General features: G+C 38.4%; 4 protein-coding genes across 7 annotated transcripts; 3 read left to right on the top strand and 1 right to left on the bottom strand.

Moving 5' to 3' along the window:
• Positions 1 to 5,634: 5,634 nt before the first annotated feature.
• On the bottom strand, positions 5,635 to 31,743 carry SEPSECS (Sep (O-phosphoserine) tRNA:Sec (selenocysteine) tRNA synthase). Its single transcript, XM_086747547.1, has 11 exons — positions 31,525 to 31,743; positions 30,031 to 30,185; positions 27,717 to 27,835; positions 27,469 to 27,627; positions 23,064 to 23,217; positions 18,980 to 19,082; positions 16,648 to 16,777; positions 16,428 to 16,519; positions 9,953 to 10,046; positions 9,217 to 9,307; positions 5,635 to 7,206 (listed from the first exon to the last, which is right to left on the bottom strand). Exons 1-11 carry the CDS (start codon positions 31,636 to 31,638, stop codon positions 6,957 to 6,959), a joined length of 1,461 nt encoding a protein of 486 aa, XP_086603673.1. The 5' UTR covers positions 31,639 to 31,743; the 3' UTR covers positions 5,635 to 6,956.
• A 2,844-nt stretch (positions 31,744 to 34,587) lies between these two features.
• PI4K2B (phosphatidylinositol 4-kinase type 2 beta) lies at positions 34,588 to 56,678 on the top strand. 3 transcript variants are annotated; one of them, XM_086746786.1, is made up of 11 exons: positions 34,588 to 34,909; positions 39,058 to 39,215; positions 43,767 to 43,967; positions 44,480 to 44,611; positions 45,991 to 46,144; positions 47,201 to 47,268; positions 47,771 to 47,870; positions 50,415 to 50,548; positions 51,626 to 51,685; positions 54,300 to 54,495; positions 56,570 to 56,678. In XM_086746786.1, the coding sequence occupies exons 1-10, from the start codon at positions 34,624 to 34,626 to the stop codon at positions 54,471 to 54,473; spliced, it is 1,467 nt and encodes a 488-aa protein (XP_086602912.1). In that variant the 5' UTR covers positions 34,588 to 34,623; the 3' UTR covers positions 54,474 to 54,495; positions 56,570 to 56,678. The 3 variants fall into 3 exon arrangements, 2 of the variants coding, with proteins under 2 accessions (XP_086602912.1, XP_086602910.1); XM_086746784.1 differs by lacking the exon at positions 56,570 to 56,678 and having other exon boundaries at positions 54,300 to 55,984; XR_015258428.1 differs by lacking the exons at positions 51,626 to 51,685; positions 54,300 to 54,495; positions 56,570 to 56,678 and adding an exon at positions 49,499 to 49,888 and having other exon boundaries at positions 50,415 to 50,528.
• ZCCHC4 (zinc finger CCHC-type containing 4) lies at positions 56,128 to 66,853 on the top strand. The gene is made up of 13 exons (XM_086746783.1): positions 56,128 to 56,263; positions 56,570 to 56,688; positions 58,028 to 58,110; positions 58,820 to 59,095; positions 59,593 to 59,673; positions 59,973 to 60,045; positions 61,680 to 61,830; positions 62,323 to 62,423; positions 63,685 to 63,806; positions 64,422 to 64,497; positions 65,005 to 65,056; positions 65,580 to 65,724; positions 66,617 to 66,853. The coding sequence occupies exons 1-13, from the start codon at positions 56,152 to 56,154 to the stop codon at positions 66,738 to 66,740; spliced, it is 1,515 nt and encodes a 504-aa protein (XP_086602909.1). The 5' UTR covers positions 56,128 to 56,151; the 3' UTR covers positions 66,741 to 66,853.
• An 824-nt stretch (positions 66,854 to 67,677) lies between these two features.
• ANAPC4 (anaphase promoting complex subunit 4) lies at positions 67,678 to 89,228 on the top strand. 2 transcript variants are annotated; one of them, XM_086746467.1, is made up of 28 exons: positions 67,678 to 67,814; positions 68,360 to 68,465; positions 69,538 to 69,670; positions 70,928 to 71,002; positions 71,143 to 71,169; positions 71,278 to 71,322; positions 72,162 to 72,246; positions 72,632 to 72,742; positions 73,317 to 73,400; positions 73,655 to 73,741; positions 74,477 to 74,541; positions 74,635 to 74,677; positions 74,788 to 74,864; positions 75,301 to 75,401; positions 75,481 to 75,532; positions 75,839 to 75,894; positions 77,094 to 77,140; positions 78,094 to 78,150; positions 78,313 to 78,369; positions 78,923 to 79,016; positions 80,330 to 80,427; positions 80,940 to 81,001; positions 81,085 to 81,123; positions 81,214 to 81,315; positions 82,362 to 82,439; positions 83,216 to 83,386; positions 84,638 to 84,761; positions 85,142 to 89,228. In XM_086746467.1, the coding sequence occupies exons 1-28, from the start codon at positions 67,707 to 67,709 to the stop codon at positions 85,355 to 85,357; spliced, it is 2,400 nt and encodes a 799-aa protein (XP_086602593.1). In that variant the 5' UTR covers positions 67,678 to 67,706; the 3' UTR covers positions 85,358 to 89,228. The 2 variants fall into 2 exon arrangements, with proteins under 2 accessions (XP_086602593.1, XP_086602592.1); XM_086746466.1 differs by having other exon boundaries at positions 77,094 to 77,143.
• The last annotated feature ends 30,133 nt before the right edge of the window (positions 89,229 to 119,361 follow it).

Genomic DNA, 119,361 nt, shown 5'->3' with positions numbered 1-119,361 from the left:
CAAATCCATTTACTGATTGTAAACCCTCTGACAAAAGCAGCTAGCGGCACCTGCACTTGCACAGCCTTTGTGTGCTCCAGGCGACTTCTTGCCTACCAAGTTCTGCATCAGTGGGGATGGCAATACACTGGTAGGCATCCTTCCCCCCTCCTCATCCTTTTTCTGATGCACTAGTACAGCAGAGTCTGCTAAAAAATCCCACCCAAAAATACTCAGTGGGGTGAGGGGAGAACAGAGTACTAGAAATGAATACTATTGGGGGGCAGACTACTGCTGCGGTGAAAGGAGAGCTGTATTTTGACAGTATTCTCTGGTGCTTGCCCTGTGCAGCAGGTCAAGACTTTACTATGCATACTCAGATCCTGCTGGACTCACTACCTTCTCAGCTGCACAGCAAGCATCTCAGGTGATCTCTATTTTTATAAACTTCCTAGACACTTTCCTCATATTCCATCAATAAATGTATCTTGAACTGTATCCCAAGCTCCTCCACCAACTAAGTAATTTGCAATTTCTCTACCACTATTGAAACGGATGCTGTATAAAATCAGAATCATAGAATCAGAGGATAGTTTGGGTTGGAAGGGACCTTTAAAGGCCATCTAGTCCAACTCCTCCTGCAAGGAGCAGGGACATCTCCAACCAGATCAGGGTGCTCGGAGCCTCATCCAACCAGACCTTGAATGTTTCCAGGGATGGGGCATCTACCACCTCTGTGGGCAACCTGTGCCAGTGTTCCATCACCCTCATGGTAAAAAAAAATTTCCTTATATCAAGTCTGAATCTACCCCCCTCTATTCTAAAACCATCACCCCTTGTCCTATCGCTACAGACCCTCTTTTCCCTGTCCTTCCTGTAGGCCCCCTTGAGGTACTGGCAGGCTGCTATAAGGTCTCCCTGGAGCCTTCTGTTCTGCAGGCTGAACAGCCCCAGCTCTCTCAGCCTGGCCTCATAGAAGCCCGAATCTGCATTGTAGCTTCATTACAGAGGGATCCAGAAGAAAACAGTGAGAGTAGTAAGACAACTTGTATTTAATAAAGAATTAATACAATATGTTGCAGATGTTTTTAGAAGATGCTTCTTTTTAGTTACATTTGACAGATTCTTCTTCCCCCAATATCTATATTCGTCATTTCACGTATTACAGCCCACACTAAGCATTCTTTCCATCTGCAGTTCCTCAGACTCCAGAAAGACTAGTTAGAGGATTAACTAACTGCTCAACAGTTAGTGTCTGCAAAATAGTTCTACTTATCACATCTGCTTGGCAGCCCAGTATGAAACCAAAGCAGGAACGCTTTCCCCTGTTTGGGCACTGAATTTTCCTCCTAGAGCCAGACTTTGCTGCTCAATTAGAAAGTGATCCATCAGCTGCTGTCCTAGAGCTGCGCACCCTGCCCCAGCGCCTACCGAGGTGTCACTGCGCTGAATTCAGTTCAGAAACAATTTAGGTAAGGGATGAGAATGGCTGCAAACGTTTTTCAAGAGTTTACATAGCAATATAAGCTTCATACACAGCAAAAGCCAAACACATATTACCAACCTAGAAACCTTCCAAAATGTTGGAGACCTTGTTTCTTTTCCCTGTATTTTGGCCATGTGCTCCTCTGGTACTGTTCGACAGGTGTTCAAAGAACATGCAGATGTGGCAATTCAGGACATGGTTTAGTGGGCATGGTGGTGTTAGGTTGATGGTTGGACTTATGATCTTGGAGGTTTCTTCCAACCTTAAAGATTCTATGATTCTATGATCACAAGAAATGAGCCTAAGAAACAGCTTTTGGAGAAAACAGATCAGTAGAAACACCATATGTTTGTCATGAATTCCCAATGAAGTGGTGTGTTCCTACTTGGGACGCCTAGAGAAGGATTAATAATGCACACACCTCCACTGCTATCATGTTATTTGTACAAGACCAACTTCTCCTCTCAACCAGCAGTAAGTGTAAGATGGCAGCCTAATGTTGGCAGCTCTCTGAAAACAAGTAATAGGAAAGGTAGCACCCAGCTGAAACCATTGTATCCTTTCTTCACATTAGGTTAAAAAAAAAGCAGTTATAATTTTGCTGTAGCTGACTCAGCTTGGATTTGAATCCAGGATCTAAAGGCAAATTAAATTTCACCATCCACGTTAAGAAAGCAATTCAGCTTCTGAACTGGATCAGCTTTGATGCCACGTTAAAGAATTCAGTTGAAATGTGGTATGATGAAAGACTCCTGTTCAGCAGCAGATATAATTATCAAACCGATCTTAATTAGATCACAAACTTGACTTTAGGATCCCCAAAGGAGTATTGAAAACTTGGTCCAGTTACACTAAACTTGGTCCAGAGCACTGAAGCTTATCCATCAAGATAAATATATTACTAGTTCTTTGATATGACAGATGCTTGATGACTGACAGAGCAAATGCCCTTTTAACTACGATTTTTAAAAAGAATTGTTAAACTGCACTAAAGTGTGTGCTGTTATCTTTGAGGGAAAAAAGTTCAATACATGAAAAACAATTATTACAGAGCACAGAGAGTACAATTTTTCAAGCACTGGTTTCAGAATTAAAAACATTTGAACAAAGGTCCTCTCTGTGGAGAGTCACTTTGTAACCAATTCAAGCCTTTAAAAAGCTATTGTTTAAAAAAACTGTCAGCTACAAAAATTGTTTTTCCTTCAGATTCCAAATTCTGTCAGGCTAGGCTGATTAAAATGTTGCATTTAAAAAAAAAAAAAAGGAAAAAAAAAGGCAATCTAATCACCCCTTATAAAAGTGAAAACAGCAACTCAATTTTTAAAGCATCATGAACAAAAGGCTATAGCCCATCTATCATTCACATATGGATTCATGTAATGATTTTTCAATTAGAATTATTATCTATACAGCAGCTGAAGACTGAGAACTGCTGATACACTGCAGATCAGAACATTTGCTAGTCTCTGGGCTCCAGCCTTTCTTAAAAAATGATGATCGCACAATATAGATCGCTTGGTTTATATGTGTATTAAGCTGCAATGCCAGCATTTACATTTGCAACACTACAATTTTGCTTTCTTAGGCTCAAGAGAATTTGCTGCATCTGGTGGATTTTATTTGCTTTGTATCTTAGGCAATCGTTACGAAAGAAGTGTGAAAAGCAGTATTATTGCTCAAAGACTCCTTCGTTTTGTTCATTATCTCAGATACCACAGAAGAAGTAAACTAAGAGTGGGCCTGTGAGATGGGTCATTCCGTGTTAGTTTGCTTGCACTGTATTATCCCAGTGCTATTTTTATAAGGCACGTCCATCTGCTCCTTCATTTCTTTCACCTAAATTGATCTAGATAGCTTAAAATGTAATATAAGAGGGACAGAAAGCAACTCACAGAACAGTTAAAGGCACCATAAGGGAGGAAAGTCACTTTGGCGATTCAGACTGCAGCAATTTGAGGGGCCCCTGCCTGCCCATGCACCCTGCTCTGTTGCCAAATGTTACTCCCTTCAGAAGCAGGTATCTGTAGAATATACGTTCTGCAGAAGCAGAGTGGGAAATGTGCTAGCTCTACAGCCACTGCTTCTCAATGCTGCAATGCTTAAACACACCCCAGTTTCAGTATTTGTTAATACTGAAATATATAATATTTGTGAATTGCAGTAGCTGCCAAGCAGGCAGATCTCTTTGCTACTTCTGCTGTAGGGCAGCAGCACTCGGCAGAGCAGCAGACTAGGTAGCAAGAATGGCAACTTCCTAAATTTCTTTTTATGAATCCTCAGCTCTTCTGGAATATTTCAAGAGCTTGTGCATTCCTATTTCATGGCTGGTAACGACATGCTGTGACCTAGAAGATGACGGAGACAGGTAGCTACATAAATAGTAGCTGTGAGACAGCCTTACTAAATGGGCATCTGTTCTTGGTGCTCCTACTTGGATTCTTGTTGTAGGAACTCCAAGTCTATTCTGAAACCCAGAAAGCCTTCCTAGATGTCTCGCTAGTCATGTGGATGCTGGAGACAGCAAGTTGGCTCTTGCAGATTTTTGAGGTATGCAGAAGCCTTTAGTAACAAGCGCATACGTAGAGGTTAGGAAAGGGGTTGCACAGTTAATTAAGAGGCTTCTTACTTCACTGTACAATCTTAGAAAGATCTTCACAGAAGGCACATATTGTTAATATATTTTACTCTTCATAGTTTGACAAACCTCTGCCCATGCTATTACCATCTTTCACAGCACTACTTTTAGTGGATGAGACTTGCCACAGCCATGAAATCTCCCCATATCTGTTACACAAAGGAAATGAAAACTCTTCTCATGGGTGTATGTTACAATATTATTTCACTACTTCATTACAGATATTAGCAATCAGAGAACAAGTGATTTATACTCTTCCTTGAAAAATATTTTCTATCTTCTCAATCTCCTAAATAACCAGTTATTCTCCATTTACTTGAAAGTATATTGCCATTTGAATTACTTAAAATTCCATTATATTTATAATGCTATTATATAATGCTTCCATCTCTAAAATTTAAGTGAAGACATTTAAGGGGATAAAGCAAGCAAACAAAACTAAAAACTGGTCCGTCAGCTTACCAAAGTTAACACAAATATTTAGTTCAAGAGTTTATACTTGCGATGGGGCACATTTCTCAAAATATTTTAAATTTCCTGACTTCAGGTGGCATCGCTAAGATTTGTGAAGAGATGTAATGACACACAAATTAAAAATGTGGGTTTTTTTTTTTACAATTAAACTCATCATCTTAAATTTTTTTTTTTAAACTAAAGAAAAAGTGTAAAATGTCAAAATCAGAACAAACCACTTAATTATTTCCCTGGATATTTGTTTACAGATATTTGTTGAAATTTTCACCTTTGATTTCAAATGGGAAATATTTTTAAGACAGGAAAAACACTACCTGAGAAAGCAGTTCAATCTAAAGCAGAAGTGAGTGAATGATTTCCAGCAGACAATTTATTACGAGAACATAAAAGGCAGAGGTTTCTTCCTCTCAGAGAAGGCAACTGCTGTTTTCTTTATTCAGTTTCAGGATATTATTCATCAAATGCTTATTTTAGCTGCTACCACACACCTCCCTAAACGCTCGTAACAATACTTCTAATGTTAGTATTATGTGACTAGTCATCCAAATTAATAATTCACACTCATTTAGGCATAGAACAGCAGTATCAAAAACCAGGAAGAAAGGTATCACTAAGGCCTTGTGGTTTTCACTGTCTGCTCCAATATACTGAATACCAAGGGAGCGAGCTGCAGGGTTTTAACCCCCAAGCTTGCGGAAGAGCTTTACTGACTGGAAAAACTGAGGTATAGCATGCTCTCAATAAAAAAAAAAAAAGGGGGGGGGGGGGGGGAGAAAGAAATAAAAGAAATTTACATGTCCTTATAGCCACAAGGACTCAGTGGTCAAGTTCTATTACATTTCTCCTAGGATGTGTTTGTACAGCAAATAACAACTGTGACTGCAGTCCGGGGAGCAATACCTTCACAAATAATCAATCTCATGTGTAACTGCTGCAATAACAATGCCGAAGTCACAGTTCAATTTAAGGTTAAGATACAATGGACCTCACTAAGTGAGAGCAGCTTCATGATGATTAGCATACTATTAACTTCCACGTATCAATTCATTTGAACACGCTGGATAGACAGCCCTTTCACAGGCACCACTGTTTTTATTAAGCAATTTACAGAGGGCTCTAGAGGATACATGTCTCAGATCCCACCAAACAACGTAGCTGGAACGTTTCCTGACATTTAGAACTCTTTAATTGTAGCGTCCCTAGTATTACTACATTACAGACAGAGAATGTGGTTTTGAATATTAAAGTCATTTTGAATAGTAAAGACATAAAACCTACACACAATGTAGTAATTGCATTTAAGAATAATTAACTAAAAGTTTTGCAACTTATAACACTGTCACTCCAGTGACATGGAACCTTTTTTTCAGGAAGAGAGTCTGAATCTATTGTTTGCTTAATGAATTCAAATCAGCAACAGCACACAGCCACAGAAGCAACAGTGCCAATGGCAAGAGTCACTTCAGAAATGGAAGTCTATACATTTTAACAACAATGGACTAAAAATGCCAAAATACCCTCAGGTCTCACTGGCTCTTGAAAACTGCTGCATTAATCCCACAAGGCATTCTTCCTTTTCAGTGAGTCTCTGACCTGATCACCCTATCAAAGAAAAGATGAAACGGGAAAAAAAAAAGAAAAAAGAAGAAGGAAAAAAAAAGACAACCGTACCTCTCCACTCCAGAACTCCTTGCTTTCATTATTAAAATTCCTTTGGGTGGCTGAACTATGCAAATGTTTCCAAGAGCTGAGTACTGACAGGATATGAGGTATAGATAGATTCTTCTTTGCCATTGAGGGCTGCTTTCTTCTAGGCAGTTCCTGAGAGGTGGGAACACCTGAAAACACTACTATACCAATTCCATCATCTCCTCCTGCAGTTTTAACATCGTAGTTAGTTAGGGCTATTCTAACATATATATATTTGAAAATAAATGAAAAGTGGCACGTATGCTGATGAGAAACGAGATATTTTGAGAACAGTGAAACATTTCTTGCTGGATGGTCTACACCTAGGAAGGAATTAAAACACTGCCACAGAAAATCTTGTTAATCAAGAATACAAGAATAAGCATTCTGTGATTTGCTGAACACTGGTCCAAATAGTCACCCACAGACCGAAAGGCCAGCTCAAGGTCTTCAGGAATGTAAAGCTTTACTTTGGCAGATATTAAGTGCATATTTGTGCTGCAAAACACTTGTGTCTGGAAAGAGTATTACCCACTTTCTTTAAAGCTGAAATTCATCCAAGTTTTTGTTGTTCTTGTGGCTTTTGGATAAGGAATAAATTTTCTCTGCTGAAGATTCACAATGCTAACCCAATACAAACCTGACATACTCCAAACAAAAGCGTATCTTCCTGTGCTACTAAATCTGTGTCTTCTAATCTTCAAGTTGTTCTGTGACTGCATTAGAATTACTTATTCCATTTACACTTTTTTCTTTCTTTGCTTCTTTTCTAAAAGTCTTCAAACACTTGTCGAGTCTTTTCAGGAATACATCTACATCTTGCTTTGTAATTCCAATTGCTGAGGCAGCATTGAGGTAAGCACAGGGATAGTCATTTGCATGTGACATAAAACCTTTAAAAGTGTAGTTATTCACTGTTTGCACAGACCCACAGGGAACAACCCTGAAAGAGACACACAAAATTGTGATTCAGAGAAAGATGCTTTGGATATTTTATGTGATACCCTAATATGAACACACTTACACAAGTTCCTGCGCAGTGTAATATCTGCTAACTCTAAACAAATTAATGTAAGCAGGCTTAGATCAGGGATTCTCCAAGTCAAAGCCTAAGCATCGCTGTGAGTGACAGCGGCAGCACATCCTGAATTAGCTCCAGTCTGTGTGCATATGCAAATGTCCCTTCCTCTCTTCTGTTAAAGTATTAAAGTCTTCATTACTGGTATTTATGAGCTCCCCAGTGGGTGTGGAGGAAAGACAACTGCAACAAACTTTCCTATTCCATAACAAGCCATACCTATCTGACCTGCTCTGCCTCTGACCTGGGTCAGTTCACCCCTCCTTAGGCAACCTGGCGACTCTGAGCTCCCCAAGATGAACATATTGACAGCAGCCTTAGTACAGACATCTGCCTGGCATAGTGCACTGCAGTCCAAAATGTCTGGGTGCAAGTGATACAGAGGGCTCAGGATCCTGACTTCCTCCCATCCGTTCCTCTCTACTGCATCTCCCTTTTCCCTCATTCTATGATAACAACTTCATTTTCATTCCCTCCTTGTAGTGGACACTTTTTACCACCACTTTTACTTCCTCCTCATACTAAGAACCTCTACCTATTACACCTTATTTCTCAGCTCTTTCGGTACATACCCATTTTCTGATCAATCACAACCCTAATCCACATCCTTACTTGTTAAAGGAACAACTCGCCTTGTGGCTATAGTTGAAGCCTACACAAGCAGTTTACACCATTCAATTGATAAGAATTTACTACCTCCCTATAGACATTTCCTGGAATTCATAGAAGAAACTGCATTCACACAAATACCACTAGGATTAGCAGACTCTTCCTCTGTTCAAGTACTCAGACCACAAGCTATGCAAAAGCCTGTATGCTAGTGAAGCAGGGAGCTGCTATTCCTACCACTGACATTTGGCACAAGCATAACATTTAAAATCTGTTGAAATGCCAGATCGAACAGTGTATATACTAAAAAAGAAGCAACCGCTTACATAAAAAAAAAGGAAAAACCTGAAACTTTGTATCAGGCAAAGAATTGGAGAGTTCTAACTTTACAAAAATTGAACCTCTTGAATAATTTCAGACAAAGATGGCTGAATTTGCAGGACAAGCCAAGGTTAGGACAGGCAAATTAAAAAGAACATCTAACTACAGTACATATAGATTTACTGTCATTCACCTGTGCAGGAAGTGGAATAATCCAAGCTAATGAAGCATACCTTCTGATGTGGAAACATTCAGCTCTGCTACAAAAAAATGACATTAAGTCTATGGCAGAAGTTAGCATGGCAGCAGTAATATTCAGATTAAGGAATCCTGCCAAAACAAATTTTAAATCATTCTCTTCTTCTAAAAGGTTTAAACCAAAATCATTAAAAAATATTTGGCTTGTGTTTCCATGTAACAGTGTCTCTAAGAATAAATTAAACTCAGACTGGTTTAGGTTGTAGATTTTAAAATTTTTAATTTTTTTTAAAACACATTTAGTTCTGGAAAGCAGGATTTTCTTCCATATGACAAAAAGCTGTGTAAGGTATTAAAAGCTTATTCCCCTGACATTCAGCACAACCATATTTGTGCTGCAATAAACAAAACAAAGATCTTTCTTAAGTAGCTTACAACTTAACTATAAGATCAGGCAACAGCTGGAAACTAAACGAGACCAAGGGCTACTAGGGAATGATGACACTAAATTAAATGGGCATAGATTATCTATTTAGCTGACCAAAGCTAACAAAGAGTGCCTCGTTGCTAACTCAGGCAGGTAGACATTATTAGTAGATAACAGTGATGAAATACTTTCTGACTTGTTATTGTCAGAATGTAATCTGTAATCATGAGACATCTGGCACAAAACAAATATTATAGGATTTCATAAAATATATGCTAATACAACCTCCCCCAAATTTTTAAAATTCATAGCATCCTCACCTTGCTCCAGAAACTTGTCTTGTGAAAAGCATAGATCCAAGCTGGGTAACAGCAGCATCATTATTTTCATCTAGATTCTTCAGTGACATGGCTAAAGTAACAAAAGGTCAGGTTAAAACGACCATATAGCTTCTATTTCTCCAAAGAAAAGCCAAAGAGGACAAGCTGTTTTCCAACAATAAAAAGCTAGCCAAATATTTGTATTTAGATACAAAGAAAAAAGGAAATACAAATACTACATTTCATAATTTTAAACTTTCCCACAAGCTGTCATAGATTACTTCTTTGGTTAGACTGTATGTAAGGTAGAGATTCTGCACAAGGAGGTGATATTACTTTGGTGTTCAACAGAATTTTTGGTTATACAAAGTACCTTGAGTAGGAATTCCATAATCTCTTTTACAGCCCTATAAGATCATGCGTAAAGTAAATACATACAAATTTATTTTTAAATCTACTTACTTAAAAAGTATTACTACATGTTAACATCTTGTGTCGGCCTTGATTACAATGAACGAGTATGTTGTACAGGAGTAATTTTGTAAAAAAATAAAAGGGCTCAAGTCACTACTTTTATAGTAGGTTACCTTATTAGGTTCAATGGTTTCATTTCAGCCTAAGAACAATTTAATGGAGTGCAGTGAGCAATGTTTAATATATAGGAACTGTATGTGAAAGTGCATTATGAATGCACAGTACTTTAAATTTTTTTTTAAAGATAAAAAACAACAACTACCTAAAGAAATGGGATTATGTGGTGTGTCTAACAGTCTCTCATTGTGGATATCTGCCAGCTTCTTCAGCTCACTTGAAAGATAGGAAAACATCTCCTGAAAAAAAAATGCAATATTTTTGTTATTAGCTAGTACCTATTTCTGTTAAGTCTCCATTATACCCTACAGGCGCCCAGCTGATTCTCTTTTCACATGTACCAAGTAAGTGGACCAGACAATTCTCTGAAATCATTCTATAAAGGAACAGCTCCATTTCCTGATCACTGTTCTTCCCCCTCAAGCTGGTACAAAGCTCACTATCTGGTCTAATATATGTGCTTGTGATGTCTGTCATTCTCTCTGTGGTCCTGAAACCAAGGGAGGTAAACTCTTGAAAAGATTCCCACAGCATAGCAGGTCTTACCCCACCCCACCCCACTCCTGCAAGAGCTTCCCCCTACCCTGGTCCCCTGAGCCAGAGAATGAACTGTTACCATCACAGATGGCCATGTTAGGAAAAACTGCTCCTTACTTTGTTTCCTCTCTATTAACACATTGCTGAGTAAAAGCAGTGCATTTTGTTACCATGTATCACACAATCACAATTACCACTAGTGCATAGACTTCTTTTTCTGAATGAGAATGGCAATACAGTTTCTTAAGGACAAGGCTATGAGCACAAATTTGAATGCATTTTGTTTCACATAATACATACTCTCCTGAATACTCAGCTCTATTGTATAGCCAGTCCTCTTCCTGGGACCAGCCCCTCCTCTTCAAGCCTTCTAGAAGAATGGAGATATCTGAATTTCTGCTATCACTTCATTAGATTGCACCTTTACTGTGAAAGTGTCATAAAACTGAGATTCATAAACGTTTTGGATCAGATACAAGTCACACTGCACATAAAAGGCTGCTTCTCTTACTTCATCCCTATTTTATTTCCTCCCTCTTCCCCAGTAGTAATCTACGATAATGGCTCATGGTCTTCCTCAGTTTAGTATCTTCCTCTTCACATATCAGCTCAAAACACTTACGGATAGAGTGAGAATAAACACCATTCTTATTGTATCCTTTGGCTTCTTTTCCATCCTTTTAAATGCTTAATCTCTCATAAAAACTAGCAACAAGATACAGATATTGGGTAGTCATTTTAAAAGATACTGAACACCAGATTTCTCCTGTTTCTGGCCACAAAGATTGTGCTGCTCATCTGCTTCAATGTGACTGCCTGTTTAAGCATTCTCATCAATTTCAGGACCTGACAAGTGATTTTTCATTCTTTAAATAGAGTTGCTTCTTCTGTTTGAAGACCAGTATCCTGTTCTGACCTGTGCACTCTGACAGATACAAATTACAGCTCCTGATCAAAATTAAATTTTTGAGCAGAATCTCCCAGAGGTCTTAGGAAACTAAATAAGCTTTGTGGTAGCTAAGTTAGAACAATGTTAGAGCTGCTTTTCTCGAGCCACTTGCATAAACCCAGTCTCACTTCATGAGTGAGCAAATGAAGACAGCTCCTGACCCGTTCTTCCTAATACCATAGAATGAATTCAGCCAGAGAGGAAAAAGTACCATGTTACTGTCTAAAGGAATTAGGCTATTGATTCAACTATCAACAAGAGCATAAAGCTTCTGTAACACTTGGAACGACAAAAATTTTGGGAGGCATCTATGGTTAATTATCAGAACTTGAAATCTGTGAAAAAACATTCTTATTTTTCAGAGGCATTTGTAAATCAAGTGTTTTTACAGTTTCAATTCATCAGAGTTTATTTACAGTTCACTGGCAGAAGTTGAAAAACATTTATGTTTCAAATGTTCAGACACTTTTGCCTTCCTTCTGGTTTTTCACTGAATATAAACACATTACTCATTTGTTATTTGCTTTCCACAATGAGAGTCACCAATGTGTTAGCCAGTTTATTAGTGTTTTTTTTTAATTCAAAGCATAAATTAATTTGTACTCCCTCTGCTGGATATTTACTTCTACAACTGAAGTAAAGCATTACAGAAGTATATATAAATTGTGTCTGCTATGGAGATATTATTGGTGAAATTAGTACTGAGAAAAAACTGTACTGGAACAGAAACAAATTCCAAAGTAATTAATTTTTGGGTGTTGTACCTAGGGAATTCTCTGTTGCATCTCTTACAGTATTTATTAATGAAAGGACTGCAAGTTGGTATAACCAGTTACCTACTGTATAAATGTATTAAATTAAATTAAGATTAAATACCTAGGGTACTAGATGAGCCTTCACACACATTGGAATTTGTTAAAACAAGGGAGGATAGAAAGATGGCAAAAAAAGAAAAATCCAATTATATATTTTCATCAGTTTGACTGAAGCTACCTGAACACAAATTCAAAACTTATTTTTACGAACAACACTATTTTGCATCTTTCCATTAGAAGCCCTCTAGATATTTCATAGTTTCTGAAGTTAAGCAGTTTGTTGTAAAATAGATTAACAGCCTTTCAAAAAAAAAGGGAAAAAAACAATATTTTTGTGAGGTCAAATCTGTAACAAACCTCTATTATAAAATATTTCTGTTATGTGGAAAATTTATAAGCACCTTAAGCAATTATACACAAATGAGCTCTTACATAATTGATTTGCTGTGAAAGGCACTCAAGTTTTCTCCAATGAAGCTAACTACTATGCTAAAGTTTCACTGAACAACCCAAGCACTAAATGTCAGTGAAATTTCATTATTAAATTCACTCTTTCCCCTTAGAAACCTAACACAAAACCTCACCAGGCTAACCTATGTGAAAATGTCTTACACGACTTCTGTCTTTCTAGCACCTAAATCAATAAAATACTTCAAAAATATAAAGAACAAGTCAGCAATACTGTACATGCCAAATGACTCAATTATTTGGACAAAATGGCCTACTTCCACATACATATACAAAAATGTTTTCAAGAAGTTTTGTAACAATTAACTTAAAAATATTTGAATGATAGTGTATTTACATTATAAAACTATTTTTTAATAGAATCTACACTGATATAGGAGACTCTTCATTTGTTGCTCCATTGTGACAGGCACTGTTCTTCTTCCAAATGAAAATAACTAGAGGGAAAAAAAGTAAGGAAAAAACCAGTAACTCCAGAGAGAAAGCAGAAGATGGGGGCATACTAAATACACCATTAGTCCCATATCAGGTGACAGAGAGACAACTGATGAAGGCCAGAAAACTTTTTGTGTGTGGCTGAAACTATCCTAGCTGTTTCTAAGAACCCAGCTTGCTTACACTTCAAGTCTGTAACACTCTGCCTTCCTCCCTGTTTCGTCTGAAAATAACGAGTTGTCCTCAGAGAACAACCATATAGCTGTTTATGGCACGGAAGAAGACACTGCAGAAGAGTAATTTTACAACCTCTTTGTACTAGATACAGACTGCCAACTCTCATATGCTCTACCTGAGACTGATCTGGTCCCATCTTAAATTACTTTGCAGCAGCAGCTGTTTATAATGCAACCCTCATAGCTTCTCTTCTGCTTTGCATATTAGACTGACCAGCCGCATCTGATCTGTGATCTGCTCAGACCGGCTGGCACACTGCTTCATGCAGACAGAGAGGCTGCAGCGCTGAGCATGGAGACCTGTTAGTACCTGCCCCAGAAAGCCCCAGTAGAAGGCTTACTTTCTTGAAACGGAGCCTTCCATTTCAAGAAAGGAACTTTAAAATCATTCTATCATATAAAAGTGATCTAACAGAAACTGCCCAAGTAAATCTTGCCAACCTGATCTGATAACACTAATGCTGACAATCACCATACTCATATTTGTTTTTAAAAGGTCTTCCTTAACAACACCAATCAACACATTTTCTCTTCAGTACTTGCAAGACCCTGAGATCAGGCTCTTTGTGGGCCATACCTCTCTAATACATGCTTGGAGCACACAGGCCTCTCTGAAGTTTCCATTCATACTTGGCACTTGTTTAACTACACAACACTATTTAAGATAACGATTGCATTCAGTCAAACTATCTTGCCTCCAGCCAGTCTACAATTTCAATATGGTTCCACATATTTCACATGAGGAAAATCCTGCAATAATCCCATGTTTGATAAACTACAGTGTAGCAAACTGACTAGGAAAAAAAAAAAGAGTAACAAATGTCTGTCTTGTTGTAAGAATATTTGATTGTATACATTTTTAATATCCAACATTAAATGGCTTTCCTCTTATTATTAAATTCAATCATAAGCAGAGCAGCAATATAAACTCACATGGAGCTGCATAAATAATTTATTCCTATCAGAATAATTACATCAATGATAAACCATGAAATGTAAACCCAGTATTTTACTGAATTGTAAAAACCAAACAATTTCCTCCCACTCAGTGTGATTTTAAATATTTTAGATTCACACTCCATAAGGACATAAAAATGACTCTAGTTAATCACTCTTAGAAAGTATACAGACAGATGGATACAGATATAAAAAGCTCCATCATGTCCCAAGTAACTCAGCAATACATTTAAGAAAATCAGAATTATCTTGATTGTTAGATTGTTAAGGAAAGTCTAATGAGGAAATCAATCACTGCTGAAAACAAAATAACGCCATCACCTCTTCAATAATACCCATGTAATAGTTAGTTAAATGCATTAAATGGACCACATTGGAAAATAGCTAACAGGTATTAACCTGATATATAGGGTCCTGAATGTAAACCCGGAATGTAGTGTCCTTGCTCTCCATCAATTCTGAGGTGACAATTGAAGCCTACTGCTGACGGTATTACACAGTATTTGATAGAAGCGCCCTGGTTCAGACACACAAATACACATGAAAATAGAGAGTTTTGAGACCTGGCAATGCACAGTATGGGACACAACATAACCTGTACTGAGGAAATCCAAGGAGTTGCTTCAAAACCATGACCTTTACATAATATTATGAGTCCTTTAAAAGAAAAGATATTAACAAATTTGGCTTTGGACCAGCTGTCATTATCTGCATTACAAAAGGACCTAGAATCTGCTACTGAGATCAGAAAACCACTACATAAACATATGAAAAGGAATATTGAAAATACAGAAGAAGGGAGAAAACATTACTGTTCATGGTCTTCCATCCTTTCTCTGGAAACATCAAGGCTAAATACAGCTGTTGAAAACATTCCTTATTAAGCTTTCATATATGGTCAGATACTTGGACATTACGTGTGTCTTACTCTTGCTCTTCTGTCCTCAGATCCATTGCACTATTTTATTCCTTCATATCATAACATGCAGTCTCATACTCTTGGACAATTGCATATTGCATGACTGCCAGCTTCTCAGAAAATCCCACTCCATGTACATGTTCGTCTCCCTCATATAATCTCTTCCCTTCCTATATTAAACAGTTCGTTTGTGTAAAAGGAAAACTAGGCAGACTATTTCTTTTCTTGGTTTTGTGAGATTAATCTCTTCTCAGTAGTATTCTGGTCTTTTTGGCTTAAGCTCAAATAACCTGAAGTAACACCCATGTGAAAAGGCATAGGAGACAAAAAAAAAAAAAACTTGAAGTTTTTTATAGCTGATTTTTTGTGTGAGTAGGTGTAGCTGCACCGATATAGAAAGGAGTACTCAATGTCAAGCTATAAATAACTCCTGCTGGGAGCCTAACAGCTCTGCCTCTGCTTTCACAGAGCACAGGCAATAAACTATCACTATTACATTTTTACAATTCAGGAACAAACAGATTTAAGCAAAAAAAGGTTTCTATTTCTACAGGAAATCCAATAAAAGAAACATATTTATGCCATATATAATACTATGTTTATAGAGTATACTCACATTTGAAATAAAAAGACCTGAAGTTGTAAAAATATAATGCTTTATTCATTTTAGAATTCTACTTCCAAGAAAATTACATGACTCAAAATATACAGCTATTCATTAAGGCTTTTTAGAATTATTATTTACGACTTGGAAATAGCTCCCATTATGTATCTCCTACGAGTGTAAATCTAACATCAAAATCAGCTTTGCAGAAGACATGATAAATTCACCTGAGAGTTTTTTGGAGATGAGAGTGAAGCGGGGAAAATATACAACTCACTTTTAATGAAGACACAAACCATACAGGGCAATACATAAAACAGTTCAGAATAAAATTTTAGAAATTGTATTGCAATTGTGGCAAATAGTGGTAAAGTTCTGTGGGCAAAATTCTACTGTATTAGCCACATTTTACAATAACAAATAAGAATACTGTACAAGATCGTACAGGACCTCAGTTTAGCTTTCTGGTTTGGAAATAGCTTTCTGGTTTGGAAAACAACATGGAAATCATGCTTACTCATGAGCACCATTTGGCCAAGAATTAATTATATGATACTGCCTTTCCAGATTCAGAGCTATTTGCTCTGAAGAAATTCAATGGCTTTCTAGAGAGAAACTAGATTTACTACACAAAGCAATTTTGCAACAAGACTTTGTTAACAGCTGACTTCAGGAAAATGCTGCTTGCCAAAAAGCTTACCTTTCTCTCTTTCAGTAACTGTTTGTAGCCATTGGCACCTAGAGACAGAAGTGTAATGAGAACATCTAAAGAAGGAGACGCAGATGCTCTTCCTGAAAAAAAAAAAACCAAACAATATACAGATTAAATTGCCAAAAATAAATTTTATGTGAAAGAAAGATGATAATCAAGTTTTCTACAGTCATTTTGTATGGATGAAGTCAGTCCATGAACTACTTACCTGGATACATTTTGCTGATCTCCTGAATGAAGGACTCATCGAAGCCAGCAATGATAGCACCACCTACTGGAACCATAAAATTTTTGTCCAAGCTCTGAACAAAAGCATCTATTCTGCCTACTCGAGCACCCTTTATCAAAAAAGAACAACAACAAAAAAATCCATAGCATACATTAGAAAAAAGGAAATACGTGATAGCATCATAATTACACAGCAATGTAACTGAAATAAATATAATTCCTGAAACTCTCTGTGATGAAAAATTAAAAATAATACTATTACCTTTTCTTAGTATTGCTCACTATCATTACCATTGTCTGCTTACATAGTACCTTACAAATTCCTATATTGCTATGATTTAAAATATTGATTTTAGTTCCTGCAAGTCTAAGTTTAGCTTATTTTCCACAACAACCAAAAAGAAAACCCTTGGAATTTAATAGGTATTACACAGTTAAAACTGTACATCCCCAAACATTTCCCAGACTCTCACAGTAAAGGGCTACACATTAATGCTTAATTAGAAAAGAAGATTTTTCTTGACACATGTATAAATTTACATTAAAATAAGCGGTCTTTGACAGCACTCCTTCTTATAAGGCTCCTTGCAAAATCAAGATCCAGATTAACTTCCTAAAGCAGACTTCCCTATTTCTCAGAAAACAAAATGTTCTTACACCTAGCTACTCAGATAATCTTAAAGGAAAAAATGGAGATTCTGCAGTATTACTCAAATTCTTCAATTGGAGTAATATGCTACTGTGAACTGTACAATTAAAAAGTACACAGCATAGCAGAACCTGAAAAGTATATTAAAGAACACACATATTAAAGGATATTCAAATACACACATATTAAAGTACTACCTACTAAAACCAGGAAATACAGAGTTAATAGCTATGTCAAAAAGAGTGAAAAAAGTAGATCCAACGAAACCGCAGTTATTATTTCTATGTTTTAATAGCTTACTGCATGGGAGATGGGAAGAAGCACTCCAAGTTTGTCAGCTTTTTGACGGGAAGATGAATTCCAGCAGCTATCATTTGATTTAATTGACAGAAGACCACCAGAGGAAAAGTATGACAAATGAAACAATCTCAAAAGCTCTTTCCTGTGATACTCTTGCAAGTTCTGTTCACACTGTGCTCAGCATGTACATATTCCTAAGTATTCATTAATAACTACTCCCTCATAGAAAATACATTTTCTACCGCAGGAAATACAATTTTGTAAATAAATGTAGAACAAGCCAGAGCTCAAATGTATACATTTGCATAACCAAAGAACAAACAAATTTTAAAAATCCCAAACAACCTATCAAGAAATCAAGAAAAAGCACAGAAACCAACATAGTAACAGTTCTTCTTGTAGCTTTGTAGTCTGAAAAGATTATCATTAGGTACATTTCATGCAGTAAAACTCAGCAATTCCACAGCTCCCTTCATGTCAGAATTTCACTGAACTTATGCAAGTTAAATACAATAAACATGTACCAAATACATTACGAATAAAGTATATGCCATTTTCTATTTCACATATCACTTCAAGCTTTGTCAAATTCCTTCAGTCTCTCAAGATTTAGAAATGCCAACATGACGTTCCTGTCATAATTACATATCAAGTTGGTCTGTGCTCAGTTAATAACATAATGTCTTCTTAATTAGAAAAAAAAAATCACCAGCATATCTTGAGTTCATAATAGTTCCCTGTATTACTTTGACATGAGCAACAGAGAGAAAAGAGGAATACTGAAGAAACAGTGCACGTACATTGCAATGAGCAAAAATGCAAGAACTCTAAGTTTTGTGGCTGACTTTAGATATTAAGCAACCTCCTCTTCAAACTAAACAGTAGTAGAAATTAAACTTTTTTTGAATACAACATTGAACTCAACCCAAACAGTGACAACATCTAGAAAGTGTTGCTGTAGAGTCTTGTACCTTGAATTGAAAATCTGTAACTCACATTCTGTTGAAGGTTTAATCTCTATTCAAGTATGATCCATTATTTTATTTTTAGTCAACAAGTTCAGGAAATATTTTAAGAAAGCTTATTAAGGGCATTTTTCCATTATGGAAGACATTTGAACATAAACAAAACCTAAATAAATTTGGATTTATTACATAAAAAGTACATAATAGAAATAATAAATATTATTTTAAAGTTCAACTTCCCTCTGTTCCACTTTCTTAGAAAACTGTTCAAATATCAGACACGGAGCGGATTAGTCTCAAAGCAGTGAAACATTTGATAAAAGTTGCTAGCATTGTCTACAATCAGAGATTTACTTATACTCATTAAACAAATATTACTTGAAATACACAGCTCCTACCTGCTGGATAAGATGCATACATTTTGAAGACTGAACTCCATACGCATTGTTGACAATGTGAGGAATGTCATAATTAGCACAAATCACAGCCAGTTCCTCCAGTCTATGAGCATAAAATTGTAATTCAGAGAAGCACTGGTAACTGTAACTCATGTTACAAATCAGAGCATTAAAAGACCGGAAGGTCTAAAAGGAGGTCAGAATGAGAAAAGAAACTTTTTCGATTAGTGGTTTAAGATGGCACTTGTCACCTTAAGCTAAAAAGGTTAAGAAGAAAATTCTGTTAGTTTTACCCATACTACAAATTACTGAAATGGGCTGAAATTTTTGTATGCTGACAGTTTTGTCAGGAACACAGTAAATAGATCCCAAATCAATCTGCTTCAGATATAAGCATTTTTTAACACTCCTTTAATGATAACTAACAGAGTTTTAGCTATTCAAACTTTTTTTCTTCTAATACTCAACCTAAAAATGGCATAATGGAAGTTTCAAGATGGGTCTTGCGAATCAAAAGCATCATACAATAGTAAGTCTTTACATGCTTCTGTTTATTTCAAAGAACTAATATTTCAACCCTTTGGCTGAAATCTCACTTGTATATTTCAGATAAACTGATTAACAGAAAATATATTCTTCAAAGGAATAGAGAGCCCTAAAATGTCTGAATGTAGAAATCAACAAATTAAAACTCTGTTCAACTGTTTACTCAGAAATAAAGACAACTCTTCACTTGCCTTTAGAAATCCCCAAAACCACAGTGAGCTCAGCCTGGATTGATTTCTCAGTCAAACTAGGATTTACGTGGGTGCATAGGTCATTTTGGGTAAGGGCCCTCAGCATTTTACAAATACAAGTGCTTAGTACCCTTTCTTTAAGTACTCCAATCACGCTCTATTTTTTAAAAACCTCTTGATTTCCCCCAAACTTGTGAGTATATTTCAGAAATAAAATTTATTTGAAAAAAAAAAGTTAATGTACAATAATTAAAACGTTAGAATGAAGATAATATTATTTAAAAAAAAAATCAGGGAAATCTAAACCTTCAGTGCATTTTTACTCTATCTCCTTCTGTACAGCCTCTGACTGTAATTTACTGATATTCATATAAAACGTGACAGAGTATGAAAACACTTTCCAAGAGGTGACATTCCTTTGCATTCTATTTCTATTACATTGCCTAGTGTCATCTTATAATGCAAAATTCAGCTGCAAAACTCAGATTATATTTTCTAAACCTCATTTCTTAGGAAATCATCATAATCCTATTTTTGCTACTCCTAAAGAAATCACAAGTATTTAATGATTAGGAAACACCAGTAGTATAACGTACGTGTTGATCTTCTACAGTCAAAATATTTGGCAGGAGCTGCATGTCCAATAATTTTTCACATTTATCAACATCCTAAATCCTGAACTATGTAACATTAACAGAATTCTTCAGGAAACACAACACTACAGAGGGCAAAGTTTTTGACTTCTGATTTCTGATCTTAATCAGACCCATTCCTCACCTTCCATAGAGACTCAAAGGAAAGCAGTTCCCCTCTTACAGGCTTCTTTTCAAGCGCAGGTAGAGAATTTCACTGAACTGGAAACGGAGAGGGTGTACTGCTATGTACGTTTGCCTTTCTCACCTCCTGAGACTTAAAGGAGCAATCAGCTAGCTTCCACAAGTACTGAAAAGTCTCTTTACTTTTGCTGAAAATATTCTATCCAACAATTAGATCCATATTACAATACAGGATGAGAGTTTCAAAAGAATACGTGATTATGCACGGAAAGCAAACAATTATGCACACAACTTGTCTGCTTCCAAGGCTTAAAATGAACCATTAAAAGAGCTGCTAGTCATATTAGAAAAATAAAGCATTAATGTAAGTTTGGCTACTACTTGAGTTTTTAAAAGTCACAAGAAGGACTTACATTTTCCAGCTTAGTCTTTCTTTCTCTCCTGCTTGTGAAAGTTCATAAAAAAGACAGCTTTGCTCTTTCTTCTAATGTTAATGAAAGTAACAAGATACCGGGTTCTGCTAAACACATAAACTAACCGAAAAAAAGACACATTTTTCCCTTTAGTTCTCTTAAATATGGTAGTTTTAGAGACAACTCACAGCAGCAGCAGGTAAAAGACTGTCTGAGAACTGATGACTCTCAGAGGAAGGGGGTTTATACATGAGTGAATTATTCCCATAAAGTTAAATGATACTTCAAAGGAAAGCTATAGGTACACAAGAATAAAACTCTTACCCTGACCTTTTAACAATCAGAAGCCACTTAAAATTTTAAAACATCACCACCACAACTGCACAAAGCCTTACAAATGCAAGATATTTAAAAGCAGACATTTAAAATGGTACCCTCCAGAAATGCTATACAGGATTTTCCTTCCTGTAGGAAGATGAATGTTACAGCCTTCAATAGTTGACAGTATCCTTTAAATAGAAAGTGCGTTCAAATCCTCTTATATCTGTGGTATATCATAACACAGTGCCACTACCTAATAATTCATCTCTTAGTTGCAGAGGACAAAACAATCGCATGTCAAAAAGAGGAGGCAGATAAGGAAAAGATTCATTTACCCAAGCTATAAAACAGACCATTCAATTTTGATAGCTGTGATTTAAGTTAGCCAATAAATCTGCAAGTCAACTTCAAGCAATGTTCATAGTATTCTGACAGAATTATATGGTTTTAACTTCCCTCTAGCAACTGAGTTAACCTATGATAAATACTGGGGGTTTTTAAAGATAGGAAAACAGAGCAAAACATATCTTTACTTGCCATGTTTCAGAGTCAATAATGTTTCCTTCCTACACTTGCAAATATTCAACTGAATTTTCCAGATAACAAAGTAGTTAACAAAAAAGCATGTACTGCAGAGGAACTCTAAACACAAGTCTTTGCAATTTTGTGATAAATTAAAAACAATTAAAGTGGAACAGCTGAGATGCTACATTTAAAATCATGTAAAACCAGACATCTTACTAATATTTCTTACTTCAGAGTACTACATGCAAGCCCATAAAAATATATCTGTTCAATTGTAAAACCTACGGAATTTGCTTCTTGATACTTATTTTCATAAGCAAATAGAGAACGCAGGTTTTGTGAATAACAATGGTGCTTATTTTGGACGAATGACTCAATATAGGAAGTGCTTTACCCACTTCCACTCTAACATGTAATTTTCAGATTGAGAAGGTTTTCAAATATTTCATAAGCTACATGCTGAAATAATGTCTCAGATACTCTATTTCCCATCCATAATCATAACGTTCATCTAAGCTTCAGCTAGTGCTTGAATTACATCTTTGTAGCAACTATGAAGTTATGCATACAGACACATAATATTAGGAAAGAATGCAATGTATTTTAAGCTTCTTTTAATGGTGACTTAACAGCTGGAAATTACAAGAAGTAGCATGGTGCAATCAGGCAGCAAATGTTCAAACCAATATAAGTTACAGCAGGGTAAATCATATGTTACAGTCATACAGTATACCTGCCCTAGATGTTTCCAAGAGTTTCCTTATATCATTATATCTTAATTAGCCCTATAAACATCAGTATAATACAGGAAAGAGTAACTCAAGCAGAGACTTTATATGTAACTGTAGCTTTCTTTTTAAACTGTATTAACAGCATAGGAAAATTAATAATTGGCTAGAGGATAAGAGTAGAAAAGGCAACAGTAATATTAAAATGTGGCATTAGCTATGGAACTACATGGCCTGGATTATATTTCTATGAAAGTCTACTGTTACTACTTCTGTGAAAAGACAAGAAAACCACTGCCAAAGTGATACTCATTTCACCACAAGAGATCATCATTAACCTCAGTTATATGACAGAATGAAAACCTTCTGCATTATTCTCACTTTATTAATATACTTTTCTGAAAGTGGAACATTGTTTCAACTGCCACTTTCCTTAAGCAAGAGGATTAAAGTATCTTTACTAATTGTTGGCTGTAATTAAACAATTTTAGGAATATGGACATTCAAAACATTTAGGTTTGTTTTGTTTTGTTTTGTTTTTTTTTATGGTAACAAATAGCACGCTTCTTACAAAGACTACTTACCTATCAGGTACCCTTGGAGCAAAGCAAGATGTTGTAGAATGCACACAAAGAATACTTTCAGCACCAAGAGCCTTAATTTTAGCCTCCACTGCTTCGATGTCTGTCCGTAGCTCATCGCCTTCTAATACATTTTCTATCACCACAGGCTCAAAACCTGACCAAAAATAGCAAGACCTGAATGTAGATCATAAAATCTCTAATTGTGGGTTTTTAGTTCCAGTATAAATCTGAAAAACCTTCTTGCTCCTGTTGTTTCAACAAATTCTTTCAGACTTGGATTAAGAACACAGATACATAAACTGTTTTATTTTAAAATGTACACACAAATAAAAACTACAGTAACAACTTCCAACAATAACTTACCTTACATTCTTTGCACGCAACAGCAAATGGTTTGAAGACTGTTTTAAAACCAAATTCACCTTTTCCCTCCCAATTAAAAAGAATGTGTTTGAGTGGCATTCTTGTAAAATATTAGCATACTAAGACAGCCTCTCTAAAAAAAGATGTCGTTAGATGCAGCAATGCAATAATGATCATTATGAATTGGCTTTCATCATAACCCTCTACCTTATTCAACCCTTAAAAGATAAAAATGTTCACGTTTGACCCCATTTTGAACGTGAACTTTGTCGTATCATAAAATCCAAGCTATTTCCCAAGACTTTTATTTTACTTTTAAGTTTCCAGTTTTAGTTTGTATTTAAGATGAACAAAAGTTGAACCTCATCAGGTTGTTTCTCAAGGACACATATGAAAAATGCTTGAAAAAAAGGAAAGTATCTCCTTCTTCTAAACGCTGGAATGTTTCCAGTTTTGGAATGGGCTGTTCAGGATGGATGCTGAAAAAACAGAGAGGGTCCATCAGAGGCCTACCAAGACAGTTGCAGTATAGCACACACAGCTTAGAAAGAAAGGCTGTAGGAGCTAGACTTTTCAAGCCTGAAGAGACTAAGGAGAATATCTAGTTGCAGCCCTCAACCACCTGAAAGGGAATTACAAGGACAAGAGAGCTGAACTCTCCTTGGTAGAATATAATAAGAGGCAAAAGCAACAAATTTTGGCTTGAGAGGTTCAGAATAAACAGCAAGAAAAACTATTTTTCTAATTCAGAGGATAGCACAGCACTGGAACTGCTATCCAGAGAGGTTGTGGAAACCCCATCCTCAAAGATTTTCAAGACTGCGCTAGACAAAGGCATGGTAAACCCAACTTAATGCTTAAAGAGGGAAGTCTATCATGGCAGTTGCTCAAATTTCTAGCTTATAAATAAATAAATAAATCAGAAAGGGTTTGTTTATAGAATAAAACATTGGGAACTGTATATTTCCTTCCCCAAACAGGTATGGCATGGCAGCAACATCATGCTAGCTTAAGTGACTCTTACTTTCTTAAAAAACAGAGAGATGTTCAGTTTACTGAATGAAAGTAAAGGAGAAGGTGCTTCTCCCCCTTTGGCCTCGTGAGACCCCAGCAGTCCTGCATCCAGCTCTGGAGCCCCCAGCACAAAAAGAATATGGACCTGTTGGAGTGAGTCCAGAGGAGGGCCAGAAAGACAATCAGAGAGATGGAGCACCTCTCATATGAGCAGAGGCTGAGAGAGTTGGGGTTGTTCAGTTTGGAGAAGAGAGACCTTATAGTGATCTTCCAGGACCTAAAGGGAGCTTATAAGAAAGATAGGGAGAAACTCTTTAGCACGGCCCGTTGTGATAGAACAAGGGATAATGGTTGTAAACTAGAAGGAAGTAGATTCAGACTAGATGTAAGGAAGAAATTTTTTACAATGATGGCGCTGAAGCACTGGAACAGGTTGCCCAGAGAGGTGGCTGATGCCTGGAAAACATTCAAGGCCAGGTTGGACAGGGCTCTGAGAAACCTGATGTGGTTGGAGATGTCCCTGCTCCTTGCAGGCGTTGGACTAGATGACCTTTGAAGGTCCCTTCCAACCCAAATTATTCTATGAGAAGAGGAGGGGAAAAGCAAAAGTGTGATTTTCAAAGTAGTGTAATGTGGCAGCAGCAATGTGAATTTTTCCTACATGGGTCAACACCATGGCTTAACAGTGACATATAAGGCTCAAACTCTACAGAAGAACTTGGACTAGAATAATTTATTGACATTGTTATCCCTAGTCTGCTTTTCAGTTAGTGATGTAGAAGACAGAGATCGCATTTAATAGATAGTTGTTAGATGTCTGATACCTGCTTCTCTCTTATTTTTAGATGATAATTCTTTTAATTAATTATGTGATAGCTATCTTAACTATTCAAAAAAATTAACAGATCAGTTATATTTTCTCACAATCTTCTCCATTATAAACACAATTTCCTTAGCTTGATGTTCTAAATTGAGCATAATATTCTGAAAACCCTCCCGCTTTTCTTGTATACATGTTCTATTTGTTATGATCTGATTCCTTTTAAACACCTCTGCATCTCATCTGTACAGAATCCAGTTCCTGCTTCCAATTGTTTAGTTATTTTTATCTAATGAGTTTTCTATGCAAAAAAAAAAAAAAAGTGTCCTAGGAACTAGGACCAGAATCTATGCCACCACCTGCAGGTATGTGCACTGAGCTGGAAAATTATTGTCTCCCTTACTTGCCCTTTCCTTGATCCCATGCATCTGCTGCAGGAGGGGACAGCTTCAGCACAGTGATAGACTTCTACCCATAGCTTACTGTTGTGGTTTTGTTTAGTGAAGGGGGGCCTAAGGTGGTAGCTTCTGTAGGAAACTGCTAGAAGTCGCTCCCCTTTGTTCAGTGGACTCAGCCAAGCCTAGGGTGGACCCGCTGCTGGCCAAGGCCGAGCCGATTGGTAGCAGAATGTTCCATGATAACGCCTCTGCGATAACGTATTTAAGAAGGGGAAAACAGAAAAAAAAAAGAGAGAAGAGAAGATGTGAAGAAGCTGAGCGGGGACAGAGGTGCAGAGCGGGAGGTGCAGGCCTCATGGCCCTTGCAGGCCTCACCCTCTGGCCTCTCGCCAGGCGGCTGCCTGGGCCCAACTCGGCCTGGCCAGGCTGCAAGAAGTGGTGAGGAGATGAGATGGATGATGTGAAGAGATTCTGAGAGGCGTCTGCCTGCCTGTTGTGAAGAATTTTTCTTGTGAGAGAAACAGCTGCAGACGCCAAGGTCATTTCAGGAGGGGGAGGAGTAATGCGGCTCCTGGCAGAGATTCCCCTGCAGCCTGTGGTGACAACCATGGTGGAGCAGGTTGTCCCCCTGCAGCCCATGGAGGTCCACGGAGGGGCAGAATTTCCCCTGCAGCCCGTGAAGGACCCCACACCGGGGGAGGTGGATGCCTGAATGCAGCTGTGGCCCATGGAGGGCCCGCTGGGACAGCTGTTCTGGAGGGACTGCACCCTGTGGAAGAGATGATCCATACCAGAGCAGTTTCAGGAAGAACTGTGGCGTATGGGTGGGACTCCACAACAGAGCAGGGGAGGAATGTGAGGAGTTCTTCCCCCGACCATGAAGCAGCGGTGTAAAACAGCACATGATGAACTTGACCGCAACCTCCATTCCCTCCTCCCCCCCTGTGCCACTCGGAGGGGGAAAGGTAGTAGAGATAATGTTAAGCTTGGGAAGAGGGAGGGGTGGGGGGAGGTTATCTTGTTCTCTGTCTCATTATCCTGCTGTTTTTAGTAATAAATGAATAGTTTTCCCCAAGTTGAGTCTGTTTTGCTCGTAACAGTAACTTTAAGGATTTTCTTCCCATCCTTTTCTCAAACCTCGAGCCGTTTTTCTTATATTATCTCCCCCTATTCTCTCAGGGGGTGGGGGGAGTGAGAGAGAGACTGCGTAGTCTGGTCCCGATCAGGGCTGAACTACGACACTTACTTTCTTGGTAAACAAAGAATTCTATTTGAGAGAAATTAAGGTTTGAAGTAAGAAAGGCACTAAACTAATTTCATGAGTGATCTGGATGACATTGCAAGATTAAAACCAAATAGGGCAGCTAACACTTCCCATGTTCTAAAAGAAAAGAATGTGCAAATCAGACAGCTTGTCATCTTCTGATTACAATTCCTAGGACATATATACTTTTTGCATAAAACTAAGAGAGAAATTTGAACCATAAGCCTTAGTTTTACATAATTCTCAGGACAGCAAACTAGGCATCTAACCAAGAGTGAACTGTAACTTCCTTAGTATTGTGTTCTCTATTGACTACTTTATACACAACCGTACTTCAGCATAAGTCTACATTTTACAAGGCATTAAGGCAACTCATATGTGTGACTGCATGTTAGAAATCAGAAGTGTAGAAATAAAGCACTTAGAACTACTATGCATTAGGCCTTTTCTGAATCTTACTGCAAGCATATGAATTGATCACCCTTCCAGACAAAGTTTTACATCTGTTAGAAGAACACACTGCATTATCAACTAGCTCCTTCTTACCTGCAGTTATCATTGATTTAAAGCAAGATTTCTGGTCTATACGTGGCCAGATTATGTATTTTGCCGTTGGTCTCTTGTGTCGCAACGTTAAAAAACACAGAGTTAGGCTCATGCCAGTTGCCATAGGAACTACAAAGCAATTGGTCACTGTTCGGACACCTGCACATAAAAAGCAAGTCAGAAATCAATAAGAAGTTAAAAATTAACATGACCCCACAAACAGGAGATATTTGCAAATTTACACCTACCAGCCAGCTTTATAATATCCAGAACTACTGAATTAGTAAGTTTGTTCAAAAGGCTAGACCCTGCAGCTTTAGGCTGGACTGCAGAAATATCACCTGACCTTCCAATTCCATGGATCAACCTAAACAAAAAAGGTTGAAAACATACAGTAAGTTTTTCACATCCCAAAGCAATAATTCTTGCTGACTGAAGACAATTTAACTTGATAAACAATTGTGGAAAATGCTGTATCCAATGCAACATCAATATCTGCCATAGTGAGTTCTATTATAACAAACTATGTGTATTCATATGAAACTGTCATTTTTATTTTCTAACAGTAGATTAACAATGTTCCAGTAAGAAAGTAAAAACTTTGAGAAGACCCATAGTAGTAACACCTTTAGCACCTGGCAGGCTTCCTTTTAAGTGCACCACAGCAGTTCTTGATGTCTGTTGAATTAGCATTATAAATGCTGACATGTTCAGACACGAAACACCAAGGAAAATAAAAATCAGTTGCCTACAGTGTAGCATACCATAGGCACAGTGGTATTATACAGATACTCCGCTGACAAATGCTTCATCTCCACAGGGAAAAGAATATATACTGTGACAAAACATCCTGAAAGACAGTTAGGTTAATGTATCACTTTGCCCATCTTTTTCTACATCTTCACTTCATCCACCTCACTCTACTATTCAATATTATGTATCATGCAATACCATCTCTCTCTGCATTCTGTTTATAAATTATGGTTATAATTTGTGTTTATAAATGTTGGATATTATTTAGCACCTTTCAGGAGTGAAGCACCTTGAAATCATTTATAAAATACAAGCTTAGCAAACTAACCTCACCCATGGCTGAAATGCATCAGCTGCTCAAGTAAGCTGGTAACACTACTGATCTATTTATGACTTCAATTCTGTTTTTGACTTGGGAATAGAGTAAAATGCAGTCTGATGAGTGTATGGATTTCAGAACTTCTTGGAGCATAGCTTTACCGCTTAATTTTTTTTTCCTCCATTTCAAGCTATAGGTTGAAATGAACAATAGCTTGATAAGTAATTGAAACTTGCACATAATCTTCACTCCATCAAAAATATTTTCTTCCCTCATCCCTGCTGTAAGTTGGAACAAAAGACAGCTTGAGAATCATCTCCTGCTACCTCCACTACTCTCAAAGGTACCTGTAAAACTTACTGCAGAAATAAGCGGAGTGGAGGATGCCTCTACAACTTTCCTTGCTATTGCTGACGCTCATAGGTGAAGGTGAGATGCCAGGTGACAGAGCTGCATCAGATCAACAGTAGCTAAATGCCAGACCAGGCTCTCTCTGGCCAGAAATTGGGCATGCTTTCTCCAGTGCTGTCAGAAAGCAATCCTTCCTCAGATACTCTCCCCTGTGTGACCCTCTACCTCTCTCACCACACATATCCTAGACTAAAGAGCAGTACAGAAAAAAAAAGACAAACTGATGTATTAGTGGTTTTCTTCACGAATTTTTCATGGTACTGTAGGGCTTATGAAGGCCATTAAGTCTACATAATTCAACTTCCACATGGTAAAGCTCCCTAAATTTCTGGCCTCTAGTATGCTTTTGTGTTAATCTTTCAAGGCCAAGCATTCCAGGAAATATCACCTTGGTTCATTCCTGTTAGATAAAACATCACAGCAAGGTACTCAGCACACAACTCTATGCAAAAAAAAAAAAAGTATATTTTCACAAAGAAATTAACGCAGAGCCTCTAAAATTATAGCATCCAACACACCCTGACAAGTGTCAGAAGGGCCAAAAGCTATTAAAAGCTCTTCTTGTCTTTATAGATCTGCTTACTTCATAGAAAATCTATTACAGATGGAGTGAGTTTTCATGTGCATATCAACTGATCACATTATAAAGATATTAATGAATACAACAAACTACAAATAGCTGTTGACTAGGAATGTTCAATACTTTACAACTACCTTACACAGTAGTTTTTAATAATTTACAGGTAAAAAACCGGACAGTGCTAAAAAAAGGCAAGTAATGCATAGATTAGTTTAAAACAGGACGATCTCTGATTCCCTTGCACGCAGTCAACTCAGTATCTTAAGCTTTTACCACTTTAGCATACAGGACATAACCCTGACAAAACATTTTTGTTTCATTCAAGACTTTCCAATGAGTTATTAATTAAAATTCAATACAGAAAGTTATATCAATTCAATATTGCATTATATTGTTTTTCTCAAATGCTATCAAGGTCTCAGATAACAAGACATAATAAAATGTCATTTGGAAGCACTAATAATAAATGTGAATAATTTAAATTGCCAGTAATTTGTACCTGTAATGCCTTCGGGCAACAAGTCCTGATGCCACTCTTCCTTCTCTCTCACCCACACCACAGTTGCCCAGAAAGTTATTGCTATCCATTATAGCAAGTTCATGAAGAAACAGTTCAATGGTGCTCTCATCCCATCCATCTTCAGGACATTTTCCCTTAATAATAATAATATAAAGGTAACTACGGAACTTGGAAATGGAAAACAAACAAAAGTTTATGCAACTTGTTTGATTAATGTTACCCTTGTTTCCCATGCTGAACAGCAGTTTGTATTTTCATTATGCCGTTTTATATTATTTTATGTTATGAACTTGTATTCAGAGAAAAGTTAAACAATGACTTTTCCATATATTAAGTACAATTACACTAGCATATCCTGATATTAAAATAGTCAGGATATTTTTCACTTTCAAGTGTTCTTTAAGGTACACACAAAGCCAGCGCAGCACATACATGTTAATTAATCCCTATAAAACTATAGATTATTTGATGTATTCTCTAGACAAGAATCTACCACTGCAGGAGTTCAACGGAGAAAACTGGATGAAAGGGAGATAACTGGGTATTATAAAACCAAAAATATTATGAGCAGAAGGGAAATACGGTTTCACTTGTAACACATCTTCCTATCTGCCTATTTTCCTTTCTAGTTTTTATCTAATAGGTAAGGAAATCACTTACAGAACATAATGTATCAAAACCTGCAACCAGAGACATGCTCTTTCTTGTGCTCTTTACTGTGTCAAGAACCATGCTCATCTTTGCAAACTGCAGAAAAGACCCTCAGAGGAAAGGTACCCATAAACCATGAAGCATTACTACAGCAGCTCAAGAGTCCAGAGGCTTTTTTCAGACGTCCCCAAACCAGTAAAAGTAATTCAGTAAAACGGATTGATTTCTAAAGGGTGGTATGAAAGTTAAGTTTGAAACAGTGGATGATGTGACCAAGGATGTTCAAGAACTGAAACACTGAGAATTCATTGATAATTATTTCTGAACATTGGGGACAAAGAAATAAACTGCTTTGGCACCTTTTAAGTATCATTTTTTACCTCATGTAACAATATGTTAGTGTCTTACTGGTTTAAAAAGCGTCTTTAACTGTCTGCTGGGCCTTTCTCAGCAAATGCACAACCGAAGGCAATCGGTTTCTACTCCTAAACGCGGCCTTTCGCTTTGGGGCTTCGTACAGTCTCCGCCGCTACGCACAGCGCGCCGAGCTCGCCCGGGTCGTGCCCCTGCTCACCGGCTCCGGTGCGTTAACGGGGGTCGGTAAACCAGCGCGGGAGCTGCGGGGCCCGGCAGGCCCGCGCGCTCACGGAGCTGTGCGGGGACTCCCCGGCCGTGCCCGAGCCGGGCGGAGAACAGGCGGGGACGGCTCCCTCGCCGAGCCCACGCCGGAGGGGCGCTCAGCGCCGCTTGTCCCTCACTGCAGGGCCCCGGTGCCCGAAGGCCCGGCGCGGGCGGCCCGGCGGGGGGAGCGGCCGCGGTTACCTGCTCCAGCAGCGCCCGCAGGCGCAGCTCGTGCGCGCGGCGGCCCTGCGCCCCCTGGCGCACGTAGGCCGCCGTCACCAGCCGCTCGCTGGAGCCGAAGTTCTCTACGTTCATGGCCGAGGGACGGGCAGCGGCTGCCGCGACCGCGCGCTCGGGCTGCTGGCTCTGGCTCTGGCTCTGGCTCCTGCTCCCGCTGCCGCCACCGCTCCGCCTCAGCCCCGGCGCGGCGCTGCGTGCGGGACCGCCGAACGGCCCGACCGATCACTTCCCGCCGGAGAGGCGCAGAGGGGACGCAGTGCGCATGCGCCGCCGAGGGGGGCCGGGGTTCCTCCCCTCTCGGAGGTTGGGCCGCGGCCGCCGCAGCGGCGGCTCCGCTGCTGCGGACAGTGTCCGCCTGGGGCGATCCTCGCCCAGCGCAGCCGGCGGGAGGCCTCGGCCTCCGGGCGGCGCGCTGGGCCGCCCCCCGCGGGAGGTACAGGGGTTGTACGGGCCGGCGGCGGCCTTCGCTGGGAGCCGCCGTTGGATGCCCCAGTTGCCCGCACTCGGGGTTGGCTTTCCGTGAGGGGAAGGCCCACCAGAAACCAGGCCCCTTGCTTGTGAGGAACCGGTTGCAGGTTTTTTCCCGCCCCCCCAAAGTTTAGTATTGGGCTGTTGAGAACAGGCACGTACCTTCCCTTAATGTTCCTGTCAGGGTAAGAACCTTCTCTGCTCCTCACTACGTTTCTGTGAAGAAAGAGGGTTGTGTGACTGTCTGCAGCCTGGCCTACCTGCTGGTGCAGAAATGGCCTGACAAGGGAGGAAGACATGCTACTAGGAGAGAGCTAATTTGCTTTCTTTTCTACGTGATTTGGCAGAAGACAGTTACGCCAGTAGGAACCGCGGGACAGTCACTGCATCTTTACCAGGAAATGCCAGTGAGGCCTCAGCAGGTGGAAGCTTACCTGGAGCGCCTGGCTCCCTCTGCTCTCCCTTGCGCTTAGGCTGCCGTGGGGCTGGCATTTGCCTTCCTAAAATAACCGGTATCGGGTGTGCAAAAAAGTGAGGAGGTGCATTAAGTACACAGTGTGTTTGTTCCAATGTTTAGTTTCGAGCAGCCTGTACCTGCACAACTGAATTTGTTTATATGAAGTCTTATCTGATTCTTCTAATTTACACTTTTAAGCTCAGATGTCTAATTAACATGTGAAAAGTACACAGTGACCGTCCTGCTTCTGTAGGTTTAATGAGCCAGATTCGGATATTTCAGGTGTTCTGACAGAGTACTGTTACACACCTGTTTGAATCGTTGGCTCAGACTGCAGTTAACAGTTTCTTAGTCCTTCTGAACAGAAAAGAGCTTTGCAAGTTGAATTGTCCCGCTTCTTAGGCCGCGCACTCACGCTGTATCTGGACTGATATGATGCTTCTTGTTCTTTATTTTAAAGTATCACGAGAGGGCGCTCACCTAAAGCCAAAAGTGTATTCCCTCTTTTTTTTTCTCTTGTTTTTCCCACTCCAGTGTTTCGACATAGTGCTCATATATATATTATAAGCAGATGAAAAAGTATGCTCTACGAATTAGAAAGATAGAGACAAAAGTCGTAGCATGAGGAAAATGATCCGACTTATTTGCATGATTTAATTGTTAGTAATTTTAATCCAGGTGGCTAATTCAGAGTATTAGCTACTCAGAATTAAAGTTAATAGTTTATTAATAACTATGGCGGTGGTGTGTATTTTGTTTAATTATGAGCTGTCATAGTGTTTGAACTCTGCGCTACTGAAGACTGAGGCAATGTGAAGACTGTCAGATCAAGATCTGTGAGCAAGTTACAGAATTCTCATTGCAGTAGGAGATGAAAACTAAGAGTTTGCTGTGTTTAGACATACACTAGCATGTGTAGCTGAATCCCTAAACCAGAAGAAATAACTAATGAGTTATTTCTTGTTTGCTTTATTCAAAAGAAGGAACTTTCAAACTTTTTAGAAACCCATGGATGAACAGTTTGACAGAACGTTATTGAAGCAGCCACAACTCACTCGTAACTAATGCAGCTAAAGGGAGATGCAGGCTTCCTTAATGATCTGCTGCACAAAATGTCACACTTCTCCCACTCTAGTCTGATCTTTTTGTTCGCTTCACACAGGAATTAACATTGGTATAATTTTCTGTATAGAAAATTACATCCTGTTGCTTTAACCTTCATATACTTGTTTACTAGGCATAAAATGGCTATTTATCTGGAGTCACAGTTGACTGAATATGTTCACTTTCAATAGAAAGGAGTGTAACCAAAAACGCCAGTGTGAACAGATTTTATCAAATGTTACAGATATTAGTAGTTACATAAGTAAATGACACTCTACTTAGTTCCAAAGTCCATCGGCTGACAGGTAACCCGAGACAAAACAAACACAAGTCGGGCATTTCAGTAAGGTTTTATTTTGTTGGTAACCGAGCAGAGTAATTTGCTTTCCATGAATCCAGGTAATGTGCAGAATGAATCCTTGTATCACGAGTAATCACGAGAATAATGACTAATAGATAGGTGCAGTTACTATTTTAGCTGGGAACTGATTTGCTCCCAGTGTAATCCAGAATCCGAGTTCTAGGCAAGCACTTTATGTGTGTATCTTTCTCCCATATTTCACCAAAATCTTTTCAGTCCTGCACTGAGGAAAACCCCTCTTCTATAGGAAGCTGTGGTAGAAGGCACCCACGTCAGTGTCTGATGGAAGGCTATTACAGTTACAGTGCTATTTCTTCCAGGTGACGACGCAAGGATGGCTGGGGGGACATGGAAACAATGACAGTGTATTCCCCCTTCCTAAAGCCCGGTCTCGGTTGCCGCTTGGACCCACGAGCTGGTCCGGCGGGGCTGGCACAGCCCCCGGAGCGCGGGGCACCCCGCAAGCGCCGCTCGGGCCCGCGGCCCCTTTAAGGCAGGTAGCGGCGGCGGGGGCGGGGTGCCGGTGCCGCGCGCACGCGCAGCGCCGTGACCGGCGCCGTGGCCGCGGAGGTGGCGCTGGCGGCTGAGGGCGCCATGGGTTGCGGTAGAGGGGCCTGAGCCCGCCCGGCGCCGCCTCCCACCGCTGCTCGGCCCCCGGCCGCGGCCGCCCATGGCGGAGCCGGGTGCTGAGGAGCCCGATGAGCGGCTGCTGCTCCTGGCGGGGCCGGCGCCTCAGGGAGGGCCGCCCTGGTGGGGGCCGCAAGGGGCGAAAGGCGGCCCCGGCGGGGCTGTGCGGCTGTGTGGGGAGCCGGGGCTGGAGGAGGAGGAGGAGGAGGGTGAGGAGGACTCGGGGCCCGAGGGGGATGGAGAGGACGAGCCTCTCCTGCGGGCGTCGGGCACCGGCCGCGGCCGCCGAGCGGGCGCCGCCTGGGACAAGGAGCCCCGCGCCGCCGCAGGTACGGCCCGGGGCCGCCGGCGGGCTCGGCTGAACGCGGAGGGGAGCGGCGGGGGGCGGGCTGCCCGGGCTGGGCTGCTCGGGTGTCTCTGGCCCCTGTCCGGTCGTGCCAGCGAGGCTAGAAAAATACCCGCAGGAAGTAAAGGAGGGTTGATGTGCCGTGCCCAGTGCCTCCTTGAGGTGCCCCTGCCTCCTCGGGAGCTGGCGACGAGCTGTCGGAGGGCGCAGAGGTGCGTTGCCCTGGCTCGGCCCGTGGGCTGGCTGGCTGGTAGCCTTTGAAGGGAAAATCCTGTGAACGGCTCGAAATTCCAGTGCTTTGTCTTTATGTGCGGGGCTGCACGAACTCATTTACGTCTTCCTGAGTGTCTCCACTGTTACTTCTTCTCCGTCTTCTGTTTTGTTGGGCTTTACTTTGTTTGTTTCTGTCTTTTTTTTTTTTTTTTTAAAAAAAAACAAAAAAACTTTTGGCTTTTGCATCTCGTACAAGCTGTGTCCTGTGGTGGGGCTGGCTCCTACTTCCTCGACACTTGGCGAACTCTGTCAAAGTTTTCTACTCCAGCAATTACTTGCTTATGACCCCCATCTTTTCATCCTGTTAAAAAAAAAAAATACTCTGTTTCTCTTTCTTGCTCCAATCATCTGTTCACTTCTTTGTACCATCACATATATTAAGAGTTTTAGATGTGGACTTTTCTGTGGTATCTTTGGGTTTCATAAAAATTTATCTGCTTTACATGTTTTGAAATCCATTTTTGAAGAGAGAAAGAAGTATGATGTGAAAGTTCAGAAACGCAGAAACTTAGTTATGAATTTGAAAAGAAGCATAAGCGTGGCCATTAACTAATTCTAAATACATCGGCAAGATGATAAACTACACAATATTTATTGCTTACTTTTTTTCTTTAGACTTTGAAGCTTTCTGATTCCGTGCAACTTTGTAAATAGATGTACATCTAAGAAAGGTTTGCTGATGAAAATCTGTGAACTTGTATCTTTTGTTAGTGTTTGCTGTTGTAATTATACTGTAGTACTTTTTTTTTTTTTTTTTTGCCAGAGAGTGGTAGAAATTGTTCCTTTTGCAACAGTAGCATATTTTTAAAAAATCAAAACAAAACCCTAATCAATTTTAGGAAAATAAGTTTAGTAACTTTTTTTTTTTAGTAGCCACAGAGAGCTTTTGCTAGTATGCTGTGTTTAACCGTGAGAAAAAAATCTCATCTTTTAACCAGTGGTCCCAAGCGCAGACCAGACCTGTAGTGCGAACATGCGGTTAAAATGTTGGAGTTCTCTTTTGTTCTCACAACACTTAAGGTGTGTTAATGAGAGTGCTTCTAGGAAAACATTGTAGTTAATGTTCAGAGTGGAGACTGGAGCGGTGGGTCTTGCACCACTGGGGCAGTGGGGATGATGAGTGCAGAAGGTCTTATGTACTCTGGGGGCAGATCCCAAGAAAATCTTAGAACTGTGATCACAGAATCTCATCTCTTGCTCTTGTTTCCTTATCCGTCTAACACTTGAAGGTACAGGATTGTTTCACGTATCGCATGGGACAAACATGCAACAGATGTTATTCATGCAAGTTATTGCAACACGGAGAGTGTTTTCATAATGAAATTATGGTCAGAAGATCAGACTCTATTGAAAAAGATGGATTTTGTTAAAGGGACTGCCTTTAATTATGTTAAAATAGTATGAAGCTAGTTTAGCATTGAAGGAGTTCATACGTGTTGCTCCTGTGAAGTGTATTAGTTTAGCTTATGTCACATTAAAGTGATGGAAGAACAAGTTGAGGTGTATACGTGGATGATAGCGTTCTTATGTTCTTTGGCGTGTCCTCATAATTCAAGTATAGCAGCTTCACAGCCTTAGGCCTTGTCCAAATTAATAAAAAAGAGTTATTGAGCTGCGTAGTTAGACTGTGTGTGTGTGGGCCCTGGTCTCCTGAGTGGGAGTTTAATGAGAAGAGTAGTTTTCAAGAGCGGTTGCGAGAAAATACCCTGATTAGTTATACTTGTAAGTTCAGAGACTGTACTGGAAGTAAGTTGTGACTATAACATGCCTTCACAGTGGAAAACTTAATTAAAATAATTTTTGAAGAAACCAACTCAGAAAACCCTGCCACATTGAGCAAACACTAGCTTTAATTAAAGTGGCTTATTTTCATGTGGAGAGTGTTGATAAACTGTAAGGAAACTTCTTAAAACTACCAGTTTCCTTGTTTTTAGCCTATATGTATCGCCACATCACTCTGGTAACAAGGCTTTCTGGTAGCACAGCAGCATTAATAAACAAATATTAAATGAAAAAAAAAATCCTCTTCGTTGAGCATACAGCATAATGTAGTTTTTAATTTGTTTGGTTTTAATTTGGTTTTTTAATTGAATGTATTTTCCTGCAGTTATCTTTTATGCTGGAAAAGACATGGTTGAAGAAATTTCTCAAGACAGTGAGACTTCTTATGGTTTTAGATTCTGGAATGAATGCATAGAAGTGAAAAACTGACCTCTGAGAAAGTTGTCTTCTGCATAGACAACTTAAATCCCTGTGACAGAAAGTTCATCTGTAGGTGCACTTCATCTGGAAGATTAGCGTGCAGAGCAACTTGATGTTGCATTTCATTTGGTAACAGTATAATGCACAACCCTGGTTTTGCTTTCACTGACAAAAATATGTAGTAGTTGCAGCTCAGCTGTATGATGTGATGTTTCTCATGTAGAGATAGTGGAAGCTTGAATATGGAATAAGAACCACTGATTCGAGGAGACTTTCCATAAAAATAAGTATATTGTGGGGTTTTTGATTTATTTCCTTAACTCACTTAAAATTAAACTGTAGTTTATCACAGAAGTATTGGCCAAATAGTCTAACAGATTCTGATCCAGTGGATTGTAGCTGTTGATCCTTAAGAATGAGCTGTTATTAGTTTTAAGGCTTCTCTTCCTATTGCCAGCTTATACTAAGATTTTCCTATGTTTTATACTTTTTAGTTGTTTTTGTTTGGAAGCTGTGTTATTATTTGTGAGTGGTTCATACAAACAAGTGGGAATGTTCTAGAAAATTTAAGATTGTCTTGTGCTACAAAAAAGGCATTCCAAAACATCAAGAGTTATTTTTATTATTTATTTTTTATTTGGCTATCCACAAACTGTTCAGGAGTATCTTTCTGAATGGATTCCGTATCATCATTCCAGAAGAATGTATGTTTTTTTGTTTTTATTTTATCTTATGTTTCTGAAAGTCCTGAAATGAGAACAAGGCAACTTTATCTGTGAATGTTTAATTTAGTGTAACGTAGCTACTTCTTAATGCAAAAATGAGCCTTAATGCACAGACCCATTATAATGCACTCGGTAAGAAAGTGGAATAGTCCTAGTCTTAAAAGTAAGGTACAGAAATCTACAGTTTCAAAACTTGCAGAGAAATAATTTGAAAAAGTTTAAAGAGCAATAGAAGTATTAAATCCTGGGAACTTCTTTTCTAGTTATCTTTCTAAATGTTTGTGTAGAGTTTGCATAAGTGCCCGTATAGAGTTGATCTCTTGGTCAGTATGCAAATAAATTCTACAAGTGGTTGATAGAGTTTTAATGTTGGAATGGGGATGGCATGCAGTTCTTCGTGGTGATTTTGGTGCCACTATCAGTGCTCCATGTAACGGATTGTTTTGTGAGTAACATCCTGTGTCTTAGCAGATAATGAACACGTTAGCCAAGCTGTTAAATGAATGGTATGATACCATTGTAATAGGTAGTGGGTGAGGGGCAGTTTACTTTCAGGTAGCTTTCCCTATAATAGGACACAAAAATCTTAATAAAAATGATATGTAAAATCTATAGCATTTTTTTACGGTTATTATTTTGAAGATATTTTTTTTTTCTTATAGCCTTCCCTATGTGAATTAAAAAAAAAAAATCCTTGAAAAGTATAAACACTTTGCATTGGTAGTCTCAAATTAGTTGTTGCAGACTTGGGTGATTAGATGTGGGTAAATCAGTGGGAAAACTTGCACTGCTTTGATGGACCAGATTTTTCAGCCTGCTGTTGAATAGGCATTAGCAGGGAAGGCTGTTAGCTTTTCAGTGTGTTTACTTATGTTGTTGTTAATTCCTAGTACAAATTACACTTAAGATTGCTTGTTTTGTTATTTTTCAGGGCATGCAGGACACGCTGCTGATATGAATATGTTTATAGATGATCCTGAATTTGCAGAAATTATTCTGAGAGCAGAACAAGCTATAGAGTGTGGAGTTTTTCCAGAAAGAATCTCTCAAGGATCCAGTGGAAGTTACTTTGCCAAGGATCCAAAGGGGGTGAGCATGTTACTGCAAAGTCAAAGACACTAGCACTATGAGTTTAAAATGCAAATTTTAAAATTATATTTCAATGGAAATTAATTTAAATGAAGTTGTTTAATAATTTATGGTATGCCAAAATCTATGTTGGAAAAATCAACACAAGTAATATTTAGATTTCTGATTATGTCTTGCAGCATAAGCTAAGCCAAAATAACTCTTATTTCTCTGTTGCAGTTTTACCATGTTTTGAATGATCTGCACCAAAGAAATATGGAGAAAATAAAAGAGCTTCTTTAACATCTGAAAACAATTCATGTATTCCTTTATACAGAATCTAACATTTTGTTCGTTGTATGTTTCAATTGATTTTTTTGACACAACTGAACTGCTGATTTGGATACTGTTTAGGTTTCTTTAGCCAAGCCTCCTTTATTTTTATTTCTTTTCTTTTTAGATAGTCTTTTATTTAGGTCATGTCGTCTTCCTTCTATATTATTAGTAGATGGGCAAGAAGAGTGATATAAACAAATCTACCTTTTTACTTGTACATGTCTATTGAATCTTAGCTTGAAGATTTGGTTTCCCCTCCCTTCGTGGTAAATGGTGCCTTGAATAGTGATCATCAGAGAGGTGTCCTAAGGTTACTTTGAGACAGAAAAGCAGCAGTTCCCTGAATATCTTGAAGATATTGAAGAGTAACATTTGGTTAGCATTACTTTTGAAAAGAAAATGGTGTTTCAGACATACTTTCACATTGTTTTCTTTAAATCAGACATACTTCCTCTGCTCACCAGCCTGTTCCAAAAAGAAGACTCCCACACCTTTGTTAATTTGTTGTATTTGATTTTATTTTAAGCTCAATCAGCAACCTTCTGGTCTTGGGTAAATATAGGTGTTCATTAATCCTGAAGATCCCAGTTGTGTTGGACATGGAAGTTGTGACACTATAAGTTCCTAGATTTTCAGAACGTATTCAAGATTGTTGGTCTTCCTTGCATCACCAAAATGGTCATTGCCCATTCGTTTAGGAAGTATCGTTTTTTTTGTTTAGCTTTTATTCATGTAATTGGTCATTACAGTATATATTCCTATTTTGCCACTTAATTTTCATTTGGTTTGTTTTAATGCCACTTCTGGTGATAGTTTTTACACTTTATTGAATGAGTGATTTTTAGAATAATTACCTGACTTAATACAAATAAAGATATGAACTTGTGAATTTATTTCTAAGATAGAAAATGGCAGAACTTGTGAATTTATTTCTAAGACGGAAAGTGGCAGAACTATCCCTTCAAAATCTTCTAAGAGCTGTGCATTGTGGTTCATACTCTGGTGTTCTAGGAACATTTGTTAGTAGTGGCCCCCTTCATTCTGCTGGAGGAGAGCCAAAGTAGGTTGTGAAGGAGGGTCTGTCTCTTTTTGAAACTGGAAGGAAAAAATACTTCTTTCTCTAATCACTCTGTGGAATTCTTGCTGTTATGTATAATGATGTTTATATGAAAACCTCTTCAAACTTTCAGGAGACTTTTTAGGCTTCAGATCACTTTCCTACTTTGGTAGTTTAGTTCTTTGAAGGTTTTCAGGTTGTATGCTTATATATACATATTCAAACCTTATGCTGACTTTCAATTTTGCTTTTGTTTGCACTGAATTTAGAGCTTGTCTAAACTTGTTATCCATGTAAAAGGTCTGATAAAACTTCATTTTGTCAGTAGTGCAACTCCCGTTTGTAGAATGGATTTCATATCCTGTTTGGCGAGAGTGTTGCGTCATTCTGCTTCGGACCAGTTTTGTGACTTGCTTTCTCCTGTTCTTCTTGAGTAACCTCTCCTTCCTTATGCTGGGAAAGAACTTATTAAAGATGTGCAAAGCCTTCTTACTGATCAGCTTCTGAAGTGTTTAGCACACTAATACCAAGTCACAGGTTAAAAAAAACCTATGTCCATCGGGTCATCTTATTTGCTGATTTGGGTCTATCAGAAAGATAGATCTGCAGTTGCCTAATTAAAATTACTGATTTTTTTTTTATTTGTTGGCATAATTGTGTAATGATATGAAGCTGTTCAGTACTTAAGCAGCACTGTTGCTGAAGTGTTGAATATTTCTGCGTTTGTTGTTCGTGGTGTAATCAATAAAGTAAAAGACATTGTGTCTGTTACAAACTGTTCTGAAACATGTTGTTGACAGTTTAGCTATTGGCTGATTGGTAATGTCAATGGGATCAGTCTAGAAATTAATTTTGACTTGCATAATTAGGACTGGCTTTGGTAGGCTGTCTACATACTGAGCTTTCTGGTTCTACTCTGGTCCTCAACAGCAGTGGCTTTGTAAAGTTTAGCAATGTTTTAACTTCAATGAAACCTTGAAAACCGTATCTTGATTTGATAGTATAGCATAGTATGGTCCAGGCAAGTAATGGAATGAGCTGAGCTCCTTTTTAAAATAGGCAGTTTCTAGAAAGTATTATCCAAAGAGTGACTCAGGAGAGAGATAGTTAATGATTTGGCATGTACTACCAAGTACACCACTATGTTTCTGGGAAATGAAAAGCTGCTAGCTTGGTTTTGAGCAGGTAGATACATGTGATTCAACAGGAAAACGAATAAATAACTTTTTTAACAATTCTAAACCTTACATTAGAATTTTGACTAAACTAATATACCAAGTAAATTCAGTTTCCAAAGTGTTGTGATTTTTAAAAAAGTAAAGTGTTCAGAGAACATCCTGGCCTTTCACATTGTGTAGAATATTTATTGTAAGCGTAACTCTTTGTGTAGGTCTGAAGTGAATTGTGTCTGTGCAGTTGCACAGAACTTGCTCGTGATTTTGAATGTAACCTTAGAATCACAGATAATAGCATACTGAAAACAAGAGAGTTTTTGTTTGTTTGTTTCCTGCCCCTGTTGATAGGAAGTTTGTTCTATAGAGTGAATGCAAATAGTGATATTTTGTAACTTATTTCTCCCAGTAATTGATGTGAATAAATCAAAATAGATAGACAAGACAGGTTATGCCACTAATACCTGGTGTCTTGTGTAATCTGTTTACAAACTGAATAAAATAAGTTCTCTGCCATTAGTTTGTCTTGGACAAAGCAAGATTGCCTTGAACAATCTTGGACTAGTTAGATTGTCTTGGCAAAAGTGGGCGAAGAAGCTAGAACAACTAGTCAGGTCCTCTCCCTAATCCAGTGGAAAGAGCAGTTACTGAAGCAGAATGCTGGTTTCTGACTGCCAGCAAACTTGTTAATTACTTAAGAATGTAAGTCAACTATGACTGTTGGTGCAACAACAGGCAGTATTTATATGTGAAAATGCTTCTTAAACAGTTGTTCTTAAATCTTTATTAGATAAGAATTTGATTCCTTCTCACACGGTCATGCGAGAAGGAATGAAGATGCAGCATTTCTACAGCGTTTCACTTGAGCTATACAAGAGTCATTACATGGACTATGCACTAGGCTAAAGTTTATCACAGACAATTGGAAGGTTATATATTTTAGTGTGGTAATAATCTTGCGGTTTGAGGTTAACAAATATAGAATCATGTGTAGGAGGTACCTTGATAAATCATCTATTTAATGCCTGTGTTGTGGAGCAGGATCCTATTAACATGATTCCTGATGAATGTCTAACTAACCTGTAGTTAGTGACATCCTGTTCTGGAGACTCCACAACCTGGCAGTCTGTTCCAGTCTTGAGCCAAAAGTTCAAAAGTTTTTTTTCTTTGCAACTTACCTGCTGGGATTTAAACCTGTCGTTTCTCAGCTAGGTAACAGTAAATGTGTTGTTCCTTTTTTCTCTATAGCAGCCTCTTACATAGTTCATTGTGCCCCATGTTCTCCTACCTCTACTTGTAGTCTCTCAGTATTCACAAATTTTGTGCTTATTCTCATTGTTTTTTTCAGATTTCTTCAGTTTGTTAACAGGTTTCTTGAAGCATAGTGTCCAAAATTAGACACAGTACCCTGTACCCTACGTAAATGGTGGCTGATAATCTGAACTATTGTCAGCTTTGAGTTGAGGTGGTAGGGGTAAAGGACACCATACTTTGGAATTGCAAAGTGCAGAACATTTTGATCCATTCTAGCTTAAAGCAATAAATAAAATAGATACAAAAGAGAAAAGGTAGCATTTGATTTTTAGCATTTGATTTACTAGCAATCTGTATGTTTGTTACTTTCCTGGTTCCATTATGTCTCTGTCTGAAATAGCTTGTCAATGAGTTAATTGGTGGGCTGAAAATGATTTTTAAAACTACTTTTAAAACCTCCTTTGTGAAAAATTACAATATTAAAAAATAGTGTATTCTAAAATGCAGTCCTCTAATTTTGAAAAACTAGTAAATGTTAGCTGATTTTGAATTTGTACTGCCTCTAGACAAACATTTGATGATGAAATAATAAAAATAACAAAATGGTATTCCAGATTAATTTATCATCTAAAAAGGGCAACTGTAAAATGCAATGTATAGTAACTAATACTTTCAATTAACTAATTTTCAAAATAATTTTCATCTTTTGCAGCATAAAGCACTAATACTTTAATTTTATATTATTTATCCTAGAAAATTATTGGAGTGTTCAAACCAAAATCTGAAGAGCCTTATGGACATCTAAATCCAAAATGGACCAAATATTTTCATAAAGTTTGTTGTCCTTGCTGCTTTGGCAGAGGCTGCCTTGTTCCAAATCAGGGATACCTCTCTGAAGCTGGTGCCTATCTTGTGGATGACAAGCTGGGACTAGGAGTTGTACCTAAAACTAAGGTAAAAGATAAAATGCATAAATTATTGAATGCAAAGGAATATGTAGTGATGGATTTGTCAGTCTCTGGACTGTAGTTGTGGGGACGTGCTTGTATATCATGCATGATCCCTCAGTCACTTACACTATTGCCAATCCAAAGGCACAGTAGTTTGGTGTAGAAATAGTGATGGTGAATTTTGTTTTGAAGGATAAATTTGCAATCTGAATTGAATCTCTTCTTTGGACAACTTTGGTTTCTAGCATTGTCTGACATTTTTGTGCCCAATGTTTTAGTGAGATGCATCAGAATTGCAAAAAGCAGCATATAAAGATTCCCACTTATAAATCTTTACCACATTTTTGTTTGAGATATGTAAAATAGCAAATATTCACCTTTTCATGTAATGTTTCTGTTGGTAATGCTTGATGTTTTCTTTTTGCTTTTTTGACAACTAAGCATAAAATTTACTGTAAATTTATAATTGAAATAATAGGGAATTCTGAGCTGTGTTTTTAACTTTCATATTTTAAGGTTGTCTGGCTTGTCAGTGAGACCTTTAATTACAGTGCAATAGATCGTGCGAAGTCAAGAGGAAAAAAATATGCTTTAGAGAAAGTGCCAAAAGTTGCTAAAAAATTTAATCGAATTGGACTACCTCCTAAGGTAAGATGAAAAATAAGTAATTTGTGCATTTCTTGATTCTTACACAAAGCTTTGAATTAAGAAAAAAAATATATTTATAGGTAACTTCAAAAGTAGAAGAAAAACCTTGTTGCTTGTTGAAAACTCTCTCTGAATGTCTGAAGTTTGATAAATATGACTGTTCCTATGCAAAATCTATCCACTCTGTTACATCATTCCTTCATTTAAACTGCTTTAATGATCTTGCCACTTCTTGTATTAGTCTGCAGTCTGACTTTCTGCTGGAGGAGTAACATGTGAAAATGTTGTACATCTCGTGCTGTTTAGTTTCTTTTTCTTGACTGTTTTGTACACTTCCCTTCAGTGTCATGTTTTTATATTGTCTAATTATTTCTCCCCTGCATTTTATGTAGTTCTTTCAGTTTTCCTAAATCTCCCCCCCCCTTCTATTGTTTGTTTTACTAATTTAGGTATCCTGTTGTTGTGTTCATCCTATCTTCCTTTCATCTTGTGCTCAGTACTCCACTGACTAAAACCTCGCATCTTTCTTGCCTAATGAGCCTTATTGCATCCCCAAAATATCACCACAGTGTTCTAGTCCTAGACTTTTAAAACACAGATTATGTACAGTTTGGTTAATCCACTTCTGTCGGTTCCTAGCAATTTTGATCTGCAGGACATAGGCAGTGCAAGCTTGTGTCAGCATGGTTGTTCCATATGCTGTACTTATCCGTGTCTCTGCATGTGTGCATGTATCTGCATTTTACTTCTCAAATATAAGTCTTCTCTTCTTTTGAATTTTAGTCTTGAGCAGCTTTCCTGTTGCCCATACATACGAAGCCTATGCCATCTTTAGTTTTCTTCCTTGGACTCTTTTGGAAGTATATTGCAGCCATTTTCATGCAAAAAGTGTCTGTCTTGAAGAAATGTTTAACGCTGCTATTCTCATCAATGAAACATACAAGCTTTGTAGAGGAAATTTTTTCTCCTGTAATTTTTGAGTTTCCTATGAACTGTTGAATCAAGTGCTTCCAATGAAAAGAAGAATAGTTGTTATTTTTCTCTTTGTTTTGCATATATTGCTTGTAATACTGAGTGTTCAATTATGTTGAGCTGTCTGGCTACATTTTATTCCTCGTAAACTCAGTGAGTGCTTAATCAAATATTCTTAAAAAACCAACTGACCAAACAAAAAACCATGAGAAAGCCCTAATGATTTGGTCTTACTTTTTTTATAATTTAGTAATGAAAGAGAAGCTACTTAGTAATTTTTTTTTTTTAATGTCGTACTTCCTGTGTTCTGAACTTCAGAAGTGTATAATCAATTTTTCTGTTAACGTTAAGACTATTTATGTGGCCTACCCAAGTGCATTTTCCAAATGCAGTTTCTTAATTTTCAGGTTGGCTCCTTCCAGCTGTTTGTTGAAGGGTATAAGGAAGCTGACTACTGGCTCAGGAAATTTGAAACTGATCCTTTACCTGAGAACACAAGGAAAGAATTTCAGTCACAGTTTGAAAGATTGGTTATCTTGGATTATGTCATCAGAAATACAGGTATTTGTTAATGTCTCTCAGTATTTGTTAATGTTTCTCAGCTTCACTTTAGTGAAGCAGAAGTGGTAAGCAATGCTGGCTGAAAGCTGTTGCTGAAGGCTTTTAATGTGTTTCAGATGCTTTTTTCACAACTGAAGGTCAGAATGTTGCATTTTAAACTTTGGAAAAAAATTTACTTTGGATTCAAAGATTAAACATTGCAATATGACAAAATCCAAACAGCTCTTTTTGGCTGTTACTTGATGTTCTTTAATTCATATATTGCTTAAAAACAAATAGTTTCATTATGCTTTAATTCTGTCAGTAGGCTATTAACTGTGACGTTCTTAAAAGCGTAAGGAAAATACTCAAAATGCAAAACCTCATTACTTGGATGATTTTACCTTCATCTAATATATCTAATCATGATAGAACATGAAAATCTGTTGATGGATGTTTAACTAAACTTAAGGGAGCACCTTAAGATGACGGAAGGACCTGCAAATCCTGCAATCTCAATTTTGTCTGAACAGTGCAGACATTTTCAGCTTCTGAAAGGCTCTTCAGAAGCTTCAGTTTTCCCCGCCTCTGTCTTTGAAGAGTCTGTTTTGTCCATATAGTCAAACGTCAAGCTATCTATAATTTTGGAGGGCTTCTCCCTTTCCCCATCAGCATTAAAACAAGCTTGAAAATTAAGTCATTGCAGCTGGAAAAAGTACATGCTACCACCCCAGGAAAAGTACATGCTACCAGCAATCTTTCTGCATAAAATGGACAAAAATAGTTTATCTTAGCTTTCTTGATATTTTTGCGGTATGTTCAGCCAGTTGGGGAAACTAAAGCAGTAATACATGCCCAAGAACACGTGGTAGATTTTTTATCTTTCTAGTAAATCAGTTACCTCAAACATTTCAGTAAAGCTAAAAAACACGTATTGTGATACAAAAAAAAAATTTGAACTGTTTTGCCTGATTCCTCTGGTAAATTCTCAATTTACAATATTAGTCATTGTGTATCACTTTAGATTATGATTTCTTTATAAATGACGTGTTGTGACATGCATTTTCCTGTTTAAAGACAGAGGTAACGATAACTGGTTAGTCAGGTATGAAAAACAAGATGATGGACTTGATCTGTCAGATAAGGTAAGAAAATCATACTCTGAAACTTATGGTCTTTAAATTGTTTAGTTTTATAACTTGGTCTTGCAGGGGATTAAGTGCATGACTTTAATCCTGGTGCATGGCCTCAAGAAATACGGTAACTGCAAATTATTCCAGGCAAAAGGAACGGAAAAGCTATATGGATTAGACTAGTCTGGAGAGAACAGTGCTAGAAGTTATTTTCATTTTTCTGTATTTTTTTTTGTTACTAGCTTGCCCTATAATAATAAAACCGCCCACTGTTGCTCAAGGACACTTCTTCAGCTTTTTATGTGCTCTTTCTTGTATTTGGGAGAAGGGCTCCTTTTTAATGGTCGCAGAGTAAGAGTTATATGTGTTGGAGTTTCTTTGGGTACTCTTTTATATTGTTTAAGTTGTCTTTAAGCAGTGAAGCTAAAAAGTAAATTATTTAGTATTTTTAATGTGTTTCACTATTTTTGTAAGTGTATAAGTATCACTTATTTTTGAAATATTCCTTCCGTAGGATAGCCAGTGGACTGTAACTGAAGAATCTACTATTAAAATTGCTGCAATTGACAATGGTTTAGCATTTCCTTTTAAGCATCCTGATGAGTGGAGGGCATGTAAGTATTGCATTCTTTAATCATCTTTCTCTTGGGAAAGTAACTTGCAAATAAGTATTTTTTACTTTGGGTTGTTGTAATAAGAAACTGAGAAATCATCACTGTAGTTATATTGAATTTTTAAGTAACATTCTGAAGAAGAGTACGTTAACAACAAATGCCATTTTTGCAATGGCATATGTGATTTAGTCCTTGTTCATATTTTTTTACCTTTTTACTTTTAAACTATATTAAGACATGGATATTCATAACTGTACTACTGTATGTAAACTGACTGATGGTGGAATTGGGAAAACTTAGCAACGCTTTTCTTGTGTATGTTTTTGAAAACCATAGTAGGAAATTACTTGAGTGCGAGGATATGCAAGTTGTCTCTCTAATCACCAAACTTCGTTTCAAAACAAAGGGTACTGTTGTAGATGAACAAGTAGACAGGTTACGTGTTGGTTTTACTTGTTCTCAGTTTTAGCTTACTTTGTAGAAGTTAATCTTTAGTTAGTATTTTTGAGCAGACTGAAAATTGATATTACTGTTAAAGCTAGATTGCTTCTGACTACATCTCTGACTACTTATAGTTTAAAGGGAAGTGCCCAACAAGGTTTATAATTATTTTTATGGACTACTAGCCAACCAGGTAGTTGTGCCTGTTAAGTGTGGGCTTGTTTTGCTGTCAAAAGGCTAATTACCCCACCCAGAGCTCTGTATAGTCTCTGTACGTCTTGCTGCTCAGTAGTTACTGTCCTATGTACCTCTTGGCTACAGTCACTTCTGCAGCTGTGCTAGAGATATGGCAGTTGTTGCCTATTTTCTACTATCTTTTACTTCAGCATCAAAAGTGATAAACTTGGGTGATCTCTTTGAATTCTTTTGCAGTTGAACAAGTGTGTGACAACTCTGTAAAGGTAAACTTGTTGAATGTTGTTTAAAATCACAGGCTCTTGGGGTGTAGAAGATGTTTTCTTGATGAATAGAGCTTGTTTGTTGTCAAGGATAGTCTCCTCAAAGACAGAGGACAGCCTATCCAAAAGGCAGGAAGTTGGTCCAACATGATGAACAGGGAACTCCTGACTGAACTGGGACACAAAAATCAAGTTGTTATTTTTTAAAAAAAAAAAAAAAAATATGTGGAGAATCCAGAATCCCCTGGAAAAATAGACACTTTGTCCAAAAAACTGTGAGAATGGAGTCTGGAAAGTCAAAGTTGAGCTAGAGTAAAACTAGCAGAGACCATAAAGGGCAACAAGGATCTAAAGCCAAAAGGCATAAGAAAGAACAAGTTATTCAATGCTGACTTTGCCTCAGATCTCACTTGTAGGATTTGTTCTCAGTTTTTTAGGTCTCAGAGCTTATAAGCAGAGCCTCTGAGAAGGAATCATTACCCAGAGCAGAAGTAAGGGAGCGCTTAAGCAAAATGGACATTGCAGAAGTTCATAGGAATAGATGGGATGCATTTGAAACATGATAGGAGCTGATGTTGTGAGGCTGTTTTCTCATCAGTCTTGAAAGACTGTAGTAAGGTGGGGGATTGCTGATGACTAGAAGAAGGTAAGTATCACATCCATCTTCAAGAAGGGCAAGGTGCAGGGTACAAGGAATGATGGAGTAGCCGAACCTCAGTCTCCATGAAGGCTGTGGAATGAATCCTCCTGGAAGCCATATTCAAGCACATGAAGAACAAGAAGGTGATGAGGAAGTCAGCATGGATTTACCAAGGACAAGCTGTACTTGACTGGCTAGACAATTTTTAATGATGACTGGTTCAGTGCATGAGGTAAGGTCAGTGAATACTGATTTTCACTGACCTTTACGAGGCCTTCTGCATGGTCTCTCGTAGTATTCTTGTAGTCAAATGTGAGAGATGAACTGGACAAACAGACTGTGAGGTGGGTGGAAAACTGGCTGGACGGTCAGACTCCAAGGATTGCGAGCTGTGTCTGGAAGTTCAGTGGATGGCCTGCTGCTGGTGGCATTCCTCAGTTCCTGCAGCTGATACTGTTTGGTGTCTTGTTTAACATCTGGTAATATTAATTACTTTTAAAATATCTCCTGAAACAGCTGTTTAATAGCAATTATGTGAGAAGCTAAGAGTATTTTTCTCAGCATGCTTAGAAGAAGGCATTTTAATAAACTAAACTTTTAATTAAAATATAGTAGCTACTTTTAAATTGATTAAGTATGAGCCAAATATCTGAAAGATTTCTATTTGATCACAGCCATTATTTTACTCCAAAGGAAACTGCACTGCTAAACTAGGCTGCCTCTCCTGTTGTTTACAGTATTTAATTTATATACCTTGTTTACTTACTGCTTTAACTAAATATTTATTACTTAAAATATAGTTTCACTGTTTGGAAAAAGGCTAAGTAGTTGTAAAGCTGCTTTTATAACTGTAGCCAAAAGAGGTATCGAGGGTAACAATGTTTTGAAAATGATGTGTTATTGAGAACTTCCAGTAGGCAGTAGAGTACTGTATTAGTGGCAAGCACCTGAGAATTTAATTTTTGCCTGTTGTTAATCATAAGGTGTACTGTTTTTCTGCATTAGATCCCTTTCACTGGGCTTGGCTTTCTCAAGCAAAAGTTCCTTTCTCTCAGGAGACCAGAGACTTAGTTCTTCCTCGCATTTCTGATATGAACTTCGTACAGGATCTTTGTGAGGATCTTTATGAACTATTTAAGGTGAATTGGGTGCTGCTTTGAATTGAGCCTTACTGAAATAGCTAATACCTGTAATGGGACAGTTAGATGGTTTTTCTTTTTATGAAATTAGTTTCTGCATGTCCTGATACTGTGCTATTTTAGCTTTAACACTGGCGTGACAGAAAGGGTTTGTATAATTAAGAGGAAACTGTTTTGCTAATGTGGCTAATTGATAGTAATCAGCTCATATGAGAACATAATTACTTTTTATATATCTAAGTTTCACATAATCAGTTAAAGCTAGTTAAATTTTATAGCACAAATCTGTGTAAAAATTCCATACCTGTGTGGTGTGTATAGACTCAAGATAAACTGTAGCAACCTGAGGAAATAATGTATTTAATGTAACTTAAAGTACCTGTAGACCTTTCATATACTGAATTTTACACACATATATTGTGTGAAGTTGATGCTGAAATCTTGGCCATGTTTAAAGTAAGTCAGACTTATTTTAGAGGTGCTGAAACAGTGCTACAATATTGACATGTAAAGAAGTGTCCTTCTCTGAAATGTTCCATAAACAATTGTATCAGATGTTCAAGTGAAATAATCCAAATGATCAGGATGGAAAGAAATGTAAATTATAGACTTTTAATGAAACTGCAACTGTAACGTCAAAACTAGATCCTGAAACACATTCGCAATATTTGCATCTTTGACTCAGTTGTATTCAAAATGGCTCTGGGTTGTCTATTAAACCCAGCAGAAGTTGAAGTATTTAATAAATCTGAAGAAGGAAGTATACTTTTACGAGAGAGAGTGATGTAACATTATGGGATGGTATTAAGTCTACCTGCCAATGCCCTGAAGTGGTATCCACTGGTGTATTTTACTTTTATGATATGGAACATCCTTCATTTCCACATATGTTAACTTGCTGCAATAAAGAGATCTTTTTATGGGTCATACTGTTAGTATTTGAAGCTTCCAAAAAATATTATAATGTTGGTAAATATGACTATACGTATTATTAAATGGATAACTTTGTGTGCTAAATATATAGCTAAAAACAAACAGGTCATTTCCTATAATAACTGTTTGTTTTCTTTAATATAGACTGATAAAGGATTTGACAAGGCTACGTTTGAAAACCAAATGTCTGTTATGAGGGGGCAGGTAAGATTGCTTTTTTTACATTTTTATTTATGTATTTTAATTTGTCATCACTTCTCAGCTGGTTTTTTAGAGCTACAGAAACTGACTTGAATTGAAAGATACTTGAAGGTATTTTCATCTGAGAGGTCTAAATTTCTTTCTAGAGTTTGTTTTTATTTATGTATGGATGAGACAGCAGAAAGTGTCTACTGATTTTTTTTTTAATTTATTTTTATAGACGAAGTTTTACGAATTGAGTTTTATTGTTTTTTTGGGGGGATAGGAGAGGACTTAATACATATGTATTCTTAGAAGGTATTTTAAAAATTAAACACTGGAGAAGAGTCATAAACTTGGATGGAAAATTTGGTGGGTAATTTTATGTTATTAAAATCAGTACAACTTTATTTTGGAGGGTTAACTTCATTATTGAAATACCTCTCACAAGAAAGCAATATTAGGTAATAAAATTTCTTCATTCTAGCAAATGACAGAACCATACTTGGAACCAATGATTAGCAAAGTAATCCAGCCATTTTCAGATTAGAAATTTGATGATAGTTAAGTGGCGTTTTGTTGGTTTTTTTTTTCTTTTTTAACACTGAAATAAGAGAAGAGTTTCTTTGTCGTCTTGACGTTTTAAAATTTAAGACTGATGTGATATGCTAGAAAAGAAGCTTTAGCTAAGAATTTAGGTCATTGTGGGCATAAAACAGTGATTTGTGAAAATGTAAGGGAATTGGACTAGATAAATTAATAGTCCTGTTTGCCCTGAATGTTCTAAAACTGGCTTCTCTACATTCATAAATTCAACATGGATAGTTTAAAGCCAGACACTTAGAATTCCTACAGTGGCTTAAGCTGACCTTTTCTCTTTAGAGTTTCCTGTATTAAGAAATATCTTGCACAAGACTGCAGCTCTGCTTAGTCAAACATCATCCAAGTTAACATCAGTTGTGTGTGGTAGATAAAAGCCAGCAAACCTTACTTATTAAATTGGACTATAGGAGTTATTTCTGAAATTACTTTTCTGAGAAGTTTGTGCAGTCACTGGAAGGTCACTTCTGAAGTATTCATCTCTTTTAAACTGTGTTAAATAGCTTTTTTTGTGATGAGACAATTGACTACAGGGAATCTTTTTTTTTTAACAAAAAGCTTAAGGAAAAAAAACCTGATCTATATAATGGGGAAATATCTAGCTAAGGTTGTCTAAATTAATCTCTTGCCATAAAGGCTGCACCTGGACCCTTTATTCACACCCTTTCTCTGGGGTGGATTTCAGCAGAGTTTTCTTTGGTGTTTTGGTTTTCTTCTAAATCTCTCTGTAGCTGTAAAAGAATGTGTTTTGCTGTGCGAGATGCCAAGTTTTCAGGCATGGATTTAGGAAAGAAATGCAGATAATGAGTTATTCTTTGATGTGATTGGAAATACATCAGCAAATGATGCCTTTTAGCACTGCTTTTAGACTTGCTTTTAGTGTAAAACGAAAGGATGTTACAAGGGCATTATAGAAGAGTTGGATATTTGGATCATTTCATAATGGATTCATTCAGTTAAGATGAATTTATAGGATATCAAAAACATCTGTAAATACATCCTTATAAATGAAAATTTAAGAATTAGAGAATAAAGAATCTGGTTGATAAGGAGGCTGAAGAGAAATACACCTTGCACATAAGTGGCGAGATTTTTAAATCTAAGATACCTAAAGTAGTTAGAAGCATATTTTCGTGAGGCAGCGGAAAAAAATATTGGAAAGGGTGTCAAACCAAGATAAACAGTTCTCTCAAGAATATAGAGACTAAGCAACCAGATCTACAAAGATCTACACAGATCTACAAAGGATTGGCTTAAAAAATGTAAATGTAAATGTCAGGTGGAGTTGCCGGAAAAGCCAAATTGCAGTAAACAGTGCAAAGGACTTGATCTGTCAGGGTTCTTCAGCCATGACAGTGCAGAATGAGCAAGGCATCAGTAAGTCACACAAGGAAGAAAGGGGCATTATGCAGTGGGGAAAAAAGGCTTGGTATTAAGTATAGTGCAAGTGTGTCGCCAGAACTAAATTGAATACTTGCCTCAGTTTTCAGCAGGATGACATTGAACATGGAGTAAATGACCAGAGTTGTTCATGAGCACTCAAGTTTTGGAAGGAAGATAACAGGCTCCTGGGAGCTGAGGGCTGAATCTGGATCTTAGCACTGAGTTTGGTGTAGCTAAATAATATGGCTTCATGTCTTCTCATAGAAAAATAATTTGTAGCTAAACTTCTGGTAGATCCTATGTTAAATGCATGTTGATTGCTTTCTTGTAGGTTTTTTATTGAAGATGCAATGCTCGTAAGAGATGTGCTAAACTTAAAATGCTCTTAGGTTTTTGTATGTAATGTTTTCAAAAAATTTGGAGGGAACTGCATGAAATATTCAAGAAAATAATAGAAGGGTAGTCAGATACCAGTAGGATGTCATAATGTTACCAAAGAAATAAAATATTTCTACTTGGTATAGACTATCTTTTAAAAATAACTTGACAGCACAATCCTCTACAAAATTGATTTAAGAGTGGCATCTAAATTTGTGAGTCTGCTAGCCAGAGTTTTATTTGTGCGCCCTCACCTTGCCTCCTTTTACTCTTTTAGATACTAAACCTTACGCAGGCATTAAAGGATGAAAAAAGTCCCATTCAGCTTGTTCAGATGCCGCGTGTGATTGTGGAGCGAAGTACCACTGGAAGTCAGGGCCGGATTGTTCAGCTGAGTAATGCATTCACACAGACCTTCCATAGCAGGAAGCCTTTCTTTTCCTCCTGGTAGCAATTGAAAATAAGTGGGAAGAGTAAGTTTCTTTTGACTTTAGAAAGCTACTTCTGTGTAAGGGCTCTGCAATAACATACTTCTGTATGCCAAGAGCTCTGACTGCCAACACCTCAGAACTTAAATTCTAAAGACTTAAGAAATGTATTTTGAATGTAATAAAAGTTTACAATTTTTGTGTCAAAATTGTGAATTCTTATGTCAGGGAATGAGAAGAACTTGTCCATATTGTATTTTTATAGGCTAAATTAATGTCTTCTGAATAAGGGAAGATAAACAGTTCGCATATGCTGAGAAACTACTTTTGAATAGAACAGGAATTCTCTTTGTTTAATATAAATGTGAGAACATATACACTATCAGTTTCTTTTTATATGGTTCTTAAAGTGCAGAATGTTATCTTTGATTGTGAAAATGGTTTTTGTTGGAATTTCTTCATGATATTTTAAGCTGTTTATAGATTTTTCAGAGGCTAGTTACTTGAAAAGTAATGCACTTAAAAATAAAATAATAATAAAAAAAATCAATCTGTCCTTGACAAACAAGTGAAAGAAAGGGAGAAGGGAAAAAGTGCTCCAAGTAGTTTTTGCACATGGGGACCAAAAATAGTTAAATAGTTGAATTACAGCAAAATTCAACCTGTGTAAGTGCACACGGTTTACTGTGACAAAATAAACTGAGTGTACGTTTCAGAGGTTGACATTTCACCTGTAGCTTTTAGAACTTGTCTTTAAGCACATGTGTGGAAAATTGTGCTATTTCTTCGTAGATCCATCACAGTGAAAGAATTGCACCATGTTGATACAGGTTTGTTTGCCATATATGTATAAATGTGTTCATCAGTAGTCACCAAAGTGGTTCTGCACTTTTAATGACAGAAGCACTGATGTGTTTGTCACAAAGCCAGTCTGCCTTCTAAATTTCTATCTAAAAACACTGTTATTTTTTTTTTTTGACCAGAAAAAGACTGTAATACTTAAAGCACAGAGACTTATTATGATGCCCTTAGCAATGTCATGCTCATTTGCCAGTTGCCATTTGCATTTATGTTTAAATTATGTGGTTTAAGACTTGATGGTCATGTTCCTATATCTGTGGCTTATGTAACATGATAAATATTTTTATTTAGTAATTTTCTGGACAGTTAAGACTGGGAATGGGGAAAAAATTGCTGCTTTTATGGAACCTTCAGTATTTCAGACATTGCTGTATTTTGTAATTCTAAGCAATACCGTTGAACTAAAAAAATAATAAAATGCTTGTATTTTATATAATTTTGTGTGGATGTAAATATTAATGTAGCATGTCAGCAATTCACATGATGAACTGAAACGTTTAAGCCTTAAATGTAAAGCTCACTGTAGGGTGGAGTTCAAAATAGGATTGAAATGACCACCTTCATAAACTCTCCATGATTGTTTTTATGCAAACAGTTTATTAAAAAATCGAGGCTGGTGTTTATGTACCAGATACGCCTACTGAAGAAAATAAATGTCATAGTCTGAAATGCAGGGGTGTCTGGTTTGTGCTCATGTTCCCTGTACTTGTTACCGCAGAGACATTGTCTTCCTTGGCGGTGGGGCCGCCGCGCCGCTGGGGGGCGCCGCAGCGCCGGCTGCCCCGCCCCTCCCTTACCCTGCCGGCGGGGGGCGAGGGCCGCTGGGAAGGAGGGGGTGACATGGCGGCTGGCGGCGCGGGAGGCGCGGAGGGTTTGTGGGGGCTGGAGCGGCCGGGAGCGGGCGGGCTGGCCCTGCTTGGGACGGCACCTGGCGCTCCCTGCTGTCCGCACGGTGAGCAGGGCGGTGGGGGGGCCACTCGGGTGGGATGGGGGTGCGGGCCTCGCCAAGAGGAGGAGTGGGGCCGGCCGCGGGCTCTGAGAGGCCTGACGGAGGCGGCCGCAGTTCCCAGGGGGTGGGGGGGTTTGACACCTCCCTGTTACTCGTCTCCAGCTGCTTTCTCGGCTCCTCTCGAGGGACTGGTTGTGTTTTACAGCATCCTTAACACCTTATTCTGTAAGCCTGACGCTTGCAGTGAAGGCATTAAAAGAGATCTGGTGGTGTCCCGTGTGTCACCATATAATTACGTTTGTCCTTTAGGTCCCGCTCTTCTGTTTGTGAAGACCTGCCAAGGAAAAGAGGAGGGAAGAAGATTTTATGCTTGTTCAGCTTGTAGGGATAGAAAAGATTGTAACTTTTTCCAGTGGGAAGATGAGAAGGTAAGAGAGCACTGCTTAAGACTATGGTAAATATTGGGAATTTTTTCCTCTGTTTAAAAGAGTATATTTTGTTCTGGCAATCTGTGGTAATTACTGTGTCATAAACTTTGTTTAATAGTTTGTATTTAGCGGAGCAGTTATTTCTGTCAGGAGAAAATGTATCAGGTATAACTTTCAGAGAAGGCTGTGTACTTTTTGAGCAAAACTGGTATTTGCTACTGTCTTGCCAAAACATTCAAGTATTCAAATTATGAAGTTTGCCAGTTCTGTGCAATGATGAACACAGTACGATATTCTGATCCCAAGATGTCCTCGTCTTTCACGATTAAGACAGAGAAAATCTGGTGGATAGAGGCAAACAATGGATATACAAAATAGTGAGATGATGAGGATCAGCGTGATGCTCAGTAGTCTTAGAATATCTGCAGCAATATCTCTTAATTTAAAGAACTTTGGTTGTATAATTGTAGGGTAGTCAAATCGGCAATGATACATATTCACGGAGAGCTTACTGCAGTTTTTGTCTGCTGTGTTTTGTGTTACTTTTTCTGTTTCCTAAATGAGTATCTTGTGTTGTGGTCATTGTCCTCAGCAGGTTGGCAGGCTGTAATTTAATTGAGTTTGTAAGCATTTCATTGCTGTGCTGGTTGCTACTGAAAAGTTGTACAAAGAGAAAATTAGGTGGTTAATCACCCAGCTATGTAGGTTTAAGTGGTATTCCTAGTGAAATTTCATTTTGAATGTCACATATATGGCATCTTCTGTTCTATTGAATTCTACTGCCTCCACCTTTAAACAAATCAGTTCCATGTTTTGTTCAAATGTCTTGAAACTCTGTTAACTGTAAACCATTAAGTATGTTTTGTGGGAACAAAATATAAGACTCAGGGAAGAGCTATCATGCATTTAAAATAATCACACACAAAAGACTTAGTCAACAGTTTTGCTGTCGTCAGTTGTGCAGGATCAGATCATAGTTTTTCAGAGGGAATGCAACTGCTGGCATGCATTAATGGAAAATATACCTCTTTCTGTCTTCGTCATGTTCTGAGTTTTTTCCTGAGTATTATAAATGGTAGAAGAATGAAATGCTTCTATTTGATTTTACACAGTTTAAATTCACAATGAGAGATTCGTGTTGTTATGCAGCATGCCTCTGTGCTGCAGTCATACTTGTTTTCCTGATACAACAGTCCAAATAATATGATAATTTTTCTGTGCAGAGTAACTAAAGCATGACACCTTTGTTACACCCATTTTGTTTAATATTGAGATTTAATGTACAATACAGAGTGATATCTAGTTGGTTTGTAACTTTTTATATACATAAATTTTACAGGTGTCAGAAACTAGGCTTGCAGCACGTGAAGAATACAATAGAAATCATCAGCCGCCTTTTACACACAGACAGAATGTGGAAAGGTATTGTTATGCATATTTTCTTCAGTAAGAATCAAGTAATGCAAGTTTAGGTACTCTGAATGTAGAGAGAGTATTTCAGGGTTCTTTAAAATATGAAAACATACCAGAGATTCGGAAAAATAACTGGTTGACTGCAATGGGAAAATAGCATGAAACATGTCATTAGAGCATGGTATTTTCAACCCAGGAACTGTATCTTTTTTTTTTTTTATGTATGTATGTGTAGTTCTTCTTACATTTGTGCATATAGTGTACTAACAACACGTTAGTGGGAGTTTCAGTTAAAAAAAATGTTTCTGACTTTAGTGTGCAAAAGTAACAGGCTTTACATTGTGAAAAAAAAGCAAAGGTAATAGAGTAACATGTCTTGAGTTTTGTATATAAACTTACAGGACTGCTTGCTAGTAGTTGATATGGAGTCTTCACTCTGACATCCGTTACTTTATGGAGACTCTAAATGCATTTGGCCAGCATATTATATGCTTGCTTTCAGGGGAAGCTTTTTCACAGTGTCCTTTGAATATTTTATTTTTTCATAAATATGACTTCATTCACAGGTAGATAGTGGAGTCGTGCAAGAGCAGCTTAAACTATATTGCCTGTTTAAATTGAACTCTTACAAAATACGAAACCCCCTTCATAGCTCACCTTCATGTCCTTTACAAAGGCTTTTTCAAAGTTTGTTCCCTGTTGTCTTTTGTATTTAAAGGTACAAGAATTTTGTTCTGTTGCCATTATCAAAGAGGAGGTTTTGCCAGGAGTGCCAGCAACTGCTATTGCCAGCTGAATGGGAAGAACACTCAGATCACCAGTTCCTATGTGGTATCTCCACTGCCCAGTTAAAAAGTCCCAGTCAACTTCTCTATCCGTTGGAGAATAAAAAAACAAATGCACAGTATTTATTTGCAGACAGAAGTTGCCAGTTCCTGCTGGATCTTATTATTGATTTAGGATTCAGGCGAGTGCTCTCTGTTGGAACACCCAGGTACATCAATGTGAATTGTTACACTTTCAAATAATATTTCTGTTTCAAAACTGTGCAGCTTGCTAATATTCAAATAATCAAGGATTATCCCTATGCTTTAGTTGGTTGGGATTATCCAAGCATCTAGTGGAGTCTTGCTTTGAGCTCATAAAATACAGGAGACTGTAGCTGCACTGCAAATAACACACACACACACATAGGCTTTAAATGTCTTGCTTTGTGTCTTACAGAAGTGTCAGTGGGTTTCTTTGCTTGTGTTTGGGTTTTTTTTTGTTCGTGGTGATCCAGTAGGGTCCATTGACTTTTCATCTTTTAAGACTAACTTATTTTTCTAACTTTGAATATTAGCCAAATGGACTCATCCAAATTCAGGTTACTCCATTTTCTCTATCTGTTTGGTTTTAGGTTTAGTAAAGTACCAGGCATTCTTGTCTTGCAAGATAATTTCTGAAGCCAGTGGTTACGTGTTAAATTTATTTGCTCCAATTATACTTCAGGCTTCATGAAATGATCCAGTCAAAAGCATCACAAGAGGAAGATTTCAAGGTTAGAAGCCTTCTGCTAGATATTGATTTCAGGTAGGTTTTGACAAATGTTTATCTATCTGTAGAGTATGTGCAGTTCTTACTGCTTCAAAAGATAAATCGGTGGTTGTTTTCCTTTTCCTCCCTCTGCATCTCTGTTCCTGCACACATACACAAATGACATTGGGTTTACAAGAAAAGTGATTATACTTAATAATTCCCCGTATTGGTGTGTGTTGTCAGTAATCGGAACCCAGAGATGTTGTTAAGGTCTTGTTTTCACTGTAAATGCCCCTTGGGGCAGGCAAGAAGTTGTTCCTATTTTTCTACTACTGTTAAAACTTATTTTACAGGTATTCACAGTTTTACACAGAGGATGAATTCTGCCACTACAACATGTTTAATCATTATTTTTTTGATGGAGAGGTAAGGCCAAGTGTTTCTTGACTGCTTTGTAAAGAAGTACATGTTGTTGATGCAGATTTTTTTTAGGAAAGTAATGGCTAGTCCAGTAGAAAACAACTGTAATGAGATAAAAATGGTCAACAATACTGGAAATCAAAGCGTATCAGTGCCTCTTCAATCATTCTCTCTCACTTGATTCAATTATAAAGTTGCATATTAAATTTATGCTAACTAATGTTACTTACACACCTTAACTGCTGCTTTGATCAAAATGACACTTTGGTGTGAGTTGTTGCCTTATGTAAGTATTCATTAGCCCCTGTTCTTGTGTGGCTACAACAGAATTGGTTTATTCCCAGCCTTTACAAGCTCAGTGGATGCCACGGGACTTGTTCACTGTTACTGGAGGTGGGAGGGAAGAGGAGGTTTTCCTGCTTTATTGTAGACAAGCAAGGTCAAAAGGTTAATCTTGTTATAAAATGAGATTGAATTAGTGTCATGGTTAAAAAAAATGCTGAATTGCTTGCTTCTTTTTAAATGTCAAGTTAGTGCTTATTTTTGAGTTCATTAGGAAACCTGCAGCTGCAGTAGGACATTTATTGTAGCTTTGTACAGAGAATCACAGTGTAAATAAATTCCAAACATTAATTTCAAATATTTATCCCAGTAGTATACTCACTCTTGGCTCTTCCTCTGCCATCATTAGTAAGCCACTGCTGATTTGCATAAACATGTTCATTGTAATATCTTTCACCCTATGTAAACAATGTTCAGATTTTTTCCTTTCTAAAACCTAGTTTTGAATGGAATCTTGAAAATAAAAAGAATCATCTAGAATGAAATGAGAGGTTGGTCTGAAAGCCTTACCTTTGAATTTTTTTTCTCCGTTATTGTATTCCAGTTTTGTATTTTGCAATTAAAACAAAAAACTCTGTTCATGTGCATTACAAACACTGTAATGTTCTTTTCAAGGTGTGAAAAGGTGACACCTGTAATGGCACTGTATTGCAGTATAGTCAAGGACTGAACTGCAGCGCTTTTGAATGCATATTAGTGTTGAAAATCTGTTTTAGGGATGCAATAGAATCTAAGTAATAGATGAGAGAACGCTGCAAGATGTCAGTGAATACGTAACTTTTTACATTTCCTTTAATAATAGGGTCCAGGTTGGATTGCTAAAATTTCAACACTATATATTGTTGTACCCAGTATGGATTGAATCAGTTTTCACTGCACTGAACTTTTTCCCATTACTTTGATAATGCTTTACAGAATAAAACTAAAGTTAAAGGGCATGAGTAAATGTATTCTGAGCCTGAACTTTGGGTTTTTTGCTGTGAATAACATCGTATTTTTTCAAAGTTAAATTTAGTACCCTTAGGTAGGAGACTATCTTAGGAAGCTTGAATTGCATCTACCCTTGATACGTTATCACTAACTGAACAGGGTACTTGTTTTCAGTGCTGCAATGCTAGTTGGTTTTGTTTTGTTTTTTTTTTTTTTTAATGCTACACAAGAGGTAATTCATCTCCACAAGAGGAAATAACTTCCGTATTCAAAGTTGAAACTTCTAAAATAGTAATTTTATTGCAAAATACAGTATTTTTACTGTTCTTGATTCTGTATTTCTCAAAGTTAACCTCTGCTTCTTACAGGCTGCGTGTGAAACTTGTAGGAAATTCTTGTATCAAGACAATGATGAAAGAGTCATTATGGTAACTGATCCTCCATTTGGAGGTTTAGTGGAAGCACTGGCTTCTAGTTTTAAAAAACTGATGGCAATGTGGAAGGAGACAGAAGAAGAAGGTATGTATTACAACTAGATAGGTGGGTTGAGCTGTAACATCACTGTAAGAAAAAGCACTTGTTTAAGTCTGTGATTCTTGCTACCCAGGTGAGTGTGAGCCCACTCATATTGTAATTTCTAAAGATGAACTACGATGTGTCTAATATACTCTCCTGATACTTTTAGTTTAATAATACTGAATTCTCTAAGTCTCTCTTAAAATTTTTTTCAGATTCTTTAAAAATCTACTTTGCAATTAAAGTGGACTTTAAAGGTAGAGAAGAATAAGCTATCAAACCAGTATAATTTCTTACCAAGGCAGGTGCTGAGAGTTGTTAGTTAAGTGGAGTTTACAGTTCCGCATGTATGAAACATACCAAAACTTTCTGTCACCTAAAGAAACAGGATCTTATGCCCAGCATGGCATACATATACATGTTTATGTATTTACTGTAAATTTTTCATGCTTCCTGTACCTTGTTTAATGTACATCTAAGTTTTTCCATGACTAGGTCATGACAACCAAGAGATGCCTATGTTCTGGATATTTCCATATTTCTTTGAGTCTCGTATTCTGGAATTTTTCCCAAGCTTCAGTATGATGGATTACCAGGTATAACTGAACCCAGTGAATCTGCTGAACTGCAGTTGTGTACAGTGTGAACTGGAATTTGAATGAAAGCAGGTGTAATGGTAACACTTGTCTGTGGATAGGCCGCCTTCCTGAACTTTAATTTTGACTGCATTGGAGGCACTGCAAACCCTGTGGTGCTCGTCATCTGAACCCCAGATTCTGTATTTGTGTTAGTCATACCTTTGATAAGTTTGTCACACTCCTGCAGTTTATTACATACCTTTAACTTGTCTGTCCATTAACTTATTTCTTGAGCCAGGTTTTCAGTGTCACAAAATTTGCACTAATTTCAACAGGTGCATATTGCAGAGGTGAAGAGGTAACTTGAAGAAGAGTGTTTCATTTTTCCCAGATGTTGAAATGTCAGTAGCCTGGTGGGTAATGCCCTGCCCTGGTAAAAAAAAAAAAAAAAAATAAAAAAATTAAGGTCTTTCAACTCCAAAACTGCTAGGACAAGATTATAATTTTAGCAATGGAAAGTTTGGAATTACGTAATAAATAAAGTTGTCAGTGATAAAACAGTAATCTGACGTCAGCTTCTCCAGTAGTGTATCCATACTCTAAGTTGTTTAAGAATGTGTACATCAGTGACTTTTGAGAGACCAATCATGATAAAGTTTTATTTTCTCATGTAACAACTCTGCGTAATGTTTGACATGGGTGTCCCGGACAAGATATTTGTACCTTATAGAATGGAAATTTGTGGAAGAAAATTGGAAACTCATGCTAGGCTAGACTCTGCATTGCTGCTAGTGTTCAGAGATGAGAATTTTTGTGACAAGTCTCTGAAGGCAGTGCTGGAAAAAGCAGTCCTGATTCGATTTGCAACTATGTAATTACTCTGAGATAGATTAAGATGCACGCCAACTCTTTTATGGCCAAACAGACGCAACGCTGTAGTCCTGTTTTTTTTAATGGGTTGCTCTTTTGTAGAACAAAAAACTGCAATGTTATCTCAGATATGCCATGCAAAAGAGCCAAAAGGGATAAGTAAAACAAAATTCTTGTAGTGTTGGGAACTTAGTTTCCTGAGTCTGGGCTCATATTATCGTTGCACAAATTTAAACATAAACGAGACAAAATACTTACTGTAGAATTTGTAATCTAATTTGGAGTTAGAGTCTTTTATATAAAAATGAAAATTTCATAAGGCACCTCTAAAGATAATAAATATGTAAATAGTTCTGCTGGTGCTTAGCATTCAGTTTAAGACTCTTTTTCTATGGTTTTATTTTTCTAGGTAGACTATGATAATCATGCACTTTATAAACATGGCAAGACAGGTCGTAGACAGTCTCCTGTTCGTATCTTCACGAATGTCACCCCAAGTATGATTGTACTTCCTGTAGAAGAGGGCTATAGGTAAGATATCTTAACACTGAAGTGGCTGAAAGAGCATGATTGTTCTTAGTTAGGGCATAAAGCCTCTAAAGCACTTTGGGAAGGTGCTGTTCAGTATTGTCATGCCAAACTTTTGGGTGCCAGGCTCAAGAGCGCATTTCTCTGTCTCGTTCTAAGGTCATATGTTCTATAAACAATGTGTAGGAGAGCTGAGAACCTAAAAAGAGGTTTACATTTTCCAGTGTGGAACGATGAGATTCCTCAGGTAGTCCATCTTAAGTGTTTTCCATGCCTCCAAGAGACAGCTATCCCTGATAATCAGCTTGGTTGAGACAGTAGTTAATAAAATGAACGCTAAGAGAAGAATCAAAGACAAAGAGATGGACTTGGTTTCGTTTACTGCTGATAGTGTTTCTAGCTTGAATTCAAGCACCTGAATTTTCCTATTTAGATGTACTGTGTCTGAATAATTATGAGGCTTTGGGCCTAAGTGGTGATTTTATGCATCAAAACCGTAATCTTTAATACAGCAAAGTGATCTTGCAATCCTTGTATTTATTACTAGGCTTGTATAAAATTCATTTATATTGCTTCTTGAGCAAATAGTGAACCAATACTTTTTTTTTTTTCCCCCAGGTTTTGTGCTATATGTCAGCGGTATGTTAGTTCTGGTAACCAGCACTGTGAGATCTGCAATTCATGTACGTCAAAAGTAAGTGTTTTGACTTCTTTCTGAATAGAAGTTTTAGCAGTAGTCAAATAATAACTTCCATAATATTTGCTCTGGTAAAAACCTGTTCTGATGCTAATTTCCTCGGGAAACCCCAGACAGTTCAGTTTTGTAGACGTATTGTTGACTTCACAGGACATAATTTGTAGCCCACTGGGAATTAATTTCTGTTTCTCCATTTCCTTTGTGTTGGAAAGAGGACAGGAAAAGTTTGCTACTTCCCACTTACACTATACTGTGTTCATCGGTGGTCTGTTGACACATTTCTTCTTACATTTCAAAAGTTGTAGAACTTGCCAGCTTTAAAATGCAGCCATTTTGCTGCTGTTATCACAGATTCTGAGGACTATTGTTTTTAAGTTACAGTTCTTCCTACGGAGGACCTGTTTTGTTAAGGGGGACCATACATCATTAGTTCAATATTAAGATAGAATCAGTGCTTTTTAAAAAAATAAACAAAGAAACAATGCATTTATTCTTCTTTTGTAGGATGGCAGACGATGGAAACATTGTGTTCTTTGCAAAAAATGTGTAAAGCCCTGTAAGTACAGAAAAATATTTCTCTAAATAAAAGTACACTTACTGTTTAAGCTATCATCTACAGAAACTGAGGTGACAAACCAGAAGAGAAAATACTCTATAAAAGAAATAAAATGTAATCATTCAGAAGACATAGAGTAAAGAAAAAAATCTTAATTTCACAAGAGTTGCCATTCAATAACTTAGGTATATTTGCACTGTGTGGAAATTTGATAAATTCTTGTCGAGCTGTACTAAATCCCATTTATGTTTGTTATGGGAAAACGTAAATGTTTTGATTTGTCATATAAGTGTTTCCTCATTTTGTAAACTTTTTCATTTATAATTCAGTTATAATTAAATAGTTACACATTGTGTCTAATGAGGAAGTACCTGGCTGCCTTATGAAATATGATAAGGGATCAGAAACTGTAAAACTAAAACAAAATTAAAAACCTGGTAGTATAGCCCATATTTAAAGCTTAGTTTCAAAATGATAATTTTAAACCTTTTGAATATCATAAATCATGTAGCTTATTTTGCAGCTTGGTTTCACTGTAACAATTGCAACTGCTGTGCTCTTCAAAACCACACTTGTGAGAAGACTGATGTTGGCTGTTTTGTCTGTGGCAAGGCAGGTCACAAACGCAGTACCTGTCCCAGTCTCTCCCACAGCGGAACAGCTTGCCAGTGAGTGTGATGATGCATTAGTATAATAAAAGATAGCATTCAGAGGAGATTAGATCTTATTTCATGGATATGGTTTAGAAATAAATGATTTGGGGCTTTGGGTGGTGTTGTAAGCTTTCACTGTCATCCACTTGCTTTATTCCTGGGGACTATATACTGGAGGAGGATATGATAAAAAACAAGCAGGTCACTTTTATCCCCTTCAGATTCTTCATGAAAGGGCAAAGAAAGGAGTTACTACACTATTTAATTGCTTCCTGTCTCTTTTGTGTGGTACCTGTTTATTTTTTCCTTCTGGTATTTCAAGTGCTTTCTGTAGTATGGTTCAAATCTCCACCATGCAAGATCTGTATTAATGAGGGTCACATTAAGAACTTTTATTCTGGCATCATTGTGCTTCTGTAACATAGGCAAGCACATACTTGTATGTAGCAAAAAGTCCAAAAAAAAAGCAGTGTATGATGGTCTTCAGATGGAACTAACTGAAAAGAGGAAAGGGGGTTTGCTAAGAGATGATCCAGCAGTAGTGTTGTTACACTTAGGTACTTTCTTTTAACCCTCTCTATTATATATTCATACATTATATATTGAGTGTGAAAGTCTATGTGTGTTTTGGACTTGACGAGTGGCCTTTCTTAAGTTTTCTACTACATCCGTTCAAATGTGAATGCTGAATAAGTACATAAATGAAAAATAATTAATGGCAATAAAGTGGACAAACAGTTTAGGAAGATTAAATATCAGCACTATAAGATGGAATGTTCCTTGTACTTTTTGTGACAGTACTTCTGAGTTCATGTACTTACATGGACAGATTATTTAAAATACCAGCAAATGTAGAAGTATATTCTCCATTTTATTCTAATCTGCATGTTCCCTTTTTGCTTTACAGAGCTGACAGAAAGCAAAGGCAGAAAACTCCAAAGAGGATAAAGATGGGGATCCGTAAAAGATCAGCTATGAAGCATGCCATAGTCTTCAGGAAGAAAGTAAAGAATAAGAAAAAAAAGACGTGACTTTGCTTGCTGATACATAGTTATTAATATGTTTTTATGGCCAACCTTTGATTCCATTTTCTAAAAATGTTAATATTAACGGCAAAAATAAAACCTGATTGAATTGAAAGTGACAGTTCTTTTATTACGCATCATTACTGCCACAAAAAAAGAGCTAAGTAAACCACACGCTTGCTGTGTCTTTCTATAATATGACCATTTTTTGTCTTTAGGACTAGCTTTTTGTCTGATTTAGTGAGAGTCTGAGGTTAAGGGCAGAGTACTGCTGAGAGGTGAGGTATTGGTGGACACGGTGTTTTTGTGCTAGGTATTGAGGGAAGTGAGTTTGGGTGACGGGAAGCCACAAATTCTTAGGAATCCAGGCTCTGTTAGTTCCAGTCCTCTGGAATTGAATTTCCTCTTCAAATGGAAAAAAAGCCTAAGAACAAAACAAAAGTAGTACTTCAGAAGCTTAGTGAGTGAAAAAAGTGACCTTATAAGTACGTTTAAGTTTATTTTCAAACTATTTCCACGAATTAAATTTAAAAAGTCATTAATTTTGGATTGGCACTGCTGACAGAGATGGGTTATATTGTGAAAATGGGAATTGAGCATCCGTGCGGCCTATTCGTGGGTGTTAGCATACGAAATCCGACGGTTTGTACTGCAAGGGCCCGGCAAGGGGCACTAGCGCCGGCTCGGGGCGCTCAGAGCCGCGGGCGCTTCTCTCAGCGCCGTGAGGGGAAGGAGGCAGCCCCCGCCGGGGAGGGCCCTTGCCCCAGCGGGCAGGGCGGGAAGAACCCGCCCCGCTCCCCGGTCCGGTGCTGAGGCGCCGCGGCTGCGCTGCCCCACGGCCCAATCCGCGCCGCGGCGGGAAGCGCCGCCTCCGGAAGCCGGGAGCAGAGGGCGGGAGGGCGGCGGTGTTCTGCGGCTGGGGGTGCTCGGTGAGAGGGAAGGGGTCCGGCCGCCGCCGGTAGCTCCGCCGCCATGCCCGCCTTCCGGCAGGTGGGGGAGAAGCAGCTGCCCCAGGAGGTGGTCTTCATGGCCTGGTCCCCAAAAAGGGACCTCATCGCCCTGGCCAACAGAGCGGGGGAGGTGAGCGCGGGCAGGGGGGCCGGGGGGGCCGGGGGCCGTGCCGGAGGCCGCCTCTGTGGGCTGGCGGGAAGGGCCCAGAGCAGGGAAGAGCAGCTGTCTGTTGTGCAGTCACTGGCGTGCCTTTGCAGTTACCTGTGGCGTATTTCTTGTAGGCTTAGCCAAGCATTTAGGAATAGCAGTTTTTTGTTTTTTGTTTTTTTTTTTTTTAATCAAGCTTCTCGATATTTGCTGCCCCTTTCCTTTTTACTTTCTAATTTCCAAATAAATGCACTGATGATACTGTCAGTGCCTGCATCTGTGGGATTTTAAGGTGCATTAAATTTCCTATTTAAATTACATGAAATTTCCTGTTTAAATGAAGTCTGTTTTAAAATATTTTTTTCCCTGGAACTGCTGTATGCGATCACGCATGAAGAGAGACTGTTGTGCTTTCAAGCATTCTTTGCTGGAGAAGCATGAGTAATACCTGATCTTGAACTGATTTACAAACTGGTATTAATGGGAGAATGGGGTTTATTTTTGTCTTCATTGTGTTTGCTTTATAGGTTTTACTTCATCGGCTTGCAAACTTTCAACGAGTGTGGAGTTTGCCTCCAAATGAAAGTACAGGAAAAGAAGTGACTGCTCTCGCTTGGAGACCGGATGGCAAAAGTAACGTCAAGTGACAGGGTTCAATGAAAATCCCACTGGAAAACAGTGAAAGTTGTGGTGACGATACCTCGTATCTGTGAAGGAAATTTCTGAGTAAACCATTTTTTAAGAGAAGGCTGGCTTAATTTTATGTAGGTTTGTTCAAAGTGATAGAGTGAGTTACACTGTTGAAAGCAATTGCAAGAAAGATCTGCAAGGTGGATTTGTGTCCAAAACACCTTTTCGAGGTATAGCAAAACTTTCAGCTCCTAGCTAAGCTGAATATTTTTACATGAATGACAAAATTTATTGTATGAGTAGAGAGAGAGGCTGTCTGGTCAGGGTTGACTGAAGAGCTTAGCTTGTTTAGCATAGACTGAACTTTACTGGCTAAAATTGCTCTAATAATACACCAGAGAGGGAAAAAAAAAGCCTTTTCCTTATCAACAATGTTTAAATTAGTAGCTTAATAAACCCAAACTGGAAATTAGTTAAATTTTTCACTCATTAGAGGCTGGAGAATGGGAACAGTCTGCTTTCATGACATGTGGGTAAAAAATACCTATATAGTTTTATGATGGAGACAGAAGAGTTTAAGAAACTTCTTTCTAAGCTGGTTGCCTGTGATTGATTACAAGGAAGTAGGCCTAAACCCCTTTGCTTGCTGTATGCTTTTATGGATTCATGAAGTTAAGAAAAAGGCGATGCAAAAGTTGCTCAGCAAATCTTAAATTGTATTTTGTTGTAATAAAACACACAAATCTTCCTGGTAAACAGTCTTTGTATATAATTTTGGCCCCAAATTTGGGAAAAAAGCTGAAGCCTCTGCTTTAGTTAGAAGTGTGTTCAGTTCAACATGTAGATAAATAATAGCAGGATCATACCTTTGACTTAAATTTATCACCTAAAATATAGGAGTTCAAACCTTCATTTTAACGAGTGGGTTTGAAAAGAGGATTTGGAAGGACTATAAATAGACAAAGAGAAAATTCTGCCCTGTAGTTGGCTTTGAAGACACGTTATTTTCTAGTTTAGCATAAAGTATAAAGTTTTGCACGTTGGTTATTTATACATTTTACTCATCTTTCTCTAGTTCTGGCTTTTGGCCTTACTGATACCAAGCAGATTATTCTGTGTGACGTAGAAAAACCTGAAAGCTTGCACTCCTTCTCTGTGGACTCTTCTATTACATACATGCATTGGATGGAAGTAACTGAGGAAAGCAGGTGAGTCGGAAAAACTCTGGAAGTAAATTATGGGCTATGTAGTGCCACCTTGCTAATAATTTATACTTAGTGTGTTACAAGCAGTCATACAAAATAATATAATATTATGTAGCTGTGGCTTTTTTTTACTACTTGGCTAAAATTTTCCTTTTTGTTAGAATAGATGCTTTTCCTATGCTTTTTTTTAGTGCTTATCTCTTAGTTTTGTAGTTCTTTAGGTTATATGCAAAAAAATTCCGCATGGTCTTGAGCACCTACCTTTTAAGAGCTGCGTAAGCTAGTGTTTAGCGTGTACAGCCTCTCTTCTGATCAGTTTACTTCCATACCAGTTAATTAAACTAATTATAATAATGTTCTTATGTTAATCTGTTTTGTTAGTCAGAATAAGTATTGTATTTAAATCTTTCTTCACTTCTGTTTCCAAGATTTTTAGTTTGGTGCTTAAATCTTTCACAATGTGCCTTTGGTGTTACATCCAGCCCCACTGTCAATTCTGTTGTGGGTGTACTTGCTTCAGGAAGTCAGATTGCTCCTAGTGACCACGAGCTCTGTGGCATTAGACAATTCTCAGCAGCACTTGTGAGCTGGAGGACATCATGGTCCCTGTTTCTGTGGTCATACAAAAACCTCTTGATATGCATGTTATTGCAGTGCAAGACAATAATTAAATTAAACATTTATTTCTAAAAGGGAGGTGGTGTAAGCCAGACTTGAGGATTTCTCCCTTACCTCCAGAAAATACCAGTCTTAAAATAGTAAGAAAGTATCTGCATCTTAATTCACTCTAGCGTTCTTCTCCTGATGGGGGTAGACTTATGGGGTATCATCCTTCTGGTATGTCGAAGGTGTGGTATTAAGTGTTGCACTTTAGTCTTCCTCTCACTGTAGTGTGTTTTTAGAATGAAGCTTTATTGAGGTACAGGTAGGTTGTACTGCAGGGTTGTTCAGAATTGAAACAGAAAGCCTCAGTCAGTAACTGCGTTACAGATGATGAGGAATTTGGTGGCAAGCTACTGAGCCAGCAGATACAAACTTTATATTCTCCTTCAGTGAAAATAAAAAAGGTTATCAGAGTTCTTTTATTAATTTGATCATTTGATAAATTGTTAAAGGCTCCATAAGGGTTTACCTTCTAATATTTCTGTTTAATATACATCATGCATTGAGTATATGCTGTAACTTTGAAGTTGGAAAGAAATTCTCTTCCCCCTCATTTTTATGGCTTGAGTGGTAAAGACAGTCTGATTTTTTTTTCAGTGTTCTCACTTCCTTTTACAATGCTGAGGATGAATCAAATCTCCTCTTGCCTAAATTACCAGCGCTACCAAAAAAGTAAGCATTATACTGTAAGCTTGAGAAGATACAATTTGTCATTGGTTGTTGTTGTTTTGGTTTTTCATCTTTAATGCTCTACAGATGCTTTGGATTAGATGTCTGCTCATTGTTACTGAGAATAATGATTTTGTTTTCAGTTACAGTACCACTGCAAAAATTTTCAGGTAAGAAATTGTAAGAAATCTCTCTCTTTTTTTTTTTTTTTTTTTTGTGTTATTTTCTGGTATTGAGGCAAGCTGCATAAAGCCTAGTCATATGTTTTGTATTTTCAGTGAAGAAAAGTCAGATGAGATTATGAAGCTTCTGGGTGATGTAAGGTAAATTCCGTTTGTGGATTGTTGTGGTTTTAGAGGTTCTTTTTTTTTCTTTTTTTTTTTTTTTTTTCTTTTTTATATTGGAGAGCATTACTACTCAGTGTAATGCGAGCAAATATGCGTACTTGAAGATGTATGGGTGTATAATAGCAATAGACAACCTCCCTGTCCAAAGTTTAATATTTTAAATGTAGATGAAAAGGGAGAGGTTATAGAGAAGCTTTTTCCTAAGTCACTGTAGTGAGTTGATTTTAATAAGTGAGCAAAGCACAGACCTGTCTGTCTCAGACCCTATTCGAGCTGAGTTTCTGTTTCTGATGCAGTCGTTAGTTGTGGCTGTTCTTTGCTCCTGCATTCATTTCAAATGTTCATTGCCTTTGAGGTTTTGCTGAGGAGTGCCACTGGGTGACTGTGTCAATCTGCATGTAGTTAGGATAAACTCAGGGGAATACAAAAGTAGCTTTGTAAGAGTGCTTTGCAGCATGTGTTGGTAGGTGGGCTGTTGCTAGAAGCTGTTACTTTTTTCTACTGGAAAGTATAAATTTATTGAAGAACAACTTTGTGCCTAAATTGTGTTACTGTTTCCCTGTTCTCTCAGTTAACTTAGGAATTGATACTCTTTCTGTAAATGTTAGAGTAAGGACTTATCAATGAAATCCAAGCAAATAATTTTGGTTTTAAATTCTTTGGATCGTAGGCAGTAGTACAATGTTTCTTTTTGTTCAGTGATTCTTTAGAGGACCTTTAGTAAAGGAATGGAATTTAGGTATTAAGAATTATATTTGTATTCATTAGAATTTGTTTCAATATGCTCATCAGCACATATTCTTCTATTTCTGTAGGCTTAATGCTCTTGTCATTGGTGGCAACTCAGGATTTATTGAGATTTATGCTTATGGAATGTTCAAGATTGCTACAGTAACTGGGGTACGTTCTGTTCCTGCATGTTTCTTCTTTGTAATACACCAAGCTAAGGCTGAATTGAATGAACAAGTAGATATGTATGCTTACACATAAGTGAAACTGGGTTGTTGATGTTTTAAGAAAAGAATAGTTGTTTCTCTCGATTCAGTTGTGTGGTATCGTTGGAAAGACAATCTAGTGATTGCAACATCTCGTTTCAAATGAAACAAAGTTCAACACTAATTCGCAGTGAAAAGAGTGCTTTTGTTCCTGAACAGTAGCTGAAAGTTAGACTTTGTTTTTGTGTGTTGTTGAACGCAGCCTGCTTTGTATGTGAATGTGTTAGAGCGGTAAATACATCTTAGCGGAAATGCAGTATTTCATTGACTTTTAAACTGGAATCCTTCAGGTGGCAGGTTCTTGTCGTGGACTATGTTTGTCTAGTGATTTGAAATCACTATCGGTTATTACAGAGATACGAGACTTGTCAGACAGCGAAGCAGAGATAACATATTTTCAGGCAAGTAAAGTAATTTTAAAATGTTCTTTAAAAGTAAAACTGTGTTTTAAATTACTTTCTGGTAGCTTTATTGCTTCCTCATTATCTGTAGAAAAAAACCACAAACTACTATTTCCAGCCTTTCTGAAATTTGCCCTAATTTAGCTTTTGGATTTATCACGTTAAAATGCAGTTTCACTGATGAACTTGATGATGATGATCTGTGATATTATTTTAAAATATTACTTTAAATATTACATTCATTTATAGTTAGTTATTCAGATTTTCTTCATTCTGCGCACAAAGGCATAGGAGCAATGCTATTGATTATCCAGCCTATTCAGAACAGTCATCCTTAAAAATATTACTGTTAGGACTCCAAAATGAGGAACTTAATTGGGAGTTTTTATGGATGTATTAAAAATATTTATTGCCCCTTTGAATTAAATGCATTTCCCTCTTACAATCAATTTTAAGGAAATGAGAAATGACAGTTTTTCTGTGGGTTCTCCCCATCTGTCTTTTCAGTTCTGTAATCTAAAATTTCTTAAAAGAGAAATCATCTGTTAACTGCTACTTGTTTTGTTTGTTATAGCTGGACACTAGTCTATTATCAAGTTACTTACCTGAGGTGACTCGAATGGCCCGGAAGTTTACTCACATTTCAACTCTGTTACAGGTACAGTTGTATTACAACACCTTTTTAATATCACAGTTCTTACAGGCTTCAATATTCTTAACACAAATAAAATAAATGTTTTCTAGTAGGAAGCTTAAGTTGGTGTTAAGTAAATGTAGAGCTCTAACTTGGAATATGATAATAAATTATATATAGTATCTACAGTATATCTTCTCTTTGGATTGCAACATCCAGTTCTTGCACGTGTTTTGAGTAAAAAGGGAATAACACCAATGCCTGTATTTGTCTTACAGTACATAAAGTTATCGCTGACGTGCATGTGTGAAGCATGGGAAGAGATTTTGATGCAGATGGACTCACGGCTAACTAAGTTTGTACAGGTACTGTAGTATTAACCATTCTTTTGGAAAAATATTTTTTGCAGTTGTCATGGTTTAACCAGGACAGCAGTAGTTCTGTTGTTCGTGTTAACATACTGCATATCTTAATGTTGTTTGAGCATAATGACTCTAGATAACAATCTCTAACTTCAGAGGCAACCTGGAACCTATTGTGTGTCAAGCGCTCTGACGCTAAAGATATCTGAGTACAATCAAGCCTGACTGTACTGTGATACTGTTTTATTTTATTTATTCTAATTTATTCAAGAGTGATAGTTTTCAGCTTGCACAGCTATTGATCAGTTGCTTTCTGTTTGAGGTTGTGTTCTTTATACTTCAGACATTGATAAACTGAATACTGTAAATGTTGAATAACAGCCCACCGGCACTCTCAGCCTGGTTCAGTAGAGTGTGTATGACAGATTAAGATGCTCTTGGATTTGCTTAAATTTTGTGTTTGTTTACCATGGCTAGAAGTGTATTGAATCAAATAATTTAAATTTTTTTTTTTTAACTAGATTCTTGGTTATGGCAAACTGCTTAGAATTTTTACTGGGTAATACAATTGAAAATAACTTTAAATACTAGAAGATTTCCAGTGGTCAGTAGTCTGATTTCAGCATGCAAAGATATGGGTAGTTTTTCCGACATACCTTAATTGAACTGTTTGTGAGATTATTTGGTAGCCTGGATTTAATTTCTTTACCAATCTATTTCAATCATTTTGACTGACAGGAAAAGAATACAACCACTTCTGTTCAGGATGAGTTTATGCAGCTGTTGTTATGGGGCAAAGCAAGGTAGTTACTGTTGTTTTATCTGAGTATACATTTGCATTTGATATTGAAATACAAAATGAATGCATCTTTGATTCTCTCTTCCATCCCCTTTAGTCTGGAACTTCAGGCGTTACTAATGAATCAACTGACGGTAAAGGTATGTTAATATTTTTTAACATATTAAAATAACCTATTTCAATATATTTTAATCACTATTGTGTTGAATTAACAGAACATCATTATATGTTTGTATTTCTTCTTTAACAGGGTTTAAAAAAACTCGGGCAGTCCATAGAGTCTTCCTATTCCAGTATACAAAAGTTGGTCATAAGTCATTTGCAGAGGTAAGTCACAGAATGTCCAATGAATTATAGGTAAAACAGCAGATTATATGCTTTGCTAAAAGACAGTATGCTGTATTGGTGGTTCTTTCTATGTAGGTGTGCTGACGCGGGGACCATGATCATGCCCAAATGTACTAATTTACTTTTGGGTAGTGGAGACCTATTGAAGTATTTTAAACAATCACCATGATACATCACCTACATATCACTGCCTGGTGTGTTTAAAGGATATATGCAAAATATTCAGACCAACTTTGTGTGGTGGTTTAAATCATTAGGACAGTATTTACTTTTCTGTGGGGTGATACTTTAACTCTTATATGCCAGACCACCTTATAAAGCTCTCCACTTTGCACATTAAATGACAAAAATGTAGCGTGCAGTGAATTTCCGAAGGGTGACTAAAAGATCATACTTCTTTACTCTGCTTTCCTAGTGGCTCTGAGGCACTGTTATACCATTTGAGTGAATTGAAGGGAATGGCTTTATGGAAACAAAAATATGAATCTCTGGGATTAGATGCATCTGGAATTGAAGGTACAGTGGTGTGTGTGCTCCTTACCCACTCTGATTTCACTTTTGAAAGCTAAATAATAATGGTTAGCTCTTTTTGCAGAGGCTATTACTGCTGTTGGTTCTTTCATCCTGAAAGCAAATGAGCTGCTTCAGTAAGTATAAAGTCTGGAGAATTTAAAAAACATGCCTGTTGAGTCTCATATCTAAAGGGAAGCATGTGGCTGGGTATAGAGGAAACTGGGAGAGCAAGGCCTCTTTTGGTAGTGAGCTTTTATCTTGTCTCACTGCATCTCATCTAACTCCTAGCCCAAGAACAGTCTTTCTTAGAAAGTTGCATTGGGCATTTTTTAAAAAAGCTGATAGCACTTGCAGGCCTTTTGGTAGTAAAGATGGGACTTAAGCCTGGAGCAGCCTGTGATGTTTAGATCTGGTAATTTCTTTTCTTGTTTCTTGCTCAGAGTTATCGACAGTAGTATGAAAAACTTCAAAGCATTTTTTCGATGGCTGTATGTTGGTAAGCTTGATGACACAGTAAGCATCCAGTATCTGTTTTGTATTGTAAGCATTTAAATGTTGACAAGTAATTAAGCCAATCTTAGTTATAACCATCTATTAATTTCTGTCATAGAAAATTTCTGGACATCTAAAAGGTTACAGTTGATGAGACAAGAATAATTATAATAAACACACAGATAATAAATTTGATAGTTCTCAATTAAACTTAGTTTGTGTACAGTGCGTATTTTATATACTTATCCTGTAATGTTACTCCAAACTGTTGTGCGCTTTGTGAGCAATTTGCTCGTCTTGACTTGGAGAAATTCGAGGACTTTATTTAGTTTACACCAAATGTGAGCTATAGCCTGACTCTCCTTTACTCTGCCACTTGCGGTTTTCTCCTGTGTAGACCTAGTTAGCTGTAAGGTTATACACACGTGTAAACAGTCTCTGAATGTCCGCATGCACTTAGTGGCCACTTCCGATTGTAGCTGGGTAGCTGCAGGTAAAATGTTAGAAGGAAGTGCAGAACACTGTATTTTAGCCTGCTTGTTTTTATAAAATGGTTATGAATAGGTTTATAACTTTTAATTGATCTTTTTTAGAGCTACTTTACAAAAAACTAAGCAGTCTTACCAGATAATGTAACAACATCAGAAATGCAATGTTAGCACATAGTAGCAGGAATATAATAATTTTAATTTTAAAAATTGCAGAAAGCAGAACTCTTAGTTCTCTGTCTTAACATTAGATCTTTAATTATTTAAATGTTCAATGTCTTTCTATGTGTTGAAATGAAGCAGACAACTGTTTATCCAAGCCTCACTGATTTAAAATGACTTCTGTGCAATTCTCTTAAAGCACATTATTCTGGGCATGACAGTATTCATATATTTTATATATATCCGTTTTACTACTCTTTGTGCATGAATGAATTCTTATGAACCCTTTTTATAATCTTATCTCAGTCATGTAGAGGGTACAGTGCAGTTGGAAAAGATTAAAGACAAAAATTCCTCAGGATTTGTATTGTAAGCTAGTGGGGCAAGTGAGGCTTAATTTCAGTCTCAATTCATAATTCTTCATTCCAGATTCTTTTGCTTCTGACAAATTAATCTTTCCTATTTTGTCAGCAGTGTTTATTTACATAGAAAATTAAGAATATTAGGAAAGCATATTCATATTAATGCAGTAAGAATATATTTTTTCCCTCAGCTATGTTGAGGATGTCAGAAGATCATGTGCTTCCAGAGCTGAACAAGGTAGTAGTAATATTTTCTGATAAATGGTGGTATACTATGTTTTGTGCTTGACTTGAAGAGCAAGAGTAAAGGTTTATTTTTGTTCCAAAACTTAAAGGATAATGACTGCGTCATTTCTTTGACAAAGTTGTTGCCTGCAGATTCACATTAATATACTGTCTTGCATGAACTATTTTTTCTCTTTTCCTTGTTAATGCTACTCTTTTTAGTACACTGTAAGTGAATGTGAGACCTCTGTGTACAGCAGCTCTTTAAATGCCCTAAATGACTAAGTTAACTGGAATGGGATTTTAACATCTTTACCAATGCCCTGGTAGAGGAGGTGGAATGCACCTGCATCAGATTTGCAGACACCATTACACCGGTGAACCAGTTAATGCGCTCGAGGGCAAAGGTGCCTTCCAGAGGGAAATGGGTAGGCTAGAGGAATGGACAGATGAGGACCTCGTGAAGTTTATCAAGGACAAATAGAAGAGTCCTTTAGAAGAGTAACCCCCTGAAACTGCAGAGCGGGGCCCCAACTGGCATGGGGAGCAGCTCTGCTGGGTTGGACTTTTGGGGACGTCAGTGGGCGCAGGCTGGGCACGAGCCAGCAGTTTGCCTTGGCAGACGAGGCAGCCAAGAGTAACCAGGGCTGTACTAACAGCAGCACAGCCAGGAAGTCAAAAGAAGTAGGTATCCTCCTTATTTAGCACTCATCAGACTGCATCCGGAATACTTTCTCCAGTTTGGGCCCCTCCTATACAAGACAGATGTGAATAAACTGGAGTGAGTTCAGCAGAGGGCTCCCAAGCAGGTTGGAGGCTGGAGCACTTGCCCTGTGAGGACAGGCTGAGGGAGCTGTGCTTCTTCATCCTACAGAACATGTGTTCTGTGCTCATTGAAATGTATTTCTTATCCTTTGCTTTTCTCACCGTTTTTTGGTTGGTTTTTTTTTTTTCTTTTTCTTTTAGATGACTCAGAAAGATATCACATTTGTTGCTGATTTTCTTACTGAGCACTTCAATGAGGTAAGTTATAATGGTTTGCCAAGTACAGCATCTGACTGTATTTTTGCTGGCAAGAATTGAATCTGAAAAATCCTATAATAAAATAATTCAATCATCTTTTTGTACATTACTTTTCATTAACTTTGTGTTTAAATAATGGTTTTGTTTGCATTATTTTTTCAGGCACCAGAACTTTACAATCGTAAAGGAAAATACTTCAATGTGGAGAGAGTTGGCCAGGTAAAGAACTAGGAAGTAAATGCAAAAAGAATAAATTAGAAAATCCTTAGATGGAGAAGCTTTTAAAGCTTGCCCACTTTTCTTTTCTGTCCCTTTTGCTCCGTGTTGCACATTCCACTAATGGTAATGGAGAATATTTTAATTATTTTCCACTTTTACTAAGAGAAGGAGTGTTTAAAAACATATCTTATAGTTTTACCTTACACATGCTGTACTTTTAGGAAAAGGATGAAACTTCTTTGCAGCTAGCGATAGTAGTGTAAAACTGAAATGTATTTGTTGTCTTTATGCCATTAATCACTGGATTTTAAAACATTTGTGCTCAAATTTGATTTAAAAATCAGTTTCTTATGGAAATAATCACTATATGATCTTAGACGATAGTTGTTTTTTCTTGCTGTTTTAAGAAGGGATAGAATATTTAGTTTTAAGAGTAGATCATGTTAAATTAAGGAGAAATGTTTAACAGACTCATGAGGGGCAATTTTGGAAGTGAATTCTAATGTCCCTTATTCTTGAAATGCCATCTTACAGATGTCTGTTTCTTTTCTAGTATTTGAAAGATGAAGATGATGACCTTGTATCACCACCTAATACAGAGGGAAACCAGTGGTTTAACTTCCTTAAAAATAGTACTCATCTTAAAGGTAATGTGTGCTTTAGTGAAAAGTAAAAGTGAATCAAAGATATGCATAGCATGTGACAAATGTAGAAGAGTAATCTTTTTTCATGTTTACAAGTTATTTCTATAGTGTTAGTCATGGGTCTCCACCTGAGTAGAACAAAATAAATGAGCCTTGTTATTTTGTACAGGTTTTATGTAGCTGTTTACCCAGTCAAATACTATTTTCTGGGTATTAGGAGTTTCCTACTTATTTTGTACCAGTCTCAGAAGTGTTGGCTTGGAAGGAATCTCAGGAGATGTCCATTTTAGGAGGATTTAATTCCAGTTCCAGGAAGTAGTAATTACACGTAGGTCATACATGGGGAAGTGTCCTAACTTGTTCTCTTTGACTGGAGTCTGAGACTGTTTTGTTAATTAGTGGTAAGAGACTATAACAAGTTGGTGATGAAAATGATTCTTGTTTAACGTTAGAAACCATAGACTGTAAAACTTCTACACCATAAGCTGTCTTGTAGCAGACTTTACTATAGCTGCCTTTTGCTGCCTATTTAATTCAATAAAAAGGAGGGACATGGTAGCATTTTTGTTTGGAGAAGTAGTATTTAGAAAATCTGTTTTTAGACATAGTTTGAAAATATGCTTTTTGCTTGAACAAGATATTTTATTACAGCTGCGTCTCTAGCTGTCTCTGTCTCTTGGGTAAATGCAATTCTCTGTTTTTGCAGTTTTGACTGGACTATGAAGAACAGTTGAAGGGGCTGGCAGGCCTCCATTTGATTTATTTATCCCATTTCATACTGTAATCCAGTTAGTTACTTGAGTTAGAATTTATAATTGGGGATCAATTTAGGTGATCACCTAAACCAACCAAAGCAGGGCTCATTTTGAAGCTAGGCTGGGTTGCTCAGGGCTTTATGCAGTTGAGTCCTATACGCCTGCAGGGATAGAGACCTTGCAGCCTCTCTGGGCATCCTGCTCCAGTGACTAAGCAGTCCTTGTAAAAACCTTTTTCCTTGTATCTGATTGGGATTTCCCTTGCTGGAGCATATGACACTGACATCTTCTCCTCTCCCTGTGGGCAGCTTTGAAAATCGTATCTTCTGTAACTCTTCTTTAGGCAGCTGAAGAGACTAATGGGTTCCTCCTTGTTCGCCCTTGCTTCTCTAGGCTGAATTGAACCAGTCCTTTCAAGTTCTTCTTATAAAGTGTGTGCTCTAGCCCTGCAACTATCTTATTGTTTCTCCACTGGACTCATTCCAGTTTGTCGCTTTAATAAGTGTAGCATGTTTTTATAGACATACAAGCATTTTAAAAATGAACTTTATCTATTTACAGAAAGTCCACTTCTGTTTCCCTACTATCCTGAGAAATCACTGCATTTTGTCAAAAGGCAAATGGAAGGGGTCATTGATCAGTGTTTACAAAAGCCAGCTGTAAGTTCTATTTATATAAAAGATAATTTGCTTTTAAGGGTAGCAGTCAACTGAAGATATTAGTCGTGCTTAGTCAGGTCTGAAGTTTGCCTTTGAGTGCCTGCAGCTTAGGTGGTAACGTGTAGCCCAGCTTCTCCACTGCCAGAATGTCTCAAGCCTTTGGTGAGGGAGACCGTAGTGGGGAATTTTTTTTGTTTCGCGTTTTCTGTTTTCACATTATTGAGATCTATTTTTAATGTTGATTAGCTTGGTGTACGTGCTGTGTACGAGATAACTATGTTAGTTGGCAATACGTTAATTCATATATTATGAAGAAACACAAGAGAAGTGTATCAAGTGACAGTAGTGTTTGCATTAGGGATGTTTATTCCAGCATAAATATTGGTGGATTTTTTTTTTTCAGATGTACTCAGGTGCTTTTGTTTGTTTGTTTGGGTTTGTTTGTCTTAAAACCAGGTATAATTATGAATAACTGCCTATATTTTTTGACATATTTTTGTTGTATTTGTTAGGACGTAATTGGAAAGTCAGTGCATCAAGCAGTCTGCATGTCTCTCTACAAAACTTCTCAAAGGTATTTCCTTACATTATTTCTATAGCTCAGTTTCACAAAATTACAGTAGCATTTTATAAACTGTTTTGATTTTTCCTTTTCAGTGAAGATTCTACACCTCAATTATTTAAACTACCATTTCTGTAAGTATGCTGCTATTATTCCTTGTTCTCTGTCACTTAGCAATTACTAAAACTTGACCTAAATTTTCATTTCTTCCTCCCACATTACAGGTGGAATGACAAAACATCCAATGTACATTATGTTCTCTTCACCATATTAGAAAATTCTATTTCTAAAATATACATTTTGAGGAGGCATACTGATACTTCCAGGTAAGACAAACTGATTTGCGAGCTTTGGCACTTAGGTACAGAGGCAATTACAATTTGAACCTTTTTGTAAAAAGAAGGAATGAACAGCATGAATACAATCTTTCTTGGATGCTAGAAAAAATGAGGAGCACACTAGGAAGCATGGTAGGAAACGGCAGCAGGAGTTTCCTACCGTGAACACAAGATGGTTTTAGGCTTAAGAGAAAAAAATCAGGGCCCCTTAGTTCTGCTCCTCACAGAATTGCTTGCTTGTGCAAACTTGTGAAAAATTACAGGGAATCATGCTTTCAGTGTTGCTCTGTCTTACTGTAAATATTCTGTGATTAATCCTTTGCAGCCTGTAATTTAATACTCTAAGGAAAATGGGAGGGGGACTCATAGGTGCAGCAAATAGACTACATCTCTTTTGGATGTAGATTTGTGTACCTTCAGGAGTTTCTGTGTCCAAGATGCAATTTGTCACTACCTAGCTGTGCTGTTTAAGATGCATTCTGTCAGTGGGATCACTGAAATGACATGGGTTTATGAAACAACAAAAACTCCTCCTGCCTGTAAAATACTAGTTTTTATAATCTATGTCATTTAATTTGAGGACATAATGAACTCTGATAGGAGTGGGAATTTTTAAAGCCATTTTACTGCTGAAGAAAACAAGGTGAAGCTATATTTTGTGTTTACAGTTGAGAGCTGTTGCTGCTGAAATTACCATTTCCTCCCTCATTGATACCTAAAACAGTCTCAGCTCTTTGTCTGTAGACTTGAGTAACACGTAGCTTAATGAACGTGAGACTGAGTTCAGCAAAGAACTACTGTATCCCACAAGGAGTCGCAGTTTCCCATTTGATTCCATTAGTAACGTTTTGCTGAGGGGCAGAAGAAATCAAAAGGTTCTCATCGGCCAGTTAACATCATTTTGAGATGTAGCCATGGATTGTACTAAGCTTAGACAGGCTTACACTGTCTCCTGCCGCAGTTGCCATTAGAGGTTTTTGACTCTCTGTGAATAGAAAAGTTAGTCACAGAGATAATGAACACCGTTCTTCTAGGTCTGTCAGTAATGGAATTCTTGCAGTAGAGTTTGGAAACTTCTTGAACAACAGTATAAATGAGAGCTCGGACTCCAGGTCAGTATATTTGATTTTTCTTCCAGAACTGCAGGTTGCTAAGTTGAAGACCATGTTTTTTTAGTATTTATTTACATTAAGTTAACTTCTCAGGCATTATAGTTTGGCTTTTATCCTGCAAGTTACTACTTCAGATGCTGGACCAGCTTGTAGTCCCTGTGTGAGTCAGGCTATGAGAAATTGCACAGGTGCATGAAGCTGCAGAATTTTGGGAGTCTTATTGTGCACTTCATCTTAAAGTCAAGTAAATGTAGTTTTCTTGTTGAAAACTAGAGCTTCAGCACATGTCCAAGAAACAAAGCTAGCTGGAAGCAGCTCTTGCTTTTATCTGTTGTGTTCCTTAAGTAAGATGGAGTGAGACTTGATATGCCTGAATGACGACATCTTAGAAGGCATGGCAGACTAAGCTCATCCTTTTCATGTAGAAGGGCCAGATGCAATTGCCCTCAGTATCTTCAGTTGTGTTTCTAAATTTTCTTTGGTGTTTGTTTACTGTTTTTGTTTTCATTTCACCTGAAATGAGAAAAAATAAGATTGCTAGTAAGTTTAAGTTTTTGTAGTTTTTTTCCCCCTTTTCAGAACAATTTTTCCTGCTTGATATGGGAGTCTACCATGGTTATGGCTGTCTTTCAGTGTCTTAGCTTTTTTATTGTTTACAGTAAAGCTTGCTGTTAACTACTGAATACTTTTTAACATGAATGCTGTGCAACTTAAAAATATTTTAGTTCTGTATTCACTTTTATTCCTTGATGCTTTCTAATTTTTTTTTCCTGTAGATGCTACAGTTGTTTAGATGCACACTTCTATGATGATGAGACTGTAACTGTAGTTCTGAAGGAGAGCGTGGAACAGGAGGGGAAGGAGAGAGTCTTGGCTCAGCTGCCATTATCTTCAGTATACACAGATGAGGACCAAGATAGGGAATTCATCTGGGATTCTACTAAAAGGTACTGAAAAACTTTGAGCAAGTCTGAAAATGCAGAACTAAGAAGCAGATTAAGGAAATATTCTGTGTACAGTTACTCATGCTTTGTGTGTGTATGTGTAAATATTTTTGAGACAAAAACTTTTTGTGCCAAGGAGTGGAATGGGGAGATGGAAGCTTCCTAAACAGTTTTGTTGTTGTTGTTTGGAAGTTGGTGTTAATTTTGCTTTCTTGAAACTGAAAGTTTTGAGACTTTCTTGACTCTGACTACCTGTGTACATGATTGTCATAAAATGGGAGGACCAGTTCAAGACATCTGTCAAATCGGAAATCTTCTTTTCTTTAGAGAATGCTAACTTTGCTGGTCAGAGTAGTTGAATTTAGGATGTTTTCAGCATATTTGCTCATACACCTCTGCCTTGTATTAAGTATAGCGAGATATTTCTTCATCTTTCCCCTGGTAGTCACACTTACAACTGTTGTCAGCTTAGCCTTGAAACATCAGAATTGGTGCACCTTTCTGTGTTAGCGTAGGGAGAGGAGAGTATCTGGGGACCATGAACAGACACACACACACACAGAAAATGTGAATGTAGTTCAAGTGGTGAATCCAGTGTTTTTGTTGTTGTGCCTCACTTGCTTTTTCTTTTTTCTCCTTAATGCCTCTCTGGTGGATTGCTTAAGATATATTTTTATCTCAAAATAAAGAGCCATACTGAACTGTACTTTTTTTTTTTTAATTCCGCAAATAAATTGTGTATTGAAGAATGAAGAGAAAATATTAAAAACAAGTTCAAACTAATCCTGGCCACTGTAATAGGCAGGGAGTTCCTTCATACAGTCCCTACGAGAGGCGGTGAACTGAAGTGATACGTCTTTGAAAGGTCGCGGAGACCAAACTTTTATGTAAGTGGAGGCACCACCTCCAGGTCGTTGTTCCAAAACACCTCTTCTTGCAGGGGGGATGTTTGAAGAAAGGCCATCCTCATCCTGCTGCTGCAGGTGTTACTTGTGGGAAGATTAGGCTTTACAGAACTCCCTTCTTACCTGCTGTAATCTTTTACCTCAGTTGAAACATGCTGTGTCTCCACAGTTGGATCCCCTGCTCTGGAATATCTACATCAGAGTTATGATGGTTTCAGATGTCTATCTGCTTGTTACATATGATATAATAAAACTTAGACATTAAAAACTGGACTGACTGAGGTTTTTCTTAGTACTGGAATTGCTTCTTATGTACTAGTGTTGTGCTTTTCTTCTTGGCTATGTGCAGACTAGATGAGCAAAGTGGTGAGATATCCACGCGTACTGTCTTCTTGGAGAATCAGTGGAGAGTGCTGGAGAATATGAAAGCTCAGTATGTTGCTGTAAATGGCATTAGAAAAGTTTCCTGTGTGGTAAGTACAGTATCTGTGAACAAGCCTGTAAACTATTAAAGTAAACATGCTATGACTGCAGATAGTGATAACCTGTTCCCATTAATATAGCGAGGTTTATCAAAACTTTTTTTTTTTTAACAAATAGATTATTTTCTCATAATCTGTTGTAAGTGTATCAGGATACAGTCATACGTCTCATAACACGACATGGAAAAACTTTAACAGAAGTTAATAGATCTACTTACTTTACTTTTCAGCCTGCAGAGCGATAAAAAGTGTTTAATTTTCTCAATTACCTCAATTTCAAAGATAAAAGCTATTTTCAAAGCTGTTGGTTGACACTTAAAATGGTCTTGTTGCTTTTATTTATTAATGGAAATTTCTTAATGTCTCCGTAGCTAAGTTCAAATCTCCGTCATGTGAGGGTGTTTGAGATGGACGTAGAGGATGATGGGGAAGTTGAGGAAGAAGAGGAAGAAGAAACAACTCAGATTGCAACTGGGGAACCTGATGAGTTAAATCAGTCTGCAGAGAACCAGGGCAGTGTGTGTGGTGCATCTGCTGAAGAGCTACCTGATGAAACTGAAGAGCATGAATCAAGTCTGGATCCTTGACATAGGCTTTTGTAGTGGTACAGGGACAAGACTTTAATCTAACTTCAGACTGCTGAGATGATGTATCCTGCGCCTACTCAAGCAGCTGTAGTAGGATGTTATGTGTCGGAATTCTATATTGCATCTCAGCTAAGACTGTGTTCTAGAGTACTTTTATTTGACCCTTTGTTGTCTGGCACATGGTTTGGTATGAACTAACTTTCATTGCGAGCTTTTCCACTTGCTATTTTTTTATCGGTGAGGAGAAAAAGAAATACCAGCTGATGTTTTTGCAGTTAACCTGTTCAGTCTTGAATACTGTTACTATGATAAAATGAACTTGTATGTGAAAACAACAAAACTCAGGACCAAATTATTTTCTTCTCAGACTTCATGTTTTAGTAATGGGTACACAAGCTTCCTGTAGAGCCAAAGTTTAAGAGTGTGTATGGCCAACACAAAGGTTGCAGATCAGCATAAGACTAGTTAGACAATAAAATTTAGCAATTGTTACTTAAATACATACTTTTAAAAACTCTTTTGGTAACATCTGTCCTCAGTAACACAGTATTTCAATCTGTAGTTCTTTAGTCCTCAGTGCAAGATTTGTGTGTGTGTGTGTATGTTTTGTGAAACGCTTGCATGTGTCAGCCTGCCTAGTTTCTGTGAGATTGCTGCTGAATGTCTTCTCCGTCTGGTATTTTGGTAAAGAAAAGTTACAATAGAGAGTATATTTTTTTTGCTCTGATGCGGCATTGCATGTTGTGCATAGGCTTCAGCATAATCATGTTCCTTGCTAATTTATATATTGCTCTAGGAGTGGTGTAGTGCTAAGCAGCAGAAGTTAGAAACAGTATTTAGAAATCTAAAGTGTTTTCTTCTTCCCTACTAGCTGTTAGAGTCTTAACTGACTCAAAACTCAGCTCTTTGAATGAACACTACTGCTAAACACATGATCTTCCTTCAGAGTAGTGAGCATACCTTGCGTTTGTGAAGAGGACTGGGTCTTATGCATGTGCTCTGTTCTGTACTTCAAAAATAAACAAATCTTCTGAAACTGCTATTTGCAAAAATCAAACACTATACTTATTTCAAAAGAAGAGGAAGAGGATATGCCATTTATAAGTAACTTTTTTAACGTGAACTTTTGAAGTTTTTGGACTGTTTGGGGGAGACTGTTGTAAACAAAGCTGTTCAGTTTTGAGAGAGACTTCTTTTTTCCCTTCCTTACCAACCTGCTTGAAAACTGCTTGCTGTTCAGCGTTCTCATCTAACAGATGCTAATGACTGAAGGCACAATGAAGCTGTAGGACAGGAGGGGCAGAAATGCCCATGCAAAAGTGCTGTGGATTTTCTGTGTAGAGCAGTTACTCTTCATGAGAAATTGCTGACCCACTCAGCTGAAGCCTGGCCTTGTGTTCTTCCAGGAAACTTTTACTTCTGGTCTAATTCAAGAATTGTCACACTAGAATGCTTGGAAACAATTGTTTTGCTGTGCTTTCTGCTAAGTAGTTTTAGTCCATGGGCATATGGAAATCTGATCTGTCCTGCCCGTAATTGTTTCTGAATTTGTGTTGATAGCAGGTGTGTCCCGCACCACAGGCACATGCCCTTCAGAAATCCTGCTGAGGTTGTTCTGTGCATCTTTCTAGTCCAGTCTTGGATATACTTGAGTCAGTGCGAGTTTTGTTTCTCACTTGGATAAGTGTGTGTGCACTTTCTACATTTCACAGTGACACAATATGAATACACCTGTTTAGGTGAGTGCTCCTGAATGCAGTGCTGATTCCTTCTGCCAAACTTATTTTTATTTTGCTGTCAAATTTTTATAATAATAAATATGTCAGTAATGCGTTTGTGCATCATGTTTTCAGAAGGATGATAGGAAATACTTGATCTATAAATTTTTCCGGATTTTGGTGGTATCTGGACACACTGATCTCACTTGGCATGTTGATCCTTTTTCATCACTCTTTTTTTTATGCTAACTGGAGGCTCATTCAACCTTTTTTCTGCAGTGATTTCTCATTCTTCCTTGACAGCTTTGTAGTCAAAAGAACTTTTATATTCTAAGCGAGTGTGCACACAATCTACTCTTTGTAATACTAGTCTTTAGGTCTCTTAAGAATCACTTACTGCTGCATCTTTTTAAATGTCTGCTGGTTTGTATGCAGCATTTCTAGTTTTTTAAATATCTTGGGCAGCTTTTCTTTTATTTTCTGCTGTTCACCTTGTGTAATCCATTTTCCAGACTTTTCCTATGCCTTTTCTGCCTGATCTCCGTGACTTGAAAACTTGCCACATTGCAAAGTGTCTGCTTCAATCTCTCACCAGTTGGTGCTGTTTTGCTTCACAAGGTGGGTATGCCATGGTACCGTTGCATCCCACTTACACAGATTTCATTGCACGCTCGCACCTGCCTTCATAAATGACCACTTCAGCTACTCAAAAAGACAGGAGATGGATGGAGAGAAATAGTGAACAAAAACTTGCTTTAGTTAACTCTTTCTTTTTGCAGAGAGGAGAAGGGATGTGTATTTTTGTAATAATACCTACAGTTGGTCCTAATGCTGCTTGTCTTTGACAAATCTACTTAAAAAAGCTTTAAACCTGTATGTAAACCTTGACAGAACAGGAAAGCTCTCTCCATAACTACTTAAGTTCTTTAGTAAGTTTCTGTGGCCTGTGTTAATATCTGTAGTCAGAGGTGGCTCGTGTCTTGTATATACTGCAGAAATATTTGAGATCTGTCTTGCTGCCTTAAACTAGCTGTTGCTCCTGGAGTTGTAACTCTAATCTAATTTCTTGCTTCACAAACTGGTTTAAGGGAGAGTTGGCTTAGCTTGTGCCATGGAGCAATGGTAGCAGTCTAAGAAGGACATTTTGGAGAGGAGAAGGAAGACTTCATCATGGATCAGTTCATAAGCAGTAAGAGAATGCATATGAATGAGGAGAGAGGATTAAAGGAATTGTCACAGGGTGAGTTTCAAGGGGGGAGGTGAAAAATGACATAGGGATCTCTGTGTAGAATGCTACTGGGGAGGAATTCTAAGGAGAAAAAACAAACAAACCCGTACCACCTCTGGAAGTGGCAGAGAAGAAATGCCTCTTGTAGATGAATAAAATGCATTTAACTGTACCTCTAGGTTAAGGAATAGAGCTACTAGCAAACCAGTCTGGAGACCATTTGTGCCAGCAAAGTCCAGGATTGAAGTAAGTTATAGTGGGATATAAATGCAGAGTGGGTGTTCCAGCATTCTTCCCCCAGGGGTATTATAGGGCTACTGCTCCTGGCTGGCTGTTTTACAGTTCTGCTGGCAGCTTCCTGCAATTTATGTAATTATGCCTGATCCTGTAAATAAGACCTTGGGTGGTTTTCTGCAGTTCTCACACTTGATCTAGGAGAAGTAGTAAAGAATCCTATCAAGTTTAGTTCTTACAGTTCTCCCCAGGAGCCCTACCTGCTAGAATGAGCTTATTCTTACTAAGAGAAAAAGGAAAGGGCCTAGTGTACGAAATAAAAGACTATTTTCAAATCCATACTTTTACTGTCATACAAAAGGAATTCAGTCACATGTCAGCAGAGCTGACATGTTGGATCTGGTGTTGGAGTTCTCTTAGTATGTCATTGAATCTGTTCTGCTTTGAACAAACCAATTATTTGTTTACTTGACTGAAAAATGTTTGATTCTACAGTCTGGATTAGAGTATGTGCTAGCCAGCTGAGAAGATGAGGTTCAAGGCCTTCTTCCAAAGTGACCAGAAAATAGGATTTGAAAAAAAAACCCCTTATTTTTCTTACCCTGGTGATTCTTTTACTAATTTAGAGGTGCAATAATTTTTCCTTGCATATTTTTTTCTTTAAGTATTAAAATAAAGTCTTCAGAGATTGATTTTGCTTCTTGTAATTCTCAAGAGAATTCATATATAAATTCTGTAGTGAAGACTTGCTCTCACATGCACTGAAAATCATCTCTTAAACAGCCACTACTGATAAGACCCACAAGGACTAAGGTAAGGTAATGTTCAGCTGGTCACATGTTTATTTTAGGCTGTTGAGATAACCTACAATTTCCTGAGGATAACACAAAGACCAGTGCTTTCAAATGCTGCAATAATCTGAGGAACAATAAACTATCTTTCCGTATGTTGAATTAATTGTATTCCCTTTATAGTGGAATCCTGCTAGACTAGAAGCAAATGGAGAATGCTTTTTGCTTTCTCTTTTAGAAATGTGTGGTATTTGTGGTGCCCCCTCTCTTGCTGCTAATCTGTACGAGGCTCGGTGCTCCAGCTACTTAGGTAATGTTCAGAATATTGAAATGCAGAAGGAGGATGAGGCATCAGTGGAAACTATGGTTTCCTGATGGTGTATATTAATTTTGAAGTGATGTTATTTTTTATCGGTTGCATGAAAAACAACATACTATTTGCCCTAATTTCTAGTTATTTTATTTTTTTTAAGGTATTATTAAGACGGGAAGATGAACTAGTGCATAAAGTAGATGAGAGTTCTAGATTTATTTTACAGTACCTAGAAATAAATCTCTTCTAAATTAGTTTATTTTCTATAAGGTTTTTCAATGTATAGTAATGCCTTGAGAGACATAATGTGGAATGTATATGGTCTTATTAGAAGACTAAAATAAATTAATATTGGAAGACAACTTTTTTATAACCTACGACCAAATTATGGTTAGTTCATTTCTTGCCTTAAAATACTGTGCAGTTCTGCTATGCACTCAAACGATTTCTCTGCTTTGTTCTGCAAAGGGTTATAATTTCTGTAGTTCTCTTCCATGATTGGTGATCACTGACATTTGGGAGAATAGTAATAGACATGTTAAGGCTAGTATGAATGAGAATGTCTGAGAGTAGAGATATCGGAAGGAATAACAGCAGCAGAAGGGCTATAGGAATGGCATGTGTTGAAGTCACTTAGATAGCAGGTCATCAAAATCCTAGCATGTGTCTACGTGCAGGTGGTCAGGAGGCGAAGGACCTGAGCAAGTGAGCAAATCCTGATAACTCTTGGAGGCAGGACAAGATGGACAGACTGATTACTGAAGTTCCTAAAGGGTACAAGAAGGCCTATCCAAAACCAGCACATAGTTGCCGGCCTAAGAAGAGCCCAAAGTGGTAAGAACTCAATAGCTGGTGTCCCTTTTTCTCTGTGTTGTCACAAGGAGTCCTAGAGAGGCCTCCTGGATTCAGGAGTCTTGGCACCTGTATTTTTTACGGACAAGTTGGACACATGCATCCAGGTGCTTGTGAGTATGTGGATATGACTGTGAGTGAATGAAATCAGTTTTGTTTTAGAATGAAATCAACTTCTCTTTTAACTCTGCCTGGCTTTATGGTTTGTTATGTTGCTGCTGCAGTGTTGATTACATAAGAAATAATGGCAAAGTGTAGGATGGACCCAGTCTAAAGAGAGCATGAAGGGAAAGTGGAGAGCAAGAACTGAATGCAAAGATTTTCAGCAATGTATCTGATGAGATCATTTTGGAAGACTTAAAATGCCAGTCCAGAGTTCAGAGGTATGTTGATTTCTCTATGGTATCTATTAATCATCTTGATGTTTGATTGCAACTTAAAAGCAAATTGCTGTAGGCCAAATTCCACCTCTGATTATCCCTGTAAAAGGTTACAGAAGGCTCCTGGACACAATTAAAAGCAGAATTTTTTGTTAAATTCCTACTGTGTTTATGGCAGCAGGTAGATCGGACCTACTTCTTGGTCTGGTTTCTCACCAGAACTTACAACAGAGATTGGTGGTCATGCAGGGTCAATGATATCATGACTTGCAATAAATGGACAAAAAGAGTTCCTCATATTTGGTATCAATACAGTGGATATATTACAGTGAAAAATATATGTATATAAGCCAGCAAAGCTAAGTGCTTCATATGAATTTAAAAAGACACTGATGTTCTTAAAATGGTGCCCTAGAAGTGACCAAGGCTTTCAATTTCCCAGATACATGTTTCACTTCTGGCTGTGTTCCAAGTTGAAGCTGGCTGCTTAGTAGGTAAGTCTCAGGACTGATCCCCGCCTTGTAATAAAAGCAGCCACTAGTCAGAATTCAGAAGTGACTGTATGACTGGGCTTTCACTCTTCCATTACTTCACGCCCAGGTGACTTTCTCCCTTACAAATTTTCAGTATTATTTCACATTCAAGGACTTTTGCTGGTGATCCATAAATGCATGGCTAATTACAACATGTCTTGATTTTCTCCTTTTTCCTATCAAATTTTATAGATTGATTTTATAGTTGATTTGCAAGGAGGTGATAGATTTAGATGATCAAAGTGTAAGGGATTTTAAACAGATTACAGCTGGAGGAGAGTGAAGAGACACTGTCCCCTCTTTCCTGTCTTCCTAGTATATTTTATCTTTATAGATTACTGGTAATTCCTTGACCTGAACCTTGATAGCTCCGTACTGAGTCAAGGAACAACCTTATCGTCATGGTCAAGTATATTGACATTTTACTGGCACAATCTCAGCTCTAGCCAAAGTCCTGTGCCACCCTGTCCTTAACACAGCAGAGGTAATTAAGTTGACATCAGAGAAAGGTTTAAGTCTGGAAACTGTATTTGTCTCCCTTTCACAGGGCTTCGAGGAGAACATGCAAATTCAGACAGAATCAGCTTGGCTTTTGCAAAATCAGCACTTGATGGGTGTTCTGCAAGTTCCCAGGCTCATCCCTTGGTTTGAGTGTTACCAGTTCTGACAATATTTTTTCTTACCTTTGGGTGTCATGTAGTTTTGAACATCTTAGGATGCTCAAAATGAGAGCAACTTAACTTTATGGAGCCATTCTGTGAATGTGTGGGGGGGTTTTTTTTTGGGTGTGTGTTTTTTTTTTTTAAACTCAAATCACTTTTTGTTGGCCATTATAGTGGTGTTTGTGATTTAGGTTTATGGATTTATAGTATGTGTGTTTCATCAGGTAATTTAATGACTTCAGCAATATGTGAAAATAGCATCACTGTGACACATTGACAGGTCAGGAAGTCTTATCTGTTTTGCAGGATGAGAAACAACTGTGGCAGGACATGGATCATTGTCTTTTATTCTTCCAACAGCTGCTTTGATATAGCATACTTCTACAGTGAAAGTCTGCTTCTCAAGCCAACTCTTAATATAGGTGGGGATTTGCCTTCTTTAAGGGCCTGGGATTTGCCCATAGGGAAACGGCAGTGGTGGAAATTCTGTCCTGGTTTCTGCCCTCAGGGCACTGGGTTGCTTTTTTCTAGTCTAATTTTTGTAGACTGCTTCTATTGTGTCTGTCATAACCTTATTTAATCCTAATGCAAACTTCATAGTTATTTACAGTAATGTTCCTAAATACCATACATCATTATTATTAATGCTTTAGATAGTGGCCTGCAATTTGTTTGTTTGCTTAAGAGAAGGAAGACCTTTCATTCACTTAAAATCTCAGTACTCCTCCTACATATCTAGAAGCCCTCTGAAGATAAGGGACTAACACAAGGTGCTGTAGCTCTATGACATTTGGAGGTCTGTTTTGAGATGTGAGAGAATGTATTAGTCATAGATAGCCAGCAAATATTTCAGGCACTGACTTTGAAAAAAATATTCTCAGTGTTGGAGATGGCTGTGTAAGCTGCATGAGTGACACTCTTCTTTCAACTTTGTTCACTAGTCCTGTAAAAATAGAGAAAATGTCATATGGCAAAAAAAGTAAACAGTATTTTTGTAATCTAATACTTCCTTAGTTAACTTAAACTTTTGGTTACAGGTAAAACTCAGTTCTGATTTTTTTTTTTATATACTCCATACTCATGGTCTCCAATTTTAACCCATGTAATAGTAAGGACATACTTATATAACTACATCCTTGACAAAACTCTTAGTTTAATGCTTCATTTTAAACACTTGCAGCTCTATAATAAATTATTTTGAAGGAGCTGGTTGTTAATGTGAGGGTGATTGCATTTGTGTTTTCAAAGGACTTCCTATGCAATCAGAGTTGTGGATTATTTTAAGTATAATTATTTCCAGGATCTTGTTTTCTTAGTTAGAAAATATTTGATGGTGCCAGTCAGACTAAGTGAAGGGCAGTGAAGTCTTTTTCATTCTAGTGAGCTTTCCAAGTGTTATTTTAAAACATTTTTCCAGAGTTGAGAAATTCTCTAAAAATAGTTTTGTTTTGTCAAAGTGGGAAATAATTTGGAAGTGTTGAGAAGAGTAGATAAGTGAGAACATCCATGAGAAATGAAAGTTAGTACAGAGTCTCTCTTCCTACACAGACATTATCTACAGCATGGTGAAAGAGTTTTTGTTCCAAACGTTGTGATCCTCCCAGTGTCTTTCATTTCTCATTGCAATACCTGATTATGGGATTGCTTTTAGACGTTTACTGAAGTAAATATGTAAGGGAGGTATTATTTCTGTTACTCATTGCTGGAAGTTGTTTGGATGGAATTTGCCTAACATTTGCTCAGTAATGTAAACACTGGGACAAATATTCATAGTTTCAAATAACTCAAAATCATTTAGCTAATAAAAGAAAAACATCTCACCAGACGAAGTTGATTCTTTCCCAGAAGCTTGCGTTAAGGAGTGTTACAGATCTCTGAAACACAGTATTTGAATTGTGAGATCTTCACTGCAGTATGACATTACTTGTGTTGCAGAGGCCTTCTGGAGAATAAAAATAAGTAAACAAAGTGCTTTTTGTTTGTGTTTCCACAGTTTGGATAATAGGCTATTTAGTTTCAGGAAGAGCAGTAAATGCATGTTCCTCTCACATTATGTATTCAAATACATGTTTTTGAAGTTGTTATCATTTCATAAAATATAAAACACAGGCCATCACAAAGACAAGATAAATAGAAAAACTGTTTCTAATTGGGAAAATCCTGTTTGACTTGATATTAAGATAGGGAAGGGAAAAGAAAAAAAACATGTGTGCGTATCAAATGTTTGCCAAATTTTCACTTTTATTGAAAAAACTAAACCCAGCTTTGTCACTTGCGGAAGAAGAAAAGCAAAACAAGAAAACTCTTTCAGTACTTTCCTTTAGCTAACAATATTTATCTACATTGTCTGTATGTTACCAAACATGCCGGAGAAAGGGTCAGATAAGAGGTACGGTATGTATAATTTAATATTTTCTACATATGCCCATAATCTTTAACAGTAGAGTATTTTTGAGAATAGGAGTTTTCTGAGTGCTCTCAGTAGAGGGAAAAAAAAATGGTAGATACTATCTGAGAGGTTGTTTCTACTAGTGTGGGTGGGGTATAAGAAGGTCCACGGGTGGGAGTGGATAAAGAATCCAAAAGGGTCAGTCATCAGTAATTTGGACAGAGCATGAAGAATGGGAGGTGAGTGTGGGAGGAAAAGGGAGAGACATAGGTGGAGACAGTATTGGGCAAAGCTGATGACATGAGACCTTGTGCCTTGAAAATGGGAGCCAGTGAAGGCTTCTAGAGCAGCCTCAACTTGACAGATGCAGAAGGTTATTTTGTGTCAGAACAATTTGATTTCAGTATGGAGTGAACCCAGAGAGCTGCTGCTTTTTTTTTTTTTGGTTTATTTCCACATATGAAAATGACAATTAAAAAAAAAAAAGTAAAAAAAAAAAAAGTTAAGTAATTTTCTTCAGCAGGCTTCCATCAGGTAGGAGGTCCAAACATATTGCTGTTCTTATCAATGTTGATAAAATTTTGTCAGCAATTCTGCAGAATTTATTTATTTAATGGATTTTATCAACCCTTGCTAAGGTGCACCATTTGCTAAATAGGAGTGGTAGGCATATTAAAGGAGTATAAAGTTGCCCTGCATTTAAAAAAAGAAGTTTCTGTCAGAAAGCAAATGGAAATCTGCGTCATACATTTTTTTATTTGACGGAAATTAACTGTAAATCAGATCTGGACATAGAAAGAATTTGTCTTAAAATTAATACAGTGTTTCTGTTTGAAGGAGTGTGTCCATAAATCATGTCTGGACATAACGAATTTTCTAAGTGTTGTAGGCAAATGCTGATAATACTAATACAATGCCAAATATGAAATGCCTCTTTTTAAAAACCTAACAGAAGTTTCTTACCTATCTGGAAAAATGTGAATTGAATAGTGCACACCTTTGTGTCTTCTAATACCTGCCCAGTATTGTTTAAGCCTAATAAGGCTACCTGTTGTTAGCTTAGCTCTGAGTGACTCAGAAGTTAAATGCCTAAGTTTGTTTTAAAATCTGGAGCAATGTGTATGCATAGTGGTGAAAGTTTTTGGATTTATAAAAATAAGCTACAGGCTGGTGAGTGCCTGCGCATACAACTGTCATTTGGTAGCACATGTGAGGTAGCTACTGTGCAGTGATAGCAGAGTCAAGTCACTGGCACCGTGTGATAAGGGCATGCTCAGGGGCAGGCTTTATGAAATGCCTCGTGTGCCGTAAATCCGCACCCTGCCTTAGCTTACAGCAACTCATTTAGGTGGTCATGTCTTCGTATCTTTCTATAAAGTAGAATTATTTTTGGTAAAAGAACAAGGTAAACCTTTTTACTCTAACTCTAATGAGCACACAGACAGTACGTGCAGAAAAAATGCTCAGGTTTTGTTGGATGATGTAAATCTACATTGGTTCTCATAATTCCTGGGTTTGTCAGAACTAACTGGATGCTTCACGTGTCTATGAGAGGTTCTGCACACCAAAATCTGGGCTTTGGTTGGGAAAGCTTTCCTGAGAATGGGACTGAAGCATTTGGGCACATGCTCCTGTTACGAGCACATCTGAAATATATGTGGACCTGATGCATGCTCTCAACAGATTGGTGTAGATTTTGGTAAAAGGCATTATTTTTATTTTTACTGACTCTGGATAAAAAAAATGCTAGCCTTCAACCTTCTTGCTGCAGTGACTGTGCACACGTAGGGTTGGTTTGTATGTGCAGAGCGGCCCTTTATAAAAGATTTCTAGGTACTTAATAGCCCCATTGGAGCAGCAGTTTTCCAATGTCCAGAAAACACAGAGAAATGGCCAAACAAAATACCTAGCAGTGAAGAAGAGGGTCTGCGTGGGAAGAAACCCTCAGAAGTTTGGTTGTGCTGCTTCCTGGCTGCTAGATAATTTGCGTATTTTTTGTACATTAAGCACTACAATTATTTTAAAGGTCTGGGTATTTGGCACATTTGTTACTTTCTCAAACCCAAACTTTAACTTTGTGCCAGAGGATAGGCTCTTTATACTGTTATTTTTTCTTTATGTCACTTCTGTTTCATCTAAAGACTTAAGATTTCTGATTAAACCTGAACTTTCCCATTTCTGACTATCTGTGATGTGATGCTAAAGGAATGTTACCATGCCTTCTTGGCTGATCCTTTGATTGTTAGACCCAGCTAGGGTCTAACCATCCCAAATCTGGGATGGGTAAGAGAGTGTGAGAGCCCAACTGAAGAAAAAAGACAGAAGCATTTTTCTCTTTGAGTAGATTAAGCTGTTTAAGAGGAAGCCATGAGATCCACTATTTTGTATGAAATGAGATTGGAGGAAAAAGGAGGAATTACTGTGAAGTTTGATTTCAGACACCTTCTGTGGGTTTACTCTGCTACTGGGAGGACTGGGAGCTGGAGGATCATGTACTGGGGTGAATATGGGCCTTAAGAAACCAGCTCTACCCATTACTTTTGTTACTCATGTATTTCGGCTACACAGAATTGGTTTTTCTTTTTTCCCCTCTGCTTGTTTAGGCTACACTTGCTCAGTCTGCCTTGGGTGTGTATATTTAGCACTCTAAGGTCAAAGTGATCTCTTTGCAGTAGTTGCTTAAAAGTCTGTTTCTAAAAATATTCCACCTAGCAAATTGTTTGCAGTAATAAGAATAGAGACCAAATGCAGAAAATGAGAACACAGGTTAGGTTGATTTGTTTTTAAATAAAATGAGTGGAAATATTTACAGGGTTCATTGTTCTCTAACTGTAAAAGCTGCTATTGAATTCTTGTTTGTCTTCATCTTAAGTAAACATGTATTCCTGGGAGCCTTCAAGTGATGTCGTTCTTTATATCAGATGCGTGCTTTAAATGCCAATGTCTTCTGCTTAATGACTTGCCAGAGGCCTCATTACACTTTCTCTGTTGGCCTAATCGTTGTGTTTGGGAATCTTCTGATAGGAAGGTGTGTAGGTCAGCCAGTGTCAGTAATCTTGTCCCATGCTTTGACCATTTGGAATTTATCCTAAAAGTGTTTGGGGAAATACACTTTGCTTACTAATAACTTCATTTGGTCTACTTAAATCTGAAATGCTGTGGCTGTATTATTGCCACTTCAGAAATACAAGCTTAATCCTCCTTCACACTTTGTTCTAAAATGACTCTTTAGTATACAAACCTATCACAGTCAGGTTTTGTAACGGTAATTTTTATATATCTGTGAGTAGAGCGACTAGAGCTGTGGGAGTCCAGAGATGAGAATAGAGACCCTGCTCTTTCTTTCTTTTCTTGCACAGGGTTTTGCCTTCTGAGCCATGACATGAGGTCTGCTCTTTTTTTCCAGAGCAGTTGGTATGCTTCCATAGTCTGTGTGAGCAGCGCGACTTTGGAGGAAAGCACTGGTCAGGTGCAAAGAGAGCCAAGCCACTTTTCCTGTTGCAGAAATCCCACTGTGCTGTGCTCTTTCTTTCTCTTCATCTCATTGGCCTTATGTTGCCGATGTGGCTGGAGGAATTAAGCACCTTTCAGCTGCATCTGATTGCTTCCCCAAAAAAGAAAGAAGAACAATGGTGGACTCATTCTGCCCTCCTTTCCTTCAGGATTTGTGGGTAGCATGTACTGAAAGATAGTTTTGTTCAAAGCAGATGGGAAACTGGTAGCTAAATACTGGTTAGACAGCTCACCCATCAGTCAGTACCAGAATACCGCTTAATTTTGCAGTACAAATCCAGTACAAATCTCTAACTGTGGTGAAATGTGTTATTTGGGGTGGATTAATGATTCCCTCTGTTAGAAATTCCTCAATTAAAAATATGAGCTGCCTTTACATAATCAGGAAATCGGGAAATACAGGCTAATTGCCAGAACTGTTTCAAGGGGAAGGATTTGATTGTCCATCATTCTAATAAGTTTAGTTGTTTTAAATAATTTAAAATTCTCTCTTAATTGCTTTCTAAACTTTTGAGGTTACTGTATTTATTAATTTAGTCATCTTCTACATAAATACACTTCAAAATAAGGTGATTAAATAAGCTTTTTCTTCCTTTCCTGATAGAAACAATAGGGGACCTCAGCCTCATTGTAAGGCTTGTTTTGAAAGTATCTGGTAATTATAGGATGCATGAGTGATTTGTATTGCTTATTTATGATGCCTCATCTGGATTTGCCCTTGCCTGTGAAGCTTCATTTGGATTGAAATTAATTAGATGACTAATTAAAGGAAGGCCTTTGATTTGAGAGCAGGAACGCATGTTTGCATGGAGACTACACCCTCTTCTTTATCTGACAGCATCCTTGAGTGTTAGAGCATGTAATAATTAGGCGAGTCAAGTTATGAGTTGATTCATCTTCTTTAAGTGGTCCCAGAGGAAGAGGTGGAGGATGACTGTTCTCCAGAGGAGGCTGCAGACAGTAAGATGCATAATGTTTCTTGAGTGAGTATCCTCAATTCCTGATACTTCCTTAGAATACATAACTGTGAATATTTTAGTTCTTGAGCTCTGCAACATCCCTGAAGTACAGACACGAAGGAGGCAAACACTACTAAAGTAGAAGAGATGACCAAATGATGTAGGATGAAGCCAGGTATCTAAGATGTCAGAATTTTTGCTGTTAAATGAGGAGATCAGACCCCAGAAGAGAAGCTAAGTCCAGTGATATCTTCTACATGAGGTCAGGGTTCAGTCTTCAGATAATTCAGTGCAATGATAAGGCGTAGGTGTTAGTGAAGAGTCATAAAGTACCGATAGAGTATCATCTAGGGAGTTTCTTCCTGCTCACAAAGCAAAACTAGCAACTTGTTTATCTTACTTTTAAGTTGTTAACCCCAAACACAGTAAGGAAACCCTGAAAGCTAACGTGTAATTAATTGTCAAGAAACTCTATCAATGTTAAGGCCACTTATACTGAGAAGAAGGTACTAAATGAAAATCACAATTGTAAAGCTAATTGTAAAATTGATGGAGGGAGGTCAATATGGGACCCAGCCTTCCCTGCTCTTCTTACTTGCCTTAGAAAATTTCAGAACTTGGCCCACACCTTGCTGACACATCAGTGCTGTAAAACTTGTGTTCCTGGCTGCAGCTAATGGAATAGTCTGGGAACACTCAGGCAAGGGAGGCAAAAGCATCTTGGAAGGTATCCAGCTAAATATTAGCTGGGTTGTGTTCTACAGTTTTGATACTTTTGTTTTCAGTTTCCTAGCCTCACCTGAAATCCTCCTAAATAAACTTTTGTTTGTTAATAATTTGATAATTTGGCACTGTAGGGGACAAGGACTCTCAGGGTGATATCAACAAGTTTTGTAGGCGGCAGATTTGGGTCAGGGGTTGGCGGGGGCAGTGGGAAGAATGTATTCAGACACCCCTGTGAGAGGGCCATGGTCAGGTGAGCGTGGGGAACGCAAGACCTGAGGCGGTATTAGATCATAGGACAAAGGACAACACTGGGGTAGACCAAGAACAAATGCCTCTCCTGCAAGGGACAGACAGGAGAGTGACTGTCCCTTGCTCTGGGGGAAACTTTAAACCACCGCCTGAGGGACTTTGCACAAGGAAAGGCATTCTAAATATTGGGGTAAGCAGAGGAGGGACAGGGAAGTCCATGAAGATAACATAGGAAATAAAACTTGCAATTTTACAGGGCATCCTGAAATAATGAATGCTTTCTTTGAGAGGAGGGACATGATCCTCACCTGGTTTTGGCATAAACGTATCAGCGCAGGTTAGTGAGTAAATACTTTTTTATGGTCACTGTAGGTTCAGTTTGTTTTTGTTCTTCCTGAAAGATAATGATCTAGACATGCAGCTGGCAAGCTGTCTTTCGCAAATAATATTGTACATGTGTATGTAAGCATAAGTGTAGCAAAAAGAATTTGATTCACATTAAAAAAAAAATCACTTTGTCAATACTATTCCTATTTGCCTGCCCGAGATAAGTAATGTATCTCAAGAATAACAGGAAAACTAGGTCCTCGAATTGTCATTGTGTGGTCTTAAAAAAGGCTATTTTTTTTTTTCCTAAATGCAGGTGAAATGTTTTCTTCTGCAAATGAAACAGTTTCGTGTAATACCTGCTCTCTCAAGCACAAAGAAGAGTTGTTGGAATACAGGTCTACAGTTGGTTGATATATTCCAAGGGGTCTGTCTTCAGTGCTGATGTAAACTGATCTGAGAAGAGGCTGTCACCGAGGTGTGGCCCCGTCCTCCTCCTCCCCCTGCACTGGCTGTATGTTCTTACCCTGTAGCTAGATGTTGATAGCTGCTGGTGGCCAGACCAGGAAGACAATCAACAAATTAATCAAGCTAATGTCTAATTGTCCGGTTTCAGATGATTTCTTCTGAGCTCAACTTCATCTTTGTTGATAAACAGTGACTTAGGAGTGCTTTCCTACTCTGATAACGGTATCTCATTCATTACTGCACTAATGACATTTGGTTTGATTAATTACACTTTTCTGTAATTCTAATATTTTTCTAAGATTAAAATAATGAGAAAAATGTGTTCCTTGAAGAATTCAACTGTCTGGCATTATCTCCCATGGCAAACCAACTCCCGAAATACACATAATGAGTTATACAGTTTCCTTAACCAGGCTAGATGCATCATGAGATAACGTTGACAGTTCTTGTTTACAATTTTTCAAGTTCAGTGTTCTCACTTGCTATAAGAAGTGTTAGTATAATAAACAACATCATACTTGGCTTAAAAACCACCGCTCGAACTCAAAGATCAGAAAGTGATGTACAAAACCGCTCAAGTTTCTTTTAACTGCTTCTGGGCTAGGTGGTGGTTAATAACACAATATGAACTCCTAATTCCTGCAGGCGCTCCAAAGCAAGTGTGCTGCTCTTTACAATAGAAAATACCGCTGTGGTCTGGACATGGGGAAAGACTGAAGAGCCTCTTAAGTGCTGGATAACATCCCAGGGGTTGAAGAGAAGTGTGTACTTGGTGGCACAGACTCGAGTGCTCCTTCATGTCCTCCCTCTCCCCAAGGTGGTCCTATCTCTCCCTGCCTCTCCAATCTGAGCCTGACCTAGCCCTGTTCCTTGTGCCACACTGGTTGCTTTGATACCTCTTTTAGGTATCTTCTACCAGTTTTTTTCTCCAGTCAGTCCCAGATGTCCACCTGAGCTCACTATGGAAATCACTACCCAAGCTCTTTGAGCTTCCTACCTGCAAACCTCTTCCCTTTCTGGGGTGCTCTTGTCCTGCCCCCCATCAGTGCTTCAATATCTTTTTCGCATTTTCCTTATTTAGCGGATTCCGATTTCACCTAACTGCCCTTTTCCCTAATCTTTCCCTCCCTCCAGCATAACTTCTTTCCCCAGACTCCTCCTCCATTAAAAGTTCCCCTGTTTCCTGGCTCTGTCTCTCACTCTTTACCAGCCTTACCAGTACTCCTCCTCAGATCTGTCTCCCTTCTTACTCATCCTTAACAATTCATTAATTTCTAAACCCTAATCTCCTTATCTAGCCAAGCCTGATGACCAGCTATGACTGCAACTCCTCACTATTAGACAGTCGATCCTTCCCAGACTCTAATTTGTTTCCTCTCCTCTGCCAATCTGTTGTTTCTACACACCTTTGTTCAGGTTAAATGGCACTCCCTGCCCCGGCGGTGGGCAGTGTCACTGAGGCCACCGCAGGTGGAAACCAGGCTTCCCTGGTCCTAGCTCCAGCACTGGTTCCACCTGCCGTCGCTACTGCCGCTTTGGGCTGATGTGTGCTTTGCAATGCCAGAGCTGTGCTGAGATGGGGACAGCTCTGATGACTTTAAGTATAAAACTTGTTACTTTTTTTTATTGTTGATATTTTAAGGGTGTTCGTGGTGTTCTGCTCTCTTTGCTTATGGTTACTGTAAGCATAGAAATACTCTCATCCATTGCAGACTCTGCATATTCTATCAAGCTTCAAAAACAGGCTACATGGGTTCAAACATAACAATGAAAGGCTAGCTGGAATTATCAGTAGAGATTTTGACATCTGTTTCAGAAGGGCTAGGATTTGTCTCACAATGGTCACAGCTTTTTATTCCCATGCTCAAAGCACAGCACACTGCAGTTCCCTCTGGAGGTAACCTGAGGGTGTGCTTCTTGAGGAACTAGCCGAAAACATAAAAAGCCTGTAGCAAGTAATCAGACGTCAACATACAGCTATGTAAACCTGCATGTGTAAAATCTCTGCTGCTGCTTGTTGATTTGTAAATCTTTATTATATAGCATACCATTTCTCAAATAATACGCTGTCAGGTCACGCTTTTTCCCCCAGGCTTTTTGGGAGTTGGACTCGATGATCCTTATGAGTCCCTTCCAACTTAAGATATTTTAGGATTCTATGAAGTTGAAGTGCATCTTGTAAGACTGAACACGAATGAATTCAGCTCTATAGTAGCTCTGTCTTGATTAATTTTTTTATATCACATACAAAATTTTAGGGAAGTTACATGCAAAACCATTCATCAAAATGAGAAGCTCTCTGACACAATAAGCTATTTTTATTTTGTGAATGAGTGTAACTTTTTTAAAACATAAGATCTTCTCTGCCCTTAGCACTTCAGAGGCATGGGTGGCTGTAATTTTCTTGTGCTTGAGATTCTAGGAGGAATTTTTGAAGGCGAAGAGAAAGAAACCAAGGTCAAAGACCTGTAGAAAGTTAATAGAAAGTGGGGGAGAGTAGCAGAGGACTTGGAAAAGCAAACATCTTTTGTCAGAACAAGAGAATTTTTATTTTAATAAAAAGCAGAAGGCTGGCAGTGAAGCAAAAGGAAGGCAACATCCTATGCTGAAGAGTGCAAGCACCTGTGTCAAAGGAAGGTGAGGATGCAACACCTAGGCTGAGGTCATTGCAAACTTCGGCAAGACAGGTTTCATGAAATTAAATATTGCATTATGTATGAATGTCACCTAGCATGAGATAGGGTGTAGCCCAATACCTTTTATTTGGTAAGTCTGGATGTAACAGCAACAAGTTTGAGAAATCCTGCTTCTAGAATAGCCAACTTTTCACAAACCTGGGGCTGCAGCACTCGCAGTGTAGGACCCCCTTTACAAATCCTTTGCCTGCTCAGCTGTCGCAGGGATTAAAGTGGGATTTGTGTCTGGTAGGGATTTTTTTGTCTCTCCCACTGCAACGTCTGGAGGTGCACAATCCTTGGCAGGTGCTGAACAGGGGAGCCCGCGTACCTGCCGCAGGCTGTGCCAGTGGGTGCAGAGCTGCAGCACCCATGGGTGTCCAGCCTCACCACCCTGGGGGTAGGAGTGGAACCTCTCCCACCATTTGGCTCTTCTGGGGCACCTGTGCATAACCCGGCACTCGGTGTTACTAAACTCCCCTTTGTTTTTATGTCTGCAAATACTTTATATAAAGAACAAAGATAATAAAAAAAGCAAATATAGTAACAAAAAAAAAAAAAGATGCTTAGTGGTCATCTGTGGATTTACAGAAATCTGTTCTTAGGCAGAGGGACTGCTCTACCTCCATTGCCACGCTATCAATCTGCTGTCTCTGGTAGAATACTGTAGTCTTTTGGTACATCTCTGGTGACGTTATAACTGAGGGATGGTGAAGAGAGCTGAATGTGAATGAGGTTTGTGCGATTCAGCTGTTTGCTCGTTGGGAGATCAGTCTGACCAACAGGCAGCATAGCTGGTGTCAGGGATGCAGTTGCAAATGTAAATACACGGTGGAGATGAACTAAAACTTTACCAGCTATGGAAAAAGTGTGTTAATATCTTTACCAGTTTTCAGCCACTGCTGTCACAGTCTTCAATGACCAAGATTAATTAAAATTTTACTTGATGTGGGAAAGGTCTGGTAGTAGGAATGTGTAAGGTAGATAATGGAGGAGAAACCAGAAAACAAAACAAATAGAGCAAACCATTTTTGCAATGGTTTTTCTTCCATATGATAGCATAATTTTTATTTCTTATCTTTGCAATTTTAAACCCATTTAAATTTATCTTCTAATTATAAATATGCTAGGATGAAGACAGAAAATGGAAAATGAATTTTTTGTATGGATTTGCCTGTAGTATTCAGTTCTGAAGTAAAGAATTATCTTAGCAAAATTACTTACTCTGCCCTTAAAATTTTTTTTTTTTTAAACTTTTGTGTGAATTTTTTGTTTTGGCAGGTCAGCAGATACAATTTTGAGTGTGCTCAAGCTAGAACTTGAATAGTACCAGATATTTAATTTAATTGCATCAAGAAAAATATTCAAGATCTTAAGGATGGACAGAGAGAGTCTTGGAGTACAGTTCACATTTTTAACTGTAAGGATCATTTACTCTGGAAACAGTTAATTTAGGGATGTATTGGCTTTTTCATCATCTGGTCTCTTTAAACCAAGACTAAGTATTTTCTGTAAGCTTGTGCTTCAACTTAATCTAAAATTGTGGGTGTGATGTAAAGTCATTTGGCCAAATGCAGAAACTGCAGTTGTGCAAATCAGAAGAGATAATAAATAAACATTTCCTCCTATATATATACAATTTTTTTCCTGAGTTGTTGCTTTTAGAGAACTCTACACTTTCTGTAATGTATTTCAAGGATATAGTGTGTGTTCTCAGCTACTGAAACAATTAACATTATCACAATTAAGCAACAAGGTATGGCAGCTGCAGTCTCTGGTTTGGAGGAGGAAGAGCTGCTAGCAGTCTCCAGCCTCTTAATGAACTAGTGCCGGTGCCATTGCTTCTGAGTCTGCCAGGGACAAACCACCTAAACGTGCTTTGCTTGTTCTCCCTCCCTGAGTTATTTCCTCTTGTCTTTCTGGAGCAGGTCTGGGTCTGTAAATGGAAAATACATCCATTAGATTCTGATATTTATGTTCAGAAAGCTTTTCTGTAGGCCAGGTGATTTAAATAGGCCCACTGTAGTGAGACATGAGCGAGGCGTCCTGTGAGTGAGGACATGAAAATGCAGCCCTTCACTTGCCCCTCTTACCTGTGATTTGTGTTACGCAAACCAGTGCTCACTGGTTTGTACTCTGGTTTGGAAAACTCTCAGTTTTCCAAAATAAGACCCATTCTTTAGACACCTTGAGCATGCTTAAAGGCTGCACACCTTGTGCAGCCTTAAAACTCAGCATTTGTTATTGTTCCCTAAGTCATTTCCTGCAAAGGCTGTTTTGTTCATCACCACCTCTCTGGATATTGTTTTCTTCTGGGTTGCAAAGGCAGAAGCTTCAGCTCTTCCCTGAGAAGTCAGTGGGTGGTGAGCCTGCGTTGCTGATGGAGAAACGCTCCTCTTGATCACTGGCCCAGGAATCAAGGTTGTTGGGTCCTGTTATAGGCCAGCTTGTGCCTGCACATGTCTGGTCAAGGTGTAGTACTGGCAGACTTCACGGTGGGTGTTACAGGAAGTGTTATTAATTTACTTGGACTTACCCTTTCCACAGTGCACAGTCTTCCTAGCACTAGGCTGTGGTGCTCCATTGTCTGTTTGACTTTCCCTTCGTTGTAGGAATGCTACTCTGCTTGTTTTGTTAATATTCAGAGAAGGACATTGTTGGTGCTAAAAATAGTAACGAATAATCATGACTACAAAGCCAAAGCAAACAAAGAGAGAATCTGGGAACCCTGAGTGTGTAAGTCTTCAGGTTTGGCTGGCATTTGTTTGGCCTTTTTATTTGGATTTTTTATTTGTAATCAAATACAACTTTGACAGATAGGCTTGCAGGTAAGCTGACTTTATCTGAAAGGCTAACAAGCTTTTGAAACTTTTTTTTTTTTTTTTATTGGATCATAAAGCTGTCTTCTGTGGTACTTCACAGAAATAAAGCGATGTTAAGTGTTCAAGAGAGGCTTAGCCCACAGAATTTGCCATTTTCAGAGATCAGAAAAGACCTGGTCCTCTCAGCTTCTTTGTCTATTTTATCTGTGGTTCATGGCCACCTCATCTGGAGGCATTTGGTCATTCAGATACTGCAAAATAGAGGAAAAGTAGAATTAATGTAAATAAATATATTCTGGCAGACCTTTTTCATTATCTTCTCCTATCTGTGGAATGGGGGATTCCATTAACATAACTTTTCTACTTATTTATTTGCACCTGTATTTCAGGTGCAAACATCTGCTTTGTTGGCTACAAGGTTGTTAGCACAGAGGATAAGATACAAAAGCAAAACAAGTAGCTCTTAGCAAAACCCTCTGAACACAAGTATTATAAATGATGGAGAAAACTTATTATCTGTGCTTGATGAAAAGAAAAGAAAACAAAACAACCCCCCCCAAAAAAACAACAAAAAACACCCAATGCACAAATGAATAGCAGAGCTATAGGGCCACAGAAAAGGAGAGGGATGGTTCTGCAGGGTTTTTGTACTGAAGTGCAAGCGAATGTATGGAGCCTAGATTTTAGTATTTAACACCACCAGTGCCTCAAAGGTAAAGCCTCTCATCAGCTGGTGATGAGCGTCCCGCTGTGTCGCTCTGGAAACCGCACAGCTGCAGAGTGTGACTCTGGAGTCTGGCTGCCTGTGCAACAGGGGTGTGGAGAGCTGTACCTCACAGCCCCCAGTCCCATCTGTGCCTCTCCTCTTGCAAGGCTAGCTTCTGTTTTTATTCTTTTTTATAAATTGAACTATTTTTATTATTCTACATGTATATTATTGTTGTTATACTATTTTTTATATATATTTTAATTATACTCAGACATTAAAACTGTTCAACCACACGAACAGCTATGAGAATAAGGACACTGAAGAAGTGCCCTGAAATGTGGGATATTGTGGTTCCTCATGTGTGCCTGTAACTTGGCTGTTTGGGCCACAAGAGGGGTGTTTGTCACAGTAAAATGAAGCCCTTGATAATGTCAAAAACAGTCTCATTACATGTGTGTGGAATTTGGGCTTCTAATTCACAGAGGGCAGGCCAACGCCAGCCACTGGAAGATGGCACAAGAAGGACTTGAAGTGCCAACACGAGCTCATCTATTCGTAAGCAGTACCTTTGCACAGAACGGCGTGCTTGAATCCAAACTCAAGGTGGTTGCATTAGAGAAATGCTGCAGCCTGTCACGTACAGCCTGGTGGTTCAGACACTGCTCAGCGCTTAGCACAGCACGACTTAATCCCTCTGAATCCTGCTCCTTCAGAGGTACCCGTGCTCTGTTTTGACGGTTCATGGAGACCAATGTAAGCAAGCAAGGAACCCGAGACACACTGCTATTCGATAAGATGTGCTCCTTGGCACTTTCCTTGTAATCTCATGAAGCAATTTTTCTTATAGTCCTACTTATTTTAGATACAAGACTAGTTTGATGGAAGTCAGGGAGTCCATTTTAAAAGTCTGAGCAGGGTGAAACTTTTAGTGAATAAATTTGGATGGAAAAAAAAAGGGGGGGACTGCTATTAATTACTATTAGCACAGAAAAAAACCCACAGATACACAATGCTTGCCATTTCCTTTCCACTTTTGTGGGTGCAAATGAGTCTTATGTTTGTACTGAATTCTCTGAAATTACCATCAAACATTGTCCAGCACTTGCTCATCCAGAAGCTGTCAACACCCCGTCCCAGTGATGTCAATGGAAAGAATAGTGTGGTCTGTTTCTCATTCTGGCAGCTGGATATAGTATAAATTCAGTGTAGTTAGGAACATAGCACAGGTCTAACAGAAATCAATAATCAGATTTTTGGAGGTGAATAAATAGGCTAAAGACATGCACTTGGGGTTGGGTGTCATATGTTGCATGACTGTAAGTTTCTATAAGCTTACAGGTGGAGCAACAAATTTTTATATCTAGGTCTACATATATGAGCATTTTTTTAATCAGCACTACAGTGTGAAACTGCTTTAGAATATATGTTGAATTTTAACAGTACTTTAAGTATAAAAGAATTTTGCAACATACATATAGATCCTGAGCAATAGGCATAGCTCTTTAGAGCACAAACCTGATATAACCTCTTTCAGATTCTTTTAGAAATACCAGAAATACTCTGCAGAAAATCCAAACTACAAATCTGAGCTGATGGGAAGAGTGAATACTCTTTATATTGAACAGGAGCCTGTTACGCTGTTAGTCTGTTATGTCCTTTTTAAACTTAAAAAGTTCCACTACTACAGAAATATGACAACAGTGGAGTTAGACAAAACACATATTTTAGTATGTCTTTATTTTAAACCCAATGTTCCTCTCTCTTGCTTAAAGTCAAGCAATGTTGCTTAGGTTTGGCTTGGTTTGGGATCTTAACTGTACAGAGTTGTAATCCCCTGACTACTTCAAAGGGAAAGAAGAAGGTCTTAACTGCTTCTGTTGCACCACATCTTTTATGGAGTTAGCCATTTTTTTGAAAATGGCTTCTCTTAATCGTTAGGAAATATCTTAGGAAATATCTAATTTATCCTTTTTTTTTTTTTGACTTGCAGTCATAGAGCGTTGGCTTGTAATGTCCTCATACCTTGCAGGCTGTTCGTCAGCAAAGGCAAAGCTGAGGTTTCTGTAACAAGCACAGTCTACAGCAAAGCAATGGGGAGTCTTTCCTTTGCCGTGCTTTGAATGCCATTAGGTTTGGCGCACTGTTATTTGCCTCCTTCTTATGAGGTGGACATAAATTAGAGTTTAAACATGTGTGTTTAAACATCCCATGACTTTTCTTTCTTGAACTGTGTAATTCAAAAGTCAACACCTAATCTTTCTTCACCCCCATGATAACTGCTGATGTTTGCAAAGCACTGTGCATCGTCCCGGCTGAACTCTCCAAGACAAGTGAGTGTACAACATCCTAACGTGGCTGCGAAGCAAGGGCACCAGAGTATTGCTGCTGTAGGGTTGCCCCGTCTCCAGACTAATTGCAATGTCTTCTCTCCAGGACTGTGTAGGTGATGCTGTTACACTATTTCAGTTCTGGAGCTGGTCTGGCAGTAGGTCAACAAACCTCAATACTGACTCCATTGGGCACATTAATACATCTCAGATCTCTGCAAAGGTCATTGGTAGACAGCAAGTTCAGACTGCGGCCCAGCCTACATCATAACTGGAAACACAGTGGGTGTTTTTCCCCCCATCTTCTTCTCCTTGAGGGATTATTCCCTAATATTTATAGTGCTTTGCTTCTCTTGTGTTCTGGTCTTACCCCACTGCCTTCTCTCAAGAATCCCAAGGAGAAGATTCACCGCTGCTATGTCTAAAGTCATCAAGTCCTTCAATCTAGTCCAGCGGAGAGGAAAGATGCTTATCACTTATCACTGCCTTCTGGAAGCTCAGGATACCAAGGTTATTCCCCTGGCATAACACATTGTAGGCTGCCTCTTCAATGAGCAGAGAAAACAGCTGTTTTTGCAGGAGTACTGTACTATGTTGGTACCTCCTGAACATGTTCTGGAAGAGCAGGTCTCTCTCCATTGATCGTGCTTGACTGGACACCAGCAAGAGTAAGCTTGTGAGGCTAAAGCTAGCTGTTTCAGTAGCTCTATTGGTTACCAGTTCTCTCTTTTTTTTTTTTTTACATAATTTGTCTAATAATCATTTTAATACAAGCATGCAGCCATGTGCTCTTCTGCAATTCCAAATTACTCCTCTAATCTTTCTGGATGACAAATATTCCTGCTGTGCCTTTCTATCTGCTGCATCTTCCAAATCACCCCCAAGACTTTCTGCAGTGAAGATATATGTGGTCAGAACAAACCCTACATGATAAAAAACCCGTCATTCTTTTGGCCTGAGAACATTCAACATAAAGCTATATAGAGAATTGGCCCAATGGCAGTACCTGAAGGTAGACTGGCCTAGGCTGGTGCCAGACTGATGCTGATGCAGAAGGACTGCTTACAGCACCTTCCTGTATTGCTTAGTGCTTTTACAGCTTTCTTATCCATATGTTGAAAGGAGTCCTCATGTGGAGATAAGTGAAATACGGATGTCAGGAATTTGTAAGGTTTTGTGGTTTTGTTTTTTTTTTGTTTTTTTTTTTTTGTTTTTTCTTCTCAAGACAATGACTATTATGCTAGTATTCATTTCACTGAGCTTAGCCTCTGAACAGAGCGGTGGTAGTCCAGGCTGCCTACAGTTAACAGAAAGCAGATCTGTCTATTTTAGGTAAAGTGTTTTATGAAGGGGAAAGAAACAGCTTTTGGAGGTATCCATGTTTTTCCAGTGACTAGAAAGGAACTTCAGTGTTCCTGTTGCTCCAGTGGCCAGAGGATCTTTACATCTGGGAGAATGAGAAAAAGGATGAGAACAAGGAACCAGCTCCAGAGAACTATGAGAACCTAACTTGGCGCCTCTGTAGTTAGGTCCCCTTCACATAAGGATTGCAAGCTGAAGCTATGGAAAGTAGTTAGAGATCAGTAGCTGTATCTTACAACTGAAATCCTGCTTTTAAACTGGGTATTCAACATGCATTTCCATGTAACAACAAAGCCCTTTATTTCTGTTCTATGGAGCAGAAGCTTCTAGGGGGCAATTTCCAGTATTGAAAGGACTGGCTGAAAGCTTGCCTTCTTTCTCTCTTCAGCTCAACATTTTTCAAATTTTTAAGAACTGATTTTACTTTGTCTCATTGCCTAGCACTGAGATGAATACTGTAATTTAGTAATATCTTCTTTTTCTTCTTCTCTAGTGGGAATAAAGGATTTACAGCAGAGCTGCATTTCTCTAAACAGAGGAAACTAAAATCAGCACAGAAAGGTCGTGTACTTTCTTGGTGGTCTGTATCACTAGAAATGCCAGCTTTTAATAATGCCATTAAACTCTACAGGTCTCTGAGTTCTTTGATGATACTCATCACAGCCTAAGTACTTTTTACCTCTTCTTGGCAATTGCTTGTTATTCTTATAAACAATCACTGTTAGATCTAATCAGATTTAAACTTCTGAATCATATGAATGTAAAAGCAGTAGTGTTGAGAAAATGGAATTTTAACATCAATTAATGCTCAAAGAAAGGTGGAATTATCTTATAGTTTGCTTATGTATCTGGACTGTGTGGCAAGCAACAGCATGAGGGAGGTGTTTCCATGGGAGCATCTCTTAAAAGTGTTGTCCTCAAATTACTCCTATGAGTCAGTAGAAGAGACATGTTTGAGGACATGATCAAAATCGGAAACTCTGTTTTGTACATCGTTTGTTTGGGGTTTTTTTAAAAGCATGTTAGGCTTTGTATTTGACTACATTTTTCACGTGGTACTGTAACTATTGTCTATACCCATTATGTTTTTTCTCTCCTTCCCTTCTTCGAACTTCAAGCTTTTAAACTTCCATTTATTATGACCTTTGTGTTTTGTTTGCCTATAAATTATTTTTTTTTAAATTTCCCGTGACTTGCTATTATTAGGATGCAAAATTTCTTTCACACATATATATTTGCACATATGCAGAATAATTTCTTTCATACAATTCTTTTGCATCCAAGAGTGCTACACATCCCATATGAGCACCAATAAAACCTCATTGTTTTCTCCATTTTCTGACCAGTAGGTGAATATAACATACACATTTCTAATCTTGACATGTTTTCTTTGTAGTGTCATCAGACAATTGGTACACACAAAATCTGATATGCTGGTTGCTATTGAAAATTTTGGTAATTTCTCATCGTTAGCTGGATGAGATGTGTCTTCAGATGGCTGCCTCTGCTCCAAAGCCAGCTGTGCTGCTGCCTTGCTCAGGTTATCAACACCTAATCTTTTCAAGCAAAAATGAGCTCAAGTAGCTCTTGACCCCAGCGATTGCTATTCAAATGACCTTGTTCATAGGTGTTTGCATGGTTGGAAGAGAATGTACAGTCAAGCCTTACTGGAAGTTACTCATGAACTAAACTTTCTGGGCTCACATCCCACAAACCTTTCCTCTTGTTTGAACAACAGTCCAATTCTCAGGCCAAGAGACCTTTCCTTCAGCAGTTTTATTGTTAAAAAATGCATGAATCACAAAGAGTTTTGGCAGATTAGCATTCCCAAGAAGTGGAAAGTCCCGAACAGCTCCAACTCTAACCTCCTTTTGTGACTCTGTGGAGTTTTAGGCAATGCTTCAGAAAGGCAGCTGGAGTGATCTGCTCCCATTTCTCTTGAAGCGCTCGAAGGACAAAACCCTGAATACATGACCAGTGAGACACTGGAGTATTATGTTGTTCCATCAAGCTGCGAAGAGTGGCTTGGCATATCTAATTTCCATTCCAAGTTCCTGATTGCCTTTATTTACACTATTGTTGAATACAAGCCCATGTTGACTGTGCTGGCCTTCTATAAGATATAAGTAATAAATTATACAAGCTCTTTTGAATCAAATGTAAGAAACCTGAGGCTAATTGAAAGACAGGGTGGTAGAGTGGCCTCCTCCTTCTCTGGGCTCCCTGAGATCTGCCATGCTGGCTCTTCTACTCAGTGGTTTCTGTATGGGGCAAGGCTCACATTGCACCAGCCAGCCTGATCAAGTCCCTAGGAAAGATGGGAGGACTTCCCTGTGAGCTTTTCCAGCTTCTGGTTTTGTACTCAAGAGCCATGGAGTGGTTTCCCGCTCCCCAGAGGCTTCCTCTGTCCTGGCCTTTTCATCTCAGAGTGGGCATGGGAGACCTACCACTGCAGGTTTAGCAGCCATCCTGAGCTGGCTCTGTTTCCTTGAGTCTTTGGCTGTGAGCAGTAGTTCTGAACTCAGCAGGTTCTTTTCAGAGGCATGAGCTGTGTGACTTGGCACCAGATGAAGGCTGTGCCAGCTGCTCTGCATGACACAATAAATACAATTTCTCTGCTGTCAAGTAGGAAGGTATTTACTGTAATGACTGAGAGCGTCCCCCATTTTGTTTCTCAGGCATTTTTGCCACACTGCTTTGTTTGTGACTGCATGTGGTGAATAAGGATTTCCAGCGAGTTCCCACGCTGCACGTGCAATCCTGGATCCAGTGTGCCCTTATATGTTATTATTTGATGTAACAGCAGCTGAGGTGATGACATGCTCTATAAGGCAGTTCTCACCACCTAAAAAGAAGAGAGAATTTTAAAAAGTGTTCAAAAGTCAAAAAGCCTCAAAAGGCTCATGAGTCTAAAACAGAACAAATCTTCCATACAAACCTTTTTAGACTGTGGAAATGATAGATGTGTGTTTCATCTTTAAATAATAAACAATTTGTCTTTGTGCACCTAGGATAGGGAGGATCTACTCCATGATGGGCTTTAGGTAAGTGGATTTGTTAAACATTGCTCAAACGGTTTCTTCCTTTCTTTACCACTACAAGATATTTGGCTGTCTGGGTATCTGTGTCTCCTGTTGATCACCAAATCAATAGTGCATCTTAGAGGGGAAAAAAAAGAAAAAAAATACTCTACCTAGGGTAGCTATTAGGGTCAGAGGTGTGGGAAGACACAGACCATATCTGGACTGGCAGCAAGAGCTGTAGTGCGTTGGGGAAGTTGGTGAGCTGGAATTCTGAAATAATGGGCAGAGGGAATTGTGGGTCAGATGACTTAAATGTCTGCCAGTCCAAGAGGGAGACAACAGGACTGGAAATAGTGGATATAGCGAGTTATCCATGTAAGAAGGGAGAAAATGGTGATCAAACCGATACAGGTTTGTGGTAGTGTGCAAGGTCTCATAACAATTTTTAAGGCAAGAATTATTAATATATGGAGGCTGATAAAACAAAAGGTCAGGTGCAGGTAGGTTGTGCTAACCCACCATTTTTTTTGAGCAAAACCATTTATTTTCTAGGCCTGCTGAACTCCTTGTCTATGTTCCTGTGACACTGTGAACAGGAAAAGGAAGTAATATCTAAATCTGGAGGAGAAGTATTGGTGTGAGAAGTGTCACGTTGCTGAAGAGCTGCCTGACAGATGAGTATCAGTCGATCAGTATTGACAAGGTTTAGAGTACCACATCAAAAACCCCTGAGGACTGCAATGCTAGAAATCGGTTTAAACATACATAAAATACAAAATGGGTGGGTGACCAGAGTGTTAGCAGTCAACCGTTGTTTGTATTAGCTAGAGAAGTAAGTCTAGGGAGAGTAGCTTATCTACAAATTCTGGCTTCTTGTTCTCCTATCGCACTGAGGGAATAATCTTCCAATGCTTTGGTACTAAAGATCAAATGCCACATTTTACCTTCTTGAATCTCATGCCAAGGCCAAAAGTCCTTTAGCGAGGCTTGTTCCACCTGCCAGAGTTAATAATGTGGCAGAAATGGCCTTAGTATCCAGATTGTCCTAATTCAGAATGGAAAAAATAAGAAAAAAAAGGTGCAGCTGTATCTTACAAACATTTATTCCAATTCCTGCAATCCGGACTCCCCAAAAACTATGCATTTTCTTATCCATGAGCAGTTCTAGTGTATCACCGGGATCTGTGGGCTAGACTAGCATCAGCATGTTATGCCTTTCCCTCCCTCTGAGCATGCCTGTCCTTGCAAACCACCCCCAAGCCGTCAGACACATGGTTTATGGGGCTTAGCGGCACCGCTGTGCCACTTCCCAGCCCCACCAGCTTGTCCTCATTACTGGGCTGTGAACACCCAGTTTGTTCCCAGAGTGCGCGATGGTGGTTTGGGGGATCCAGCTCAAAGCAGAGCATCCCAGCAAGGGCTGTGCCCAGGGTAGGAAGGTTTCCACCGTTTCCTTACAGCTTGTGTAACCCCAAATGTTGTTTCAAATGGTGACAGCACGAGCTGGGGCGCTGCGGGCAGCCTGGCCGGGTGACGAAGGGGACTCGGGGAGTCAGAGGGAACTGCTCCATGGGTAGAGGCGACCTGATGCCATCGCCTGACTGAGAAGTGGCACATCTTGAACAACACAGCAGAACGTTTTTCAGCTTTCTCACACTGGCCACTCCAATGTTTCCGTGCTTTCTGGCTCAGATGAAACTGCCCTAAATCACTTATTTTAAGAAAGTGCTTTCAAGTAGAGAAAGTTCTCAGAAATGTTTGTTCAAAATGAGCATCTCCTTGTCCTCCCCTTCAAAGAACAATTTTAAGCCCAGGACCACCTGATAGCTGAAAACTTTAAAACAAAGATTGCAAAATAGAGACTTGTTGGTATTTTGTGTATGGTATGGCATCTATTCCAGGCAAAGTTAACTTGTCCTTCACCAGGAGTTGTTCTTAACCCTTTATATCTCTCTTAATCTTACATCTTCAACATGCTGTGACATTGATTCCCTTTAATGTGAAATGTGCTATACAAAACATCAGATGTTATTATTATACTATTATCAGACATAATTAGCCTTATATATTTTGTTTGCAGAACACACCAAAGGTGCTGGAAGCTGTTGTATGTGCCTCCTGAACAGGGCACCCTCACTTTGCAGTAATACCATTTATAGCCTGCTTTAATCTTCAACGTGCAAAATCAGTAGCTGGTTATTATTCCTGATGATAAGTTCCAGTGAATAGAACAACTGCAAGCATGAAACAATCAAATCTGATCAAGGGCTTCAGTGTTTTGAAAAAAAAAAAGCATAATATTTAACCTGAAATGTCTGTTTTGAAATACCTCTGAATATCCCAAGCTCTATATTTCATTCTCTTATTTTATTCATTTATGTTTTTCAAACAAAGCAGCTCTACGGACTTTTTTCAAGCTTGCGCAATAACAAAACAAAGTGCTACTGTGCTACCTGGCACGTGAAAGCCTTTGCTGTGACAAATGGGGGAGAAGGCTGATAAGTCAAATCTTATTTCCTGTAACCAGTAACAGGTTATGAGGCCTGTGGAGATGAACCTGATAAATAAATAGCAGACCAACTTGAGCACGGTGTGGAGATCAAGGACAGCACATAATGTATTTGTAAATGGGCTATACATAATTTATTGAAATTAGCATAAAGTTACAGTTTTACAACTCTGTGAGTTTTGAGTTACACATCAGCTGTAAAAGAGACACCTCTTTAAATCTTAATATATGCAAAATGACACTTGTCACCTTCAGGTTAAAAAAAAAAAAGTCCTTCCAGTACAATTAAGAAGCAATTCTTGTCTTCTCACTGCACTATTTTATGCTTGTTACTTAAACAAAGAAACATTTAATTTTAAAGTAATGGAAGTCTTATTTTTGGGATATTGTAATTTTCTTGATACTGCAACAGCTTCAATGAAAGTGCATTAACTGAGTGATGGATTACTGTGCTCCTACAGAGTGATAGAGATACTCAGCAAGACTGAAAAACAGCAGCTTTATTAGGTCGTATTATGCCAGGAAATTTATGCTCATCAATAAGCATAATGTTTGGGCTTAAGTCTGAAGAGGCTTTAGAGAGCAGTGAGACTACATATCCCGAAGTTTATCATTTGATCTGTTTCAGTGAGGTAAAATTATATTTTTCTGTGCAGAGGAATCGTTCATAATAATTTTAATAGTTAACAACATCCATCTTTTACAGCAAAAAGATGGTCTCTGCTGTCATATTGCCTTTTTGGACTTGAGTGATTGGCCAAAGTCTGGAACTGTTTGCTTTAGGGAAAAAGTTAATGATGGAGTCAGGTATCCTTGAAGTATCCCTCTGTATTTCCAATACATGTTCAAATTCCTGTCCCATCAATTCAGCTTAAGAGTAGGACAGAGAGTATTTTGCTGTGATTTAATTTTTAAGTCCCTTGGTTACTTTTCCCTGCCTCACTGCTGGAAGCATCTTTCTGCCAGCATTGAGCCCAAAGGTTCATGTGTCCCCACGTGAAAGGATGTTATATGTTTTCCTTGTAAAGAGACGTAACTGCAGTAAAAATAGTCACACCAGTTTCTGTTTCTTAATGGAAATGGGCAGGGAAACCCCTGCATCTTGGCTAAGGCTGGGGGCTGTGAGGAAATGCTTTCTGTCTTGGACTCTTCTTTAGGTTTACCTTGTATCTATTAGAGTCTTCCTTTGGGAAAGCAAATATTGGTTTCATTTTTTCCCTTATTTATCCCTTATAAAGCTGGAAGTATTTGTGTAAAATGATGAACTGCAAACAATTAAAAAGCAGCTACTGTCTGCCTGCCTTGGTCCGTATGATATTTTACATACGTGCGTGTAAGTTCTTCTAAGTCGATAGGAACTGTAATTCATTTTCAAGGGTTTACAAGAAGCTATGCCACCCATTGTACTCGAAGAGCAGGTTCGGGATCATCTAAGGAACCTGAAGGTGCACGAGTCCATGGGTCCTGATGAGATCCATCCGCAGGTCCTGAGGGAACTGGCGGATGAAGTTGCCAAGCCACTGGCTATCGTATTTGAGAAGTCGTGGCGGTCTGGTGAGGTCCCCGATGACTGGAAGAGAGGGAACATAACCCCAATTTTTAAAAAGGGGAATAAGGAAGACCCAGGTAACTATAGGCCGGTCAGCCTCACCTCTGTGCCTGGCAAGGTCATGGAGCAGATTCTCCTGGAAACCATGCTAAGGCACATGGAGAGCAAGGAGGTGGTTGGTGACAGCCAACATGGCTTCACCAAGGGCAGATCGTGCCTGACCAATTTGGTGGCCTATGACGGGGTGACGGCATCGGTGGACAAGGGACGAGCAACTGACATAATCTACCTGGACTTGTGCAAAGCTTTTGACACTGTCCCGCACGACATCCTTCTCTCTAATCTAGAGAGGCATGGGTTTGATGGACGGACCACTCGGTGGATAAGGAGTTGGCTGGATGGCCGCACTCAGAGAGTGGTGATCAACGGCTCAATGTCCATGTGGAGACCGGTCACGAGTGGCGTCCCTCAGGGGTCCGTGCTGGGCCCGGCCCTGTTCAACATCTTTGTCGGCGACATGGACAGCGGGATAGAGTGCACCATCAGCAAGTTCACCGATAACACCAAGTTGTGTGGTGCCGTCGACACGCTGGAAGGGAGGGATGCCATCCAGAGGGACCTTGACAGGCAGGAGAGGTGGGCCCGTGCCAACCTCATGAAGTTCAACCAGGCCAAGTGCAAGGTCCTGCACCTGGGTCATGGCAATCCCAGGCACAAATACAGGCTGGGCGGGGAATGGATTGAGAGCAGCCCTGAGGAGAAGGACTTGGGAGTGCTGGTGGATGAGAAGCTTAACATGAGCAGGCAATGCGCCCTTGCGGCCCAGAAGGCCAACCGCATCCTGGGCTGCATCAAGAGGAGCGTGGCCAGCAGGTCGAGGGAGGTGATTCTCTTCCTCTACTCTGCCCTGGTGAGACCCCACCTGGAGTACTGTGTCCAGTTCTGGAGCCCCCAGCACAAGAAGGACATGGACCAGTTGGAGAAGGTCCAGAGGAGGGCCACGAAGATGATCAAAGGGCTGGAGCACCTCTCTTATGAGGACAGGCTGAGAAAGTTGGGGCTGTTCAGCCTGGGGAAGAGGAGGCTCCGGGGAGACCTGATAGCGGTCTTCCAGTACCTCAAGGGGGCCTACAAGAAAGATGGGGAAAGGCTGTTTAGTAGGGCCTGTTGCAATAGGACGAGAGGTAATGGTTTTAAAATAGATGGGGGTAGATTTAGTTTAGAAATTAGGAAAAAATTTTTTACGATGCGAGTTATAGAACACTGGAACAGGTTGCCCAGAAAGGTGGTGGAGGCCCCATCTGGAAACGTTCAAGGCCAGGCTGGATGAGGCTCTGAGCAACCTGACCTAGTCAGGGATGTCCCTGCTCCTTGCAGGGGGTTTGGACTAGATGACCTTTGAAGGTCCCTTCCAACCCTAACCATTCTGTGATTCTATGATTCTAACAGATGGAGGGTGTCCTCTTATCCCAGTGCAGCCACTCATTATGAGATTCTTAAAGACGGGCACCTGAAGTCTACAGAAAGTCCAGGAGAACAGAATTATGTCAAAGGAAAAAAAGCGTGACGTTCTCCAGTTGTTGTGAAGGCTGAGGACCAACATCCAATTTAAACTGCAAGGAGACTGGGGATGGTTCCTGCACCATGTACAGTGTCATCTTTCCGAGAATAAAATCTTCCAAAGCC

The sequence above is a fragment of the Chlamydotis macqueenii genome, chromosome 4, assembly GCF_036417535.1.
Source record: "Chlamydotis macqueenii isolate bChlMac1 chromosome 4, bChlMac1.mat, whole genome shotgun sequence".
Taxonomy (NCBI): domain Eukaryota; kingdom Metazoa; phylum Chordata; class Aves; order Otidiformes; family Otididae; genus Chlamydotis; species Chlamydotis macqueenii.
This window is presented reverse-complemented; position numbering and strand designations above follow the sequence as displayed.

What these genes read in the sequence shown, in the direction of transcription:
- SEPSECS (XM_086747547.1), bottom strand. Translation starts at nt 31,638, where the DNA reads ATGAACGTAGAGAACTTCGGCTCCAGCGAGCGGCTGGTGACGGCGGCC. An exon ending in GTTGCCCGAAGGCATTACAG is followed by an intron (nt 27,836 to 30,030) that starts GTACAAATTACT and finishes TTTTTTGTTTAG; the next exon opens with GTTGATCCATGGAATTGGAA. An exon ending in AGTTACTGAAAGAGAGAAAG is followed by an intron (nt 10,047 to 16,427) that starts GTAAGCTTTTTG and finishes TTTTTTTTTCAG; the next exon opens with GAGATGTTTTCCTATCTTTC.
- PI4K2B (XM_086746786.1), top strand. Translation starts at nt 34,624, where the DNA reads ATGGCGGAGCCGGGTGCTGAGGAGCCCGATGAGCGGCTGCTGCTCCTG. An exon ending in GGAGCCCCGCGCCGCCGCAG is followed by an intron (nt 34,910 to 39,057) that starts GTACGGCCCGGG and finishes GTTATTTTTCAG; the next exon opens with GGCATGCAGGACACGCTGCT. An exon ending in TGTCTGTTATGAGGGGGCAG is followed by an intron (nt 51,686 to 54,299) that starts GTAAGATTGCTT and finishes TTACTCTTTTAG; the next exon opens with ATACTAAACCTTACGCAGGC.
- ANAPC4 (XM_086746466.1), top strand. Translation starts at nt 67,707, where the DNA reads ATGCCCGCCTTCCGGCAGGTGGGGGAGAAGCAGCTGCCCCAGGAGGTG. An exon ending in TTTTCGATGGCTGTATGTTG is followed by an intron (nt 75,895 to 77,093) that starts GTAAGCTTGATG and finishes TTTTTCCCTCAG; the next exon opens with CTATGTTGAGGATGTCAGAA. An exon ending in AAATAGTACTCATCTTAAAG is followed by an intron (nt 79,017 to 80,329) that starts GTAATGTGTGCT and finishes ATCTATTTACAG; the next exon opens with AAAGTCCACTTCTGTTTCCC.
- ZCCHC4 (XM_086746783.1), top strand. Translation starts at nt 56,152, where the DNA reads ATGGCGGCTGGCGGCGCGGGAGGCGCGGAGGGTTTGTGGGGGCTGGAG. An exon ending in ATTATTTTTTTGATGGAGAG is followed by an intron (nt 60,046 to 61,679) that starts GTAAGGCCAAGT and finishes TGCTTCTTACAG; the next exon opens with GCTGCGTGTGAAACTTGTAG. An exon ending in CACAGCGGAACAGCTTGCCA is followed by an intron (nt 65,725 to 66,616) that starts GTGAGTGTGATG and finishes TTTGCTTTACAG; the next exon opens with AGCTGACAGAAAGCAAAGGC.